This window comes from Phocoena sinus, chromosome 1, assembly GCF_008692025.1.
Source record: "Phocoena sinus isolate mPhoSin1 chromosome 1, mPhoSin1.pri, whole genome shotgun sequence".
Classification (NCBI taxonomy): Eukaryota; Metazoa; Chordata; class Mammalia; order Artiodactyla; family Phocoenidae; genus Phocoena; species Phocoena sinus.
Genome location: NC_045763.1, coordinates 3,099,216 through 3,243,394, shown reverse-complemented (window position 1 = coordinate 3,243,394; position 144,179 = coordinate 3,099,216). Strand labels below are relative to the sequence as shown.

The 144,179-nt window shown below is 49.4% G+C and overlaps 1 protein-coding gene across 1 annotated transcript; it reads right to left on the bottom strand.

Moving 5' to 3' along the window:
* Positions 1-71,799: 71,799 nt before the first annotated feature.
* On the bottom strand, positions 71,800-133,981 carry AJAP1 (adherens junctions associated protein 1). The gene is made up of 5 exons (XM_032604188.1): positions 133,182-133,981; positions 83,316-83,403; positions 80,823-81,065; positions 78,918-79,049; positions 71,800-71,834 (listed from the first exon to the last, which is right to left on the bottom strand). The coding sequence occupies exons 1-4, from the start codon at positions 133,975-133,977 to the stop codon at positions 78,977-78,979; spliced, it is 1,200 nt and encodes a 399-aa protein (XP_032460079.1). The 5' UTR covers positions 133,978-133,981; the 3' UTR covers positions 71,800-71,834; positions 78,918-78,976.
* Positions 133,982-144,179: the final 10,198 nt, after the last annotated feature.

The window sequence follows — 144,179 nt, the reverse complement described above, 5'->3', positions numbered from 1 at the left end:
TTGCACTCTCTGGAAGTTCTTTTCTTTTGTTAGTTTTCTTTTCTTTTTTACTGCCAATAATTAGTTTAATTAATAATTCCAGTTAACCCATTTCAACTTGAATGGTACTTTCCTTTTCATTTTATTTTAGATTACAATATAAGATTGATTGGTAAATTCCATTTGATGCACAAATAGCAAAATATTTATTTAATATAGGAGTGTATATCTTTTTTATTGTCGTTTCTTATAAATTTATTTATTTATTTATATTTAAGTTCACAATAGCCTCCAATGACTTTTTTTTTCTTTTTAAATTTTTATTGGAGTATAGTGGATTTCTGGAAGTACATTTCCATCAGACATCTAGAGGGCAGTCCGGAAACCAGCGTGGACTGGAAGAGCTGCATCCACCAGTGAGATTCTACAGACCCACTTTGGGGTTGACCTTTAGTATACGGGAACACACTCAGCTTCTTTTCTTGAGCACACCTGATGAGCTTTGGAGGCCTCCAGGGCCTGGGCAGGGCACTTCCTGATTTACATAATCAGGCTCCTGCCAAAATTGTAAACCTCTTTCCATCCTGCTAATCTTGAGCAGATTTTCTCATTGAGATCCCAGGCACTCAACTGCCAAATGGCTTTCAGTGGTTCTTGTAGATGGAAAACTCACAGGGCAGGAGAAGCAGAATCGACATTCTGGGGGAGAGCTGTCTTTTTGACAACTGTTGCCATGAAGTGAAGGCAATGGCCCTTGTCTTCTGCTTGGGGGAATAGGAGGGAAACCATAGACTCAAACAATTAACGCAGGCCTGTTTTTCAAACCACAATGCTGAGGCCCAGGAGGAAGGCTGAAATGCCACCGATGATGGATATTGTCCAAGTGACACGAGATGATGGCTCTACAGAGTCGTTTGCCCAGTTGCAGAGATGCTGGAGGGTCCAGGAAAGACAGTCATTCATTTCACCCTCCCTGTGCCATCTGTGGGGAAGAAAAGCTGATGTGCCTTTTACTCTTTTTCTTTTACCGTGTATTTTCTTAGATGCGTGACATTATTCAGATCAAAGAGATTTTATGGCTGCAGAGGACCTTCGAGGGCATTCAGGACAGCATTTCCCAACCATTTTTCTTTGGAAAACAGTGAGGAGATGATCCCATAAAAATAATGTTCTGTAGTCAAATCCACTTGAAAACCCCACATCTCAACCCTCTCCCAGCACTCGTTAGCATATTTAAAGATGAGTACACGCAGTTCAAAGAGTTTTGTATAGTCCAGCATTTGCCAAAAGGATGGGATTCCAGAAACCTGCTTCCCTACAGCAGCCGCCACCCGGCTTGGACACCACAGGTCCTCAGAGCAGCCATGGGAGGTTCTGCAGACCTGTCTTCACTGTTCCACAAGGTCAGAAAGAGGAGGGTTGCTGGGCCACCTGATTTTCCAGGACAGGACCTTGGATCTCTGCTGATAACCTGAAGAGTCTTGGTCCAGGTTCTTTCTAATGGGAATTAACCCCTCCAGACCTCAGTCTCCTGGGCATCACCCTGCAGTACTTGCCTTCCAGGACTCAGGGAGGAGCAAACAGCTAATGCATGTAGCAGAGGTGCACTCAGGGCAAGGGTTTGGCACACAGTAGGTGCTCAAAAATCAGTGGTTACAAAACGAGTCAAAAGCTGCACGGAGCTGATGCCAAGTAACTGCTCTGAAACATAATTATGCAGATTTCTGTCTGACAAAGAGTCTTCCCTGACCAGGTCTTGTCAGGCCCCTCTGCACCCTCCCCCCAAGGAGGCCACGACTTTGGGACTTCCTGTCCTTGCAGGACTCGATCTTAGCAAGAATCTTATCAAGTTGGTTTAGCTAGAGCCCCCACCGTCCACATCTGACCACATTCTTCATCCCCCAGGTAGTAATCTGCTCACCCTGGCCTACCTTCAGTGAGAATCCTGTTAGGTGGGTTCAGTGAAGAATTGCCCTTCCCTCTTAGTAAGTTTCTACCACTGACCCCACCACCCACCACTCCCTGACCCCGCTCCTTTGCTATAGTCCCCATTTCCTCCTTGTATTACAAGGAGAGTTCAATCTCAAGAACCCATACCTAGTTCTCACCAGGCCGGATCTTGGCTCTGTAGGTACATTAACTCACTAACTCCTCACAGCCCCATAAGATGCGGGTTATTATTATATGCACGGTGTAGATGAGATCACAGAGGCACAAAGGAACTAAGAGATATTCTGCAGCTCCCCAGCTGAACAAGGAGTCGATCGTGATGGGAACTTGGGGTTCTTGGGGCATGTGCGGTAAGGTCTGTGCACCACAGCCACCGCCCACCCAGCAGGAAGCTTGGTCCTTCTCCTTGAGAAAAAGTGGCAGCCATGCCAGCTGTAGGAGGGACAGAGCCAACAAAATTATTTAGGAGAATAAATGACCAGTAAGGAGGGAATACGCAACCCTGTAGGGGAGGAAACAAAAATATTTCCTTCTATCCTTTTAGGTTCTCAGCTGTGGTCTGTAACGGAAGGCAGATTAGTGAGAGAAAACTAGACAAATGTACGTAATGTAGGTATTGAGTGACATGACAGACTTCATGAGGAAATGAAGACCTACGTAAGTAGTGATGGCTGAGCATTGAGCACAGGTTTGAGGAAGGAGGAAAAGTCATGAAAATCATGATGGAACGAAGGGCTCTGAGCTCAGGGGAGGGAAGCAACAGGGGGACCTAGAGAATCATGTACCTTCAGATTCATCTCAGTGTCTCTTTGTCTTGGAGATGAGGATGCTCCTGTCCTCTGGGCCTGGGTAGGACACCTCTCACAGGAGGGCCTCCTGACCTGTTTCAGGGGGAGGTCAGAGAATCCTTCCTGCCCCTGCCGTTTCTCAAGTCTCTTCAGTTTAAATGTTCAATATCTCAAGGTGCCATTGTTTAGGGTAACATGTTTTGGGCTCATCAGTCCACATTTTAAATAAGTGAAATTAAAACAACAAGAAAGGCACGGCTAATCCATTCGTCTGTGGAGCAAGCATCTTAGCCTCAAAGCTCCATAAGGCAGAGACCCTGGGCTTGCCCTGTGCCCCCGAATTCCAGGGTCCTGTTTCTGGCTTCTTGCCTAGGCCCCCTTGGCCTGCGATATTAGAAGGGGGGCCTCTCTCTAATCTGCTTTCCTGCCGGATGTCTGGAAACAACCAGCGGAAGATGTCTGCATGGGGGATGCACTGGCTTTTCCACACTCTTCCCCAGGCCTTTGAGTCAAATTAGAAGAAGGTCTCGCTGCCCCACCTCCATCCCCACCCCCATCTCCATGGTACCTCCTTGATGCTCTCATGCTGACCCTGAGGAAGAGTCTCCCCTGACCCTCCCCATGGTCACTCATCTCGCAAACACCCTTTCAGAGAGAGGGCTGACTACATGCTTCTCGGACGGCCTGGGATCAACATAAAGGAACACAGCTCTGGGGAAGAAGGTCAGCCAGTGACCCCACATCTGCACATTGGGAAGCCAGTCTGTGGAGCATCTCGGAACCCCTGGGAGGGATGTGGAAGCAAATCATCCCACCCCCAAAGAAGAGACTGAAATGCCTTCTGTTCCTGGTGAATAAGACAGAACAACACAAACTCATTAGAGTTTCCTGTCCTGCCAGGTACATCTTGGGAGGCCCTTAGGACTGAAGGTTCTGACCTTCGCTTGAAGGCGGGGTCTCAGCGCCAAGCCCCTGCAGCTTAAAAGGAGCAAAAGTAGTAATTAGGGGAGATGCTGCCCTGTTTGCCCGCCCCCTCTAGGTCCTCCGTGGCCTGATCAGATGAGCTACACTTCTAAATAAAAACACCTTTTTGCACCTTCGTTAGCGAGACCTTCAAAGGCATCTTTCCAACTCACGCGTTAAGATCTGGCCCCTGAAACTGTCTCTAAATGAAAAGGGTCAGATGTGGCCTCTTTGGTCTTGGGGTTCTGGGGATGATAATTAAGGTGGAGATGCTCTGTTCTCTGTCACCCCTGAATTTCCACCCTCAATCCTTGGGCAGCGCAATTCCCACTGGGTCGCCACGTGGAATCTCCGCATCCCTGTCTTTTCGTCCTCCGCTGGCTGATGGGAGAGCTGCTGTTGTACCTACAAGTGATGAATCGGGTTTGAACACTGCTCCCTCACCCTTTGTACTCCGGCTTCTGGGACATGTGTGGGTCATCTCCTGGGTGTGGTGCCTTCCACAGTCTTCCCCCTTGCCTTGGGGGTTTGTGTCCATCTAAGCTCCTTGAGGGCCCCTCCTCCCTTTCACCATGCCCAGAAGCACGCCCAGGTCTTCTGTGCAACTCGAAGGACACGAGCTTGCAATTCTGGACTATCTTATTTTTTATTTGTTCATTTTTGGTTTTGGTTTTTGTTTTATTTTATTGGAGTATAGTTGATTTACAATGTTGTGTTAGTTTCAGTTGTACAGCAAAGTGATTCACTTACACATATACACATATTCATTCTTTTTCAGATTCTTTGCTCATATAGGTTATCACAGAATATTGAGTAGAGTTCCCAGTGCTATACAGTAGGTCCTTGTTTGTTATCTATCCTATATATAGTAGTGTGTATATGTTAATCCCAAACTCCTGATTTATTCCTCCCACTGAAGTTTCCTCTTTGGTAACCATAATGAGTTTTCAAAATCTGTAAATCTGTTTCTGTTTTGTAAATAAGTTTATTTGTATCGATTTTTAAAAATTAGATTCCCCACATAAGCAATATCATATGGTATCTGTCTTCTTTGTCTGACTTACTTCACTTAGTATGATAAGCTCTAGGTCTGTCCATGTTGCTGCAAATGACATTATTTCATTCTTTTTTATGGCTGAGTAATATTCCATTGTGTCTATGTACCACATCTTCTTTATTAGTTTAGCATGTGTTTACTAGGAGGAAAGGCCTTGAACATGTTAACACTGTAACAGGCCAGACCCCTGGGCTAAAGAGAAAAAGTCCATCTTCTCACAGACAGGGGCTTCATTCTCTGGTCTGGCCATGATCTGTCATCTTATAGAAGCTCAGAGAACTTGGTCACTTAGGGTTGAAGATTTCTACTGAAAATCCATTGGGATGGAGCCAGACTTAGCCTGGCAAGGGGAGGAAAATTCACAAGGATCACATGGAAGGGCTTCACCTCTGGAGTTTTAGGAATATGGATGAAGCTCTCGATCAATGGGAAGCCAAGTTCCCAGCTCCAAGTTCCTACCTCGCCACTAATTTATTTGCTAAGATGCAAGGTGGAGTTTTGTTTGCCATGAGTGGAAACATGCAGTGGGATTTGCACTGGGCATCCCTCTGCTCCCCACTTTCCAAGGAAGCTTCCAGAGGCTGGAGGAATGACCCAGGCTGGTCCCCTAGAACAAATGCCCCTAGAACTTGAGCCCCCATCCCACTTGCAGAAGGTTTCTCCATTTGTCTGGTTCTATGAAACTCCAGGTGTGTGATCTTGTCTGGTTCATGGTCAAGAACTGTGTGTCCTCTCGCTATACTTGACAAGACCTAAGTGGATTTTCCCCTTTTGGCCTTGGTGAGTGAGCTGACCTTGACCACCGGTAAATCAGCCTTGCCAACACCTAAGAGAAGGTGGGGCACTAATGTCTGTGGCAGGAGAGGGCTGTCGCCTTCTGATCGTTCCCTCCCTTCCTGCAGTTTGTCACCCAGACTCCCGGTTCTTCCCTTCCTCTCTCTCATATCCCTTGGGACTTGTTTAAGATTTCAGCTTCACTTAATAGCAAACTCCTTTCCACTGCTGCCCTGTAAGACTGCAGCCAGCAAAAGTTTGGTGTCTCCCACTGACACCCCAGCAAGGAGAGAACTGCACCACAGACCACCCAGGAAGAGGAGGGCATAGTCTCTAGACCAGTGGCCCCCAGCCTTTCTGGCACCAAGGACCAGTTTCGTGGAAGACAATTTTTCCACAGATGGGGCTGGTGGGGAGGGGTGGTTCAGGTGGTAACGCGAGAGATGGGGAGCGATGGCAGATGAAGCTTCACTCACTCACCACCACTCACCTCCTGCTGTGCCACCCAGTTCCTAACAGGCCCCCAGGGGCTGGGGACCCCCACTCTAGACCACCCCTCAATGCAGATCCCACTGCAGGGCACTGCAGGTCAACTACCTTGGACTCAGGCAACCACAGAATTTGCTGGGAAACAGTCTTCGAGGATCTCCTCCCCAGCCCATCACTTTGGGGGGTGAGTGGGGGCTTGATCTTGGTCTTGCCACGCCCAGCACATCCTGTCATGTTGGCCAGATTTAACAACTTCCCTTTTCTCTTAAAGGAGGTTGGGTTTTCTCCCATCTTCCCAGCCACCACTGCTGAGCTGCCTGCATGGTGGGATGGTGGGAGGTCTGGGGAGGTGGAAGAATCCCAGATCAAGACCCAGCCCTTCTTTTACTCTGTGGTGGGACAACCCTGCACACATTCTAGGGATCCTGATGACAGAGGTTATATCGACCTAGAACTCAGTGACAGTATATTGAATGAATGAGTGAATGAACTAAGCTTTCCATCTCCCCTTGGAGGCTGACTCACTCACCACCCACCAGCCAATGAGCCCAGCCTGGCTGTGCTGGGCTCTGGGGACAGTGAGTTAATTTTAGCTCAGTCCTAATTACTAATCAGTCATGTAAGGAGTGTGGGAACAAAGCCATTAGCTCCAGCATTTATAGACATGTGGACGTGGCCCGGGCCACCTAGGAGCACAGCCGAGACCTTGGGACTGGAACAGACATGCCATGACCAGAACGCTCCGTTTAAAAAGGGAGCATCTCTATGTGATTCTGCCAGCATCTCGGCACCATGAAAGAGTCCAGACTCCATGCAGAGAAAACTCAAGTCTGAGTCCTGCTCTGACATCTCAAGCAAGCCCTGAGCCTTCCCGAGTGTCAGTTCCTCCCCTGGAAACCAGGGATGATGTACTCTTTGGTGTTGTCAGATATGGATGAGTAAGGGGTCTTCTCAGAAGTCTTGGCTCCAAGACCAGCTCCTTTGGCGCTGCTCCCGTCCACTGGCTCAGCAGGTTTTGCATTTGGGGTGGAAGCCCGATGGCTTCAAGCTGGAAGCATGACGGGTGCAGAGTAGATGCCGCGAGATGAAGGCGAGCAGAGCTGCTAGATGTTCAGAGGCAGCTCCAGGTGGTGTGAGATTGCCTCTCGTGGGCCTCTCAGAGGGTTCCCAGGGCTGGGAATGGTGGGTTTGCCGATGTGTCCCGCAGAGGCCTCGGCTGCAGAGATGCTGGCCTGAAGTTGTGAAGGATGCTGCTTCCTCCTGTTTTCGCAGACTCTCAGCAGGTACTTAAGGGTGCACCTTGCAGTGACAGAAGACCTAAACCAAACACATAAAGGAGTTGGTAAATCACCTAACTGGGGGCCTGGTTTGTCCACAGGGCCCGTCTGTGGTCCTCTTTCAAGCCCCACGTGAGAGCCAACCAACCGTCCAGGCCGCTCAGGGATGGCGGTGGCGAGCCCTGCTCCACGCTCAGGCTGGCTCTCACTGGAATCTTAAATCTTCTGCAAAATGGAGTCAGCGAAACCATAACCCAGGGACAATTCCAAGAAATCGTTCTCTAGAATTAGCTGCAATATGGCTCTAATAAAGAGAACAGTCTATAAAACTTTATCAGTTCTAATTGATAATTGGAGTTTTCGTGTTGCTGTAAGTAAGGCTAAATGCTTCAGATATTGTACTTAAATTTCTACTTTAAAAATCCAGGCAAACCCAGACAGACTCTTCCATTAGAGGGACGCAGAGAGAGAGTGAGATTTGCAATAATATATACTGGAGACCAAACTAAGGACCAAGGCTTTAGCAACACAGAGCTGTTAAAAATCATTCTCACTTCGATTTCTCTTCTTAATCACTTCTGTGCCTTCAGTTGACACATGGTTATTACACTGTTGTCTAAATGTGTGACAGGCAGGGTCTAATCTCCCTGGGGTTAGTTCCAGGTGGTGTCCTTGGGTTGAGAAAGGAGAAGGATGCAGGGCGCCATTTTGGAGGAAGCCTGGGTAAGCCTCTGGGCAGGTGGGCACGTGGGGACAGCACTGCTGCTCGGAGGCCTGGCACCTTTGCAGATCCAGTGAGAGGACCTTTTGGAGTAAGAGTACCCATCTCAGAATCCCTGAGCTGGAGGTTCCCTAAGGAATCTCCAGCTGACTCCCTCCTTGGGTGGCTGAGATGCAGGTCTGAGGAGGGGTGAGTGAGCAGGAGGGATAAGGAGAGGCATCGATTTTAAGTCACAAGAGGGGAAGCCAGTGGCTCGGTCAGTGGGTATTACAATGTTGGGAGCTAGACAGGAAGGCATGCAGTCACTAAATCAAACATTGTCATCCAGACTTCCTTGGAAATCTTCTCAAAACTTGGAATTCTCCATTGCAGATTAATTCCTTGGGCTTAGACACTGGCCTCTGCTTCACACTTGTAAACACAGCAGAAGAAATGGCATTGCCAGAGTCCATTGGAGTTGACAAGGCAGGGATATAAAACTTCAGTGACCCCTCCTAAGTACAGGCAAGGGTGTGGGGTGGGACCCAGAAGGGCCCAAAGTCCTGAGCAGGAATCGGTTTACCCATCAGCCATTCTCTGGAAAACTGAAAGAGCAAGTGTGGGGATGAGCTCAGGGACTCAACAAGGCCAATGGTTCAGGGGCCTCCAAGGGGCATTGATTTGACACATATACTGGCTCTGGGACAAGGAGATTCACGACCTTGTATGACCTTGAGTGAGCTTGCACAACCATGGACACGACACTTTGCATCTCAAAAGCACAGATTCCCTTGCCTTCCATGAGAAGGGCTAAACTGAGCTGATGTGACAAAGCCTGGTCATGTGAGGACCACCCAGTAAATGGAGGCGACACCACCACCACTTCTGCATCTCTGTGATTGCACAGGGGTCCTGACCCCGCAGAGCTAAGTGAAGATCGTGGGGAGACAGCACGGAGGAAGGACAGGGTGACAGAAGAAGTGTGTGTGGAGTGCGGATGTGCATGAGTGTGTGTGTGATGGAGCTTGTGTGCATATGAGTGCATGTGTTTCTGTGTGCATGTGTATGAGTGTGCATGGGTGTGTGTGTGCATACATGTGCGAGTGTGTGTGTGTGTGTGTGTGCTGGAGCACAGGGACATACAGGTAACAAATCCTGGGTCTTCGGGGTGGTTGAAGACGGCCCATCTGTGTGTCTGTGGCAGCCACGTTCTTGGGTCTGAGTTTTAAAATCATCTCCCTGACAGTGGAATCATACATCCAGGGCCACACTGGGCCAGCACAGTGCCCTCTGGGACCCCACCCTTCTGTGCAGCCCTTGCACAGCCCCTGCATCCACCATGAACAGGCAAAGCCCCCAACGCCAGCCTCCATTCCAGCAGATTGGTGTGCTCCTTAAATTTGCCAAGTTGCTAGAAATCAGTCTATAATCACTTATGTTTGTGTTTCCAATTATGGAAGAAGTGGATTTCACCTACTAAACAATTCATCATTTGAAATTCCCCTGGAGAAATGTCACTGATTTGAAGGCTCTCACCTTCCAATAGAGACCCAGGGCCAGCGGAGCAGCGGGTGTGATGCACTGGGGATGGCAGTCACATCCCTAGAAGGTGGAATCCCTTCTCTGCTCTGTGGCTGTGGGACTGAGGCCTTCACAGTCTTCATAAGATCACTTGTTCTGTTTTCTTTACCACAGTGTGATGAGAATCAAAGGGAAAGCACTGGGAGAGAGCCTGCAGCCCCAAGGGGATGCATTGCATTCCACGGTCTCCTGTGGAATTCCCGAGGCCTGGAAAGCCACATCCTGGCCTGGCTGCTCACTTCCCCCCTCACCCCAGCCCGTGACCTTATTGCCACTCCTGAGCCCATGGACACTGGGGTGGTGATGCCCAGTGTGGTCCTTCAGCAGCTGTGATCCAACCACCAACACTGAAGGATGAGTCTCAGGGTTTGTTCCGGGTCTAACCTGAATCAGACCCCAGAGCTCCCAACAAGCCCCCAGATGGGCTGCTCAAACTTGTGAAACCTATCCTCTCCCAGCTCCAAGGGCTGGAAGTCTGAGATTCAGGGTGGGTCACCTGAGCCTTTGAGGGGGATCTTCCAGGGCCCGTCGCCCAGCTCCCCAGGTTCTGCCGACGTCTTCGGTGCTTCTTGGCTTGTGGACACATCATCCGGTCTCTGCTTTCACGTTCACGTGGCATCTCCCTGTCTGAGCATCTGTGTCCAAGTCCCCCTTTTATAAGAACACCAGTCACATTGGATTAGGGCCTCTGACTCCAGTATGACCTCATCTTAATTCAACCAATTACACCTGCAACGACCTTATTTCAGAATAAGGTCACATTCTGCAGTCCTTGGGATTAGAACTCCAATATGTGAATTTGGCGGGGGGGGGGGGGGACACAATTCTACCCACAACATAACCCAAGTCTTCCACTTGTATGTTCATCATAGAGGAGCCCAGGCAGGCTTAGGACCCTTGTGGGACAATGACCCTTTGGGGGCCATTATGGCCCTGATCTTGCTAACTGGTTCCCAAAGGGCCACTGCTTCCCTTCCCAGACATTAGCTCCCCCTCACTCTATCCCAGGGGCTTTAAGGGAAGGACTAGAAAGCGTGCCCAGAGTTACTGCTCTGTTTGCTGTGTTCCAGGTCAGGCCCCTGGCACCACCACCACCCCCAGGTCCCTGTGCCATTGACCCCATGTTCCCCTGCACGGGGAGAGGCCTCCACCTTCCCCGCCCACCTGCCTGACTTCTGCTCTGCCTCAGCCTCTGGGTCCCCATGGGCTGTGCCATCACACTGCTCACCCCCACTGGGAAGGACCCAAACCCTAGGGGGTGGGTGTGAGGGGCCTGGTGCATCCCAGTCTGCTTCTGGAAAGTTCCTCACCAGGGCCTGCCCAGGGTCCTGATGACAGAGCCACCTCCATCCAGACAGGTGCTCAGGGCTTCCCCCATTTATGCCGTTCCCTCTGCCTGATTCCCCTGTCCCCTGAAGTTTCAATCCCCGCTTTCACTGGTCTCCTTTAATGTGGTGACAAATTTCGGTGACCTTGCACCAAGAGCTCACTGGGCCCCGGTGCTTCTTCTCTGTCTCCTTGGAAGCCTCGGAGGGCTCAGGACCCAAACTCCATGTCCCGTGTCTCTGAGCTCTGCAGAAGTCTCCTTCCAGAGACTGAACTGGGATCCAGTCCCCGCCAGCCACTGTCGGTGAGCCCCTTAGTGGTCTCGGATGGCAGCCCCCGGGAGAGTTGATCGTGCTAATATGGAAGCTCCTGACATGCTTTTCACTGATTAGAGACGGACAGCCCCGAGGGATTTGCCTGAGCACACGAGGCAGGCCAGGTGGCACTCGAGGTCCTGTTCCTGTCACACTAATGAGGAGGAGAGAGAAGTATTTCAGTGAGGGTTCAACTAATAGGTACCCAGAGCAGCCAGCTCTAAATGAACTGCCTCTCCTTCTCTTATTCTATTTACTGAAAAAAAGACTTCCCTGGAAAAAATTGAGTTGAAGGGAATTTGTCAAAAGGCCATTACCTGCAGACTTGTCTACCAGGTGCCCCTCTGAGTGTTTGTGCATAATTAATTAGCAGGCACGGCTATCACGGTCCCTCTATAAATGTTCAAAACCCATTTTACCGTGCTGCACATTTTCTGCTGAGCATCACTGTCAGGCAGATTTCAAGGGAGGCAGGTATTTCCATGTGATGCCAAGTTGGAGCTTCCATAGTAACAGGCTCCCTCAGAGAACTCCTCAAATGGGCTTCATCCTCACTTTCAGGTTCCACTGAAAACGTTGTGGGTGAGAGATGTACATGAGCAAACCTCTCCTCTTCAACTCTCCATGCCTGTGTGTCTACACAAAAAGATGTGACAGGGTGATCTGCCCACTAAAAAAAAGAAGGGGTGTTTTGGACTAAGCAAGAAGAGAGAAAAAGGAGGCAAGGGAGCAGGGGCAGTAAGAGAAAGCACCTCTTTCTTTTCTAAAGATGACGGCTCCGCTCTTCCCAGGGAAGCAGTCCTGTGGAGGAGGGCAATGTGTGATGCTATCCTGAGCTGTTTTGAAGGGGGAAACCCATCAGGGTTGTGTTCTCCTGGAAGGAACGAAAGATACTGCAGACTGCCATTAGAGAGACAAGGAAATGGCACAAACATTGGACATAGAATGCTCCAAGACCAGGAGAAGGAAACCCAAGGGTGATGGGTTCCCTGAAGCGTGGTGGGGACAGAACCCCATGACAAGTCGTGTGGATGGTCAGGTTCTGAACAAGGGGCCTCTGGGGCCTCTGCAAGATGCAGGTGGCTGAGCTTGGACAGAGAACATTCCTAGGAATGGGGCTGTGAGCCAGGACAAGTTGTAACAGAGGCCATCAGGCTCTGCTTGGGCGTCTCCAGAGCCCCCCATTCTAGGAGAGGGGGAAAGAGGGAACTAGGCAACAGAAAAAAAGTGAATGGTGGAGGACTTCTCTCCAACCTTGGCTGAAAATAAATGCATTTTAGAGATGGCATTTTTTAATCACACTCATGTTCCACGGAACTGTTGTTGCCTGTTTACACAGGGCAGTTCATCAAGCCAAGCTGAACACAGAGGTAGTAGTTAGTAAAATTATTCAGATGAGAATTAAGGAAAAAGAATCCCTCCCATTTTGCACAGTTTACAGAAGCATATCTACACACTCGATACCTCCTAAACCTTCAAGCCATCTAGCAAATAGGGACGGCCTAAAATGGGGACAACACCCCCACTTTCCATATGATGAAACAGGCTTGGAGAGGCAAAATGGTGAGTCAAAACATCACAGGGGGGTCATTGGCAACATCAGTGCTGACTCTCAAGAATAATACAGGATTGTCTCAAAATGCAAAGATCACTGGGAAATCTTGTGAAAGAGGGATTAAAAACTCAGGTGCCAGGGATCCTAGGCTCAAATCCTGTCTCTGTCATGAGTTAAGCATAGGACCCTGGAGACACCACTTCACCTGTGTTTTCGCATCGGGAAAGTGGGGATGAAATGGGGTCTCCCTCCTAGAGTTGTGGATGGTTCAATAAGACAAGCCCACAAGGGTGGAGGACAGAGCTAGTGGGGCATGGGCTGGTGCATGGGTTAGTGTGTGGTGCATGGATATATGGTGTATGGACCAGTGCATGGTGCACAAACTAGTATGTGGTTCATGGGCTAGCACGTGGGCTAGGTGCATGGACCAATGTGTGGTGCATGGAGTAGTGCATGAGTGCACAGGGTAGTGTGTGGATCTGTGAACTAGTGCCTGGTACATGGGTAGTCATGGTTCATGGGCTAGTGCATGGGTGCGTGCTCCTAGATAGCTGGTGTTGATTTAGTGAGACACCCATAACACACTCAATACTCTGTATAGTTGGTGGAAATTCCTCCCCAAATTATTCTATATTTAACTTCCCAACGCACCTACCACCTTCTCCAACAGAATGAGAGATCTTCTATTCATTCCTGTGATGGTCAGTTTGATGGTCAGTTTTTTTTGTTTGTTTGTTTGTTTGTTTTTGCAGTACGCAGGCCTCTCACTGTTGTGGCCTCTCCCGTTGCGGAGCACAGGCTCCAGACGCGCAGGCTCAGCGGCCATGGCTCACGGGCCCAGCCGCTCCGCGGCATGTGGGATCTTCCCGGACCGGGGCACGAACCCGTGTCTCCTGCATCGGCAGGTGGACTCTCAACCACTGTGCCACCAGGGAAGCCCGATGGTTAGTTTTAAGCTGGAGTTCCCAGTGATTCAAGCCAAAACGAATATAGCTGCTGCTGTGAAGGCATTTTGTACATGTGGTTGACATCTACAGTGAGGTGACTTTCGATCAGGGAGATTATCCTCGTAATCTGGGTGGGCCTGGTCCAATCAGTTGAAAGCCTTTGTGAACAGAACTGAGCCTTCCCTGAGGACGAAGCAGCTCTGCCTGTGGACAGCAGTGTCAGCTCCCACCTGAGAGTCCTCACCTGCGAGTCCCCACCTGCCCTTCCTGACGGCCTGCCTATGAATTTCAACTTGCCAGCCCCACCATGGCAGAAGCCAATTCCTTGAAATAAACCTCGTAGTATACATGTATATCCATATATTTCTCTATCTCCATCTAGATCTTTCTCTATCTTTATATCTATTGATAGACATAGATCTCTATATACATATCCATATATATATGGATATAGAGATATACATATATGATGTATGTATATAATAATCAATATAGAAATCATATATAGATAGACAAAGATATAGAGAGAGTAGAGAGATAGATATCTGTATAGATATGGATATAGAGATATGATATATAGATATTAATATGGATATAGGTATAAAAATATGATCTATAGACATGGATAGAGAGATATAATATGTCTAGATCTATATAGATATCTATATCTTATGGTACATATACACAAGATAGATCTTATGATATAGATATATATAGATAGATATTATGATATAGCTATAGAGCTATAATACCTGTTTATCCTCCAGTGTGATGGTATGGGTGGGGATGGGGGGTTGGGGAGGTGATTAGACCATGGAGGTGAAGCCCTCATGAATGATATAAGTGCTGTTATAAAAGGGACCCCAGAGAATGTTCTCCCGTCTTCCACCACATGAGGATGCAGGAATGGACAGTCACCTGCAGCCTGGAAGAGGGCTCTCGCCAGAACCCGACCACATTGGCACCCCAATACTAGACTTCCAGCTGCCAGAGATGTGAGAACTAAATATCTGTTGCATATAAACCACCCAGTCTGTGGTATTTTGTTATATATAGTAGCCTGAACTGACTAACACAGAAACATAAATATCAATCTATCTACATATCTATCAATATATCTTTTTTAGAGATATAAAATATATATCCATGTCCATATCCATACGTTTATACACCTCTGTCTGTATCTAGATAAGGATGTGGATATAGGTATCTGCACAGATGTGGATATAGATGTGTAGATAAGAATCTGGATAGAGACAGAGAGGTGTAGCTACAGATATGGATGGAGATGTAGCTCTACCTCCTACTGGTTTCATTTCTCTGGTCGAACCCCGACGGATACATTTCCTAAATAAGCAAACAGGTTTCAGTGAGCTGCTCCAAGTTCAGCAGTTTAGGAGGACCTTCCTTCAGATCTTTATCACTCTTCAGTATCGGGCCCTTGAGATGGCTTTTTTCATGCTGAGGGTGAAATTGTATCTTGGGTGAAACTCTCAGACATCTCTGAGTCAGCCGGTGACCACGACATGCCCACGCAACACTGAGACTCTAGGTTCATGTTTGCTTCCATCTTCCCTCTCGGATCTGGCGGACCTACAACAGACCCTCCTGAGTCAGAGAAGAGTGGTAAGCCTCTTTCAGATGACTGGCTTTGGTTCCAAAGAGCGAGCCTCCGTGTCAATGTGGTTACGTCAGGACCGAGTCCCTGTTTCCTGCAGGCACCACAGGAGGCAAGCCCTTGGCGTGTTTATAAACATGCATTAATCGAGAGCATAGGGAGTCCTAATTACCATCAATCTGAAACCCCACAATAAGCACGGTTTTCTTCTACGTTATTTTACATCTGAAAAGGCTCGTGTGTTTCTTGGTGGTGCGTGCAGGCAGAAGGGAATAAAAATGCAGGGTCATAACTAGGAATTATAATCTCAGGATGCATTGTGTTGCAAAAGATGTAATAGGGAGCACACAGGTGAGCGTCTCTGGATTCTCTGCGGTGAATGGGATGTCATCAGGGATGATAATGCCCGTCTGATTAACAATTACAGAATTTACTGCAACACAGGGCCGAACCGCAGATCTCAATCAGCACCTTCTGCACTGTGTGCTCTTGGTTTGCGATTCCGCATCTGGCCTGATGTGGGCTGCGTCTTCCTTATTCTTTCACACTGGACTCTTCAGGGAGATGTTTGGTCCACACCGTGTTCTATGTGAATGGTTTAATGAGTTGCGAATTTGTGCCACCATCATATCACCCCCCCACCATGAGTTGGTTCATGAAAGCTATTTCTCTAGGAAACAAATGAGCACACAGCCCTGCTGCGAAGGCACAGCCACGCTGAGCGTATTTTCAACGTGTTGGAGTGAGGTTCCAGGATGGGACCGTGGAAAAATAAAGATTGGAAAATAGCGCATCTATTAGGGAAAGCTAACTTGGGGAAGCGAGATTGCGCCCTCCCCTCTTTCCTCTCTGTTTGATTGCTGCTGGGGAGAGAATCTGTTGTGCTGTGGTTCATTGGTCATCAAACAGTACTTGAATATAATATGAATGCCAGGGATGGAACATCGTGGAACTCTCATTTATAGCAGGTAGCCCCAACCCCCGAGCCGCCCACGGCCTGTTAGGAACAGGGCCGCACAGCAGGAGGTGAGTGGTGGCGAGCGAGCAAAGCTGCATCTGCTGCTCCCCACTGCTCCCCATCACTCGCATTACCGCCTGAACCACCCCTCCCCTCTGTGGGAGCGTCTCTGGATTCTCGGCAGTGAATCACTACATCGTCTTCCATGAAACTAGTCCCTGGTGCCAAAAATGTTGGGGACTGCTGGTTTACAGAGATCTTTCACTTACGTTATCTCATTTACCCTCAAATCCATCCCACAGGCTAAGAAGAGGAGGCAGAGGATGAGGAGGAAGCCTGTGTCACTGCTGGCTCTGCAGACTTGGTGGATTGATGAGATGGTTCCTTTGCTGGTCCCAGTTGCACTAACAGCCCTAAGAGATGACCTTGGCTTCCTCCCTTGCCTGTAGTTGGGGAAACTGAGGCCCAGAGAGTTTAAGCAGCCTGCCCAAGACCCACACTCCCAGATAATTAAGACCAGCCTTACAAGCAACCAAGAAGGACACCCTCCAAATGATCAGAGTGTGGAATTATCCTGCAGAGGGGAGATGGATTCATGGGGCTAAAAGCCACAGGAAGAGCAATGAGCACGTTTATCTAGAAGCCCTGGTGCCCATGACCTGTTTGTTGAGCTGGTGGTTGCTGGGCACACTTGGGACCATGATGTCATAGCAGCATCGGGTGCCCCTGGGGAAGGATTATTTGTATGGCTTCTTCTGTAATCTGGTCTAATTGAGAAGGTTTGGTTAACACTGCTTTCCTCATAGGTAAAGCCCTCTGTGAGGATAGATTTTACAGTTAACTTGAAAATAGAGTTCAGAACAGAGATCCATCCCCTAGCTCACTGTGGTTGGAAGGCTTGAATGGGGGAGATGCATCCTGGGGGCCCCAGTCTTAGGCAGACCCACGCGTGGTACCATTTTTCATAAGTGAACGAATGGACAGGTCAAGATTATTCCTAACGCAGGCTTAGAGATGTGCTACAACCCTACACATTTACACTACCCCAGAGACTGCTGCTCACTAAGCCCAGGTGACACGCCACCTTGTCAGGTTTACAACAACTCAGGGGGTTAAGTGGTATTGTCCCCTTTTACAGATGAGGAAACTGAGGCTCAGGACGTTACATAACTCTCCTCCAGAAGTTTCTAGTTACAAGCATCAGAGCCCGTGTCCCCGCCCACCCCAACCTCACTTCCATCCCCCGATCCTGACTCCTGCCTTGTGAGTCACCTCATGAGCTGACTGTCAGCTTCCTTTGGGTGGAAATTGTTTCACATCCTTAGCTTCATAATTCAGAAGCCCTTATTCTGAATAGTTTCCCCAGGGGTGGAAGCAGTCTCCATGGAAGCCAAGCTCAGGGGATGCTCTTGAGCTTGGAGAGTTTTTAACATTATGCTGTGTTTGTCACTGGTTAACAGGGTGGTGAGTTTGATCTCCCAGCGCCCTCTGGACAGTTCTTACACAGGATGAGTGCTTCTTCCTCCAGGACCACAGGGAGAGAAAGTGACATGCAGTCAGTAGAATTACAGTGAGTTGAGCTGGCACCATTCCAAATCATCCCTGCCCTCATGTCATAATGTTACAACACGGGTATGTCTCCCCCCAGGATAACATAAATTTATTGTGGGGGTCTGCCCATTTTCCTCTCTCCATCTAGGTTGTCTGCAGGGACACAGGACCCCAGCCCAAGCAATCAGTCCAGGTCATTCCTCTCCTTCCCCTCTGACAGATTCAGGGCAGGAATATGACAACAGTAGCTAACATTGGCTGGGCTCTTACTATGTGCATATATCCTGAGCACTCAGTCTGCACAAACCTATCTAAGCCTCACATCTACCCTATATAATTTGTACCATCTCTTTTTATAGATGTATCCCAGAGAGGTTTAGTAACTTGCCCAAAGACACAGAGCAGAGATGTGAACCCAAGAAGTCACTCAGAGCTTGAGTTCTTAACCACCAACATGGACTTAGTGAATGGCCAGGTTCCAGGATCTACCTACAGTAAAGACTCTCATTCTTCTTGTCCATCTCAATGTGAGAGGTTGTGAGGCTGAAGCAGGCTCATCCATCCTGCCACCACAATGGGAGAGCTAGAACTCCTTGGTTGAAGCTGACAGAGGAAAGCAGGGTTAAGAGATGAAAGCTCTGAGAGCTGTGTTTGTGTCTTGGTTATAATTATGCCTTAAGCTGAATACATGCCAAGACTTTCAGTTGCATGAGCCAATAAATTCACATTTTTGCTTAAGACAGTTTCTATCAAGTTTTGTCACTTTCAATAGAAAGAACCTTAACTGATTCAATATTTTCTCATTTTTTACAACTTAAATAGAATGTGAAATATAAAGTTGGCTTTTTTTTATCATGGAGAACGGACTTGAGGATATGGGGAGGGGGAAGGGTGAGCTGTGACAGGGCAAGAGAGAGTCATGGACATGTACACACTCACAAACGTAAGGTAGATAGCTAGTGGGAAGCAGACGCATGGCACAGGGATATCGGCTCGGTGCTTTGTGACTGCCTGGAGGGGTGGGATAGGGAGGGTGGGAGGGAGGGAGACGCAAGAGGGAAGAGATATGGGAACATATGTATATGTATAACTGATTCACTTTGTTATAAAGCAGAAACTAACACACCATTGTAAAGCAATTATACCCCAATAAAGATGTTAAAAAAAAAAAAAGATGGAAGCTGAAAACAAAGAAAAACTGAACAAGATGTTCAGCATCTCGGGACTACCTCTCTAACCACAGTCAGATTATGCTGCCCTGACTGCAACCTTGGACTTGTGCTATGCCTTTGCCTCTGGTGTTAGCTTTGGGCAACCCCAACTCTCAAATACGCAGGAAGTGGGCTGCCACTCCACATGCTATCTCCCCACATTGAAATCAAGTATTTCCATTATCACCACATGATCAGATTTCAGAGAAAATTTTGGGCTCTCCTCTCAGGGTTTCTCAAGGCTGCCATCCAGGTGCCAGCATGGCTGGGTTCCTTTCTGGAGCTCAGGGTCCTCTTCTAAGCTCATGTTCTTCTGACAGAATTCAGTTCCTTGCTGCTGTGGGACTGAGGCTCATAGCCAGGGACCACTCTCAGCTCCTAGAAGCCATCTATGGTTCCTTGCCACGTGGCTCACAACAAGGCAGGGTCCTCTGTTAAGGCCAACAGGAGAGCATCTCTGTGGCTTTGGGTCTCTCTGGCTCCTTTTCTCTCTGATTCCTAGACTTTTCAAAAGGCTCACCTGATTAGGTCAGGCCCACCCACACTCAATCAAAGGGAATTATGAGGGGTATGCAGAGCAGGGACCAGGGATCCTGAAGGCCATCTTCAAATTCTGCCTGCCACAATCTGTCCTGTAAAGTCCCTCTGGCTTAAAAAGTTTCCAGTGTGAACAGAGGCTTAAAATCAACTATTTCTTTTGAAAGGAGCAGCCCTCTGGAAGCCATATTGGTGGGCAGCTGCTTGCCCTTCCATCTTGCTGCTGATTTAAAGCCTATGCTGGGCTGGCTCAGAGAAGCCTCAGCACCCGCGGAACTCTACAAGATCAGGAGATGTCGTTCTGTGGAATCAGCGTCCAGTTCACTGCCAGCCACACAAGGCAGTTGGCTGTTGAGTTTGAAAAGACTAATAAGCCCCACTCAAACCAAACTGGGCCATTTCCCTGTTCCCTTCTCTGCAGCAGCTTGCAAAGAGAGGGCTCCCAATTTGTGGGCGGAGGAGGGAGAGTGGTGGGAGGATTAAAGACATCTTTCTTCTCCCTTCATTAAAAATGACATCTCTCGTTCATTTTGAAGGGAAAGGGAGCTGTCTTGAGGTTCCTATCCTGACACCTTGTGATTTTTCTCTGTTAAGAACTTGAAAAATATGCAAATGCCCTACATAGAACTAGGCACAGCGTTTTTTGTTGGTTTTGTTTTTTAATGGGTTGGTTCTGATGAAGACTGATTTTGCTCAAACATATTTGGTTTTCTTGAGCTCTGGGTCTGTTATCATTCTTCTGCCTTAAATGAGTTTCTGCCATATTTCAAAACTCTGCTGGGGGAGATCGCAGGTGGAAAAGGCTTATTATGACAAATTACCTTGACACCAGCTCTTCTATAACATTAGCTCTTTACTGGGAGCTCAGCTCAGCCCCAGGTGAGAGGCTCTGGATCTGGAGTGGGAGGAAGGTACCTTGTTTCAGATGCTCACAGGAAGTGTCTCTGACTTGACTAATATGCACTCTGTCCCCTGAGCACAAGTGCATTGTCTGCTTTCAAAGTGGGCTCCAAAGGGAGTTGCGTGACTAGTAACATGCACGTGTGTGCATGCAAATAGCAATGCAAACATGCATGCATATGTGGTATGCATGCATGCACTCTTAGTCTAAACCAACAGGATCATAGCTGAAGTTCATGGGCACATCTGGCAGCCAAATGGAAACCCCAGAGTTCAGTTTTTCTAGGAGGGAAATGCATCATCACCCAGCAAATAGGCTACCTCCTTTCTCCCCTCCCTCCTTCCCTTCTTTCTTGCCATTTTACCTGTATCAACTAGGATAGGCTAGGTTATGCTGCTGTAACAAGTAGCCCCCAAATCACAGTAGTGTGACATAACCAAAGATTTTTTCGTGCATTAAAGGCCTGTTGCAGGATGGTAGAGGGCCCGTGATAACTGTCACCCTTCAGAGAGGGAAGCTGGAGAGTCTTCATCCCAGCACAGCTCCCATAATCACGGAAGCAGACAGAGGGAATGTGGTGAGTCACACGTGGGTTTGGGAGCATCTCCCCAGAGTTTATACACACTTCTTAGCCCATGCCCTGGCCAAGCAAGTCCTATGGTCACCCTGAACTTAAAAGGATGAGGGAACAGTGACCCTCCTGTATGCCCAAGAGAAGAACCAGAAATATTTGGCAAACAGCATGAGTAAGTGTCACCCCTCATGTGCTGGTCTGCTAGGACTGCTGTAACAAAGCGCCACAGGATGGGGACCTTAAACAACAAAATCTTTGACTCAGTTCTGGAGGCTGGAAGGCTGAGATCAGGATGCATCACTTTGGTCTCTGTCTTCATCATCACCCGGCCTCTTCCCTCTGTGTGTGTCTCTGTATCCAAATTTCTCCTTTTTATAAGGACACGAGTCATATTGGATTAAGGCCCACCCTAATGACCTCATCTTAACTTGGTCATCTGCAAAGACCCTATTTCTAAATAAGGCCACATTCATAGGCACTGGGGGTTAGGACCTCAGCATCTTTTGGGGGGCACATTTTACCACGTAACACCTCCCAGCTCCATAGACTCTCAGTCCGTATGACCATACCTGGAGCCATATCCCTCTACATCTTGGGAATAGAGAGATTTTTTTAAAAAGTCAGGTTTGTCCCCATAGAACAGAGTCTATGAAAACATGTGCAGACAATGACACGTAATGAGAATGTAACTAAATGTTCATCTGTGGTCTGTGATCTAGTCACAAAATTTGATCTCCAGTCCACTGTGGTGGATGGCAGATTTAGGGCTAAGGGTGTGTCCCTCCAGTCAAAGACATTGTCCATGTCTTAGGCATATGTGGGCCAGAGGCCTGGGTCTTCACAATATTGGGACCAGGGACAGATCATTGGAGTTTCCCTTGTTCTTTAAGATTCCAGGGAAGAAACATACCCAGAAGGCATGCAGTGTGTGTGTGGGTGTCTGTCTCACAGGACATAAGCTCCATCCCTTTAGCTGCAGTTACTCTGGGGCCACGCTCTTCAGGCCGGGATATGGAGCAGGTCTGCTGGAGAACTGAAGACCCCCTTAGCCAGTCCCCAGGCATGGCACAGGGCAGCCCCCTGTCTCTTCCACCTGTTCACCTATTCATTCCATAAATGTTTCCTGAGCACCCGCGAGGCACCGTTCTGTGTGCTGGGGAAATAACAGTGAACACAGAAAACACAACTTCTGTCCCCGGAGCAGAACAATGACATAGGGGTTTGGATTAGTCAGAGTTCTCCAGAGAAAACCAATAGGAGATATATATATACACATACACACATGTATATATTATTTATATATGAAAATATACATTATATGGAGATTTATTGTAGGTGTTGACTCACGTGGTGATGAAGACCATGTACCACAGTCTGCCATCCACAAGCCAGACCCCCAGAAAAACCAGGTGATATAATTCAGTTCAAGTCCAAAGGCCTGAGAACTGCCACTGGTGTAAGTCCCAGAGGTAAGTGTGTGTGCCACACACTCTTCCAACCTTCTAACCTTCCTACTAGAGTGATGCAGGTAGCCACCTCCTTCCATTTGCCAAAACAAAGCCTACTTTTTATCCGAAATCCAAGTGAGTTATTATTATGTAACACAAGGACAGAATTTCTAATACGTCAGGCACAATTCTAAATGTTTTTTTCCTCTTCACTCACGCAATCCTCTCAACATCATCAGGTACAATATTGTCTGTGTCACAAATGGGGCTACTGAGGCCCAGAGAGTTTAAATGACTGGTTCAGTGTCATCCAGCTAGTACAAGGTAAAGATGGGATTTAAACACTGGACCCAGAAACTCTGCATTGAACAGTCAGGGCAGATCTGGGCCTAGAGCAAGGCTGTTTGAGAGGATGCTCTGCCTCCTTCTCCACATTGTCTGGGGCTCCTCACGGAAAGCCGGCAGGTGCTACCAAAGACCCAATTCCAGCCTAACCAGTAGAACATGGACTTTGACATGTGCTTGGGAAATCTCTCAACATATTATGTCCTCTGTCTCCCTTTTCTATAAATGAGGGATTCAAATACCTACTTTGGGGGGCTCTTAAGTCAGTGAAATAAAATAAAACACATAAAGGACCCAGCATGGCCTGTCATGACAGGTGTTCCTTTATCCCTGGAAACAGCTTCATGGGCATGTGATCTGCTCAGAAACACAAGGCCCCACACTTAGAAGGGCCCTGTGTTTGGTTTAATCCCCTGCTACTTTGAAATTTTTAATAATTTATTAAGTACTCCGTATTTTCCTTCTGCCCTGAGCTTTGTAAGTTGTGAAGCCAGCCCTGCTTCTCCTCACTTCTCTACCAGAACACAGGCTTCTCCAGGGCAAGGACTGGCTGCTGCGTTCTTGCTGTTTTCCAAGTTGTGTGTCAGGTGTGTGTCAAAAAGCCCTGGGGATGGAGGAGGTAGGGCCATGCCCATGCACCCGAAGGTGGCCCGTCTGGCCAGAGGTACCTAAGGAGGGATGTGCTGGCCAATGAAGAAATGACTGCTCAGCTCTGTTGTTTAGAGGGCACTGGGCCTTGTTGCCAAAGGGGCTGCTGTTTCCGGGCCAGGCTCAGCTTTGAGAGCTCAGTGTCCAGATCGTGGCTCATCCTCAGGACAGCCCTGCAGGTTGGCGTGATGGTCCCCAACTTATAGATGAAGAAACCAAGACTCAGGACATAATCCCCAGCTCACGGCCAAGCAGTTGTCAGCTGGATCGGAGCACAAGTCCACGGACTGCGACACCCCTGGAGATGCCAACGGTGAGAGACCACAGTGAGCTGGTGAATAAAGGGTCATGTGCAGGAGCCCCATGTTCATCAAAGGCTGAACAAATCTGCTCTCAGATGTCACATAGCAGATTATCTTCAAGAAAATAAAACAATGGAAAAATTAGGAGAGGAAATGGAAGATTCGGGAATCCTGAATAATAATGAGAGACTCAAAGGAGCAAATTACGCCAGACATCACTCGTTTCCTCCCAATGGGATTTCAAAAAAAAGAAAAGATGATTAGGCACAGTTGGTGCTATATATTTAGACTCATAAAATGTTTGATAGCATCTTGTGGAATTTTTACTGACAGAATTATTTAAATTGGCTGCGATCAGAACATTGTCACAAAGATTGAAGGCTGGATCACAGCCTGTGAACAGAGGGCCATAATAAGTGGCAAGGAAAGCATGTTTGAAGACTATCATTTTGGGGTTTGCAGAAGCTCCATGTTACAATTAACTTCTCCAACAATAATTAAAGTAAGTTGGTGTGGCTATCCTGGAAAGGAGGCCGCAGTGAATGCACTTGGAAACAGATACATTCCAGATAGTAACAACTTCCCCCTCGAACCTCACAACAGTGACATCACAACATCCACCACCACCATGACCGCCATCACTGAAACACTACCAAGTACCAACACAACCACAACTGTAACAACAGTCTCCACCAACACCGCCATAACAACTGCAACCACCACCTCCACCACCACCATTGCAGTAACCCAAACAACAGCACCAACCATCAACAGCGCCAATGCTACCACTTACCAACAACAACCACCACCACAATCACCACCAACACCACCATAAGAACAGCTGCAACCATCACCCCCACCTCAGTGACATCACAACCACCACCACTGCAATACTGTAACACAACCAACTACCAACACCACTAATACTGCCACAACATTGTCAACAACAACACAGCCACCACCACTACAACAACCACAACACCATCAACTATCAACACCAACAATACCACTGCGTCACCAACACTTACACAACATCAACAATGATCACCACCACCACCATCAGAACTACAACCATCACTACCATTACAACAATGTAACAATGTCAACTCCCACCACCACCCTAGCAACAGTAACATCAACAACAATAAACACAACCACTGTAAGAACAACCATAACCATCACCATGGCAACAACTAAAACCATCACAACCAGTACCGGGACCATAAGAATATTATGCAACAATAATCACAACAACCACCACCAGCACCACCATAACAACGATTACAATGACCACAAAAAATCAACAGCTGCAAATACCACCACATCAAAGCAACCACCACAAACACCACCACCATGACACCGATCATCATAACAACAAGCACTGTCTTAGGGAAGAACAAATCTGACTCCACAGTGGATCTGTTCCTTTTACTTTAACTTTTGTATTCTGTTGCTTTGTAACAAGTTAAGAATGTTGTCTAGAGTCTGAAATATACAGGACAGCCCCTTCTCAAGGCTCTGACCTTGAAGGACAGAGAATAACATTTGTCTTGTTGGAGGTTTACAGGAACATCGTGACCTGACCTGTGCACAGCTGCAAGAACAAAGGATTCTGGCACCAAGAAGTCTGCAACGACCAACACCCTCTCCCCTTTTAGTATAAAAGAAGCCTAAATTCAAACTCGAGTAAGATGGTTCTTTGGAATACTAATCCAACATCTTCTCAGTCTGCTGGCTTTTTGAATAAAGTCACTATTCCTTGCCCCAACCATGTGTCTCTTGATTTATTGGCCTGTTGTGCGGTGAGCAGTAGGAGCTTGGTTTCGGTAAGAGCACCACCATTACTAACAGCTACAACAACCTCATCAACTACAGCCACCTCCACCATCACCGCACCACCAATAACCACCACCACAACAAGGAGCCTGGCTTGAAGATCAGGATGGATCCGGACCTGCCCAGATCCACCAGTGGTTGTGGTTTGTTCTATCTTTGAATCAGGCTCATGGTAGAATAGACTCCAGTCCATGACTGCCAAGCAGTGAAGAAGGGCTGATCCAGTCTGGTCTCATCTGTCTCCAGGTTTACTTCCATGACTTAAATGAGATCAGGGACTTCATCGGCCTCTTCACCTCTGTAATGCCAGCATCTGGCATGGAGCAGGTCCTCAGACATTTTTTCTGCATTAATGAGCAATGGAAAAATGAAAAGGGATTTTGCAAGTGGAAGCACTCAGACAAGTGCCCTCTTGGGATCGAAGCTGTCCTCCTGGTTGGTGTGCAGTGATGAAACGTGCTCTACAGAGGCTGATTTCCAGCTTTCCCCCAAACTTGAGAGCCTCAGTAATAGCTCAGTTCTCTAGAACACAGCACGGTTTACAAAGCACTTCCTGCTGTGCTCAGGGGTCTGGTCCTCACAACAACTGGAGGAGGTACATGGAGCTGACATTCTTACTGCCTGGTTTTACTCACCAGGAAATGGAAAGGCAGAGAGGGAACCGATTTGCCCAGGTCTCACAGGAAGTTGGGGTCCAGCCTCTATCTCATGATGCAAAATCACATTCTTTCTCCCTCTGCCACATCATCTCTGAAAGCACACCATGAGATCAAGCCCCAAACAATCTCAACGGTTCCTCCAATATTTTCTAACTCTTCACTTTTTGCCTACTTAAATAATTCATGGGTTTCTTGAGGATTGCATTTGTGGTATGTTTTTATACAATTCACAGAAAACATTGCAACTGCAACGGTTAAGCCACTGTTTCTTTCTGTTCCAGCATGCCCCTACCACATCACCTTTCCTGTCTGCGGGCATTGGAGTGGCCTTTGGGCTGTGGCTACAGGGCAGTAGAGTTGGGGGTACAATGGGATTAGTGGGCTGTATTTCTGTTTACAAGGCTCTGCTAGCTGTGTGCGGTAGGAATAGCTTCTAGAAATTCTCCTGCTGCCCAAGTGCCCACTCACCAAGACTCGTGACCTGAACATGCAGGAGCAGGGGTTATATCTTGAAATAAGAATGCCTCTAAAATTACATATTTGGTGGGGGAGAAACATGATTTCGAGAACACACAGCCAAAGCTAGCAGGCAATGGATTCTTCCAAACATGCGGTGTGAAAATATTTCCTTCTCCTCATCCACTTGTGAAAACAGAAGCTCTCAGGAACACACTCAAAAGTGCTGTGTGTACATTTACAAACTCACTGCCTATTGTTTTCTTTCATGGTGGAAATTGCAAAGTAGACATTACTAGAATTGTGTCTATAAAGCACAAAACTCTAGTAGAATGACCAGCAGCCATATTTGTGCAAAACATTGCAGGTATTATGTGTGCCAAGTTCTGGATCCTGTATTGATGTAGCCAAAGTCTCTCATCTCAACCAAGTCTAGAATTTTTAGCTGAAGCAACATGCAATGCCACCAACCCAGTGAAACAGCTGATGAAATAAATGTTTCAATGACAAAACTATACACATTCATTGATGAATGAATTGATGAGTTGATGAGTTGACCTATAGAGTATGGGATAATTTGATTATACAGTGGTGTAGCTCAATACAACATAGCAGCAGTAGTAAAATGCATTGATTTTGGATGGATTTTTAAAATTCTTACAGAATTATGGATCACACCCAAAATTCAAATACAGGGGAAAGAAGGAGATTAATGGAAGCCAAAAATGTAAAGCAGAATAAAATGTACTTTCTTTATCTCTTTTAAGATTTCAAATGTTTTATGATATTTTTCTCATTTTAAAAAACATCCAAGGAGTTCCCTGGTGGCCTAGTGGTTAAGATTCTGGACTTTCACTGCTGTGGCCTGGGTTCAATCCCTGGTTGGGGAACTGAGATCTCACAAGCTGTGCAGCATGGCCAACAGCAGCAACAAAAAAAAGATAAATAAATAAATAATAAGCATCCACTCCAGGATCTAAGTTTGCATATATATTTGCACTTTAAGTACAAGAGGGCCCTAAAATTTATATCTCTTGCCCCCACACAACTTGGCTTTGCCTCTGCTGGTGAGGACTCTGAAGGCTCCCTGTGTATGAAGTGAACTGATACTTGGTCAGACTCAGCTCTGCTCTCTGCGCAGCTCTTCGTCCATCATTCATTCATAGCCCAGCTCTTAACTCTGGGCTTCCCTTGGGCAGTTGAGAGAGGCAGTGTCCACTTAAGGGACAGAATTTTGGGGAGATGACACTTACTTTCAGGTTCAGTCACAGCACTTGCCAGCAAAGGTTGTATTCTGTTTGCCAAACCAGTTCTCCAAGTCCATTTTCTTTAAATTTAATTTTATTTATTTTTTATACAGCAGGTTCTTATTAGTTATCCATTTTATATATATTAGTGTATACATGTCAACCTCAATCTCCCAATTCATCACACCACCACCACCCATGCCACTTTCCCCGCTTGATGTCCATACTTTTGTTCTCTACATCTGTGTCCCAATTTCTGCCCTGCAAACCGGTACACCTGTAACTTTTTTCTAGGTTCCACATATATGCGTTAATATACGATATTTGTTTTTCTCTTTCTGACTTACTTCACTCTGTATGACAGTCTCTAGATCCATCTACATCTCTACAAATGATCCAATTTTGTTCCTTTTTATGGCTGAGTATTATTCCACTGAATATATGTACCACTTCTTCTTTATCCATTCATCTGTTGATGGGCATTTAGGTTGCTTCCGTGACCTGGCTATTGTAAATACTGCTGCAGTGAACATTGGGGTGCATGTGTCTTTTTGAATTATGGTTTTCTCTGTGTATATGCCCAGTAGTGGGATTTCTGGGTCATATGGTAATTCTATTTTCAGTTTTTTAAGGAAACTTCATACTATTCTCCATAGTGGCTGTATCAATTTACATTCTCACCAACAGTGCAAAAGGTTCTCTTTTCTCCACACCCTCTCCAGCATTTGTTGTTTGTAGATTTTCTGATGATGCCCATTCTAACTGGTGTGAGGTGATACCTCACTGTAGTTGTGATTTGCATTTCCCTAATAATTAGTGATGTTAAGCAGATTTTCACATGCTTCTTGGCCATTTGTATATCTTCTTTGGAGAAATGTCTATTTAAGTCTTCTGCTCATTTTGGGATTGGGTTGTTTGTTTTTTAATATTGAGCTGCATGAGCTGTTTATATATTTTGGAGATTAATCCTTTGTCTGTTGGTTTGTTTGCAAATATGTTCTCCCATTCTGAGGGTTGTCTTTTCATTTTCTTTGTAGTTTCCTTTGCTTTGCAAAAGCTTTTAAGTTTCATTAGGTCCCATTTGTTTATTTTTATGTCCATTACTCTAGGAGGTGGATCAAAAAATATCTTGCTGTGATTTATGTCAAAGAGTGTTCTTTCTAGGTTTTCCTCTAAGAGTTTTATAGTGTCCAGACTTACATTTAGGTCTCTAATCCATTTTGAGTTTATTTTTGTGTATGGTGTTAAGTAGTGTTCTAATTTCATTCTTTTACATGTAGCTGTCCAGTTTCCCAGCAGCATTTATTAAAGAGACTGTCTTTTCTCCATTGTATATCCTTGCCTCCTTTGTCATAGATTAGTTGACCATAGGTGCATGGGTTTATCTGTGGGCTTTCTATCCTGTTCCATTGGTCTCTATTTCTGTTTTTGGGCCAGTACCATATTGTCTTGATTACTGTAGCTTTATAGTATAGTCTGAATTCAGGGAGTCTGATTTCTCCAGCCCTGATATTTTCCCTCAAGACTTCTTTGGCTATTCAGGGTCTTTTTGGTCTCCATACAGATTTTAAGATTTTTTGTTCTAGTTCTGTAAAATAATGTCATTGGTAATTTTATAGGGATTGCATTGAATCCGTAGATTGCTTTGGGTAGTATAGCTATTTTCACAATATTGATTCTTCCAATCCAAGAACATGGTATATCACTCCATCTGTTTGTATCATCTTTAATTTCTTTCATCAGTGTCTTATAGTTTTCTACATACAGGTCTTTTGTATCCCAGGTAGGTTTACTCCTAGGTATTTTATTCTTTTCATTGCAATGGTAAGTGGGAGTGTTTCCTTAATTTCTCTTTCAGATTTTTCATCATTAGTGTATAGGAATGCAAGGGATTACTGTGCATTAATTTTGTACCCTGCAACTTCACCAAATTCATTGATTAGCTCTAGTAGTTTTCTGGTGGCATCTTTAGGATTCTCTATGTATAGTATCATGTCAACTGTAAACAGTGACAGTTTTACTTCTTCTTTTCCAATTTGCATTATTTGATTTCTTTTTCTTCCCTGATTGCTGTGGCTAGGACTTCCAAAACTATGTTGAATAATAGTGGTGAGAGTGGACATCCTTGTCTTGTTCCTGATCTTAGAGGAAATGCTTTCAGATTTTCACCATTAAGAATGATGTTTGCTGTGGGTTTGTCGTATATGACCTTTATTATGTTAAGATAGGTTCCCTCTATGCCCACTTTCTGGAGAGTTTTTACCATAAATGGGTGTTGAATTTTCTCAAAAGCTTTTTCTGCATCTATTGAGATGATCATATGGTTTTTATTCTTCAATTTGTTAATATGGTGTATCACATTGATTGCTTTGCATGTATTGAAGAATCCTTGCATCTGCGATAAATTCCACTTGATCATGGTGTATGATCCTTTTAATGTGTTGTTGGATTCAGTTTGCTAGTATATTGTTGAGGATTTTTGCATCTACATCATCAGTGATATTGGTCTGTAATTTTCTTTTTTTGTAGTATCTTTGTCTGGTTTGGGTATCAGGGTGATGGTGGCCTCATAGAATGAGTTTGGGAGTGTTCCTTCCTCTGAAATTTTTTGAAGAGTTTGAGAAGGATGGTGTTAGCTCTTCTCTAAATGTTTGATAGAATTCACCTGTGAAGCCATCTGGTCCTGGACTTTTGTGTGTTGAAAGATTTTTAATCACAGTTTCAATTTCATTACTTGTGATTGGTCTGTTCATATTTTCTATTTCATGGTTCAGTCTTGGAAGGTTATACCTTTCTAAGAATTTGTCCACTTTTTCCAGGTTCTCTTTTTATTGGCATTGAGTTGCTTCTAGTAGTCTCTTAGGGTGCTTTGCAATTCTGTGGTGTCTGTTGTAACTTCTACTTTTTCATTTCTAATTTTATTGATTTGAGTCCTCTCCCTCTTTTTTTTGATGAGTCTGGCTAATGGTTTATCAATTATGTTTATCTTCTCAAAGAACCAGCTTTTAGTTTTGTTGATCTTTGCTATTGTTTTCTTTGTTTCTATTTCATTTATTTCTGCTCTGGTCTTCATGATTTGTTTCCTTCTACTAACTTTGGGTTTTGTTTGTCCTTCTTTCTCTAGTTCCTTTAGGTGTAAGGTTAAATTGTTTATTTGAGATTTTTCTTGTTCCTTGTGGTAGGCTTGTATTGCTATAAACTTCCCTCATAGAACTGCTTTTGCTGCATTCCATAGGTTTTGGATCATCATGTCTTCATTGTCATTTGTCTCTCAGTATTTTTTGATTTCCTTTTTGATTTCTTCATTGATCTCTTGGTTATTTAGTAAAGTATTGTTTAGCTTCCATGTGTTTTTGTTTTTTACATTTTTCCCCCCATAATTGATGTCTAATCATAGAATTGTGGTCAGGAAAGATGCTTGATATGATTTCAATTTTCTTAAATTTACTGAGACTTGATTTGTGACCCAAGATGTGATCTATCCTGGAGAATGTTCCATGTGCACTTGAGAAGATAGTGTAATCTGCTGTCTTTGGATGGAATATCCTATAAATTTCAATTAAATTTATCTGGTCTATTGTGTCATTTAAAGATTGTGTTTCCTTATTAATTTTCTGTTTGGATGATCTTTCCATTGGTGTAAGTGAGGTGTTAAAGTCCCACACGATTTTTGTGTTACTATTGATTTCCTCTTTTACAGCTCTCAGCAATTGCCTTATCTATCGAGGTACTCTTATGTTGGGTGCATATATGTTTATAATTGTTATATCTTCTTCTTGGATTGATCCCTTGATCATTATATGGTGTCCTTCCTTCTCCTTGTAACATTCTTTATTTTAAAGTCTATTTTATCTGATATGAGTATTGCTACTCTAGTTTTCTTTGATTTCCATTCGCATGGGATATACTTTTCCATCCCATCACTTTCAGCCTGTATGTGTCCCTAGGTCTGAAGTGGGTCTCTTGTAGACAGCATATATATGGGTCTTGTTTTTGATTCCACTCAGTGAGCCTGTGTCTTTTGGTTGGAACATTTAATCCATTCACATTTAGGGTAATTATGGATATATATGTTCCTATTACCATTTTCTTAATTGTTATGGGTTTCTTTTGTAGGTCTTTTGCTTCTCTTGTGTTTCCCACTTAGAGAAGTTCCTTTAGCATTTGTTGTAGAGCTGGTTTGGTGGTGCTGAATTCTCTTAGCTTTTGCTTGTCTGTAAAGCTTTTGATTTCTCAATCGAATCTGAATGAGATCCTTGCCAGCTAGAGTAATCTTGGTTGTAGGTCCTTCCCTTTCATCACTTTAAATATATCATGCCACTCTCTTCTGGCTTGTAGAGTTTCTGCTGAGAAATCAGCTGTTAACCTTATGGGAGTTCTCTAGTATGTTATTTGTTGTTTTTCCCTTGTTGCTTTCAATAACTTGTCTTTGATTTTGTCAATGTTTTTTTTTTTTTTTTTTTGCAGTACGCGGGCCTCTCACTGTTGTGGCCTCTCCCGTTGTGGAGCACAGCCTCCGGACACGCAGGCTTAGCTGCCATGGCTCATGGGCCCAGCTGCTCCTTGGCATGTGGGATCTTCCGGGACCGGGGCACGAACCCATGTCCCCTGCATTGGCAGGTGGACTCTCAACCCCTGCGCCACCAGGGAAGCCCAATTTTTGTCAATTTGATTACTATGTGTCTCGGCATGTTTCTCCTTGGGTTCATCCTGCCTGGGACTCTGTGCTTCCTGGCCTTGGGTGGCTATTTCCTTTCTCATGTTAGGGAAGTTTTCGACTATAATCACTTCAAATATTTTCTCGGGTCCTTTCTCTCTCTCGTCTCTTTCTGGGATCCCTATAATGTGAATGTTGTTGCATTTAATGTTGGCCCAGAGGTCTCTTAGGCTGTCTTCATTTCTTTTCATTCTTTTTTCTTTATTCTGCCTGCAGCAGTGAATTCCATCATTCTGTCTTCCATGTCACTTATCCGTTCTTCTGCCTCAGTTATTCTGCTATTGATTCCTTCTAGTGTATTTACATTTCTTGCACTTTCTCGATCTTTGCCTCCATTTTTTTTTTTTTCTGAGGTCCTGGATCATCTTCACTATCATTATTCTGAATTCTTTTTCTGGAAGATTGCCTATCTCTACTCCATAGTTGTTTTTCTAGGGATTTATCTTGTTTCTTCATCTGGTACAAAGTCCTCTGCCTTTTCATTCTGTCTCTCGTTCTGTGAATGAGTTCTCCAAGTCTTACAGGTTTCCAGTCTCTTCCAGGCCTGAGTGATCACAGGCAGAGTCCTCTTTTTGCATGAGGCTGAACCCTGCAGCTCCTCATCCATTTCCAGACCTCTGTGCTCTGATCACCCCTTTCCTTTCTCCTCAGTGATGACTTCTTTGAGGCCATTGGACATGGTAGACTTGGGTAGGGAAGTCCCACCTTCCACCTGTCTGCTGTCAGCTGGAAGGGCTCTACCATCTGGCCAGACAGTAGTAATGGGGAGGGGGGCTCTTGTGAAAGGCAGAGGCCCCACCCTTACATCCAATCATCTGGAGTTCAAAAGCATTTGACTTTCTTAAATCGGCAAGGTCCCGCATTTCTACCCACTTGGTGGCTGGATGCCAGCAGAGGGCCTTCTCTGAGCAGGGCTTCCAGACTTCTCTCCACTACCTGCCTGTAAGAGCAGTTGGTGCTTGTCTGGGCTCTTCTTCTGCTGGACTTTGCTAAAATTAACAAGAGGTTGGCCACAGTCTCCAACATTCTGACTCTTCCCAACCCGTCTTTCTCAAGATGTGGGCCACCCTCACTGGTGTTCCTGGTGTTTTGAAACTTCACAGAAGGATGCACTCAGGGGCCCCAGCTTCTAGCTGGCAAGATCTGAGACCTTACTGAGTCAACCTGCACCTTTTCGGTGTAAGTATGACAATTTCTGTATTAATTCGATAACAGTCTGCACTGCTCTAGCCAGGGGACCAGGTTAACATGGAAGAAACTTTCCCTCTAGTGTTCTAGTTCAGAAGTAAGCTCCATGGCCAGCAAGGCAGCTCTGCATCTTTATCTTGGAGCATCCATCTGTGGGTCACAGAGGCACCAGCTCTTACTGGAAGTGGTGAAGGACCAGGGGAGGGTAGAGCTGATCCATTCTAGTGAAAGAGCTCCTGCAAAGCCACACGGCTGGCTTTTACTTACACCCCTCTGACCTGAACTTATCACAAGATCTTGATATGTGCCAGTACAGGATGCATAGAAAGTGTAGACTATTTACAGGCAGCCATTCTCCAGCTAAAGTCCTTTCTCTGGGAGATGAGATGATCAACAGAAGGTGACGGGCAGCCAGCAGTCATCCACAGGTAACCCTGGCAAGCCCTCTTCCCTGAGTCTCAGGGAGGAGAGATGTAGACCCACCAGTGTCCTTGTGAAGATTAAATGAGATGATGCACAGAAAACACTCGGCAGGCGCCTGCCACATTAAAATAGCTCACACGTCACCATCGTCATCCTCACCATCAACGCTTTCCAGAACCATCTGTTTGGGGCAGACCCTAATGAAGGCTCTTTGCACCTAAAACCAGAACTATGGCAAAGCTGCTGGACTGATGGCCAGAAGTCATCACGGAGGCCCTGGGCACAGTGCAGATGCCCAGTCTGGCTGCGTGCTGTGTAGAGCTTTCTTCTTAGTACCCTGCTGCCCTGGACTTACCTTTCATGGGGTGAGAGGGCTTTGTTTCCTGTGTATCTGAGATTGTGCAAGGCATGTGTATATGTGTGTGTGTGCGTGTTTAAGTGAGACACGTGACTACTTCTCTAGTTGAGAACATGAAAACACCCAAGAAACCCCACTTCTCATTCGTTAAAGTTGCATGTCTGTCTTCTAGCTGGAAGAGCATAAGCGAAGAGCTCATGTCTGAGAAAGGACCTCCTGTGGAAATGTAAAGACCCCTCCACCCCCAAACCTGAATAGAACCAACCTCCCACACATCACAGATGCACACAGACATCCCCCAGGACCACCCCACACGTCCACAGGTCCACACGTCTACTTCCTAGTGACAGACACACTCCCCGTGGCCCCAGACACATGCTCACAGGCATGTCATCACCGGCAGAAGTCGCTGCCACCCTCCCCCCACAAGATTACAGGAACGTGTTCCTACACACCCTCATTCCCATGACACAGGTGACATGGACCCTGCTCCGCGTGTGTGCACACCTCCACCTCACACACACCCCCCAGGCACTCGGCACACCCTCTTAGGCTCACGGCACATGTACCCCTGCAAACCCCCTTTGCCTTCCCTCAGCAATTGTATCCCAAACAACTTTATCATCAAGAAGAACTGGGGACAATCCCAACCCATCAATACGTCGCTGCATTGACCTTTATGCCCAGTAGGTGTCAGACAGATATTATCTGCTCCCAACTGGCAGCAGCCCCTTCCGTGCTTCCCTAAAGGGGAGAGAAAGATGAACTAACACAAGTAGAAGGAGCAGAAAGAGGGCAGAGGCAACAGGGCTCCTGGTTCCAGTGTTGGGGAGGAGCCTGCGTTAGCTGGGCTCTATCAGGCTCTGAATTCATGAGTGAGTGCCTCTGTGGGCAGGCTGCAGGGTGCCGGGTGCTGGAAGGGGTGGGAGATGTTTAACCACAATTGGGGGTACCACTGATCTTTGGTGCCCTCGGCCTGCAGCAGCTTGAAGCAGGATTTCAGTTCCCCGGCCAGAGATTGAAGTCGGGCTGCGGCAGTGAGAGTGCTGAATCCTAGCCACTAGACCACCAAGGACCAGTGGCCAGTGACAAGGCCCCTGGCCTGTCAGCTTTGTAGAAATGAATTTCCACAGAGAGATGGAAAGTAGTGAAACAAGTAAAGTGTTTATTAGGAGGAAAAAAGTACGTGTGAATAGGCACACACGGGCGGGCTCAGAGAGAGAGTCACACCCTCGTGGTAGTTTGAATCACTTATATGAGGCATTTCTTCCAATTTACTCTGGCCAGTCATCTTGCTTTGCTTGGTTCTGAGTCCGTATTTGGTATAACTTAGAGTTCTCCCATGTGTGCGTGCACATCTCTTAGCTAAGATGGATTCTAGCAAAGAGGTCTACGGGAAGGTTGGCATCACCTACTATGGAGTGATGCCCCCTCCCTTTTAGACCTCCAAGGAGCCCTTCTCTGCATGTGTAGTCGGGAAGGTCTCCTTGACCTCAAGAATGAGAAATATGTAGTCTCTTTATGTTTTATCTGGACAGGGCTCAGCTCCTCTCTCTCCCTGCCATTACTGTCATTTTAAAGTGTCCACTGAAGGCAGAATCCAGTTATTGACCCTGTTCCTGTTGTTATTTCTACCTGGAAGTTATTTCTATCCGTAAATGTCTAACCTGGAACCCATCTGTCTCCTGCCTCACTGTCTGTGTACATTACACATGGTGAATGGGCCAGGGGGATGGGGATGTCCTTGTGCACCCTGTTGAGTGTGTCTGTGTGTGCATGAAGACCATAAGTCTAAACCAATAGTGGGATAGTGCAGAATCTTCCCTGGGGTCTCCAAGTGTGGTCCCAGGGGTCAACTTAAGGTGACGGCTAGTCTGCAGGGGGCTGAGGAGGATGGGCTCCTCTCGGCCCCTGGTCCTCCGAGGCATCATTGGGGGGCTCTTAGTTTGGTACCCTGGTCCAGTACTGCAGTTGCCACACAGAAAGGACTTGCAGCTGGCCTCGGGTCTGAATAAAAAGAAGTGGGGGCTGAGAAGCAGGGGTACAAATAGTTTTTTACAAAAGACATTGCTATGTCTTTTTGGGGGGCTGCTACTTGTGGTTTCAGAATCCAGCTTTCCATTTTTCTAAATGATACACCGATTGTGGCTTAAAATACCCCAGATGTTCTTCTTTGCCTTAATTATAATCTTTAGTCTTGAACAGAGGCTAATGATGGGTGGGCTGTGTTGCTGTTTGAGTTTCTTGTTCTTTGCTCAGCTTTTATAATAAGCCAGGGGCCTCTAGTCCACCTGGACCGGAAGTGCTGTGGCCAAGACCCCTTCCTGACCCAAGGACTCAGCATCTCATGTCACTGTCTCTGCTCAGGGGGTCCAAAGATCCTGGATAGCCACAGGCAGCCCTGTAGGTTTCTAATGTGAATCCCTAATTGTAAGAAAGCTGTTTCCTGTGATGTGTCTAGAACAGCACCTGGTTCAGGATAGACACTTGGTAGACGTGGGCTGTTACTTGGTCTTATTATTAATGGAACACGGAAGAGAATTTCTCTGTCACTCTTTCTCTCTGCCTCTGTCTGTCTCTGTCTCTCTCCCCATTCCCTCTCTCTCCCAACGATGGGGGCCTTCTCCCTCCTGCCCACCATCACACAGTCATTAGGACTAAAGCTGGCTTCCCTCACAGAGGTTAGCCTGAGCCTCGGATGGGCTGGTGGGGACAGAGGGTGTCTGCAAACCCCCTCAAAGCATGCACACAATTCTGGGCTAGTGTCACCTTCTCTGGGGAGGGGGCCCAGGGTTCTTCTCAAATTCACAGCAAGTCCAGAACCCTCAGTGGCAAAGTCTTGCTTCACTGGCCTTCCCTGGGCTAGCGTTCCTTCCATTAATATGTTGAATTCCTATTATCATGCAAATATGTTAACAGAATAACATTTCTCCCCACCAGGAATCATACATTAGAATAAGAAATGAGAAGGCCATCAAGCGGAAGAACCTGGCTGGGAGGCTTCCTCTGTAAGTTCTCATGATACTGAGGAGGTCATGTCCCATCTCCGATCTTGGCTTTCTCTATAAAACAGATGGACCCTCACAGACAAGGTGACCTAAGTTCCCTTTTGCGGGAGAGGCTGCAGTTACGTCTTTGTCATCGTTACAGCCCTCTTCACTCTCAGAGCAAATCCTTTGCTTTCTCCCTGGGAGGGGCTTGGGGTTCCGACCACAGACAGCTCTGATTCTAGGTGCTTCTTGGGGTGTCATGCCGAGTCTGGATTCTGGTGGTGAAATGAGGTGGCAGCCTCTGGAGGGCGGTAGGGCCCAGCAAGGGGACCCCTGGGAGGAAGGGTTTCCCAGAGGAGGTGCTCCCTGGGTGTCCTTCTCCCATCTCTGCACTGTGCTGGGTGACCTCCTGCCTTCTAGTCCTTCCTTCCTGGTCTCTCCCCACCTTCTCATGCTTCTCCGTTGACGAGGCTGCCTCTCCAGGCTTCAGACTAGGTGCTCAGTTCTACTCTCTTGACTCCCTTTTGGGGTCATTGGCATCTACATGTGTGGCTCCCTCAGGCGTTGTGGGCAGCTGTGCTCAGTGGCCCCATGTGTCTGAAGCTTTCAATGACTACCCCGTATTCTGCTGACCTTAAAGCAGAATCATAAAGCATGCCTGCTCAGATTAATGGGTAGTTCTAAAGCACATACCCATGTGACTGTCACCTACATCAAGATATAGAATGCTGCCGTTGCCCCAGGAAGATATTAATGTTCCTTCCACAGAGAGGTCCCTAGCTTGACTTTCATGATGACTACTCTTTGCTCTCCGTATTGCTGTTGCTATGGTGATGCCACCCAGTTGTGCATCCCTACGCACCATTATGGTACGTCAGCCTTGCCTGTTGTGGAATGTAACGTACATGGAATCATACTGTGTGTCTAGCTTCTTTCTGCTGACGTTTCGTTTGTGAAATTCATCCACACGTGTCCATGTAGTTCATTCATCTCTTTACTGCTGCTTAGGTATTTCAGTGTAAGTTCATGATTCTAGTCCACTTTTGATGGAAGTCTGGCTTGTTTCCAGTTTGAGACTGTTAATCTCGTGCACATGTCCAGGTGGGCTTCTCACCAGGTATACTCCTGGTAATGAATTCAATAGGTCAGAGGCAACATGTGTGTTTAATTTTGGTAGATAATGTGCAGCCAGGTCACTAAGTGGTTGTAACAACTACTCCATGTTTCTGTTCTGTACACCCTCAACAAACAGTAGATAATGTCAAATTTTGCCAAGCCCACAGGTGCAAAGGGGTATAGTCTAGTGAATTTTTTTTTTTTCATTTCCCTGAGGATTAATGATATTGAGCACTTTTCCTTGTGTTTCTCCGCCATTCATAGGTCCTCCTTTGTGAAGTGTCTGTTCAAGATGTTTGCCCTTTTTTATGGGAATATCTTTTAAAAACATTTTACTTGTAGGCTTTTAAAATTTTATTTATTTATTTTTGGCTGTGTTGGGTCTTCATTGCTGCACACAGGCTTTCTCTAGCTGTGATGAGCAGGGCCTACTCTTTGTTGCAGTGAGCAGGCTTCTCATTGTGGTGGCTTCTCTTGTTATGGAGCACGGGCTCTAGGCACACGTGCTTGAGTAGTTGTGGCATGCAGGCTCAGTAGCTGTGGCTTGTGGGCTCTAGAGTGCAGGCTCAGTAGTTGTGGGGCACGGGCTTAGTTGTTCCGTGGCATGTGGGATCTTCCCGGACCAGGGCTTGAACCCGTGCCCCCTACATTGACAGGCAGATTCTTAACCACTGTGCCACAAGGGAAGTCTCTACTTGACGACTTTTTAGAGCCTTGCCTCTCCTCCCCTCAGCAAATCAGTTTCCAAAGCCTCCTAGTTACACCTTGCAATGATTTTTCCCGGCTGTTCTCACTTTCCATGCTTTTCTACATTTGTAGCTTCAGCCCAAGGTCTCCTGTACGGCCTCTTACAATTCAGTATCCATACGAGTGCCAGATGTGAGCGTGAAAACCAAATCTCCATGTGCTCGTCCCTGATGGAACCCTCATCAGCCCATCTGCACAGGATACATCCTGACTCTTAGCTGGTGGTTTGAGGGCTTTTACATCCTGGCTCACCCACTTCCTCCCCAGCTCCTTCACACTTTTAAAAATCAACTTCAGTTTGCGAGTATTTTATTGAGGATTTTTGCATCTATGTTCATATGCCCCAATGTTCATAGCAGCACTATTCACAATTGCCAAGACATGGAAGCAACCTCAGTGTCCATTGACAGATGAAAGGATAAAGAAGATGTGGTATAAAAATACAATGGACTATTACTCAGCCATAAAAAAGAACAAAATAATGACATTTGCAGCAACATGGATGGTCTTAGAGATGATCATACTAAGTGAAGTAAGGCAGACAGAGAAAGACAAATATCATATATCACTTATATGTTGAATCTAAAACAATGATACAAATGAACTTATTTACAAAACAGAAATTGACTCACAGACATAGGAAAAAAACCTTATGGTTACCAAAGGGGAAAGGGAGGGGAAGGAATTAATTAGGAGCTTAGGATTAAAATATACACACTACTATATATAAAATAGGTAACTAACAAAGACCTACTGTATACCATAGGGAACTATACTCAATATCTTGTAAAAACCTATAATGGAAAAGAATCTAAAAAAGAATATATATATTATGTATATAATGAATCACTTTTCTGTACACCTGAAACTAATACAACATAGTAAATCAACTATATTTCAATAAAAATTAAAAAACACACACACAAAAATAAAAGGCAAAATTAAAGAAAAACCAATACAAAAAATCAACTTCATTGAGGTGTAATTTACAAAAACCAAAAACACCTATTTTAAATGCAGACTTGGATGAGTTTTGACAAATATAAAGACATGTGTTGCCATCCCTGCAAAAACACAGAATACCTCTGTTATGCAAAAATTACCTTAACTTACCTTAAGTCACCTTGCAGTGACCCTCCCCGCCCCTGGCCCCTGGACCCAGGCAAACTCTGGCCTGCTCTGTGCCTATTCTGGAATTTCATCTTCGTGGAACCATATAGCAAGTGCATTTTATCACTTTGCCTCATTTTGTTCATTGACTTTATTGTGTGTCAGTACTTGGCCCCTGTGTGGTGCTGGACATATCCCTTTGTGTGGTTATACCACAGCCTCTATACCCAGTCACCTGCGGATGGACGGCTGGGTCTTCTCCAGGCTGGACTATAATGATTAAAGCTGTTATGAATGTCTGTGACTAAGTCTCTGTGTGGACTCGGTTTCACTTCTATCGGATAGATATCCAGGAGTAAATTGCTTGATTTTATGGGAAGTATATTTTCACTTCCTAAGAAACTGTGCATCAAACTGCTTTCCAAAGTGCTGTGTGCACCCAGCAATGTCTGAGAACTTTTGTTCTTGCCACACTTATATTTTCCCTTTGATTTTAGCCATTCCAAAGCTATTGACAAATTTAAATTCATATTTTCTGATGAGTAAGAATGCTGGGGGGCTTCCCTGGTGGCACAGTGGTTGAGAGTCCGCCTGCCGATGCAGGGGACACGGGTTCGTGCCCCGGTCCGGGAAGATCCCACATGCCGCAGAGCGGCTGGGCCCGTGGGCCATGGCCGCTGAGCCTGCGCGTACGGAGCCTGTGAGGCCCGCGTACCGCAAAAAAAAAATAGAATGCTGGGAGCCTTTTCATTATGCTTGTTGGCCACACCTTTACCTTCTTTTAAAATTTTTTAAAATTTATTTTAATTAAAAAAAAATTTTAGCCTCTACCTTCTTTTGTGAAGTGTCTGTTGAAATATTTTATCCATTTCTTAAACCAATTTGTCTTCTTTTATTGGGTTCTTTACATGTCCGGGATACAAGTTCATTATCAGGAATATGTTTTGTAGATATTTTTTGCCAGTCTGTGACTTAACTTCATTTTCTTAATGGTGGTGTTTTTCTTTTTTCTTTTCTTTGAAAAGCAGAAGTTTTCCATGCTAAATGAAGTCCTATTTATAATCTTTTTTCCTTTTCCTCTCTCAGTCCTATGAAATCTGTGCTTACCTCAAGATCATGAAGATTTCTCCTATATTTTATTTCAAAAGTTGATACTTTTAGCTTTTACCTTTAAGTCTGTGGTACATTTCAAGTTAATTTTTGAGTATGATGTGAAATAAGAATCAATGCTAATTTTTTTTTTTTTTTTTTTTTTGCCTAGCGGTACTCAGCACCATTTTTGAAAAGACTATGATTTCCTTATTAAATTACCTTGTAACTTTTTTTTGCTAGTTATTTGAGCATATAAATATGACCCTATCTCTTGAATCTCTATTAGGTTCCATTGACTTATATGTCTATCTCTATGGCTGTCACACAGTCTCAGTTACGGTGGTTTTATGGTAAGGACTGAAATCAAGATATGGCAAGTCTCCCACTTTGCTGCTGGTTATGGATCCATGTTTGTGTTGACACCAAATTCATATGGAACTCTGACCCCCAGTGCAAGGATGGCATTTGGAGGTGTGGTCTCTGGGAGGTGACTGGGCTGTGAGGGTGTGTCCCCCAGGACAGTCGGGGTTAGAGCCCTTCTCCTGAGAGCTTGCTTTCTCCCTCTCTTTCTCCTCCCCTCTTTCACCACGTGGTCTTGGATCTCCCAGCCCCGGAAACTGTGAAAAGTATATTTCTGTTGTTTAAGCTACCCAGTTTATGGCATTTTTGTTATAGCAGCCCAAAAGGACTAAGTCCCTTCTTTGTTTCAAAATCATTTTGCCTGTTCTAGGTCTTTTTGCATTTCCAGATTAAAGTTTAGAATCAGTTTGTCAAAAAAAACAAAAACTCTGCTTGGATTTTGATTGGAATTATATCAAATCTATGTGTGAATTTGGGAAGAATTAACATCTTAATGTAAAGTTTTTAGTCTTTGAATAAGATGTTCCTCTTTAATTATGTAGCTCTTCAGTCTCTTTCAGCAAAGTTATAGTTTTTCAGTGTACAGTTTTTGTATGTATACACATATATATATATATATATCCCCACATATTTACATATTTTTATATAGTATATAGTTAGACGTATATAACTATATTGACTACACATAGATCCTCAAATATTTCGCTTTTTCGATGCTATTATAAGTGACACTATTTCTAAGTTTCATTTTCCATTTGTTTGCTGCTATTACAGAAATGAAATTGATTTTTGTATATTGACTTTTCAGATAACTTGCTAGATTTAGTTATTTGTTCTGGTAACGTTTTTGGAGATTCCTTAGGATTTTTCTACACACATGATCTTATCATCTGCAAATAAAGACAGTTTTATTGCTTCCTGTCTAATTTGTATGCCTTTTATTTCTTTTCCTTCTGTTGTTTTACTGGCTACGAGCTCCCATAAAACAATGAATAGAAATAGTGAGACTAGACATTCTTGCCACGTTCCTATAAGTGTTCAGGCTTTCACCATTAAGTGTGTTTTTGTTTTGTTTTCTTATATATTGTTTTGTTTTGTTTCATTTTTTTGATGTCTTTTATCATCTGAGGATGTTTCCTTCTATTTCTACCTTGCTAAGAGTTTTTCACATTATGGGCCTTGAAAATTGTCAAATGCTTTTTCATAATCTATTCAAATCACCATATTTTCCCCCTTTTTTCTGTTAATGTAATGGAATAGCTCATTGATTTTTTGAATAGTGAAGTTACTTCATATTCTGGCGATAAGCACTAGTTGGTGTTATCCTTTTATGTATATCTGAATTTGATTTAGTAAAATTGTATTTGGAATTTTTGCATCTAATTTAATAAGGGATATTCATCTGTAGATTTTTGTTGTTGTTCTTTCATTCTCAAATCATAAATGAGCTGGGAAGTATTTATTGTTTTACTCTCTGAAGGAGGTTATGTAGGACTAGTATTTCCTCAGGACTGTGTTATTATTCACCAGTATGAAGCCATATGGGTCAGTTTTCATTGTGGAATGTCTTTAGATGTGAATTCCATTGCTTTAATACATATACAGCTATCCAAACTTTCTTATTCTTGTCTGTTTTAGTAACTTGTATCTTTTAAGGAATGTGTGCATTTTCTCTGAACTGTTGAACTTACTCTCATAAAGTTGTTTCCAATATTTCCCTTTCATTGTCGGGGGGGGATCAATATCACACTTTCATTTTGATATGTTGTCTTATCTGATTTTGATTTGCCTCCTTTTTAGTAGACTAGCTGGTGTTTATGATTTTTATGGCTATTTCAAAGAACCAGATTTTAATTAATTAATTTGTTCTCTTGTTGATGATCATTTATTTCATTGATTTCCACTCTTGCCTTTAGTATTTCCTTAGTTTTACTTACTTTTTTTAAAATTTGCTTTTTTCTTTCTAGATTCTTAAAGTGGGAGAACTAAATCACTGATCTTGATCTTACTTTATTGAACTTTATTCTTTTCTCATATAAGCATTCAACATTATAAATTTCTCTCTAAGCACTATTTTAACTATATCACACAAAGTTTCATTTGTTGTGTTTTCATTATCATTCAGTTCCAAATACGTTCTAATTTCCTTTGCGATTTCTTCCTTGTTTTCATTATACTCAGCTTAAAATACTTTCTGATGTCTCTTGCAACTTTTGTTGTTTTTAAAGAAGAGTGTTTAATTTCTAAAGGTTTGGATATAATCCAGATACCTTTTTGGTTCTTTCATTTCTAATAAAATGTTATTATGATCAGACACATGCTGTATATGACTTTAATATTTTAAATTTATTAAAACTTGTTTTATGGCCCAGCATATGGCTTAAATTAGTGAAGGTTACACATGCACTTGAAAAGAAAATGTATTCTTCTGTTGATTGGAATAACTTTCTATAAATGCCAAGTAGGTCAAAGTGATTGATAGTGTTGTTCAAGTCTTCTGTAGTGCCCTGATTTTCAATCTAGTTTTCCTATCAGTAGCAAAAATGGACTATTGAAACTATAATCATGAATATGTCTGTCTTCTTTCAGTTCTGTAAGTGTTTGCTTAGCATGTTTTGAAGTTATTTGTTTTGTACATAGAATTGTTACGTCTTCTGGATGAATAGAAGAAGTATGAAGTATTCTTTTTGTCCCTGGTAATATTTCTTGTCCTAAATCGACTCTGTCAGAAATTAATGTAGCCATTTGAGCTGTCTTATGATTATTTTTAGCATGGTATATCCCTCCCCCCATTTATTCTTTTACTTTTAACCTATCAGTTACTTGTTTTTATCAGTGTCTTTTTTGTGTGTGTGTGGTATGCGGACCTCTCACTGTTGTGGTCTCTCCCGTTGCGGAGCACAGGCTCCGGACGTGCAGGCTCAGCGGCCATGGCTCACAGGCCCAGCCGCTCTGCGGCATGTGGGATCTTCCCGGACCGGGGCATGAACCCGTGTCCCCTGCATCGGCAGGCGGACTCTCAACCGCTGTGCCACCAGGGGAGCCCTTATCAGCGTCTTTATAGTGTGTTTCTTGTAGACAGTACATACATGGTTTCTTTTGTTTTGTTTTTAATCAGTGATGTGCTGAAGCATGTTCATACTGGCTCATAAGAGCTGACTGGTTGATTGTTAACTTTACAGGAATTTTGCAAGCTGGTGGATGTCATGTTGAAGCTTGAACTTGACCATAGTGGTAGTATTTGCACCACATAAATCAGGAACTGATACAAATTAGGGCTTGTATTCCTTCAGGGAGCTGGTTGTTGAGCATATTTACCAGCAGCCCACTGATTTTGCTTTTTTCCAGTCTGATGTTATCTGCCCTTAGTTTAAATAATTTGACTATTTACATTTATTGTAATTATCAACACGATTATGTCCAAGGCTCTCATCTTTCTATTTATGTCATATTCTCTCTGCTCTCCTTTCCCCTCTTTTCCTGCCTTACTTAGACTATCTTTTAGTATTTCATTGTATCTCCATCCCAGGTTATACTTTTTTTGTTTTAATTTTTTGTGGTTTCTATAGGGATCATCATACACATTTTAACTGATGACCATATAACTTCTTTTTTAAAATGGTTTTAATTGCTTTTTCTTAAAATAAATTTATTTACTTATTTTTATTTTTGGCTGTATTGGGTCTTCATTGTTGCTCATGTACTTTCTCTAGTTGTGGTAAGTGGGGGATACTCCTTGTTGTGGAGCATGGGCTCAAGGCATGCAGGCTTCAGTAGCTGTGGCATGTGGGCTTAGTAGTTGTAGCTCATGGGCTCTAAAGCACAGGCTCAGTAGTTGTGGGGCACAGACTTAGTTGCTCTATGGCATGTGGGATCTTCCCAGACCAGAGCTTGAATCTGTGTCCCCTGCATTGGCAGGCGGATTCTTAACCACTGTGCTACCAGGGAAGTCCCAATGGCTATCTAACTTCAACTTAAGTTTATGCCTTTTCATGTCTACTATAGCCACTTTTCAATAATAAAAAATTATTTCTCCTTCTCACCCGTTGGGTTAATATTGTCAGATATTTTACTTCTTTAAACTCCACAGAACACTATAATTTTTTGCTTTAAACAGTAATTTATCTTTTTAAAAGTCAAGATGAAAAGGGCCTATTTTAAATTAGCCCACATATTTACCATCATTGGTGTTCTTCTTTGCTTTGGGTAGATCTGAGTTTCCTTTGATACCATTTTCTTTCAGTTTGAAAAGCTTGAACATTTCTTAGTACAAGTCTGCTGGCCACAGATTCCTCAGCTTTTGTTGTCTTTAAAAGTCTTTATTTCCCCTTTTAAAGATGTCTTTTCACTGTCTTCTATATTTCATTGTTTTGATGAGACATGTAAGATAAGTCTTATCTTTGTTCTGCTGTATGGAAGGTGTGTTTTCTTATGCTGAATATTCTTAAGATTTTCTCTATCACTAGTTTTCAAGAATTAGGTGATAATGTGGCTTTTTGTTTTTGTTTTTGCTTTTGTTTTGTTTTGTTTTCCTCTTAGAGTCTGTGAGGCTTCTTGGATCTGTGAGCTATAGTTCTATCAAATTGGAGAAATTTCAGCCATTATTACTTCAAATATTTTTTTGACCCCATTTCATCCTCTCCTTCTGGGACTCCAAATATACATATGTTACACTGCTTGATTTTGTCCTTCAGATCACTAAAGCTTTGTTTATTTTTTCAGTCTGTTTTCTTTCTATGTTTCAATTGAATAATTTCTACTTCTATATTTCAATTTCACTGATTCTTTCTTGTTAAGCATTTAGTCTATAGTTAAACTATTCCAGGGAAGTTTTCATTTCAGATAATTTATTTTTCAATTTAAGATGCTTTTTAATATCTTTTTTCTCATTATTTTGATATCTCCCATTGAGCCCTTAAGCATAGTTATGATTACTGTTTTAAGAACTTTGAATGTTAATGCCACCACCTCTGATTTCTGGGTCTGTTTCTATTAAATAAGTTTTCTCCTTGTAATTGGTCACTTAATCTACTTTTTCATGTCTAGTAATTTTTATTTGATGCTAGACATTTTGAATATTACAATATCCAGTGCCTGTGTTCAGTTACCCTTTAGAATACTGTGAATTTTCCAGTTTCAAGGCATGCCAATTTTTCCTCGAGGATCTTTTAAATCCACTCCCTTCTCTCTATTTCTACTGCAACATAACTGGGACAGGTCTTCATCAACTAAATAATACCTTTCTAAATGACGGACTGTGGGAGAAGGCTGAGTGATGGTACATATATCAGAAGAACAAGAATACCTCTCAATGATCAACAGGGCTCTTCAATTACAACCTGTCTACTCCATACCCTGTACCCTGGGCACCTAAAGAGCTTTATTACTCCCCTTCACCATGCTCTCTCTCATCTCTGAATCTTCCCATACACTATTCCCTTTCTTTGGCCCACTCTTCCTTTCCACATCTTACCTCTAACCATACTTTGCCTCCAAATTTCTACTCATCCTTCAGTTCTAAAAAATATTCCTTCTTTCAAAAAAGTTTCCTTCCCTACTTTTCCACAGATGAGCTTTGGTGGCCTGGGTTTCTTTCCCAATAGAGCATCTCTCCTATTACATGGTTTTGTAACTGGCTGTATCCTCCACTAGATTCTAGGATGAGGCTCATGAACCCCATGTATTCATGAGCTGCTATAATCACTATCATCAATGTTTAGCACAGGACCTGGCACTTGTGGGATGCTCAATAAATATTGGTTGCATAAGTGAATGTACAGATGAAGAAATAAGGGTTATGTTTACATTGAATGCTCTTGGCCCCATTAATGGAAATAACAGAATCAGAAACTTATAGGAAGTCAGAGTTAGAAAAATCCTGAAGGAACTTAGTCTAATTTTCCATTTGGTGCAGCCATCCCCTTGCCTCTCCCTAGTAAATGGTCAGCTAGGCTGTGTTGAACCCATTCAATAATGGGAACTTACTCTTTGTCATGGCAGCCTGTTCCATTTCTGAACCATTTTCCTGTTAGAAATCACACAGAATCTTCTGCATAACTTCCATCCATTGGCCTCTCTCTTCCCTCAGAATTTGTGTAGACAAGTGTCCTACATTCTAGTGATAGCTGTTAAGTATCCAAAGGCTTTCTGCAGCTCCCAAGTCTTCTTGATAATGAAAACAATTACTGCTATATCAGCTGATATTTATCAGGTATTTACCTGCTCATTTGAATTTGAAAACAATCCCCAAGATAGTCCATATTATCAGTACCACTTTAGAGATGAGGAAACAGACACTCACAGGGAGATCACACAGAGAGAGATGCAGGAGTCCCAGATGTTTGAATCTCCTCAGCTCAGGATCTAGACTCATGAGCATTGGAGCCTTCAGAGGGTCCCAGCTCCAGCTACCATCTGACTGCAACCAGGTGAGAGACCTGGAGGGAGAACTGCCCAGCTTGAGCCCAGTCCACGCTCAGCAGAGTTAGAGATAAAAAATAGAATGATGACATTTGTTTTTAGCCACTAACTTTGGGTTGGCTTGTTATACAACAATAGACAACCAGACCACTGACCTCCTCTCTTGCTGGCCAGAGTCAGGGAAGACTCTGTATGCTCAGTAGATGTCACCTGTTGCTCTACCATGGCCTCCAGTGCATCTATTAGAGTGATGGGCACTGTACCTCAGACCCAATGTGGTAGGATTACAGGGCAGGGGTGGACAAAACCCAAGTCAGGACAGGTGTTACAAGAGAGGAGTTGGAAATAAGAGTGTTCTGGAGGAGGAGGAATTAGAGTTGAGCTGTGCTTGGGGAGTTTGAATTATTTTTCCTGGGAGAAGAACAATCTAGGCAGAGCAAACAGCTTAACGCATGGATCCCAAAGAATAAGTCATACTAGGGGAAACAATGCTTTGTTCCCTGGGGTTGAAGCATAGGACAAATGGTGAGGGGACCAGAAAGACTGGGAACATGAGGAGGAGCCCATCCAATGTGATGTCTTTTGAGGGACAAAAGCAGCTTCCTATTAGCAGGATATATCCAGGCTTTGGGCACACTTTCATTTCATTCTCCTGTAGTTTATCTCACCCAAGTGTCAGAAACAAGAGGAATGGCCCTACCACCTTTTCTCAAGAATGAACAAGGGCTTTATGAGATGCTAACAGAAGGACTGCAGTAGTAAAGGATAGAGCCGTGTTTTGGCCATTGTCCCATGATATTTCCAGAAGTTGATGTTATAAGGTCTTCCTTGGGCAGACGCTCCTTCCGTGCTCAGCCCAACAACCCAGACTGTAGACGGGGTGCCGTGGGGTGCACGCCTGTGCTTCTGGAACACAGCCAGGAAAGAGTAAAGCAGGGGAAGGCTGTCTCTCCCAGGTGCCCAGCAAAGGCCCCTGAGTGCCCAGCGGTTTGATTTGCATGTTTTCTGTGATGTTTGATCTTCTTAAACCCATCACTGGCCAGAGCCTAGAACTTAATGAAAGGAGAAAAAAGAAATCCCTTTTTGGTGGTGGGTTTCACCTTGGTCAACTCTCAAAAGGGGCACAGATGACAGTCAATACCTGTAAATCACTGGCCTAACCACAAATAAAGTTGGGTCAGAAAACCTGGGTGCATCTGAGAAGTGATAACCCACCATCAAGGGAAGGTAAAACATACCCTTAAGATAATTAGGGGGGCTTCCCTGGTGGCGCAGTGTTTGAGAGTCCACCTGCCGATGCAGGGGACACGGGTTCGTGCCCCGGTCCGGGAAGATCCCACATGCCGCGGTGCGGCTGGGCCCATGAGCCATGGCCGCTGAGCCTGAGTGTCCGGAGCCTGTGCTCCGCAATCGGAGAGGCCACAACAGTGAGAGGCCCGTGTACCGCAAAAAAAAAAAAAAAAAGAGAGAATTAGGCTTTGAATAAAATAAACCTTCCCTTGGGTATCAATTTCTAAAGGTCTCCTTTTTCCTAGGCAAAAAGTGAATTCAAGGGCATCCGTCCCCTGAGTGAGCAGATAAAATGAAACCCCAAGCCTTCCCTAGGACTATCACAAACACAGACAGCAAATGAATTTGGGAGCTCTGTGAAGGCATTTGGGCCAACAGAGATTTTGTACAGAAAATATCTGAGGTCTGATTTGTGATGGGCGGTGAGAAGAGGTGAGAGGGTGGGCAGACCAACAAGAAGGTGATGCAAATGGATGGTTGAAAGGGCAGCAAGGCTTGACCAGAACAACATGGGAAAGATAGCGAGGGGAGGGTCTGATCCATTACTGCGGAAGCAGGAAGAGCTATGGGGAGAACCGGCTTTCCTACTGATGGGGACTTGATTTCTGGGTGGCCCCCTTGCCTTCCTCAGCACTAGGCACCCCCACACTCTGCTCAGGTCCCAGTCCTCCTTTGACCGAACACACCCCAAGTCCTTCTTCACTCATTGACAAGTGCCTTTCCTGCCACCCACCCTCCAGACATCACAGTGGGCAATGGGCTAGATGTGGGGCCATGGGGGAGAGCCTGGGAGAATGGCGTCCTCTGGTCCTGGCTGGCATCCTTGTGTCTGCTTTCTCCCGGACCACAGCATAAACCACTCACCCCCACCCACCCCACCACCTTTGAGACTTGTGCCTGGAGCAGCCTTGTGTGTGGCCATATTCCAGCATGGACATCTGGCTTCCTGGCCCCAGATGGTCATGGAGATGGCTCTGTGCTCTGTCCCTCCCACCTGCAGATCCTCCCCCTGGGCCGTGGGTCAGCCTCGGTGGCCTTGTCCCCTGGCTGATTGCTGTCATGTCTCCTCTCCAACCGCTGGCTCTGGTCCCATTTCCCTCCAACACACTGTCCGTGCCCTTTTATCTCAAACTCTGCTCCATTCACATCAGGCCTCTGCTCAAAAGCTCCAGTGGCTCCTCAACACCTGAGAAAGTGAACCTGCTCCAGTGGGGTACGTCTGCTTCACCTGGGACACTTTCAAAACCAGACCCATTTAGTCTGATTGTGAGTCTCTTGTCCAGCACTGAGATGGTCTGCGTGGGATGTGTCCAGCACTGAGATGGTCTAGAGTGGGACCAGACTGGGAAGGATGCAGTCTGGCTTGGGCTGGTCTCTCTCATATTTCCCAGGCTGTATACACCACCACACTGACCTTGGGAGACAAGTCCTATTGCCTGTTGATGTTCAGAGGAAAAGTTCCAGGTGTGACACTTCTTGCCCCACCAAAACCCATGGGTGTCTCTGCTCTACACACCCTGCAGCCTGCCTTGAACTGGCTGTTAGTTGGGCAGAACTCCATATTGCCTCCTGCCCTATCTCCCAGGCCACCTCCTTCCAAGCCTGTTTCCTGTGTCATTGATTCCAGAATGAGATGTTCATTTGCTCTTTGAAAATAGCATTCAGAACGATTTGAACAAACCCCTTTGGCTCAGATGAACCACAGGAGACAGAATGCGAGCTCAGAGCTGTATTTCATTTACAGGAGCCCCACTTTCCCAGAAAGCACCCAGGGCTTCCCAACTGAAATACAGTTTCCTCCCTAATTTCTTTCCACAAGCCCCCTGCCCACTGCCAGCTTGATTTAAGCGTTAATTCAGTCCCAAAGTGAGCAGCATCTGTCAATCGTTCTCATTATTTTTCTGCATAATGTTATCATATATAAAGATTTGGCTGAGGAATGCTCACAGACCAACAACTACACACCACAGCACAAGGTCTAAAAGCCCAGCCAGAGTATGTGCTACAGAGTCAGGTGTCTGGTACATTCTTGGAGTGATTGTGGTGTGATTTCTTCTCTCCCAGGGAGAACAAAACTCAACCAGATGCCCATGATAATGCTTCATTATTATTATATTTTCTCCACGGCCCAAAACAATCTAGTATAATGGAGGGGGGTCCCTTGCTGTTGTGGGGAGGATGTGAAGTAACTCAGTTCACAGACTGAGCAATATCAATGCACGACTTCAACAGCATAAAGGTGAAGTGTTCTCAAAACGCTTGGGTACTTTCCTGACTCAGCTGCTTTCAGTGATGACAGCCCCAGGAAGCCTGCTGGTATTAATAAGATGCACTGGAGGTGATTTGAGGTCCTAGGAAGGTCTAGCCTATGTCTATAGCTCAGTTAGTGTCATTATCCAAAAAGAAAAAGTGCAATATCTTGTAGTTTTCCAGTTCTAGTTTGTGTAGAATGTTCTCAGCCACCGCACTCTGGGTGATTATCTCTAAAACTACCAGCAGTATGTCTACACACTGCTTCTTCTCAAGATGTGTTATCAAGACAAACAGAACAAGTGAACTGACCCAGCATCTTAAGCACCAAGGAGATCTCCGGGGACCTTCTGGGCCGGGGTTTGAGTGGAGCGTCAAGCACCAGCCTAGGACCACTGCAGACCTGCCCTGCACCTCAGCATCTCCTGAACCTTCTCACCTCTGCTTCCTGCTTTGCCATCTTTGACCGCAAGCCTGGAAAATCACAGCCTCGAAGGCAAGAGATTTTGCTGCCTCATTTCTGCCAAGTTCAAAGCTGAATATTTAGGAAATGCAGAGAGAGCTGTGGAGAAGAGAGAACATAAAGTGCTGGGTGCAGACAGATCAGAGGGGAGAGGGGTCCTTTCCAATTCAGGTACTCACATGCCAAAGGTGAGTTCAGGGAGAGATGAAAGGAAGAGCTCACTGGATCACGAGGCAAAGTCGCCCAAAGCTTCTCTTGCCAGGAACAGTGGCTCCCTTCCCCTTACCAATGCAGCAGACATTTACGGGGACACTACAGATGCTGTAGGATGAACTCTCCATCAGGAGGTGTGGGGCTTCCGGGAAGACGTGAACCAGAAATAAGGAATCACAGATGCAAAAGAAGGAAAAAAGAGGCAACTCTCTGCCTTTGCAACTGCCCTCTGTGCAGGGGGTTATATATTTAGAATTCCCCTTTTTTCTATGTTTTATTACCACATGTAATCCTGCCAGCTGCTTCACCTTTATCTGGCAACCCGAAACCAAAGCAAAACACTATTCTGGGGACAGTCACTTTAAAACGAAGTCACTTCTTTCAAAGTCCAGCTGGGCTTCCAGATAGAAAACCAGCTGCCTCAGAATTAAAAGGTGATGCCCCCACCAGACTTCTGTCACCAAACCCCCCAGATTATATGGGGGGAGGGGAAACCTGAAACTTCCTTCTGGATTTACCCCTCCCAGCTTCCAGCTCCTCACTTTTTTTAGGGGCAGATACAGGACAGGGAAAAATGGGGCTGGATTCAATCCTAGTGACCACACCTCACTCTGGTCTCCCAGTGCTCTGGGCTGAATTCTGTCTCCCAAGTTCACACACGATGAAGTCCTAACTAACCTCCAGGATGCCAGGATGATACCTTATTTAGAAATAGGATCACCTAAGCTATGATAAGTTAAAATGAGGTCATCCTGGAGCAGGGTGAGGCCCTAATCCAATAGGACTGGTACCTTATAAAATGGGGAAATTTGGACACAAAATCACACACAAGGAGATGACGTGTGAGGACTGAAGTGATGTTTCCACAAGCCAAGGAACAACCAGAAGCCAGGACAGAGGCCTGGGATGTCCTTCTCCAGAGCTTTCTGAGGGAGCATGGCCCTGACAACCCCTTGATTTTAGACTTTCAGCCTCCAGAATGCTGAGACAATAAATTTCTTTTGATCCAGGCCACTCAGTTTGTGTTACTTTGTTCCAGCAGGCAATAACCCAGGTTAAAAAGTAAAAGCCAAGAGAGATTGGTTCAAGATGTCAGAGTAAAAGGACGTGCTCCCACTCCCTCCTGCAAGAGCACCAGAATCACAATTAACTGCTGAACAATCATCAAAAGGAAGACACTGGAACTCACCAAAGAAGATACCCCACATCCAAAGACAAAGGAGAAGCCACAATGAGATGGTAGGAGGGGTGCAATCACAATAAAATCAAATCCCATAATGGCTGGGTGGGTGACTCACAAACCGGAGAACACTTATACCACAGAAGTCCACCCACTGGAGTGAAGGGTCTGAGTCCCACATCAGGCTTCCCAACCTGGGGGTCTGGCAATGGGAGGAGGAATTCCTAGAGAATCAGACTTTGAAGGCTAGAGGGATTTGATTGTAGGAATTTGACAGGACTAGGGGAAACAGACTCTCCAATTTTGGAGGGCACACATGAAGTAGCATGCACATCGATACCCAAGGGAAGGAGAAGTGACCACATAGGAGACTGAACCAGACCTACCTGCTAGTGCTGGAAGGTCTCCTGCAGAGGCGGGGGTGGCTGTGTCTCACCATGAGGACAAGGACACTGGCAGCAGAAGTTCTAGGAAGTACTCCTTGGTGTGAGCCCTCCCAGAGTCCACCACTAACCCCAATAAAGAGACCAGATAGGTTCCAGTATTGGGTCGCCTCAGGCCAAACAGCCAACAGGGAGGGAACACAGCCCCACCCATCAGCACACAAGGAGATTAAAGTTTTACTGAGCTCTGCCCACCAAAACAACAGTCAACTCTACCCACCACCAGTCCCTCCCATCAGGAAACTTGCACAAGCCTCTTAGATAGGCTCACTCATCCACCAGAGGGCAGACAGCAGAAGCAAGAAGAACTACAATCCTGCAGCCTGTGGAACAAAAACCACTTTCAAGACAAGATGAAAGGCAGAGAGCTATGTACCAGATGAAGGAACAAGATAAAAACCCAGAAAAAACACTAAATGAAATAGAGGTAGGCAAACTTCTAGAAAAAGAATTCAGAATAATGATAGTGAAGATGATCCAGGACCTCGGAAAAAGAATACAGGCAAAAATTGAGAAGATGCAAGAAATGTTTAACAAAGATTTAGAAGAATTAAAGAACAAGCAAACAGAGATGAACAATACAATAACTGAAATGAAAAATACACTGGAAGGAATCAATAGCAGAATAACTGAGGCAGAAGAATAGATAAGTGACCTGGAAGACAGCATGGTGGAATTCACTACCACAGAACAGAATAAAGAAACAAGAATGAAAAGAAATGGAAACAGCCTGAGAGACAACTGGGCCAACATTAAATGCAACAACATTCGCATTATAGGGGTCTCAGAAGGAGAAGAGAGAGAGAAAGGACCCGAGAAAATATTTGAAGAGATTATAGTCAAAAACTTCCCTAACATGGGAAAGAAAATAGCCACCCAAGTCCAGGAAGCGCAGAGAGTTTCACACAGGATAAACCCAAGGGGAAACAAGCCAAGACACATAGTAATCAAATAAACAAAAATTAAAGAGAAAGAAAACTTATTGAAAGCAACAAGGAAAAAATGACAAATAAAATACAAGGGAACTCCCATAAGGTTAACAGCTGATTTCTCAGCAGAAACTCTACAAGCCAGAAGAGAGTAGCATATATTTAAAGTGATGAAAGGGAAGAAACTACAACCAAGGTTACTCTACCTGGCAAGGATCTCCTTCAGATTCAATTGAGAAATCAAAAGCTTTACGGACAAATAAAAGCTAAGAGAATTCAGTACCACCAAACCAGCTTTAAAACAAATGCTAAAGGAACTTCTCTAAGTGAAAAACACAAGAGAAGAAAAAGACCTACAAAAACAAACCCAAAACAATGAAGAAAATGGTAATAGGAGCATACATATCGATAATTACCTTAAATGTGAATGGATTAAATGCTCCAAACAAAAGACACAGGCTCACTGAATGGATACAAAAGCAAGACCTATATATATGCTGTCTACAAGAGACCCACTTCAGACCTAGGGACACATACAGACTGAGAGGGGATGAAAAAATATATCCCATGCAAATGGAAATCAAAGAAAGCTGGAGTAGCAATACTCATATCAGATAAAATAGACTTTAAAATAAAGAATGTTACAAGAGACAAGGAATGATACTACATAATGGTCAAGGGATCAATCCAAGAAGAAGATATAACAATTATAAATAAATATGCACCCAACATAGGAGGACCTCAATACATAAGGCAACTGCTAACAGCTATAAAAAAAGGAAATTGACAGTAACACAATAACAATGGGGGACTTTAACGCCTCACTTACACCAATGGACAGATCATCCAAACAGAAAATTAATAAGGAAACACAAGCTTTAAATAACACAATAGACCAGATAGATTTAATTTTTATTTATATTATAGTCAATCCCAAAACAGCAGATTAGACTTTCTTCCCAAGTGCACACAGAACGTTCTCCAGGATAGATCAAATCTTGGGTCACAAATCAAGTCTCAGTAAATTTAAGAAGATTGAAATCATAGCAAGCAATTTTTCTGACAATAATGCTATGAGATTAGAAATCAATTACAGGGAAAAAAATAAAAAACACAAACACATGGAGGCTAAACAATACGTTACTAAATAACCAAGAGATCACTGAAGAAATAAAAGAGGAAATCAAAAAATACTGAGAGACAAATGACAATGAAAACACGACCATTCAAAACCTATGGGATGCAGCAAAAGCAGTTCTAAGAGGGAAGTTTATAGCAATACAAGCCTACCTCAAGAAATAAGAAAAATCTCAAATAAACAATCTAAGGTTACACCTAAAGGAACTAGAGAAAGAACAAACAAAACCCAAAGTTAGCAGAAAGAAGGAAATCATAAAGATCAGAGTAGAAATAAATGAAATAGAAACGAGGAAAACAACAGCAGAGATCAATAAAACTAAAAGCTGGTTCTTTGAGAAGATAAACATAATTGATAAACCATTAACCAGACTCATCAAGAAAAAGAGGGAGAGGACTCAAATCAATAAAATTAGAAATGAAAAAGTAGAAGTTACAACAGACACCTAAGAGACTACTATAGGCAACTCTATGCCAATAAAATGGACAACCTGGAAGAAATGAACAAATTCTTAGAAAGGTATAACCTTCCAAGACTGAACCATGAAATAGAAAATATGAACAGACCAGTCACAAGTAATGAAATTGAAACTGTGATTAAAAATCTTCCAACACACAAAAGTCCACGACCAGATGGCTTCACAGGTGAATTCTTTCAAACATTTAGAGAAGAGCTAACACCATCCTTCTCAAACTCTTCCAAAAAGTTTCAGAGGAAGGAACACTCCCAAACTCATTCTGTGAGGTCACCATCACCCTGATACCCAAACCAGACAAAGATAGATACTACAAAAAAAGAAAATTACAGACCAATATCACTGATGATGTAGATGCAGAAATCCTCAACAAAATACTAGCAAACAGAATCCAACAACACATTAAAAGGATCATACACCATGATCAAGTGGGATTTACCCCAGGGATGCAAGGATTCCTCAATATATGCAAATCAATCAATGTGATACACCACATTAACAAATTGAAGAATAAAAACCATATGATCATCTCAATAGATGCAGCAAAAGCTTTTGACAAAATTCAACACCCATTTATGATAAAAACTTTCCAGAAAGTGGGGGCAGAGGGAACTTACCTCAACATAATAAGGGCCATATATGACAACCCCACAGCAAACATCATTCTCAATGGTGAAAAACTGAAAGCATTTCCTCTAAGATCAGGAACAAGACAAGGATGTCCAATCCCACCACTGTTATTCAACATAGTTTTGGAAGGCCTAGCCATGGCAATAAGAGAAGAAAAAGAAATAAAAGTAATACAAATTGGAAAAGAAGAAGTAAAACTCACACTGTTCGCAGATTACATGGTATTATAACTAGAGAATCCTAAAGATGCTACCAGAAAAATACTAGTGCTAATCGGTGAATTTGGTAAAGTAGCAGGATACAAAATTAATGCACAGAAATCTCTTTCATTCCTATACAATAATGATGAAAAATCTGAAAGAGAAATTAAGGAAACACCCCCATTTACAATTGCAACAAAAAGAATAAAGTACCTAGGAATAAACCTACCTAGGGAGACAAAAGACCAGTATGCAGAAAACTGTAAGACACTGATGAAAGAAATTAAAGACGATACAAGCAGATGGAGAGATATACCATGTTCTTGGATTGGAAGAATCAATATTGTGAAAATAACTATACTACCAAAGCAACCTACAGATTCAATGCAATCCCTATAAAATTATCAATGGCATTTTTTACAGAACTAGAACAAAAAATCTTAAAATTTGTATGGAGACACAAAAGACTCTGAATAGTTAAAGTAGACTTGAGGGAAAAAATCGGAGCTGGAGGAATCATATGCCCTGAATTCAGACTATACTACAAAGCTACAGTAATCAAGACAATATGGTATTGGCACAAAAACAGAAATAGAGATCAATTGAACAGGATAGAAAGCCCATAGAGAAACCCATACACCTATGGTCAACTAATCTATGACAGAGGAGGCAAGGATATACAGTGGAGAAAAGACAGTCTATTCAATAAGTGGTGCTGGGAAAACTGGACAACTACATGTAAAAGAATGAAATTAGAACACTACCTAACACCATACACAAAAATAAACTCAAAATGGATTAGAGACCTAAATGTAAGACTGGACACTATAAAACTCTTAGAGGAAAACCTAGGAAGAACACTCTTTGACATAAATCACAGCAAGATATCTTTTGATCCACCTGCTAGAGTAAAGGAAATAAAAACAAAAATAAAGAAATGGGACCTGATGAATCTTAAAAGCTTTTGCAAAGCAAAGGAAACTACAAAGTAGATGAAAAGATAACCCTCAAAATGGGAGAAAATATTTGCAAACGAATCAATGGAGAAAGGATTAATCTCCAAAATATATAAACAGCTCATTCAGCTGAATATTAAAAAAAAAAAAAAAAACCCAGTACAAAATTGGGCAGAAGACCTAAATAGACATTTCTCCAAAGAAGACATACAGATGGCCAAGAAGCACATGAAAAGCTGCTTAACATCACTAATTATTAGAGAAATGCAAATCAAAACAACAATGAGGTATCACCTCACACCAGTTAGAATGGGCATCATCAGAAAATCTACAAACAACAAATGCTGGAGAGGGTGTGGAGAAAAGGGAACCCTCTTGCACTGTTGGTGGGAATGTAAATTGATACAGCCACTATGGAGAACAGTATTGAGGTTCCTTAGAAAACTAAAAATAGAATTGCCATATGACCCAGCAATCCCACTACTGGGCATATATCCAGAGAAAACCATAATTCAAAAAGACACATGCACCCTAATGTTCATTGCAGCACTATTTACAATAGCCAGGTCATGGAAGCAACCTAAATGCCCATTGACAGAGGAATAGATAAAGAAGATGTGGTACATATATACAATGGAATATTACTCAGCCATAAAAAGGAACGAAATTGGGTCATTTGTAGAGACGTGGATGAATCTAGAGACTGTCATACAGAGTGAAGTATGTCAGAAAGAGAAAAACAAATATCATATATTAACACATATATGTGGAATGTAGAAAAATGGTATGGATGAGCCGGTTTGCAGGGCATAAGTTGAGACACAGATGTACAGAACAAATGTATGGACACCAAGGGGGGAAAGCGGCAGGGGGGTGGTGGTGGTGTCATGGATTGGGAAATTGGGATTGACATATATACACTAATATGTATAAAATGGATAAATAATAAGAACCTGTTGTATAAAAAAATAAAATAAATAAAATTTAAAATTTTTTTTAAAAAAAAGAAAGAAAGAAAGCAAATTCTGAAAAAGAAAAAACAAAAACAGAGAAAGGGGAGCCTGTACTTTGCTGCCTGGGATGCCGCCGGTGATGCAATCATTGTCTCCTGACAGAGTTGGTGTTTTAAGGAAGACTGTACGGTCAGTCATGGAAGCCAACCAGTGGCAGACCAGATGTGTTGGAGAAGCAACACCCAGTCTATTAAAAGTTACCCTCTGCAGAAAGAAGGTCAACTTTAACTCCCCTAAAGCAGGGTTTCTCCATGTCGGCATTGTTAACATTTGGGTTGGATCATTCTTTGCCATCCTGTACCTGACAAAGGTGTGGCAGCATCTCTGGCCTCCACATGCCAGATGCCAGTAGCACCTCTTCCCTAATTGTGACAATGAACAATGTCTCCAGGCAGCGTCCCCGTAGACCAGGAGACTTGTAGGATCTAGAATCCTGTGGTCTTTTTCAGCCTGGGTGGTTCGTTGAGTTGCTTTTGTGGTGGACAAGTGTTCATCTTTGCTGAATTGACTTCCTCTTGAGGGAAGTGATGTGGGCCCTTAGTTCCCCGTAAACATCTTTCCTTGCCCTCCCTACAGTTAGTGGTGACGGTTGCTGAAGAAACCTTGTGTCACAGGCCATGTCCCTCCAATGCTCCAAGAGGGGGAAACGTCTCCAGCCTCCCTCCAGCAGCAAAAGGTTTCTGCTGGGCTTACACATTTGGACACCCATCATGGTCAGCTCTGCCAAATGTATTCAGCTATACTGAGACCCCATATTTATGTCCTTGGCTTCAGTTCAAAGGCAAGGGCTATACACACTAGCAAATGGACTCTAAAATCCCAATTTCCCTCTCTCACTGGTGAGAAATTTGAATTTATTTTGATGGCATCCAGGCTGTTGATTTGTTTATATCAGTTAAATGACCAAAGTGGTATTGTTTTTTCTGCTTGTTAAAGACAGTTATGTATCCCATTCATCAATGTGTCTCAGGGCATTAAGCCCCTCACAGACTGAGGAGAGGTTCTCCCTGGGGAGTCCTTGGTCACCACAGCCATCTGCAGGCTCACAGCCTCAGAAGCCAACAGAGGCTCCCAGGGTGAGAGAGGAGCAAAGGCAAAGGCACCGCTCCGAAAGGAGACGGAATGGAAGCGCATCTGTCCCCGCTGTGCTGGATGAGGCAACACGTAAATCACCTGTGGGTCCCGCAGTGGGCACAGGGTGTGGGTGGGGGAGGGGTGCTACCTACACTCCGGAGCTAATTAGGGGGGAAGGATGCTCATTCGAATTTGAAAGGAATCCTCTACCCCCTGCTTCCAATCGTTGGCACATCTGCATCCTTGAATGTGTTTTCCTTCTCAGAAAAGATGGCTGAGACCTCATTTCGCCAACTCTGCAGACCTTCAGCTGGGGTCCTGAGGTGCAGGTCAGCTCTTTTGTGTTGCCTAATCCCTGGGACCCCAGCTCCCTGCCCCCTTCTCTCCTATCTTCCTGAGGCTGGATGTTGGCCTTGGCAATGGATGTACCTAAAGAGGGGCCAGGAAACTTAGCAGCTGGTGAACTGTGCTGCAGAGATGTTTCTGGAGGTCTGTGAGGCCATGGCTGGAGGTGGGCAGATGGGGTGAGGTACTGGGTTCAGCTCGGCCCCACCCCCTGGGCTAGGGGTCCTGCACAAGCCAGGCGAGCTCCTGGTATCTTGGGACAGCTGATGGTGTATAGGACTTTGGCAGTGTGTTCAAGGGATCCCCAACACTGAGACCACAGCAGGTGTGTGGACAGGGGCTGTCCGAAGAGGAACGCTCTGGGCTGATAGTGTGATTTCCTGAAAAAAGAAGACGGCCTTAATTAAGGTCCCTGCTTTCTCAGACTCAACCAGAGAGCCTGCAGCCCTGGGAGCAGGGAAACCTCTGCCGCTGAGGCAAGGGCATCCTCTTTTAATCCACATCAGTGGAGCAAGACCCATGCCCACCACCAGAGCAGAATTCAGCCTGCATCCCCTGAAGGTGAGGACAGGCTTTACAACCTGGGCGCTGTGGACATCTGGGTCTGACCGTTGCTTTGGGGACCATCCAGTGTGTTGTAAGATGCTTGGCAACATCCTAGATTCTACCCACCAGAGTCCAGGAGCAACCCCTCTGCAGCGTGACACCAAAAATGTCTCCAGACATGGCCAGATGTTCCCTGGCGGGGGGGGGGCGGGTAAGACTGCCCCTGATGAAGAACCACAGGGTTGGTGGCAGGGTCCGTACTCACACATCATTAGCCTGATCTGAGCCCGTCTTCTGTCTCTGTAAACTACGCGTGCTCTGTGTGTCCCCTGGCTCAAGGATGGGGGCCCTTCCTTGGCACAGATAGGCACAAATATAAGCTTTGTGCCTCTTTTCCTCTCGGGGGCACTTTCCTCTGCAGGAAATCTCTGCAGGTGTGAGCTGGACTCAGACCGTCCACAAAAGCACAATGGGGAAGCCCCAGCCTGATTTTGGGGGCAATTGTGGTCTCGGGTACAGTGTTGTGGGACTGTCCCCATTGGCACAGACTCGGCTACAAGCAGCCCGGGACCCACACCCGGAGACCCGGAAATGTTTTCTTTGTGGTTGAACTGGGAAAGAATTGGTTTGGAAATAATATACAGGGAGGGAATCTTAGAATATGTGAACCATGACATAGACATGAATACCCATATTCTTAGAGTAAGTTTCATATAATACTGTTAAAAAATAAATAAACAAATAGCATTTAGAAAAAGTCATTTTGAGGTCACGGCCTGAACTAATGGTGATTCTTTTGTCTCTTTTTTTTCATATTATGTTTTTTTTTTAATAGCAACATCAGAGTACTAAATATACAAAGCAAAGTTGATATAGGTGCTGCATTGACAATATTTTCCAAATTACATAGTTTTGAAATACAGAAACAACTTAAAAAAATCTGGAATAAAAGTTCACCTGTATGGAAATCACACCCAGCCCCCCAACCCCCACCCAAATATATCATGTAATTTCTGTTTATTAACATAATTATGAGATGCATTTAAAGAAAAACACAACAATAAACTACAATAACTTGTTTCAGGAAGATGATATATAAATATGTCTATAAGGACAGCTGAGGCATAGATATATATGTATAACACTTAGAGAGAGAGGCTTCTGTTTTTCTGTGGAAAAATAACAAGTGATCCATGTAAAAGTATAAATAAACAGTAAACAGTTTATTGTATCAGAAAATAATTTAGGAAAATCAAAATAAACCCAGTGTTTCTATACATGAGTGGGAGGAGGGGAGAAAAATAAAGTTCTAAAACATTCAACTTAACAGCTGTGAAAATGAGCCAGGGTGGCCATCACCATTGACCTTCTTGTCCTGTGGTTCAAGTTCATGGTTTGTGAGTTTCCTAGTTCCACGGGTGAGCTGGGGAAGAAGAGGGAGAAATGGGTCCACGTTTAAATGTATGTACTTAGACCTGGTGAATTCAAGTGTGGTTCAATTACACGAGGGGTATCGCAAAGAACATGAAGCCTTCTGGTTCTCAGGTCTTTGACCCTCAGATAGATGCCCCATGTGAAGAACCCAGCCAAGAGTTTGGATGTTTCTCTGAGTATTCTGTGTATACCCCCCCAAACACCCAGATGTGCCCAGGGATCCATGCTTGATGATGGATGTGAAAACAAAACATCCAAATGGTTGACTGCATTTTCCACTTAGTCATAGAGGCACGTGATCAGCAAAGACTTGAGTCCATGACAAGTTAAACCGGCAAAGATGTGCTCAAATGCGAATGGGACTAACTTTTTCAAAAACGTACATTGGAGCCAGCTAGGCCAACCGTGCTTACCATGGACAGATCTCTGTGACTTGCTGTCTCTCGCTCAGCCCTTCATGAACAGGTTCCACTGAATTAGACAGTAACTGAAGGGCTTCCGGTGTTTCCCTTCTGTTTGGTTATTGATATTTTCTAAATGTTTTCAGTAAACATTTATTCCTTTTGAAAAAAATATAAAAGACTTTGGAAAGATAATCAATGTGTAGTCTCACATTTCCTCCAATGTCCAGTTTAATGCGTTCTGGGTCTAAGTCATGTTCAAGGGTTTAACTCATGTTCAACAGTGCATGTATAGAGAGACAGAACATCAGTTAATCTCTTGTCGATCCATGTATCAATCACGAGTTAAGTAAACTTAACAAAGTCATTCAAGGTCAGGTGAGGCTTGGCTGTTGTTCTGCTTTTCCTTTAAATAATTTTAGCTAAAGGTTAAGTGTGTTCTGGGCTCCATCGCCCACCATCTTTTTTCTCCAAGGGAGGCAAGAGGAAGAAAGGATTACAAAGGGTTTGCCCAAAAACAGCAGGAAAAAAAAAAAAAAAAAAAACCCCACAACACTCTCTAGTTTTTAAGAAACCAATTATCCAGAACCCAAAACTGATTACAATATTTTCCCGAAATCTCAACGTTTCATTCCCAAACTTTGCAAGTTCCCACATCTCCTCTCCCCGCTACTGGAGAACATCTCAGGGAGCAGCAAATGCCATGGACAGTGCTCATCTTCCCACCAAGCAGAACACGTATGCATCTCTGAAACCTTTGCTGAACCCCAAGCCATTCCATGTCATCTTGTGCTGGGAATTCATCAAAGGATCAAATTTATGGTCTGTCGACTGAGAACCGATTTCGTTCAAGTCCTTTCACCCTTCTGGCTTCAGAGGAAGCAACCCAAATGCACATGAAAAGCAAAAGAACAAAAGTAATGAAACAAAACGTGTTTTCTGTAGGTCATGACAGTTCAACTCAAGGCGTATGTGGCCACAGGTGGGCTCTGTAAAGCCTGCAGACTTTTCAAAACCAGCCACCCATCCCTGTCTTTAAGGCCCTTGACTGGCAGTTGTGCTTGTATGTGGAAATGGCACAATACTTAACAGTGCCTTAGAAATCTCTCCTTTCCAGAACTTTCATGTCAGTTCATGTCTACTTGCTGTAAGTTCATCATGAAAAAAATACTCACGTTGCCTTGTAGACCTTAAGTTGTAGGCAGTCACAACAACACTTGATGTTAGAAATCCATAAGCCTAAGGGAGAGATAATACAGAGTGGAGTCCAGCCTAAAATAGCCTTTGGAGGCAGAGGGAGAGAGTTATTTCTGGTGGTAGCCGCTGCCACACGAAACCTTGTCAAGAACAATGCTATTGGTTCACTGCTCTACTGCTATGTGGATTCCAGCAACCTAAAACTTCAGAAAAACCCCTCTCTCCTACTCCAATTAATCCCCCAAAGGCTGGAAATTGGGTTTGGGGTGTCACAATGGCTTTGAAAGTGTCCCTTTTGGCTTGGGACAATGGTGGTTGTTCTTGTAGTTTCCTGCGTGGTGACTTGAAACAATTGTATCGGGGGAGAGTGTTCCCCATCCCAGACTTTTAGTGGCAACAAGTCTTCATGGTACATGATGATGCCCAAAACTAGAACTTAAGATTCATTTCTCCCATGAAAAATGCTCTCCCCACTTCTCTGGAAGCAATAACTTGCCACAGTCAGTAAGACTGGCGTGAACTGCCAGTTCACCAATTCCAAAGCTACAAACATCAACACTGAAGAATCTACTGCAGAATTTCAAAAGTCCGACAGAACCCCACCAGTGTGGACAGTCCACGTACGAATGAAGCTTCTGGGGAGTTATTTGGTGTTGCAAATATTTGGGTGTTGATAAGAATCCAGGTCTCCAGGGGATTTTATTTTTAAGACAGAGACCACCTAGGAAAGAATAATTAACTTTATGAAGAAGGGTTTCCTACAATCTGACCTTCTCTGCGTCCATTCCATGACTCAGCAGATATTTTACTTTGAGATTCAAGATAGGAGCAAGAGTTAATTCAGCCCCAGGGGATGTCTTAGCAACCCTCTCGGCTTATTCTTTTAACCCATTCAATTTATGTGCTCCATGGTACATGTGTGTTCTGATTCCTACCTACATGGAAGAGATAACAGGGCCATTTACAGGTTCACTGACCCTTCCCCCACTACTCACTAGCTATTTACACTCCCCCCACCCTAAGTGCTTATAAAGCTTTGTGTCCCTGATGGCAGGGCTGGCCCAGTTTATACCCGCCTCTTAAGCTGAGGCTGTTCCATATAAGACTTAGATTTATGGATTCATTCAAAATTACTCTCTTGATTCTACACCCAGTAAGTCTTGGAGCATTTAACAGGGAAACCATCAAGTGGGAAATGCAGTGGGGCTCCTGGAAGGATTGATGTTAGCATTCCAGCTCCAACACAGACATATATTATAACCCAGATGACCATTCTCTTCAGTTGCCTTTACAGTTGGGTGTGGGCCATGCGTTTACAAGTGTGAAGTGTGCTCCTGTCGCTGTCGTGGTGTCTGGGAATGCATGGAGAGAAGGCCCTCACCCCCGACCCCGCTCTGTCCATGTACTACTGCCTTCAAGAGCCCACACAAGCATCTCACCTGCCTTCTCCTTGCCCTTTTATATTCTTGGCCCAGTTGTGTGCACAGCTTTCTCATCGGTGCAGACTAGATGTTGAACCTACTCAACTACAGTGAAGCAGAGTGGAAGGGGGTACGTGTGAGCCCACCCCCTACCCTGGGAGGCTGGCTGCTCTGGCGGGGCCTGACAAAGTGCAAATGTTACAGCTGCCCCTTTGGCATAAAGAGAGACTGGCCCATAGTTAAATTTCTTACTTGCATGCTCACGTGATGACCGATTTGAACTCTGGAGTTTAGCTATAGTAGGCTTGCTGGCTGGTATCTTTCTAGAATCATTTGTGGTCCAAAGAAGCTCAATCTTTCTGTTTGTTTAGTGGGTGGGGTGATCTAAAAATATTGCTTCTCTCTCTACACCTCTGTTTAGCCCACTCTTTACATTCAAATGCAAACTCGAAACCCAGAAATGCAAAACTGCCCAACCATGCCTTACAGTTTTTGGAATGAAGGGCTGGAAGCATATTTCAAAATGGCAATCAATCATTTAAGACCTGGAAGGAAGCCCCAGTAATAACGCTGAGTGTAACTAACACAGAGATCTTGGCTCAGAGTAGGCGAAAAAGCACAAGTTGGGAAGAATAATCAAAGATTCTCAGATGGTGAGAGTTTGGCTCATTTATGTAGGCTGTGCTATTTACATCGGAAAACAAACAAACTATCAAAAAACAGTACGGCATAGGAAATTGACAAACTGCACCGAAGTAACCACTCCAAAATTACATGAATCATAGCGTGTTTTGGAATAAAAGCAGATGTTGTTTAGAAGTATGTTACTGAATACGTTCTGTATTGAGGTTGAACTTTGGAAAAGGCAGCTGCCTTCTCTAATGAGGAGGGGTGGCTCTCCCTGGGGCCCCTGGTGTCCAGTGCACCTCCTCTTTGTCCTTGAATTCCTTTGTCCTCCTTGAGACCTGGTTGACCTAATGGTGACTTGACAACCTAGGGATGGGGAGGGGACCTGGGAGAGAGGGGGACAGCCATCCAGGAAGAGACCAAGTTCATCACCTGGGCGACATACCTCATCCTGGTCCCATCTCTCTGTTTCCCCTGCCGTGTCACTCCTTGCTAGAATGACTGAGGGGTGGAAGAGCTTGTCATGACTAGGACACCTTATTCCTCGGCACTGCAGTTTTATCCAGGAAATAAGAGTAAGGCGTTCTTGCTCCCTCAATCTCAGACCGACCTTCAGGAAGCAAGTGATGATTTCCCAGTTGGAAATGATGGCCAGATGAAGAAACCCAGACAACTCCCATTTCTCTTTCTTTCTTTCCTGTCATTCTGCTCTGTTGCCTTCCTATCACTCATCGTTCTATCGAAATTATTGTTTGCTCTGTGTCAATTGTCTTCCTCTATCTGCACAGAAAGTAAAACCCACAGGGGCAGGACCATGTCCATCTTGCTCCTCACTGATCACCAACATGGCAGAAGATCAACAAGTCTTTGTTGAATAAGCAGATGGATGGATTTTCAGCTAATTGCAGGAGCCACAAAGAGATGTTTCTCTCCTAAGTGCATATATGAGTAGTGCCTTCTTAAAGAACCCCCATGCTGCAGCAAGAATGACAGCTGAATCTCAACAGAACTCAGTATCTTTTCCCATCCTAACTTGTGCAATAGATCCTTGGAAGAGCCAGGGAAAGAGAGCCCAGTGGAATGTCGAGACTCACTTAGGCTGAGATCTCCCTGATGAAAGAGTGTCAAAATGTAGACAAAGAAAAAGTGTGTACGCGTGCCATTTTGAAATGAAAGGTATGAGAAGATCCAGCCTGACCATAAAAGAGCTGCTGGTCCCAGCCCTGAACCTCAGCCCTGGTTCCTCTTATTATCTTCCAAGATAAGCATCTTGAGCTACTGATCATGCTGAACCATCTGGGAGAAGAAGCGAAAGCGATGGAATATCTCTATGGGCAATAGAGTCAAATGGAGACCACACGGGGCAAAAGGGTCTATTTTCTATTGTGTCCATTTCATGAGCTAACACATGGGAGTGGACATCCACACACAGAATTCCTGAAGGCCAAAACCTGTAAGGAAAGTTCTGATTGATGTTGAAACGTGGCCGAGAAAGAGTAACAAACTTGTCCGAAGTACGAATGTTTGAAGAGGGCAAGGTCCCTGCAGTAATTACTGAATTCCTGGTGGTCAAATTCAGAGAGGTGGCGGGATCTGCTGAGGACTGTAGGCTTCTAAGTTTAAAATGTCCCGTGGAGGACTGAGATCAATGTCTGGGAGTTGAAGGCAACCCGAGAAGTCCACCCGCACTCAGGACTGGGAAGGACTGGAAACACTTCGGAGAAAACACGGCTTCCTAAGTGGCCTCTCCTTGGACACTGCTGGACTCTGAGTCCGGTAGGAAAAGGTCAGGAGGCTTTCCTGATCTTGCCTGGAGCATCTTCCCCATGGCACTCAGAACTTGTAAATGAAAGGAATTACACTCGTTATTTCAACCAGATAAAAATGGCGTCAAGTACACACAGAAGTGATTAAGCCTAGAAATAGACTTGACCACACAGCAGAGAGTTCCTGAAAGCCAAGCCCTGTTGTTTTAAAAGTTTTAAGAGTCGATAGGTAGGCAAGGGACAGAGGTGATGTGCTGCCCAGGGGCTGATGATTGTGGGGTTTCAGACTCCCTGAGGGGATAAGATGGAGGTGGACACGTCTTTGGGGACCTCACCAAACAATATGGTGAGTACCTCCCTTTGAATACCTTTCTTGAAGAAGAAGAAAAAAAAAAGCTAAAGCAAATGTAAGAACTGGGGCCCTGGGGCCTAAGAAGTTACAGCTCTGAGGTTGATCACAGAGGGATCGCTGATGGACTCTGAAATCCAAGGAGCCTAGAAGAGGGAACACTGACTGACCCAGGACATCACCCCAGGGCTGAGGAAGGGTGGCCGGGTCAAACTCATCAGACACAGATACATGCAATGCTTGGACACGTGTACACGGGGCCTGATTCAGGAAAAATACCACATTGTATTGTTTCATAGACTTGACTGTGGGTGGAGCTGAGTTTTGTAAGCCCGCTCACTTTCATTTGTTATCTCTTTGTATAGAGATCATGTTTCCAGGTAACCATTAAAAAAATAAAATAAAACATCTCTACACACACTTCCTCAATCATCATGAAATGGTAGCTTTCCCCAAAGTGGATTTGTCTTGACAGATGTTAGACTTCCCGGTGGGGAACTGCAAGTGTGGCTTGTCTGGTGGCTGTATGTGTGTCCCCCAGCCCTGCCCTGGGCGCGAGCCAAGGGGCGTGTGTGTGTGTGTGTGCGTGTGTTGGGGGCGGGAGGGGTCGTTATTCTCAGGTTCCTTGCAAAGCTCGGTACCACCTGGTGCTCAGGCATCCCGAGGGCAGCCTGAGGTCCGGGGAAAGGGCCGAGCTGCAGTCAGAGGCGACGCAGTAGTCGCTGAGCTGCATCCCTGCAGGAATCCCAGGCTCTGCTGTCAGTGGTAGAACAGGCCCCTCAGCCACCACCTTCGTCTCAGAGCATCTGACACAGAGCGGCAGGTCCCTCGGCCCTGAAGGATGCTGACAGCCCTCAGCTGGCGCTCACACCAGGCTGTGCTCGCCTGAGTCAGGAAGGCCCCAGAGCCGCCCTCCGGTGGGAGAGTGACCCGAGGATAATGAGATGTGTGAGCTGGATGCCGGGTAGAGAGTGGAGCGCAGGCCGTGCTGTGAGTCTAGAGCCTGGAGGCGATGGATGTCAGGGGTGGATGTTTGCTGCGTCCTGTTCAGGCTTTGCGGGGACATGGGAAGTGACAAAACGAAAACCAAAAATCCTACTTTGGGAGCAGCTATCACCAATACCGATCTTAGTGGGTGTGACAAAAATGAGGTTTTCCCTCCACTGGCATCATTTTACTGTCCCATATTTCAAAAGGTACCAAAGCCAACTTTTCAAGGTGTTGCAGAGGGAGCCTGGTGGAAGAATCAGGTCACCGGCCTGACCAATAAGTGGGAGGGCGGTGGGGGAAGTTAGTTCCCTGCCTGCCAACCTGGTCTGTGGCATTGCAAGCCCTACTGGTGAAATGACTCATACGAGACAGGCCATGTGTCCCGAATCTGGGGTCCCCAGAAGGAGGACACGCCCTCTGCCTAACTGGGAAGCACGAAGCCCAGATAGACACCCCCATCCCTTACAGTGCCCCCCACTAACCACACGATGGGGCATCGGGGTGCCTTTGTAAGGTGAGGGCTGGCAGGGAGTATTTTCAGCGAAGTGTGTGGCTGGGATCCTCTGTAAGGAGACTCCTGTCTGGGCCCCTGTTTCCACTGGGAGGCTCCACAGTAGAACCCTTGATGGCAGAGCACACAGGTTGACCAAGGGAGCCGACAAGAGACAGCATCTTTGCCACCATCTGCACCAAAATTTAAAGTCACTCGTGGGCTCAGGAAAGAGCGGGCAACCTCTGAGTGCCAGCATGTGGGAAAGAAATGCAGAGCACACCGACCCGGGGCTCCAGCGCTCCTTGCCAAACGAACGGGGAGCTCACATATTTCTGAGTCCTGCTCTGACATATGCACACACATTACAAGGATGTATTCCTTTAATTTTTGCAACTGGAAAATTTCTTTAATTCGGTCTATGCCTGTATAACACAAAGATGGCCAAGGATCCACCAGCCCCCACCAATCTGATCCTCAGGCCCATCTGTAGGCGGCTGGCCACACACGTGTGCACATGGCTATTAGGTAGCTTCTTCAAACAATTCAATGAAAAAAGATCGTATTTATGTGTCTATAGATTACGTATATGCATGGATGTATATAAAACCACGGCATTCTTCACTCTGGCCCAAGATAATAAATCACACATCGCGCCACTCACCAAACGCCTAGCAAACGCAGGACATGCCATTCAAGGGCCAGTTGGCGTGCATCAAGGCCACCTGGCATGGATGGCAGTGGGACACCAGGTCACCAGGAAGAAGACGCTCGCTCGCGGAGCTGTATTTCCGATATATGCATATATATGTGCGTACGTGTGTGTGTATGCACATGTATGCCTGTGTGTGTTTGCAAAGTAGAAAACACCAGTTCATTCTGTTCATACTAAGCATGTTAAAGAAATCGGATTTTGTAACCGAGAACACATTTTTTCTTTAAAAAGGAACATTGAAGGTCTTCAAAAATTGCTACAGTACAAAAAAGGGGTGTGTGTGTATGTGTTTGTGTGTGTGTGTGTGTGTGTGTGTCTTTATATATTTATATATGTACATTAACCAGAAATAGCAACTCTATCGGCAGAGATGCCCACTCCTGTTTTCTGTAAGATTTCTCCTCGTGGTTTGCTTGGCTTCGGCTTTGTCACCAAGTCTCTCGGGTCAGTACATGGCACATAATGGTATTATTGGCACAGGTTCAAAATCGCAGTACAAATCCCAGCTTCCGGTGTGTCCTCCTGCCCTTTCTCTGTCTCCAGCTCTTTCTCTTGGACCATCTTCTTTCTGTTCCCCAAAGAATCTCTCGGAGAAGGCAGTTCCCCATAGGCGTCGGCATTTTTATAAAAATATATTTGGCCTATAGCGTCCTGCTCTGTGAGTTCCCCACCGGCAAACAGAAGTGGTAGGTGTGGGGACACTCCCCTTAGATAGTTTAGTTTTAGGTTTTGTGTTTTTTTGTAATTTGTAATTTTTTTTTTTTTTTACAGGTTCACCAACGGAATCCTGCATGGAAAGAAAACAAGGAGAGATTAAATGGCAGCGAGCTGAGGGCAGGAGGTGTCTACGCAACTCCTCTGAGCCTCCGTCACCGAGACCCAGGTGCACAGCTCCCTGGCTAATGACACCCAAGTGTCCTGGGGATGCCAAGGCTGTCTCACTGGACCTGGTCACCAGGGGCTGGTACACATGCTAGGAATCCCGGGGGGGGGAACCTCGTGTTAACTACGGTAACTGATGGAGTGGTCCTCCTGCCTGCGTGGGAGGGGGGTCTGGGCTTCACAAGAGGGTGCTGGGCCCACCCCCAGCATTAACTTACAAGGGGTGTGGCACCCCAGGCCTGCAGGTGACTGAATGCATCCAGCATCCTGCTTGCTCCCTTTCAGCTCCCACCACCACAGGCAGAGGGACCGCCAGCTCTACAGAGGGGCTATGGGAAGCAATGGAGTCCATTTCAATCCACTGCTCAGCTGGACGCTCGCTGAGGCTGGGACTCAGGAGAGGCTAACGGATTGCGTCAGAAAAACCACCTCCCGGATCTCCCCAAGAGGTGATCTTGCTGGAGACAGAAAGAACGTGAACCACCATGCTTGCAGGCCAGGTCAGAGGGCTGCAAAGAAGCCGGTGGCTCTTGCCCAGCCTGGGGTGCCACCTCGGAAAGTGGGGACGCCAGAGTCATCCTACCTCAGTGACAGACCCCGAAGTCAGCATCCCCCAGGGACTCAGAGAACTACAGCCATCCCAGGCACGGCCAGGTGAGTCGGGACGCCCCACGGCTCAGGCCGGAGGGGCTTTGGCTCAAAGCTGCAGCTCCATTATGAGGATGGGGCCATGCCTCTCTCTGCTGTCACTCAGAGCCCTAACCTGCACCCACACTGCAGGAAATGTGGACCCTCAAATGGTATAAAGAAGAAGGTCATGGCACCCTTCTTTGAAAGAGAGTAGGGGGTAGGGTTCTTTCTCCTGAATCAAATAAGCCCGCTGGATGATCCTCGACAGGACAGAGGGCTGAAGGGCATCCAGGTGGGGGGACACACCTGCAGCCCGCAGGAGAGCATCTGGTCAGCACTGACTCCGTCATCTTCTCCAAGGGCATTGGCATGCCAAAGTCTATTCCACGTGGGGAGGGGGTGGCGGTGCCTATTCCCTCTTCAGGACCCCTCCCAGTCTGGACGAGGAAGGCAGGGCCCCTGCTCATCACCTTGCCTTGCCTTTTACCTCTAAATGACTCCTGTTTGGGCAACTCCAGGAGGCCAACATGGGGCATCTACTCATCTCCTGTGGGATGGCCTGCCCTGCTGTGAGCAGGGGTGTCATCGCGTGTGATGAAACGGACATCCCGTCAGATGTGTGCTGGACCACTCTCGGCAGCATTATTCCAGCTGTGCCCTGGCCCCTCCCGCCTCCTCCGCTTTCTAGGATTTGGGGGTGGGAGGTGGTTAAAACAGAGAGGAATGTCCCTCTTGTATGTCTATCTGTTTTCTAATCTTTTTTTTTTGCGGTACGCGGGCCTTCCACTGCTGTGGCCTCTGCCATTGCGGAGCACAGGCTCTGGATGAGCAGGCCCAGCGGCCATGGCTCACTGGCCCAGCTGCTCCGCGGCATGTGGGATCTTCCCAGACCGGGGCATGAACCCGTGTCCCCTGCATCAGCAGACGGACTCTCAACCACTGCGCCACCAGGGAAGCCCCTTTCTAATCTTTTGAAAGTTAAAAAAATGTGGAGACAAATCCTATGTGATCCCCCCTTATATGTGGTCCCTAGAGTCGTCATGGAGATGAAGAGTGGAATGCTGGGTGTTAGGGGCTGGAGGAGTTAGTGTTTAAGGGAGACAGAAAATCAGTTTGGGAAAATGAAGAGTTCTGGAGATGGATGGTGGTGATGGCTGCGCAAAGCAATTGTGAATGTACTTAATGCCAGAGAACTGTCCTGTTAAAAGCAGTTAAAATGATCAATTTTATGTTCTGTATATTTTACTACAATTTTAAAATTTTTAAAAATACATTGAAAAAATATGGGGACACTAAAAGCTGGGCCTAGTGACCATTTGCCCAGTGCTGGGACAGTCTCCGGCTTGAGCTGCTGCCCGCTGTCCCAGCAGCAGGATGACCACCGCCCCCTCTCCACCCTCAGGCGGGTCCAGGGTGGGGCTGTGAGCCACAGGGCCTCCTCCCCTAAGAAGGAAGGTTTCCTTGAGAACTGTAGCCTGGGGCTGCTCTCCTGTCCTTTCTTGTGACCTTAACCAGACAGATCAAGGGAGGTGCCGCTTCTGCTCCTTCCCTGGGGCTAGTGTCTCCTAGGGGTTTTTCCAAACAGATATTATCTGACACTTAAAAGTCTTCAGTGCTTCTACAGTGTCTCCTCAGATTCTTCAGGACGAGGTCCCGCCCCCTCTTCCCCCATCCCTCCCTCTCCCTCTCCTTCTCCCCCTTCCAGGTGGCACCCTGGCCTCAAATCGCAAATCTCCCCCCAAGTTTCTGCTGACGGTCACCTCCCTGGGGAGGCCTTTGTGGATACCCTCTCCTTTCCTAAACATGTTCTCTGTTTCATTTCTGTTAGAGCATCGGTTCTATGGCTCCTCAGGCACAGGACGACCTGCACTGGTTTGTATCTGAGCATATATATGTCACATATCACCCAAGTGTCACAGGGTGCCTGCCAGGTCCACCTAGGTTTGCCCAGGTGCCAGCTTGGAGCCTGGCCTGGGGAGAAAAATCAACACCGGATGAAACTCAGAGAAGAGGCATCTCTGTGAAAGCAGCTTTGTCCTCATCCCCTTATCTGCCTGGAATGACCTTCACATGTTGCCTGTCTGGGAGGATGGATGGAGGGGCTCCTGGGCCACATGGGGGCCAAGCCTCTTCCAAACCTTCCAGCATCTGCTTCTATCTGGCATCTCAGGATGAAAAAAAGGAGAGAGAGAGAGAGAGAGAGAGGGAGCGATGGCTCCAACTCTGCGCCTTGAGTTGCCATTGGAACAGCAGTGCTGGCTTCCTGCAGAGGTGACTGTCCCCTGCAAGAAGAAGGAGGGGTCTGAGGCTACCTGGCCATCTTCCAGGCCTGCCCTACATTCCAGCTGAAACCCTGCTGCTTACACTCAGCTCGTGGGGGAGGGCTCGGGTTTTTCTGCTCCAAAGGCTCAGAGCAAGAGCCTCTCAGCCTGGCAATAACCCTGGGAGGGGCGGGAGGGGGAGGTGCGTCCTGCTTGGAGAAGGGCACCGGCGAGGTTGTGTACCCGGCGAGGGTGTGCATGCAAGACTCTGGGCCAGAAAGCAAAGCTGTGGCTGCTGAGAGATCTGAGTGATCGGATCCGGGATGAATTCTGACTTGGGAGAAACCAGTGCCCTCTGCTGCTCAGAAGGGGATGCTCGGCTCCTGGGCACCCCGGGCTGCGAACCACACAGGGGGTCCTGGGCTTAAAGATCAGCATCTGCTTTTGCAGAACAAAGAGAACAGGCAGAAGGCAGCAAGGCCTCCTGGAGCGTGGAGCCTCTAGTCAGTTTCTCCACTTCCCGAAAAAAGCTCCTTCCCCACCGGTTTCCTTGGTGCTGGTTCTCAGCTTGGGGAGAGAATGGTTTCCAGGAGGGTCCGGATGTTGCTTTGAAGAAAACGTTCCTTTGATTTACAGAAGCTGGATATTCCGTTAATGTATTTTTTAGAACAAAGTGGGAAGGCTCAGGTGCGTTTCTTGTTTTTTTTTGTTTTATTAGTTATATCTTTGGCGTGTTTTTGAAAATAATAATAACAGGATTTATTTCTCACTTGCTTCAGATGCAAGAGCTTTTATGACTTGTCAGGCTGGGTTCGGAATGAAGTGGCCTTGGCAGACAGAAAGATCTGAACACTGATGAGGTTCTCTGAAGTTTACTCGCTACGTGAAAAATGACAGGAAATTAGCCCAAGAGCCAATGAAAGGTGTGTGTCCAAGGTCCCTTTCCTCGGAGCAGGAAAGGCCACCTCATTTTGTCTCGTCCAGAGCATTCAATCAGGCTCCACCACGGAGGGGGTTTGAGGCAAGGGTTTGCCGGAATCTCTCGTAGAGGTTGAATCTAGGCAAACAGGCTTAACTTCTGCCCAGGCTGGGTCACCTGTGTGCACAAACCCCAGCACTGGGCGGGGCTCAGGTCCCAGCTGTACGTGTGGGTTAGCGTGTGCGTGCAAGACGCGGCGGTAACAAACTGCTGTAGCATCATTAAAAATGCATTTGGAGAGGCTTAACAGTTATGCAAGAGATAAATATCTCCGCTGGCTCTTAAACCTTAATTGAATGCTTTCGTATTAATTGCTATTTATTTAAGGGACAATAAGAACCCCAGTAAATCTGAACCGTCTTCCTGGCTCTTCACCACTCCATCTTCATGTCCACGCACTAATTGTAAGCATCAGGGATACTTTGAATCCAAATGCTTTCCTCCCAGTGTGTGATAAACCATCCGTTCGAGACACAGCGAAGGGATGTGGAAGCATTTATCAAGGACTAACAAGGCTGCTCGCGGGGTCTTCCTGGTCCGTGTCTGCGGGAGGAGATGGCTGGAGGAAGCTGTTGCCCCGAGTCTGCAGGCACGGTGTCTGAGCGTGGCCAAACTCCCAGTAAGTCCCGTCGCCTCTTCTCACCTCCCCAAACTGCCCACCTGAGATCCACGTGAGTGGGTTGAACTCTTCCGACACAGAGGTGCCCCCTCCTGTAGATGGGGGTGGTCCTGAAATAGCTCCTCGGGCGGAGCTGGGAAGTGGGGTCCAGACACTTTCCTGAGAACATGGTCCCCGGGGCCATCTAGGGTGGCACGTGGGGAGAGCCTATCCCACTCCTTCTGTGCCCCATGCTGCTGGAGAGAGAAACAGGCTAATGGGACAGGAAGGTCTTCTGGAGCAAAGACGTGAATAAAAGCACCTTTTCCCCCCCAGTTTGATTTTCTTTTAAAGCCAGGGAGGTGGCTCCATATTCCGATGTGAATGAGGAGGTCCTCGGCCCAGGCTTTTGGAGGCTCGGGGGCTGGCCTCCCACCTGCAATGTCCCTGCCCTGCAGAGTCAGGCTGAGTGTCCCCAGCAGGGATGCCAAGGCAGCTGGAAAGCCCACCCTCATCTCCCACAACCCAAGCCTCTTCCCACTTGGACCCAAGCCTCTTCCCACTTGGGGTCGGGCCGGGGACACAATGGGGCAGAGGCATCCACGGGGGATGGCAGTCAAGGCTCTCTGACCGGTGGTCAGAGCATGGCCCTGGAGCCAGGTGACCTGGGGTCACGTGGCCCTACCACTTACAACCTGACTGCCCTCACGCAAGTCACCTCCCCTCGCCGGGCCTCAGTTTCCTCTGTAAGATGCACTGCTGAGAAGACCGAATGAGTCTCTAGACATCAAGAGTGCTCCAGTGAGCTGCCATGTGAATGTCCCATTAGGGAACTGTCCCCACCCCGCCCCAGGTTGGTGCTACCTGGAGTGGAAGGCATGTCCACCTCCAGGGCCGCAGGCCTGCAGCTCTTGGAGGAAGAAAGCAGAGGTCTTTGATGCGCACAGCTGGCATCTCCCAGGTCAATGCCTTATGCGTTTATGCATTTTTGAAATCCCTACAGAGATGCTGGTGCCCACCTGGCCGCCCTGCAGAGGCGTCATCAGGCAGGCAGGAACTCCGCAGCTAACGGGCAGGCTCCCCATCGCTGGCCTAGTCAGAACTCCAAAGGGAGCTCACCCGTGGCCTTAATGAGGAATCATATCCAGGCAAAGTCACAAATTTCTGGTGGATGAGCCATGCCCAGGGCATCTGGCCCTTGAATGCTGGGAACAGACCTCCTCTTACCTGCCTCACCTGCACATCTCAGCAAAGGCCTTTGGGTGGGGAGGGTCACTTTCCCTTTTAATCTCATCATATTCCTTCATCCATCAGCTGAACATAGAGCTAAGTGGATCATTTTGGCTTTGGGACAGGAAGTGAGGGCTGGAGATTTGATTTGGAGCAAAGATGCAATTCACTAGGGCTGGGATTAGGAACTGATTGATTCACACCTGCTTCTCAAAGCAGCTGGGCCCCCGGACCCCAGCTAAGTGTTGCAAGCAGAGGCCTCTGAGGGTCCCATGTGCACCCCAAGAAGACACCACCCTTGCCCCAGGCCCTCCCCTGACTCTGACAATGGCATTTTCCGCTCAGTCCCCGTATCAGAAGATGAGCAAAAGTAAGGGAAAAAAAATTTTTAAATATCAATAAGCCTAGAAATTGGGTTCCCTGCTCCTGGCAGGAATCTGACGTCACACTTAGAAGGAATATCTGGGGGGAAAAAGATGCTCTGTGTGGATGAGCAGATGTCATCCTTTGAAAAACCTATAACATCAGAAGAGAAAACGATAAAAAACCAAAAACCCTGGTCGCCTCTATTGACTGTGCATCCAGAATGTGCAGTCACGGGGTGAGATGCTCTTCCCCCCAGCAGCTCGCGTGTTTGGGAGGTTCGGCACAGAAGAAAGCAATTTAACCTGAGCATCAAAGTCAATATCACTGAAAGCAAACCAAATGTTCCTATCCAGCAGAGCGTGGAAAACTCATCCTGTTTTGGTACCGGTCCCTGGCTTCAAATTAGTAGATGTCTCAACTCTTCACTTTCTTTCTTTACCATTGTCTTTCTTATCTCTTATACTTATATTTCAAAATTGTATTTTAATTTCACTCTGTGTTCTCCCACCTCTCCCCGCCATGTAAAGATGTGATGGAGGCATGACGTCTGCCCACTTGGCTGGGGCCCTGATCTCTTCTCATTGCGGGAAATGAGAGGTGTACTTGTAGCTTGTTTCCAGAACTGGTGTTCCCTGCCCTACAGGCCATCCTAGGGGATGGAACGGCACTGACGGAAATGGCCAGGGTGCCAAGCAGGGGGTTCCTGAGTCTGTTACTCCCTTCCTCCAGGACATGGGGCATTTCTAACAAGTGCAGCAGAGAGACCACAATCCCAACCCTCTGGTTTGCATCCAGAACGGTGATGCCCTTGGAATTTCGCCTGTCATGTCCAGAAGGGCTCCCAGTTATCCCAGAGGCGAGATGGGGGTGGGAAAGGGGAGGCCAAGGGAAAACCAATCAAGGTCCAATAAAAGAGGTACGTACCATAAAACAGACACATGGCGTCTGCCCTGCCCCCAGGAGGTAAAAAAGCCTTCGGCCAGTCAGCAGGAGATTTCAAACCATTTCTCAGACACAAAGGCCACAGGAATAAGATGCCGATCAGAAGAAGAGGGTCTGCAGTAAGCAGAAAAACGGGCTCACCAGGGCTGGTACATAACACCTGACAACCAGGCCGGCTCAGACCTGTGGCAGAAAACTGGCTTCTCGAGTCGAAAAGAATCCCAGGAAGGTGATGCTCGGCCTGGACCCACTGGCCTCCCCTCCCCATGCTGCCCAGGGCTCCCTTCTACCCTGGAAGGCCTCGGAGGACATGCAGCCTGAGGGATCCACACATGGGAGGAATCTGGTGCTGAGACCCACGGTGGTACCATCTCCAGATTTCAGTTTTTGATTTCCAGGACAAGGCAAAGCTCAGGGTCTCTGCCTCTGAGGGCAGAGATTCTACCCACTTTACTGCACATTCTAGAGAGGGCAGGGCCTGATGCCTAAAACGCGCATGCCCCCTGCCACCAGGTGTTTCATCCCCTTTGAGACCGAGCTACCATTTCCCAAGGCCAGTGAGAACCAACAGAGCTTCACCTTCAGCCCCAGGGCAAGAACCTGTTCCCTCCAGCGCTTCCACACCAGCCAGCTATGCCCACCCTGCACGTGGACAGGGCTCTCCTATGACGTAGGGGCAGCGAGAGACACAGCGAAACACCAAGACCCATCCACTCCCTTCCCCCTCTTCCCCCAAAGCCTGAAGCACTGGTTGGCCGGGATTTACATCCAGACAGGCACACACGCATTCAGTGAAATGCTTTGAAAATCCTTTTGCCAATTCTTTGTGAACTCGTCCTTCTGGAAGGCTGGAGTGCAACCCACGAGCTCCCCAAATGCTGTCGAGTAAAAGCAAAGTCATTTAGAAGGATGGTCCTGAGGTTTCTGCTCTCTGAGGTTTCTCCACCCTCCTCCTCTGGGGAGGGAGCATCTCAGATAGACAATACGGCAGAGTCTGGTGTGGAGACAAAAGGAGAGGAGAAGCAGAGGGTGTTTAAGGAACACCCACTCGCTCTCCAGGACAGGACAAAGTGACATTAACTACGGGCACAACAGCTGAAGGTCCCCCCGAGTCTCCTCGACCTGGGTTCTGGGAGAAGCCCCGTAGGGCACCTTGGGCAGTGTCCCCAGCCGCCACTCCTGCCACTGACTGTGGGCCCCTCAAGCCAGCCTGGTGTCCTGCTCATTTCTTCCTAAGATCTCTAAGTTATTGGAGAATTCTTTTTTCTTTTAATTTACAAAATGATGCATGAGTGTGTGCTCCCTTTAAAAAAAAAATAGCTATTGATGTTTTAATCTAATTCTGGATAAACCTTCAGAAGCTGACTCAAGGGTTTCTTAAATATTCCCAGGGATGGTTTTAGAGGCATGTCTTCTTTGAGGCATTACATATGATTCATAAAAAGGAGTGTTTAATAACCGGGAGTCTGGTTGGTATTTGATATCTTTGCGAGATTTGCTGCTGACATTTTAGTGATGGGGGTTCAGAGATATTGACCGGGGAGGGGACCAATCGTGATTTGTTGACATTTGGGAGGCTTGAGACTGTGAGGCTGGCTTTTGGATTCTGCACCATAATGCCCGCTCAGCCTCCGCCATGCGGGATCCAGGGCCGGGTAAGACAAGTCCGTCCACCAAGCGCAGGGGTCTGGAAGTGAACACTGGCTGCTGGATGTCTTAGCACCATTTTACGTCTACTGTGCCCCTCTGGTCTCTTCTCAGCAAACTTAGCTGCCTGTGTTTGCCTGGACCATCACAAAGAGATGGGAAGGCCGCCTGACACAGATAAACAGCCCCTGCATCCCCAGGAGGGGACAGCGGCCGGGTCTGGCCCAAGCCTGTGCTTACCGGTTCCCGTTAAACGTGGATTTGTACTCCCCGGCTGGGTGCAGCGTCTCGTCGGTGTACACGGGCACAGACGCCCGGACACACTCGTGTGAACACTGGAGGGTTTCGTTATAGGCCGTGAAGATGTCCAGGCTGCTGGGCACCCGGGCGGTCGTGAAGTCCGTCAGGTTCTGGCAGCTCTCCTCCTGATGGTTTGCCTTCCGCTGGTGGCTGTTCCTACGAGGGTTCCCGCTCTGGGCGCAGCTGGAGGAGAGAGGAGTCAGGGTGGGGGTGGGGGGATGGGCAGACGCCGAGACCCTCAAACACCTCCAGTGCTTACACTGTGGAACCTTTATCTCCAGGCATGAATTATACACCATTTAATATTAAATGGTAATTCCTAGCCTCTTCAGAAAGATCAACCACAATCAAGCAATCAGCTCTTTTTTCAAAAAAAAAATAAAATAAAATTTGAGTTTTAAATGCGGCCATTATTGCTGGGAGGATTAGAAGGTAAGGGGTTGACCTGTGTTATCGGAGAGTGGAGGCCTGGTTTGGCCAAAGAATGTCAGCTTGGGCAGAGGCGCTGACTCAGTTTCCCCAGGAACACCTGGATGGGATGGAAACTGTGATGGGTGCCCATGGGGAAAGCCATGTGCACAGGTCGGGGTGGCCATCGTTCATTTGGAATGGACCATGCAATTATCTTTGGGGAGAGTTAAAACTGGGGAACCCTTATCCTCAGCCCCTCCTCTGCCCAGGCTCACAAGTCGGAAATGAAACTGGACCATCGGGACCTATGGAGAGAACTGTGCTTTGTGCCCCGGGAAGTACCCACCTTAATTCCCTGTTCTTCTGGACCACAGAGGCTTCCAGACGCTGTGTAGACCAGACACGGGGGTCCCACCCTTGTTGGCCAAGGGATTTGATGGAGAAGGTACGCAGGGAACCCTCCCAACCCCCGGAGGGGCAAGTTCACAAGGATGGAAGGAAGCGCTATCCCCACAGAGGAGGGAAGAGAGGAGGAGACGGGGGGCACCTCATCAGGACACCGGTTCTCCTCCTTTCCCCCCCATTCATGCTCAGAGCCTTTGCGAAGCGAGGGGGCTCTGCAAGGGGCGGGAATGTGAGCCCGTCTCCCCATAAATTGTGTTAACTTCCCGCCTCGTCTTCCCAATGAGAGAAATCCTGATTGCTGGTGGGGAAGATCCACCCATAAACGGAGGTAAGAAGATGGATGTGAAAGCCAGGGGACACCCCCAAGGTCATGGAACCACTCATCCACTGCCCTGAGTCGTCCTTCCCAAAGGACTCTTTGAGGGTTTGCTGTAAACCCAAAAGTGTGGGCAAACCAAGAGGAAGCTTGCCTGCCTATTTCAAAGTCACAAAGTCCGAGGACTCCTCTGGGGGAGGGGCTTTCCCTCACCAAGATGGCCAGCGGGACTGGACCCGCTAAACATCCCTGTGGTCCAGGGCTCCAGAGCCCCTTCTCTGGACAGCCAGCCTTGCCCAAGATGCCCTGTTGGGAGCTCACAGTTATCCTTGTCATCTGCCCCAGAAAATGCCCCGGGTCCTGGGACTGCCGGCCATCAGGAGTGTCAAGGCCTTGCTGGTCTCTTCTGGGTGATGCCACTCCCCTCCCCACCCTCTCTAATCCTGGAGACTGGCTTTCTCTTGCATTTCCATGCATTTCTGTTACCTGGAGGCTCCAGGTAACAGAAGGATGGGAGGGCAGCTCCCTCCCATCAGCCTGTCTGACTTCCTACCACTGGTCAGCAGGGGGATGATTTGGGCGTATGACTCCACAAGGGCCGTTCAGCTTTGATGTTAACAGGAGCCTCGTTTGCTGGAGGAGTGACTGCAGGCAGACAGGGGCCTGGGAGGCATGCGAGCAGCAGGGTTAGCCAGAAGCTCCCTGATTTTCCCAGGGGTGTAGCAGGTGTGTACACCCAGCCAAGGCCAACCTCAAAGTAGGCCAATTTCCAGGAGGAAGTAGGCAAAGACAGGCCGCCTGGAGCAAAGCAGTAACCTAGTTCAGCAGACACAGAACGGCTGTGAGAAGAAGGCAGGAGAAAGAGACCAGGACAGCCCAGGACAAGGAGGGGCAGGCAGGGACCCCACCCAGGCTGCCGGTGGGAAATAAGGATAAACTGCACTGGGAGGGTGACATTCAAAGGGGCACTGGGATCCAAGGGATGGGCTTTGGGAACAGGACACGTGCTGCCTGAGGAACTAAGTCAAGGAGGCCGGGGCTCGTGTCCTGCTGCAGAGAAAGCCACCAGAAGGGCAGTGTCAGGGAGCGACACCCTCACCAGCCAGCCAAGCTGCCCGGGGCAAAGGTGAGAGGGTTTAGCAGATCAGGAGCTGCGTGCTGTTCTCCATCCCAAACAGAGAAACAATTCCCTGGGCTGTGAGCCAAGATCGCGTTTGAAAAGTAAGGACTTTTCTGTGCGTGCTTCCCCGGGGACCCCTACTGATCCCCGTTTCCAGGCCAGAAGGGCCGAGGATCCTTACCAGTTTTTTAAGACAAGAGTTGTAATCAGAGCAGCTATGACCATGATGAGGGAGACGGTGATGGTGATGATCTGATGGACCGCCAAACCTGGAAACAGAGAAAGGGGGAGGGGGGCAATGAAACCAGGGGCATGAGATGAAGGGGCCCAGGAATGGGGGTGTGGCGACCTGTCCCATCAACCCGGCTCTGAATCCCGGGTCCCATCATGTGCACACACCCTGGCAGGGGGCCCACGTTGACAGGGCCTGCCACACGCTGTGGGTACTGGGGCTGCTCTCACCTGGAGCCCAGGAAGGGAAGCCCCAGCCTGGCCTCTCTCAGTCCCTGAGCTATGACCCGGCCCCTGGGCAGCCGTGTCCTTTCTTGCACCTGCCGAGCCCTTCACCTGGCACAGGTAAGCACTGTCACCCCTCCTTTCTCTCCTCCCAACCTGGGTAAGTTCTGCTCCTCCAGTCTGGGCACCAGGGCAGCTGGCCTGCAAGTGGGAGCAGGGTTTGGCCAGACCCAGGAGGAGCCAGGATGGCCCAGGATTTACTGGGAAGGTGGGGAAGAGAGACATGTATGTTGACACCCTTATAGACTCAGGCACTTGGATCACTGGGGAGCATCTTCCCCTTTCCAGAATACTTTCCAAGAAGTTCACTGCCAGATGAGCTTCCAGGGAATAAAAGATCCAGGCCCAGCCTCAGATGCTTCCTGAAGTCCCAGAAGAGGATCTGCAGTCTGGCCTCACGGCTCTGTCTCCACTTGTGTGTGTATATACGTGGCTGGGGGAGGGGACAGGGGAAATGGCAGGACAGGGACAGCAGGACTGGCCACTCCAGAAGCAGCCAGAGCCCTGACCGAGAGCTGTCTGCAAACCCCACGTGAGGACCAGGATGGCAGAGGACAGGAACTCTCTCCTCTGCCCGCCTCCTCCTGTATCATCTTTCATCAACCAGAGATGCAGAGGGAGAGAGAAAAGACAGGCCGGTAACACCTCTTGTCCCCTCCCTGGCTAGGTTCCAGACAATTCATCTGTTACATCCTTTCTGGGATGTGGACACTAGGGCTGAATCTGCTGGTCAGTGAGGGACACTTGAAAGGTCCAGGGCTCTGGCCCCACCCTCCTCCCGTCAGCAAGAACCACACCTGAGGAGCTGGGGGCCAAAGGCTGTGAGGGGCTCTGCAGAGACCCCTGCAAGTGGCAGCACCCTGCCCCCTGGGAGTGCTGACTCCCCATGTTCTTTCACCTCCGCCATTCATTTGAGCGTCTGTCTCTCTCCACTCCAGACATCCATGTGCAGAGGCCTACCCATCACACTTGAGAACCTGGCATGTCCTGGGGTGAGAACACTGCGTGTGCATGGTCCAGTGTGGAGGGTTTCAGAGTGTAAGATTTTTCTGGCGGCCTCTCAAGGACACAGTCTCACAAACAGGTGTTACCTCTCTACCGAATATGATCCTCATGGGGGGAGTTGTTAATAAATGATTCAAAGTCGGCATGACCAGAAAACAAGCTTTCTCTTCTGGGCGGCCTCTCTTCCAGGCTATTTCTGTTTGTCCCAAGGAATTCCCTTCCTGAGTCCGCAGGGTAGGCACCACTTGGAAAACGAGAAAAATCCATGAATGCCATGGGCCTCCCTTCATTCATTCTTTTACCCATTGATTCAAGAATAATTTACTAAGCACCTATTGCAAACCAGTCAGTGACAGTTTTGACTAACTCAGCCATGGTGTCCAGCCTCAGGAACAGATTCTCTGGTGCACATTTTTTTAAGTGGCAGTGTTCACTGTTGGTTCTGGCCAATGGCTTCCCATGTACCTGTGCCCAATATGTGGCATGTACTACAAATTTCTGAGCCGGCTTGCCTTCCCTCTAAGACTGCCAAATCAGCTTGCCAGTGGGGCTGAAATCTAGTTATGCCAATAGGGACCACCCTCAATCTCACCATGCAGTGCCCAGCTGCCTCAGTAATCTCTATGTATTCACCAGCTTCCCTGAGACCCAACTCAGACTTCGTTGGCAGAGGGAGGTGGAAATGGATGTCCAGTTTAACGGACAACCAGGAAAGATGCCTGCTCAGTCTTCCCTCACCCTCCATCTACACAATCCTTCTGGTCCAGTCAAGAGATGGCCATGCTGTCATGAAGAGGATGTGCTCCTCCTGTGTCTGTGCTCCCTGTGATGGGGAGGAGGCTGATGATGGTGATGGTGATGGTGATGATGATGGTGGTAGTGATGATGATGATGGTGATATGATGGTGATGGTGATATTGATGATGGAGTTGGTGATGGTGGTGATGTTGAGAAAGTGATGATGGTGATGGCGATGACGGTGATGATGGTGGTGGTGATGATGATGGTGATGATGGTTGGTGGTGACGATGGTGATGATGATGATGGTGAATGGTGGTGATGATGGTGATGGTGATATTGATGATGGAGTTGGTGATGGTGGTGATGTTGAGAAAGTGGTGATGATGGTGATGGCGATGATGGTGATGGTGGTGGTGATGATGATGGTGATGATGGTTGATGGTGGTGACGATGGTGATGATGATGGTGAATGGTGGTGATGATGGTGGTGAGCTGATGGTGATAGTGATGATGGAAATGGTGATGGTGATGATGGTGGTGGTGATGATGATGGTGATGATGGTTGATGGTGGTGACGATGGTGATGATGATGATGGTGAATGGTGGTAATGATGGTGATGGTGATATTGATGATGGAGTTGGTGATGGTGGTGATGTTGAGAAAGTGGTGATGATGGTGGTGGCAATGATGGTGATGATGGTGGTGGTGATGATGATGGTGATGATGGTTGATGGTGGTGACGATGGTGATGATGATGATGGTGAATGGTGGTGATGATGGTGGTGGTGATGATGGTGGTGATGATGGTGATGGTGGTGATGATGGTGGTGGTGATGATGGTGGTGATGGTGGTGGTGATGATGATGGTGGTGGTGATGATGGTGGTGATGGTGGTGGTGATGATGATGGTGATGATGGTGAATGGTGGTGATGATGGTGGTGGTGATGATGGTGGTGAGCTGATGGTGATAGTGATGATGGAAATGATGGTGGTGATGTTGAGAAAGTGGTGATGACGGTGATGGCGATGATGATGATGGTGATGGTGATGATGATGGTGGTAGTGATGATGATGATGGTGATGGTGATGGTGATGATGATGGTGATGGTGATATTGATGATGGAGTTGGTGATGGTGGTGATGTTGGGAAAGTGGTGATGATGGTGATGGCGATGATGGTGATGGTGGTGGTGATGATGGTTGATGGTGGTGACGATGGTGATGATGATGATGGTGATGGTGATGGTGATGGTGGTAGTGATGATGATGATGGAGATGTGATGGTGATGATGATGGTGATGGTGATATTGATGATGGAGTTGGTGATGATGGTGATGTTGAGAAAGTGGTGATGATGGTGATGGCGATGATGGTGATGATGGTGGTGATGACGATGATGGTGATGATGGTTGATGGTGGTGACGATGGTGATGATGATGATGGTGAATGGTGGTGATGATGGTGGTGAGCTGATGGTGATAGTGATGATGGAAATGGTGATGGTGATGATGGTGGTGGTGATGATGGTGATCACAAGTACGCTCAACAAGTATTAGCAATTGTCAGGTGTGTATTATCCCATTTATTCCTGGCAACAACCCTCAGAGGCAGATACAATCATCATAAATTATGGAAGTGAAAATCATCTGGGCAAGTTTGTGTAAATTCCTTGGGGCATATAGAATGTGCTGGTCCCAAAGCCCATACTAAGAGCAGTAGTATTGTATGATTTTGAGCTCAGACTTTGTTCATCTCAGTTTTGGCTTTGATCTGGGGTCCTTGCATCTTCCAAGAGAGAGGCTGGCACCTCTACCCTCTATATTCTTGGGGAGAATAATCTTCTAAATTATGGAGGCTGGTGCTTGAGCCTAACCACCCCTTCCATGGATAGATCTCTTAAGGAGTGCTCCAGGCTCATTCCAAAAGCCTCCCAGCCATCTTGGCAGGTCACATCCCCAAACTCCATGGCAAGAACTAAACCATTGTTTCTTGGGCTAAACATGCCATCTTCTAGGTCAGGACAATTCAACATCTATGGAGTGTAAACGAGCACACTGAATGGGAATGAGCTGACAGGAATAGGAGGGATTTGTCCAAATTCAGGCCAAGCCCAGCTAGAGGCACTGAGAGTTCCCTTGGAAGAGCAGGGCACTCTGTGGTCCATGCTCTAATGTCTGCAGGGCCAGAGAAGGCCCAGGCCATCACCGGATTTTTGACCTCACATCTTGTTACCCAGGGAATTCTGTTGAGTTGAGTATTTGCAGTGACCAAAGTCCTTGGAAGGGAAGTGTTCCATGAACAGCTGTATCTTAGATGTTTAATTCTCTCCCAATCCCTCTGTGGGTGAGGATGGGAAAGCATTGATTCTCTCCTTCTGGTGGATGAAAGAAACTGAGGCCCAGAGGGGAAGACAGTTGGCTCAAGGGACCCCCTCACTGACGACTGCAAGAATAGAAGACCAGCCCTTTGCCTGAGGTTCTCATGAATCTTTGAGGCCCTTAAGAAAGAGCCAAATCTTCACCATCTTTATATCCACCCCTACACGCCCACCCCACCACACACATAATGCCTGACACAGTACCTTACAAGAGCAGCTGTGTGGCATATTCTTAAATTGATATCTGAAAAGTAGAGAATAAAAAACTAGGGGAGCAGGTAGAAAGGTAATGACATAATTCCAATATCTGCCTTGTTCTGGAGGTCCTTCTCCTGCCTTCTGTGTGAAATTTCTCCATAGGACTTGCCAAGTTAAAATTTGGAAAAAAATGATATGTAGGTTAATAAGCACTAGGATCATCTGGGCAGAAATACAAGAATAATATAACAGCTATGCTATCTAGAAAGACTTCTCTACACCTGTCTTCACACCCATGATCCATTTAATCCACTGCCTATCCTGCAGAGCCAGGACACAAGGCAATTCTCTACACTGGAGTTCCAGGGAAAAATCAAACATCGAACTTCAGACGAACAAATCTGTAACCACATTCTTGGTAACAAAACTGGTTAGAGGCAAACTCCTTACTGCTCCTCACGTACTTTCCTTGCAAAGCAAACAAACAGCCTTTTGCTTCCACGTCTGGCCCATACATTTTGATGGGTCATTGGGCCCCAGACATAAGGAATCGATGGCTACAAGAAGACCTCACAGACCCCACAGTCATGATGGTTGAACAAGGACCGGGTCTTCACGTGGTAAGAATGATATTTGTAGGAAGCAGATTGGAAGATGGAAACCCCGTAAGGATGCCTCATCCTTTTCTTCTCTTTGGGAGGTCACTCCTAAGAAGATAATAGAACCACTCAAGAAAGTTGGGTAGTGTTTCAAGCATCTGTCCTATCCTTCAGGCCTCCCCAAATGCCAGGAGTTGTTTCCCCATCTTTGTAAGTCCCTTAAGTTTGTGTGGATCCTGGGTAGGCAAACCTTGACATGAAGAGCCAGATAGTAAATATTTTAGGCTTTGCGGGTAGTATGGTTTCTGTTGCAACTTCTCAACCCTGCATAAGAGAAGCCGTGGGTCAATGGCACACCAATAAGCATAGCTGTGTGCCAATAACACTTTATTCACAAAAACATACAATGGCCAGATTCGGCTCATGGGCTATAGTCTGCAGAACCTGATTTAGGTGAATAGCTGAAGGTGGTGTGGCTAATCAACTATACAGAAGTATAGAATCTCTTTTGAATGGTTGGTTAAAGTCGGGACTCAAACTCCCAACTTTTGGTTCTGTAGAACCTTCCTGCTCTACAATCAAAGGTCTACAGTCTTCTGAGACCTTCACTGGCCACTGTCAAGGTAATTTCAAATACAGTCAAGCCTCTGTCTTATCAAGTGGGTCCATAACAACCAGCAGTGGGCAGTTTCGCCCTACTGGGTATGTCCATGTGAAGCCAGCTTGAGAATAGATCACTCTGTGATACTCAATAACAGGATCCTTGATTTTCTGGAGAGTGAAGATCAGTGAGAATCTTACCAATTGAGCCCCTCCTATGGCCCTCAGAAATAATTCAGTTACGTGTCTATCTCAATTTTTCCATTAGGTTGAAAAGGAACCTCATTGTGTAAAAGACAGTAAGGACCTACTGTATAGCACAGGGAACTACTCTGTACTCTGTAATGACCTATATGGGAAAAGAATCTAAAAAAGAGTGGATATATATATATATATGTATAACTGATTCACTTTGCTGTACAGCTGAAACTAACACAACATTGTAAATTAACTATGCTCCAATAAAAATTAATTTAAAAAAATGTTCAGATCATAGAATCCTTGTGTTGAGAGAGACCTTACTCCACTGGTCTACGGACAGGGCTTTCTCTGCCACAAATGGGACTGTTCTTAAGAGGGCATCCTCCAAACTTCTCTTCTTCTTGAATAATTTCTCTCAACACTCACACCTTCAACACTCACACCAGTTGTTCCCTCTGGTCAGGTCTTTGGTGCTCATTAAATAACACAGACAGGAACATCTGTGCCATAAACTTTACTGATCCCGGGCAAGGCCATCCTCAAATAGGCTTTGTGCCAGCTGTTGGGTGGGCTGTGACTGGGTTGACAAGGTGGTTACTTTAAGGGAACATGCACTCTAGATCCCTAAGAAAGGGGAAAAAACAACCCACTTTCTCCTCTCCACCTTCCAAGGTCAATATTGAATTAATCTTCAAACTCTTTGCCATTCAGACATGGTTCCAGAGCACAGAGCAAGCTGTGTGGGGAGTCTTGCTTCCCTTTCCTGACAGGTGTGATTGTTCCTGCTAATTTAGGGGTTCTTTCTGCTCCTGGTAATTGCCACTGTATACTAATGTGCTAGGAATCAGCTGCCATGCAGATAATGAAAAATTATACCCAGAATAATGGATGATGACAGATGGATTACCAAGCGCTGCATCAATCAATAGGGCTTTTATGGTTATATTTGTGGTGGTTTGTAATAAGATCAGACCCTGAAGATTGATGGGGAAATTGGTAATCCATCTCTGGTCTGGATGAATTTCTTACTAAATGGAGCCGAATTAACTGTCCATGTGAGGAACCAACCACTGCAGGACCACTGCAGGACCTTCCCTCTAGTCCTGGAGGGGTGGCGTGATAGGTACCCTTGGATGGAGGGAGGAACAAGGGCCTGGAATTGAGGCAAAGAGATGGCATTTCTGGGTTTATAGTGGCTCATTTACAAAGCAGGGCTCTCGTGTGCCTGCGTTACGGAAACAAAGACCCATTGACAAATGCATCCAAGAATGTCTGTCTCTAGGTGTTGGACAGGTGACAGTGAGTGCCCACAATGCCAATTCCACCGCAAAGAGACCATTCCTTTTCCACAAACACTGCAAAATGTTGACTGCACGGGACGTCTTTGACAAATGGTCTCTGGGAACATGGTGAAGCTCTCAGCAGCCATGGCGGGACAGGCGAGAGGCCGGCCCCATTTTCTTGAGGAAGAGACACCCCAAGGATGAGGGGCTCTTTCTGAGGCAGTCGGCCACCTGGGGGGTGGGGGGCAGGCTGTTGAGGGAAAATGTACCTTCTAAAACTGGGGCGTTCACAGAAAAACAAGGGCACCTGCTTGGTGGCGGGGTCACGAAGACACCATTTTCTGAGTGACCCTGAAGAGCCTTCCACGGGGTGAGTGATGGACATGCTTGAAGCCAAGACTCTGTTGAGATGATGTGTCGACCCACTGGAAGTCCCTCCAGCCCAGGGCAGGACGTCAGTGGAGAGAACACAGGCTCACCCAGGAAACAGCTGTGCTGACACCTCAAGGAATCATCCCATAAGGACCTCAGAGCCAGGCTGCCACCATGGTCCTCAGCCAGAGATGTCTGAACATGTCAGAAGGCACAGGGGATGGGGGTGGTCCCACTGGCATCTAGTGGGTAGAGATCAAAGATGCCAGCACACATCCTACAATGCACAGGATGGCCCCATAAGAAAGAAAGATCTGGACCCAAACATCAAAGGTGCTAAGGCTGTCTGCTAACAGGAGAAATGCGTGAACGACAAGAAACGGGTGTCCACTCCTCAAACCCACGTCGCACCATCTGAACTGACTTCCCCGGACACCATCATTGAGGTAGCATGAGGTTGGTGGGTCAGACACATCCGGAGATGACACCCTCTGTGGCTGCAACGTGAGAAATATGGTCCTTTCCCTGTTATGACCCCTCTTCTGCCTCCAGCCCCATCCTCACTAATAGCAGAGACGGGGCTAAGGGCAGGGGTGCAGGACTGACTCATGGGCCGCCGAGCCAATCCATGCAGTGAAGTGACTCTTGTTGGCAGTGATGCCACCCGTGATTCTCAGTGAATTAGTTCACATGTAGCTCAGCACCACCGCATGAAGTGGGCACAAAAATGCTCCCCGTTTCCACAGGGAGGTTGCACAGTGCAGCCTGGGAGGTCTCCAAGGCCACTCTCAGGTTCAATAATTCCCTAGAAGGACCCACAGCACTGAACAAAGCTGTTATACTCCAGGTACGGTTTATTACAGTTAAAGGCTACAGATTAAAGTCAGCAACGGGAAGAGTCCAGGAGAGACCAGGAGCTTCCAGTCATCCTGCCAGTGGAGGCATGGACAGCACTGATTCCTCCCAGTGACCATGGTGACAACATGCATGGGGTATGGCTGGCCAGTGAAGATCCCCTGAGCCTGGCTGTCCAGATTCCTGGTTGGTGCTTGGTAACGTCCACATGGCTGACTTCCCACATGTGGCTGGCCTTGGTTTCCAGCCCGTCCAGAGGTCAGCCGACACAGTAGCCCAAGGCCCCCACCGTAAATCCCCTTATTAGCATAGACTGTGTGCCCTGTCCAAGGTCCCAGGTAAACAAAGACCCTCTTATCAGGCAGGACATTCCAAGGGTTGAGAGGTGACCTCCCAGGAGGTGGGGTCAAGAAATTTCCTTTGAGGGCTTCCCTAGTGGCACTGGTTAAGAATCTGCCTGCTAATGCAGGGGACGTGGGTTCGAGCCCTGCTCTGGGAAGATCCCACATACCGTGGAGCAACTAAGCCCATGCGCCACAACTACTGAGCCTGCCGCTCTAGAGCCCACAAGCCGCAAATACTGAGCCCACGTGCTGCATCTACTGAAGCCTATGTGCTCTAGAGCCTGTGCTTGGCAACAAGAGAAGCCACCCCAAGGAGAAGCCCGTGCACCGCAACTAAGAGCAGCCTCCCCCCACTGCCGCAAATAGAGAAACCCTGCGTGCAGCAATGAAGACCCAACACAACCAAAAATAATAAATTAAAATAAATAAATTAAAAAAAAAAGAAATTTCCTTTGAGCAAGCTTAACCCTTTATGCACACACAGCTGAGACTCAGCAAACACGGGACTCGAACCCAAGCAGGCTTTCTTCGGACCTGTGCTTTAGCTGCTCCCCTGAATAGCCCACTGGAGTACCACTGTCCTTTCTCTGCATGCATTGGCCAGTGGCCGTGGAACCATGGTCCTGGGATGATGACATGCACTCTGCTGTCTGCAGCCTCCAAAAGGGACTTGACGTTGGATAACGTCTCCTGACATTAGCCTCAACTAACGCTGTCCCATTCCTGGGTTGGCCACATCTGGGGGCAAGTTCCTCAGTTGAGAACTTCCTTTGCTTTTGGAGACTTGAACTTGAGAACCCAGTGCTGCAGATGAGGAGACGGAGGGAGACTGAGGCCTAACACGGTCACACGGCAGCCAGATCTAGACCCCAGCGGATGCATCCAGCTACCTTCACTCTTCTCAGCACCGTCTTCTCAGCCAAATCTCAGCTCTGTCCCTCCTCAACCCGAAGGGCAAGCTCTGCCCATTCAGACCTGGGATCTTAGGGAGGGTGGGGTGCGGGGCACAGAGAGCTTGGGAGACCCCACTCACAGGCAGCAGGGTTTGCTCCACATTATGGGGCTGAACTGTGTCCCCGCACTCCAAATGCAGATGTTGAAGCCCTGATCCTCACTGCCCTAGAACGTGACCTTGTTTGGAAATAGGGTCGTTGCAGCTGTAATTCGTTAAGATGCGGTCATGCTGGAGGAGGGTGGCCCCTAATCCAGTATGGCTGGAGTCCTTGTCAACAGGGGAAATTTGGACACAGACACACACAGGGAGAAGACCGGAGTGATGCTGCCACAAGCCAAGGATCTACTGGAAGCCAGGAGAGAGCCCAGGACAGATGCTTCCCCAGCTCCTTCAGAGGGAGCACGGCCCTGCCAACACTGGCCTCAACTTCTGGCCTCCAGAACAGTGAGAGGATAAACTGTTGTTTAAACACCCCCAGTCTGTGAGACAGTATCATGGGGGCCCCAGGAAGCTACTACACCTTCTGAGCTTTGTGACACTCAGGCACGCCAGGGGGTCACTTAGGGTCGGGAGGCCCAGAGCCTCCCCTACATTTGTAAAATCACGATCCACCTCACAGCTGACTCCAGAGCCACAGTCTCTTTTCCTTTTTTTGCCTCCCTCACCCTACACCCTTCAGCCAGTCCCCCGACTGGGCCATCACACAGGGAGGTGGCCGTGCACTCAGAGGCACAGTCTTAACCGCACACTTCACCAGTCTCAAGACAGCTGACACTGGGACACGTGATTTGGTCTTTCTGTAGTGGATTGAACAGTGTCCCCCCAGAATCCACATCCGCCCAGAACCTCAGAATAAAACCTTATTTGGAAATCGGGTCTTTACAGATTTAATGAATTACTTAAGGATCTGGAGATGATGTTATCCTAGATCCAGGGCGGGCCCTCAAAGCAATGCCTGGTTATCCCTTATAAGGCATACAGGAGAAGGGGACACAGAGAGAACAGGGAAGAAATCCACGTGAAGATGGGAGCAGAGGCCAGAGGGATGCGGCCATAAGCCGAGGGACTGCAGGCACCAAGAGCTGGAGCAGACAAGGAGGTATCGTCCCTGGATCCTCTGGAGGGAGCGCAGCCCTGAAGACACCTTGCCATTGGCTCCTGGGCTCCAGACCTTTGAGAACACATTTGTATAACTTTATACCCCCAGCCTGTGCCCCAGGACACGGACACACTCGCTTTGCCTCAGTTTCCTCATCTGCAAAAAGATCCCAGGGAAGGTTTATTCAGGGAATACAGGCAGTCATTAACTGCTCTCTCCTTAAGGGCAGGCATCCTCCTTGTGCAACTGTGAGGCTGGTCCTGGACAGCCCTGCTTCTTCTCTCCCCCATGGCAACAAATTCCCTCTGGAGATGGTGTTAAATGCAGAGCCTGACTCAGCCGGCCTCCCACCCAAGGGGCTGAGATCCTGCATCTCACCTGCTCCTGGGGCCGCTGATGCCACATTCAGCGTAGCAAGGCCTTGGAGCACAGGTCAGAAAACTGGGCCACGTCCCGCCCACTGACTGACATTGTAAATAAAGTTTTATTGGCACAAGGCCACGTCCATTCATTTACATGTTGTCTAAGGCTGCCTTTGTGCTACAAAGGCAGAGTTGAGTGGTGTGGCCCAAAAGCCTAAAATATTTTCTGTGTAGCCCTTTATGGGAAAGTTTGGGACCCCTGCCCTAGGGGACAGCACCAGAGTGCATGTGGCATGACTGGAGGGGTGGGTGGGCAGCTAGAGAGAGTGAGGGGTGACCTCTGTTACCTGCCAACCCTTTTCCCATGTGCCTCTCCTACTGCAAGACCACATGGGTCAGAGGGTAGAGCCATAGGGTCGCACCTTTCAGCAAGTGGCAAAGGCTCGGGAGGGTTTCTGAACTGGATTTAATGGCTATGCACGTGGGTCACCCATGGAAGCCAGGCCCCATCCATCTGGCTGCTCGGTTGGTCTCCGATTCAGTGGGCAGCAGCAACCAGGATGCTGAAGGGGGCCCAAGAAATGGCCGCCCCGGACATGGGGGTCAGATCTGCTCATTAACGGCAGCATTGTTTCCGGCAAAAAAGCCAGTCCCCCAGGGAAATGCAAACCACGCAGAGGGGATGGAGTCCTGAACTTCCAGGCAGTGTGTCACCGTCCCCACCTCTCCCGTGTTGTTTGCTGATCCCCCCCCAGAACGTGGAGGCTCATATAGGTACACACGTGCACACGCACACAGGGCCTGCACACTCACATGTGTGCGCACACACACACACAAACACACACGCTGAATTCATGGCTCATCCCATTGAAGAACAGAAGCAGCTGATACTCAGCTTTGAGCTCAGTAGCCAATATGGAAATGACCCATTTCCTTCGCAGAACTCCCAACAGCATTTGAATATTTCAACAAAGGATGGCAGGCTGGGGAGGGGCGTCTTGCGGGGGGCAGCCAGTGGTATTGCCTGATGCTACGGAGAGGTGGCGCGGTGCCCCCCCGGGCAGGGGGCAGTGGAGGGACACACACGGTGCCCCACCAGCCAGCGCTTCCGAGAGCACAGGACCTTCTGCTGTCAGAGCGGCATGGTCCTGGGCCCCCGGCAGCTGGAGCTCTGGGTCCCACGTGTCAGCTGCAAAGTCTGTGACTAGATTACTCGCCATCAGAACCAGCACCCACCATCGGGACGGAGTCTATATTTAGCCCATAGAACGGTGAATGGCTCAAACCTCTAGGCAAAGAGTGAGGCCTGCCCACCTACCCCCCAGAGCCACCCTCACGATGCCACCTGCACGTCCGCATTTTGCAGGCCTGCGCTGCCAGGGCTCCGGACCAGGAGGTGGCGCACAGAAGGTGTGTGGGGGATAGTGGCACACATCCTGGTGATCGCGACCTCGGAGTCTGGGCAGAGGCTCAGGCTGCCTTCCTGGTACAGGAGAGGGCTGGGCATGCCGGCTCAGAGTGTGGCCCAGAACAGACTCCCTATAAACGTGCCCCAAATAAACAGGAGGACCAGTGCTGCATCCGTACCAGAAAGCCCCAGGGCGCCGGGAAAGGTGGGAGGGATAAATTAGGAGTTTGGGATTAACATACACACACTACTATACATAAGAGATAACCAACGAGGACCTACTGTATAGCACAGGGAACTCTACTCAATATTTTGTAATAACCTATAAGGGAAAAGAATCTGAAAAAGATTTTATATATATATATATATATATATATATATATATATATATACACTTTGCTGTACACCTGAAACTAACACAACATTGTAAATCAACTATACTTCAATAAATAAATAAATAAAAGAAAGCCCCAGGATGTTCAGAAATAGCACAGCCTGGTTCCCACTCACCGTCCAGTCCCAGAGGCTTTAGTTCCACTAATCTTTTTTTTTTTTTTTTTTTTTTTTTGGTACGCTGGCCTCTCACTGTTGTGGCCTCTCCCGTTGCGGAGCACAGGCTCCGGACGCGCAGGCTCAGCGGCCATGGCTCACGGGCACAGCCGCTCCGCGGCATGTGGGATCTTCCCGGACCGGGGCACGAACCCGTGTCCCCTGCATCGGCAGGCGGACTCTCAACCACTGCGCCACCAGGGAAGCCCTCCACTAATCTTTTTATTTAAGGCTCTCTTTTAGAATACATTCCCTGTGCCCCAGACACCTCTCCAAATCAGACAGATGGGGGCCCAGACTGTGGGGTATTTACCTCCCTGTGGTGTGTGACCTTGTCCCCTCTCTATTTTCAGTGATGTTTCAGCATGTTGACCGTGGCCCAGGACAGACATGGCTGTCTGGTGGCTCCATCCGAGAGGAGCAGACCTAAGCGTGGCTCCGCAGTCAACAGGCAGATACCAGGCGAGGGACAGAGTGAGTGATTCTCGGATGCCGGCTGAGTACTGGAGGGGGATTCAGCGATCTCAGACAGAAGACCCCTCGGAGGTCGGTGTGTCACAGGTAAAGACAATCATGGGACAGCGACAGGTGTAATAATGAACTCTGCCACATTTGGACCTGGCTGGACTTGCATTCCGACCTCAGCTCTGGGGCTTCGAGCTTCCTACCTTTGGAATTGCTCTGAAGGTTGCAGATGACCCACTAGCCTGGTGCCCCCTGCAGTGCGAGTGCCGCCGCTGCTCCTGGCCCAGGGTCTTGGGTACAGGAAAGAGCGTGTCTGGGGCTTGGCTCTGAGAACATGATTTCAGATGGAAGCTGCCTGTTGATTCCTGCATCCTCCAGGGTCACTCATGAGAACGCCTTCTGCGCTCAGGCCGTCGGGGGCTGGGGGAACGCTGTCATCAAGCAGTGGCACGTGATGTGCCCTTTGATGAGTGAGGCGGGATTGGGCCACGACTCTGTGCTTTGCCTGCAGGACCTCAGGCGGCCACCCATCATTTCCCTGGTCCCACGCAGGCCCTGACCATCCCCCAATGAGACAGGACTGAAGGGTGACACCTCATCTGCAGATGGTCCCTGCTAGATAGGGAAGTGCCACATGTACATTCAGGGGCTCTTTATTGAGGACCTACTATGTGCAGACACTGGGCTAGACACTAAGCTGCAGCTGGGGACAAAAGCAGGTGTGCCCCCACCCTGTGCACACTGCAGTCAGAGACTGAGGGGGCAGGTGCCACCCAACACACTCAGAAATAACTGTGCATTGCTCTGTGACAAAGGCTCCAATGACAAGAGGTACCGTGAGGGCCTATCATGAGCCAATCCAGGAAGGCACAGAAAGGGTCCCCGAGAGACTGAGACCCTCAGACTAGTCCCCCGGCTGTGATGTCACCATGCCGGCCCCGTGTTCCTCCCTCCCTTCATCTTTGTCACCTGGAGTGCTCCTGTCACCCTCAGCCCCTGATATGGTGACCTGCTCCAGCTCTCACCTCTGGGCTGGGCCAGTGATGCAGCAGAGGCTGGACATGGGCTTATGTGCAAGGCTGGACATGGGTTTATTTATTTTATTTATTTTTTTTGCGGTACGCGGGCCTCTCACTGTTGCGGCCTCTCCCGTCGTGGAGCACAGGCTCCGGACGCGCAGGCTCAGCGGCCATGGCTCACGGGCCCAGCCGCTCCGCGGCATGTGGGATCCTCCCGGAGCGGGGCACGAACCCGCGTCCCCTGCATCGGCAGGCGGACTCTCAACCACTGCGCCACCAGGGAAGCCCTGGACATGGGTTTATGTGCGAGGCTGGCTCCTTTGCATGTTGTTGTTGCCATGGGAATATGCCCAGGACACCGCTGGGGGATGGGACACAGGTGGAGCAGGGCTGACAGCCTCAGTCCTGGGATGGAAGCCAGCCCAGATCAACAGACAGAGCAATCCCAGCCATGTGCACGAACCCCAGGAATTTCCTGGTATGGTTGCATTCCCTGAGGTTTGGTGCTGTTTGTTATGTGGCATCTCTCGAGCCATGGCTAACTGATACACTAGGTGAAGAGGGAAGGGGATGGTTCTTCCTGGGAAAGAGGAGGAACTGCATGGGTGAAGGTCAGAGTGGGACTTCCTGGGAGGCCTTGTGGCAGGAGTGATGCGGGGGATTACAGCTCCCTGAGGGGTGTGGTTGTTTCCAGTCCAGACCTCAGAGAACCAGTTATCTGAGATGCGGCATCTAATGCTCGCAGACTTGTTCACTGTGGTCACGTCCCCAACAACTACTTATACGTGAGCCTCAGGCTCTCCCTTCATGAACGCCAGGCTCTGACACACAGAATGAAGGGTGAGGACATGGGAGGATGGGTTTGATTGGCTTGGTAGAGAGAAGGGTGAAGGAGGGGGCCGTGGGCCTCCTTAAGGCAGCCCACCTGAAGGGACCACCTGCCTCCCCAAAGGCTCTTCTCCGTGTTCAAAATAACAAGAGTTCTGTGCGTGCAGCTTAGGCCCCTCCTAGAGACTTGTGATGCACAGGTTCGAGCATCCTCCAGAAAAGAAGCCAATTTCAGAAAGCTGGTTTAACCCAGCCTTCCCCAGATGCTGAGGAAACTAAGTATCCACGGAGCTCCACAGAACGTGGGCTCAGGAGCGGAGCACGCACCCCGTCTTGTGGTTCTGCTGCTTCTCCAAATCCCGCTCACTTGCTCCTGCACCCTCGGCTTCAACAAACGCTTGTGGATGGAGACAAGGAACTCAACGTGGGAATCGCTGATCCAGGGGGGACGACCTTTGTTGCCGAATCTTGGCTGGGACAAGCTTCTGCTTTGGAGATTAAAAAGCCAGAGAAGAGCTGTCCGGGATTCCTGTCCACGACAAACCCGCCCAGAGCATCTGGAGCACAGGGTCCCAGGCTCTGAGCCAGGCAGCCGTACATTCAGCCCTGGCTGAGCTGCTTTCTGCTTGTTTCTCCTGGTTTGGGGCCCTGCCTTGGCCACTGCTCTATTTCTACACTGAGAGTCATCCCATTGATGTAGGGAACAAAACCCCATCTGTGACAGCCTTGCTGCGAGTTCTAAGCCAAACTTTCAGGGTTAGACTGAGCCTGAGGGGCAGGGTGGGAAGGTCTGGCCCAGTCTCCATGGAGCACTGTGCTAAGTTTGCAAACAGAGCCCAGCCCGGAGGCCCAGTTGGCTGTCAGGTCTGCCTTCAAAATCCACTGACGGTGTCATCGGAGCCAGCAGGAGAGAGATGGTTATCCCCAGGTTCCATGAAAACCTCTTTGTAGCCAGAAAGTTTGGGGAAATTCCAATGCAATTTTGGTGGGGGCGGTGGGGGGTATTGGAGAACAGGGGAAAGGCATGCACTGCCAGCACCAGCTGCCCACTTTTGAAAGGCTTCTCAGGGAATATCCTTAAATCCAAATAGCTGCTGCTGCAGTCTTTATGCTGCTAACTGCCATTCTGTTAAAACAATAAACAAAGAGCCACATTTAAAGGCCCCCATACCACCATCTCCACCCAACAGCCCTGCCTGGCCCTCCCGCTGACCTCAGGCGGTGGTCTGATGCCCCTCGTCCCACCAGGATGGGAGCAGACCATGCCTGTAGTATACTGCAGGGAGGGGCACTAGGAGAGAACCACACCCACCCAAGGCAGGGCCACCTGCCAGTCCTGCTGGGAAGCACCTGGCCCAGGTCAGGCTAGGCCTCCCTCTGCATCTTGCCTCTCTGAGGTTACTGCAAGGTCAGGACATAAAAGGCCCAGGCAGTGATGGCTTTGGGACCAGTCCCCGTGATGCCAGGGGAGCAGGGAGGAAGGCCTGATGGTGGGAGGCCCAGGAGAGGGGAGGAAGAAGGAAACCGATGGGAAAACAGCGGTTCTTTGCTTTGCTCTGGGGTCGCTGCAACATTCCAACCCATGTTCTCAAGACAGGCTTTCAAAGCACAAGCCTGAGACCCCATCAGAGAGAACAAGCAGAAACAGAAAAATGTTCACGTTCAGTCTGTGAAGTCAGAAGCCAAGAATTTCCTGAGAGTTCAGAGAACAGAAAAGGCATTATCCTCCCACCCCCCCCCAGATGACAGCTGTTTGGAGTCAAGGAGGCATCTGTGGGCTACAGACATAACAGAGGCTGAAACCTTCCAAGGAGGATGGCCTTCCAGAAAGATGGTAACCTGGCTTCCAGTCTCATAATTGCAACCTTGCTGCCTGAGGAACAGCCTCTAAGCAGGGGTCTGCAGACTCTTCCTGCAAAGGGCCAGACGTTAAAGTTTAGGCTTCGTGGCCCATATAGTCTGCACTGCAACCATTCACCTCTGCCACTGTAGCTCAGAAGCTGCCACAGACCAACGCAAGCAAACAGGTGGGGCTGTGTCCAAAGAAAAAGTGGACACTGACATTCACATTTCAGATAATATCCACATATTATGAAATAATATCTTTTTGATTTTTTCCCAACCATTCAAATGTGTTTTAAAAAAACATTCTTAGCTCCTGTAACGTACAAAAGCAGAAAACAGGTAGGGTTTGGTCCACAGGCTGTAGTTTGGCAACCTCTAGTCTAAAGCTTCAAATGATCTCTATAGCTTTTCGGATACAATGTCCAGCATCTAACACAAGATTACCAGACACAGTAGGGGATAGGACCCAATGCACAAAAATCAAGAGAGAAAAACAAAATAACAGACAGAAAAAGTAGTCTCCTAGAATATCCAGGTTTTGTAGTTATTAGACACCACATTTCAAATAACAGTGACTAATCTCTTATTAAAGAAAACAGATTACAAGATGGAGCATTTCAAGAGAGAACTGGGTAAATACTAATATCTTATATATAAAGAATGCATATGAATAATTTATATATTTATGTACAAATAATACATATGAATTTTTGGGAAGAAAACAGAATATACTCCTGCTAATTCCTATGTGATTGACCTTGGGCAGTTCTTGCTTCCTTTTGGGGTCCTAGTTTCCCCATCTGTGTAGCGGGGAACTAGGCCTACATTGTGGTCCCTATCCAAATGTTCTTCTGAGCCTTGACATTGTACCTTCTAGGGGGTCGAGAAGGACGAATAAGGAGGCTTTGGGGTCCCCACTTCTGTTCACACTGTACTGCTCCCTTTCAACCTGTTCTCCATACTGGAGATAGTAGATTTCACTGAAAAGCACTTTGAAAATTTTGGGTTGATTAGGGCACAAGGGCCTTTGCAGAAGCAAAGAAGTAAGATTCTGTGAAAGGAGGAAATGCATGATCTTCAGAGGCAGGGACGGGATGATCAGAAAAGGCCACAGAAGAGGACCTGTTGGGTGGTCAGAACGAAGGCCATGTGGCTAAGGAGCCCCCAGGTCATTGTTGGCAGGAAGTCTCTGCAAAGGGCATGAGGAGCCCTGGGCAGAACAGAACCCACTGGCACCCTTGCATCAGGATGTGTCATCCCCAGCTTTGCAAGGTCTCCCTCTACCCTGAGGACCTAGCCTTTGTCTCATGCCTTGAATTCCACCCTTTGGCTCCTGGTATTTGACAGACAAACCCTCCTTGGAAGACTGAACCATTCAGGTGACTGTGATTGGGTGGGGCATGGGGAGTGTGGGAGGTCAAGGTCTTTTCTTAGCGACACAAGGGATTCAGAGAAGCAAGAAAGTCCCAGGTCTTGATGAACCTGGTGATGTCAAGAAGCTGAGGAAGGATGGGGGCCGACCCTCATGGAGAGCTCCATGCCAGGAATTGCACCAGGCTCCTTCCTACTTAGCCAGTGTAGACTCTACCACATGACAGTCAGTCCTCCTTGTTTAGCACCTGCTATGTGCCAGGTGGACCACTTAGTCTTCCCTGCTCTGCAGGATGGCGAATACAGGGCACACAGAGATTGCATGGGAGCCCTCCCTGGCCAACCCTGGCAGGTCTCAGCACTCTGATTGCCGTCTCTACACTGACCGTGCTGTGGCATCCTCTCTTACCAAGACCCCTCACCTTCTACATGCTTGCCTCTGCTGGGATCTCCCTGGGGAAGTTCTGAGCCCCTCATGCACAAACCAAACCTGTCCCTTCCTTGCCCATCCATCTCGGTGGATGATCTCAGTGTCTTCTGTCCTCTCCCTCCTGCCTGCCCCTCCTTTGGTCACTGACACACTGTGGCTTTACCTCTCGTGTATCTGATGGTCTCCTCTGCCCACTGAGCCCTGCACTTTGCCTGGTGGCTTCCCTGGCTAACTCGCCCTTTCTCCCTGCTGGCACTGATCACCACCCAGCAGGACAGCAGCAAGTGGGGCGGGAGTAGGTCTGTTCGCATTAGGGGCCAGCGGGCGGCCGAGTCCAGAAACTAGGGCCCCCGTCCAGCCCCACAGCCACTGTGTCCAGAGTCACCCATGCACTCAGCTTCTGCCCAGGCCAGGCTGGCGTGTCAGGGCCCAGGGACCGGCCTTTATCACACAGGAAGTGGGAACACATTTTTTAGAGAGCAGGGATGCTTTTCCTTGGGTTTTGTTTCAACTGCCTTCCATCCTCCTGGGTGAAATACCGTCCTCTGGGCTGCCCACGAGCCTGCTCTGTTCTTCAGAGGAAAAGGCCAAGTCCAGTATAAAGCTGGGGTACAGACACCCCAGACAGACGGGCACAGCTGTGAGTGTGAGCCGTGTCCAGACTGGCACACCCTGGCGGTGGGCTGGTCCCCGCCCCCCTGGCTCCTGCCCACACCCCCTGGAGAGAGTGCTGCATCCCAGGCTCGTCACGTGACCTGATTTCTGGAACTGAATGGAATCAGAACACTCGTTCACGGCTGCCCCACGTACTGCGCTGGACAAAGCTGGCAAAGTCCTTCTCTCTCTCTCTATCTCTGTGTCTCTCAGAAGGTCAGACCCCTCCCTCACTTCCTTTTGGTCCAATCAGACTTGACAGCAGGGGTCCTCTCACAGTGACGGAGGACGAGGCTTTTCACAGGAGGTTTGAGGCTCCCTGCGTCCCCTCACCCTTCACCATGGCACGTGCCCCACTTCAGCCACCCTCAGGGACCCGCTACAAAGGATGGGGCAGATGCCTCCGCCCATCAACACGACAGCTGCCACGTACGCCGTCCACTCCAGGTTTACTGGAAAACCACTTTAGAAGTTACAAGATGATGAGGTCAGCTGTCGGGTCCCTTTGGTCACCTCCCGTCTCCATCTTTAGCACAAAAGCCTGGAGGGTAGTGAGGCCACGGGGCAGCCCTGCCCTGATGGCTTGACGTGCATCCATGCCTCCAGTGTGTCCCCCTGGTGCACGCGGGTACACACATGGGCAGACAGGTACACACACACACAACACGCATGAATCAAAGTTAACAGGATTGAAACAACAGAGCCCTTCGGGCTGCACTGTGTGTGGTGGTGGGTGCCTGGAATGTGACACAGGTTGAGAAACGGTGCTACAGGCTGAATGGTGCCCCCCTTAAAAGATAGGGTGAGGTCTGAGCTCCCAGTGCCTTGGAATGAGACCTTATTCGGAAACAGAGTCATGACAGATGTAATCAGCTACGAGGACACACTGGAGCAGAGTGGCCTCTGATCCAATGTGACTGGTGCCCTTACGAGAACAGGCGAGGCTGCACAAAGACACACGGAGAGAAAACGGCCACGTGACCACAGAGGCAGCGATCAGAGCGTTTCGGCTCTGAGCCGAGAGTCACCTGGGAGTGGAAGAGGCAGGATCCTCCCTTAGGGCGCTCGTAGAGAGCACGGCCCTCGATCTTGATCTCGGCCTCGGGGCTCTGAGAGTCCATCTCTGTTGTTTGAAGCCTCCCTCGCCCCAGCCCGGTCTGTGGTGCTTTGTCACGGCAGTCACAAGAAACTAACACAGTGAAGGCTGGATTCTGGGCTCAGGCAGCCACGTGTCCACGGAAGGGGCTTCTGGAAAGAGGCCCGGGGTGGACCTGATACAGACATGCTCGTCTGCTGGCAGCACGGAGCAAGCCCCTGCTACCCTTGGCCTCATATGCAGACCCTCCGTCCCAGCAGCACAGTGACCACAGGGACACAGCCCCTCCCGACATGGCATGGGGTGACCCAAGGCCACCAGCTGTCTCATCAACCAGACTCCCAATGTGGGGAGGCAATTTCTCGAGCTGGGGAGCACTTCCGGAAGCCAAGCTGTGACCAACCAAATGAACAGGCGAAGCAAATTCTGGGGTTCATTCCGTTCAACCACTACCACCCAAGCCGGGTGCCCTCTGAGCTGCAAAAGAAGGGAATTCAGTGGAAATAGTTAATACCGAATGTGCTGATTTCCATCTGAAGCCATAAAGCCTATTTTCAGTCACGGTGTGAAATCAGCTTGCTGGCAGACTTGGAGGGGTCAGTGTAGGACAGTTTGGGTCCTTCCGCAGGGGACGGTGATGAGCTACCATTTGTGGGGTCATGGCTGCATGCCAGGAGCTGGGAGGCCATAACACATAGTAGTGCTTCTTACAACAAAGTACTTTTACAGAGCAGGTGTAGTGGGTTGAACAGTGCCACCCAAAGGTGTATCTAATTCCTAAATACCTCTGAATGTGACCTTATTTGGAAACAGTCTTTGCGGTTGTAATTAGTTAAGGATCTCTATCATCCCGGACTTAGGGTGGGCCCTAATCCAATGACAGGCATCCTTAGAAAAGAAAGGAGAGGGAGACTTGGGACAACAGAGGCACAAAGAAGAAGCCATGTGAAGACAGACGCAGAGATTGGAAAGATGCAGCCACAAGCCAAGGACCGCCTGGAACCCCCAGCAACTGGAAGAGGCGGAAGGACCCTCCTCGGGAGCCTCCGGAGGGAGCCCAGCCCTGCCCACATCTTGATTTAGGACTTCTGGCCTCCACAGCCGTGGAATGGCACTTTTCTGTTTATTTTAAGGCCCCGGTTTGTGGTGACTTGTCGCAGCAGACTTTGCTGCCCTCGCTCTGTGAGGAGGGAAGGTGGCTGGTCCCAGGTGCCAGATGCCTGGTACACGAGAGAGCCCGTGTTCAGACTCAGCTCAGAGTGATCTCAAAATCCATACTCCCTCCACAGGTCTTCAAGTCCCAGCCGAACACTGAGCAGGCCACTCGCCCAGCAGCAGAGGGGCGTGGGGCAAGGACTTTATCTAAGAGAATGAAGTTCCCAGGACCTGGAGGCCTCTGCTGCCGGACTCCCCCTAAGATGCACGAATGACCCGCCTACTCTGGGCTCGGAACCAAAAGTAAAAGGGAGGGATGCTCACACTTTTCAGAGGCAGCGTTTCATCCCCCATCCTCTGCGCTCCACCCGGGCGCTCTGGGAGCTCCAAGACATGCATAATTCATTCCTGGGCGTAAATCAATCGCGAGACACACAGCTCACTGGCAGCAGGAGGGTCCCGGCAGAAGGAGGAGGGGCCCCCAGAGGGGAGCCCCCTCACACCCCTTTCTCAGGGTTGCACTTTATTATTTCCTAATCAAAACACCCAGACCTGTACCTGATGTCAAAGATGCAAGGCAGGGGCTGCAATGCCACAAAAGGCGTGGAGAGAAGCCTAAGTTTCAAAATAGGAGAGAAAACAAAGAAGCCAGAACACCTGCTCCCAGCTCGGAAGGAGGCCGAATCGTCCCTGAGCTGTTTCTGTACACGTGAGCTAAGCGGAGGCCCCGGAACAATTAATTTAGGAAATTGTCATCCTAAACTCCAACCAACTCCAGACCTTGAAGCGTCTCTGACGACCGTTTGTTATCATTACACATTGTTATTTAGCCGGATTGCCTGTGATTATTCTGATTATTTCAATTCCAGCAGCAGAGGGGAAAGGCAGCTGCAGGTTCCACTGGGATTGCCTCCTTTTTTCCTTCCAAGGAGACTGAAGTGTTCTTTCCCTGGTGTGGTGGCACCAGCTCAAGGTGGGGAGAGGGGGTCCGGATCCCCAGGCTCCAACCAGGTCCACCTCCCCTGAAGTCCCCGTGACCCACGTGTTCTCTTTGCTTTCCCACCACGCCATGGTGGCACCTCCACCCTCGGGCAAACCACTGTGCTTGGCCCGAGGCTGCAATCTGTCTTTGTGTGGGCACAGTGTGTGTGCACGCATGTGTGTGCCGGTGCACGCGTGCCTGTATTTGCATTCAGATCCGCACTCCCCTCTCCTCCGCGCAGCTGGGGCAGGCCTGCGTCCGTCACCAAGGGCCCTCAGCACCACGCTCTCTGATAGAGTTCAATAATTGCTCTGCTGATTGATTCATTGACCTTGGACAAACCACTTAAATTCTCAGCCTACTCATCTGCCAGAGGAGAAAATGTGTGAGAGTCCTTTAAAAAAGCATTATATAGATATAAGGATTATATTGGGGGCTGGGAATGGGAAGAATGGCTACTGCCAGCCATTGGGAGCCAAGGCTCCTTCTGGGTCTAAACCCACATGCATGTGACTGCCCTGGACAAAGTGACCGAGGTCCTCAAAGGGCCCATTTGGTCCACACACTCTGCTGTTCCTCGGGGACACAGTGGCGTTGACTGGAAGCCGTGTGTCTCTGCACTGTCCTCTCCCCCACTCTCCTCAGCCTGTCCAGACAGATCCCGAATAAGACAGCCGATCGCTTCACCTCCCATCCCGAGCCGCAATCCAGCCTCCAGAGCGCTCGGGGGACTGTCCAGCACGCTGCAGCCCCGCCTTCTCCCGTAATTACACCATCAAGACTGAATCAGCACACGGGCATTATTGAAATCAGGAGGCCAATTATTCCCAAATCAATTTTGAGTAGGTAAGTCAGGAATTATTCTTGGCGAGACCTTCTATAGACGGGGTTGAGCCAACCTGACCTTCCCTATGCAAATCTGCCCCAGCTGCCCAGAGCACTTAAAGGTTCAGGTCAACACCTAAAAGACAAACTCACTGGGGAGGAGTGGGTGGAGGAAGAGTTAGAGGGAACCATTCGGGCCCACCTATGCCGAGCTCCCTTCAAGGCCTCAGCATGTGCCCGATGGCCTGCTGCCAATGAATGAATGAGTGAATACACAGACGCATGGGAGGGTGGGTACGTGGGGAGAGCAGGCACAGATACCTGCGGTTTCCATAACGCTTGTTTTCCCTGTTTTTCCGCCCTTGCTGAGCCCTCTTCCCCTTATTCCCTACAACCTCAGACACCATCTCACGGCCCCATCACGGTCCTCCTCCCCCAGCCCTGCCTCTGCCCCACCACACACAAGTTCCTGGCGAAGCAGTGCTGGGTTTCCGACCTTTGCTTGCACCACCTCTGTTCTATGCCCTGTTGCCCCAGGGACTCTGATGACGTTCTGATAACCCAATAATAAGAAGCCCAAATGACCCCATGGGTCCCGCAGCAGAGAACACATTTCTTCTTTAACAAGAGCCTCTCATACCTGGCCTGGGGCAGATGTCACTGGGGACGGGGACCACACTGCAACCGCCGTGGAGCCACATTTCAGGACCCCCGAGTCACATTCTGGAGGCAACTATGGAACTAGTATGGGGTCTCCGGGCACACGGGACTGAGCGGCATCTCCCAGAACAGGCCAGCACACCGATCTACCCTTTCAGGTAACTGGAAACTAGAATACGGTCTAGAGGGACAGTCGTCTTCCCCATCATTGCCTCCCCTTTTGTTTGTTTTTTCCTACAAGGATGCAGTTACCAAAGGAAACAACTCATGTGGGAATGGCCTCTGAAGTCCAGGGCTTTTAGAAAACAGTAAAAGTATTGTCCCTGGCTGTGCTTTAACTGGCGATGGGTCACAGTGTTCCCCTTTATGCCTTATGTTGATTCCAATGGCAGGAACTCTTTTTCTTGTCTGCTTCTGTGTGAACATATGCAGGGAGAGGCTTGGGGAGGAACTGCAAAAGGTGATAGGCTTTTAGACTGAGTTATTTATTTTAATTTGCATTTTGAAACTTAGAGGAAAGGCTGCGAGGACAGGACAGATACCTATGTGCCTTGTGCCCAGAGGACCCCGCCAGCTTTGCCGATGGTCCCGGCACAATCCGATCCTGGACCACACACCCCATTTGGTTGGGTTTGCGTCTAGTCTCCTTCAATTGGGAACAATTTCCCAGTCTTTCCTAGACTTTCGCGACCTTGGCATTTTGGAAGCTAACAGAAAGATCGGGCATTTTGTAGCATGTGATTTTGATCTGCCCGACGTCTCCTCCTGAGTGGCAGATCTGGCGGGGGGGGGGGTGGGTCAGGGGGAATCACAAAGTGAGGCTGTGTGCTCCGTGACCCCTATCTGCCAGAGCAGAAGTTCCACATGTCCCCTCCCTGGTGGGGCAGCTAGGACCACTGGGCCCAGATGGTGTCCACCAAGCATCTTCATTTCAAAGTTACCTCTCCCCCTTTGTGAAAATAAGCATTTTCTGGGAGACAATTTGAGATGGAAAGTCCCATTGTTCTCCCAACTTTTACCCACTCTTTTTATGGTCTGTCGATGTTTCTTGCCTGTATTAATTATTACTGTGAAGGTGACAATTCTGTCATTCTTTCTGCCTTTATTAGGTGGCATCCTACTGTCAAGAAGAGGGGTCTCCTCTCTTAATTTCTTTATCCACTCAGTCACCCCTACTTTATTCAACTGGCTATGCCATCATTTCTTATTTTGTACCCAACATTGTTGCAGATTCGGTCAGTGGAAGCCCCTTCTAGCTGGCTTCTCCATCTTTCAGACACATCCCTGTAGCTCTCTGAGTACATCCTTACTCTCTGGCATAAGGTGTTCCAGGCCTGACTTGTCCCTTCCCTGCCCCAGCCCTGGAATCAGCCATCTCTTCCAGGAGCCCTTGCCCTTCAATGGAGAATTCAGGCCAGGGTCTTGCTGCTCCTGGAGCCCCTTAGCTGGGGAGTCAAGAAACGTCTTCATGATCACCGGGGAAACCATGAGTTTGCACCAACCCCTTCACAGTGGGTTGAATAGCACCCCCCATCCCTATCTACCCAGAACCTCAGAATGCGACCTTATTTGGAATAGTGTCTTTGAAGATGTTATTAAGTTAAGATGAGGTCATACTGGGAAGGGGTGGGGGCCCTACATTCAGTGACTGGTGTCCTTATAAGAAGGGGACATACAGACACACATGAGGAGATAACGCCAAGGGAAGACAGGGGCAGAGATTGGAGGGATGTGGCCACAAGCCAAGGAACAGCGAGAGCCCCCAGAGCCTGGACAAAGCCAAGAAAGATCATCCCCCAGAACCTCTGGGGGGAGCTCAGCCCTGCTGACACCTTGATTGCAGACTTCTGGCCTCCAGAACTGGGAGAGAATGAACGTCCACTGTTTTAAGCCCCTGTCCCAGTTTGTGGCACTTTGTTGCAGAATCCCCAGAAAACCAACATACCCTCCAAATGCAACCCACACCTTCAGATCATCCTCACTTTCCCGCTTTCCTTATCTGTGCCTCCTCTTCCCCAGGAGAAACTGGGCTCCCAGTACATGCTTGCCTGCCTACTTAGCCCCATCCCGTGCAGGAGGCCATCTCTCAACCCCGCCAGTCACTGCCCTGCTCTGACGTCCCCTTGAATGGCCTCAGCCACGTGCATTGGCAGAAGGACTTCCCTTTATTTGTGGTTGTAGAGTCTGACAGCAACTCTGCGGTTAGAACCTCCAGAAAGCCTTTCTGTTTCCCATGCTTCCGACGAAGGTCGGGGCCAGAAGCAGGACACCCTTGTCCTCACCCTGTATGAAGCCATCAGGTTTTTTTTTTTTTTTTAATTTTTAAAAAGTTGTGATAAAAATACACATAACATAAAGTTTATCTTCACCATCTTTAAGCGCACAGCTCAGTGGCATTAAGCACATCCATGCTGTTGTGCAACCATCCGCACCATCCATCACCGGAATTTTCTTATCTTCTCAAACTAAAACTCTGTCGCCATTTAACACTGACTCCCCATCTCTCTCCCCCAGCCCCTGGCCCCCACCCTTCTATTCTCTGTCTCTATGAGTTTAATGACTCTAGAGAAGCCACGTAAGTGGAATCGTACACGATTCGTCTTCTTGGGACTGGCTTATTTCACTGAGCGTAGTGTCCGCAGGGTTCATCCATATTGTAGCAGGCGTCCTTCTTTTTATAAGGCTGAGTAATATTCCTCTGCACAGAGGGACCAGTTTGTTTATCTGGTCATCCATCCACGGCCACTTGAGTTGCTTTTACTTTTCAACTGCTGTGAACATGGGTGGACAAATACGTCTTTGAGTCCCTCCTTTCAATTCTTTGGGGTTTCTGCCCCATCAGATCCTGTTCACCTTCCAAGTTGAAGGGATCTGTGCTCTGCATGGGGATGCCCACGCTGGCGGAGGGTCGGCATTAGGGGATCCCTACACCCCAGTAGATATCCAGGTGCCAAGGACGCAGGAAGAGATGCTGGACTCTGGTGGCGAGGCAGAAGGAAATGTGCCTTTGACCAAATACACAACTCAAAGTCAGAGATGAGCGCCGCCGTGAGTCTCCGTGCCATCCAAATACACAACTCAAAGTCAGAGATGAGCGCCGCCGTGAGTCTTCGTGCTGTGAGGAACAGAAGTCACGTGTACAGAAGAGGCTGCTGCCTCCCTCCCCATCCTTAGATGGCTTTCTTCTTTTAAAAATATGCTCTGAGGGTCATTTCTGTGCAGTGAGAGAACACGGAAAATACCAACAACTCGTGTGAAATACCAGCCAAGATGACTCAGTAAGAAAAAATAAAATGCAAATTGATCTCTGCCTCTTGGGAACTGATTTAAGAATCTGCTCAAAATCAAATTAACTTTTTGACTTATTTCCCCAGAAAGCTCAGGAGGCAGCAATGAGGCCTCAGGTGAACACTCACCCGGGAAACACAGGGGTGTCGGGTGATGGAGTCACCTGCTTTCCAGGGCCTGTCACCTGGCTGTCATGTGTACGGAGGGGAGAGGCTGTGCCGGGATGGACCGGTTCCCCAAATCTGGCAGGACCCAAGCCCGTGGCCAAGCAAGATCCATTTGCTTGACGGGCACCTCGGCTGGTCCCCTGTGTCATTCAGCTCCCGGTGTGTACCAGCAGTCTCAGCCTGGTGATGATGGAGAATCTGTCCAGCCACAGGGTTTTTGTGCAGGTCCTGCCCATCTTCGCTTCCCCTGCATCCCTGCACCGGCACCCCGACCTGGCCTCCTGATCCGGCGTCTCTCCTGAACACAGCAGCCAGAGTAAACCATGAGAACAGAGGTTGGATCTCATCGCTCTAACCCTCCAGGGCTCCTCCTGGTCTCCGGATCCCGGGGAAGTGCTGCCCATGCTCTGAAAGCCCTGTTCTTCCCCTCCGTCCTGCACACTCTGACTCCCTCCCCACACACTGGCTCTTCCACCTCCTCCGAGGACCCTGTGCTGGTCCCATGCAGCCCCCAGGGCTCGCCCCTTCTACTGCTGCCTGGTGACCCCTAACCACTGCACCCCTCCCCAGCCACACTGACCCCCCATCAGAAGGACATTCTTCTTCTGTAAACCTAGCCTCGGTGTCCGGTGTCCTGCATGCTCACCGTGGTTTGCAATCATGCATTTGGGTGAATTCTTGTATAATCCCCCTTCCCGCCTAAGGAGAGTAGGGCCCCACCTCTCCAGGGCCCGCCACCAGGCTTGTGCATAGTAGGTCCACAAGATCTGATTCTTGGGAAATAAAGTCTGTGCTCCCTGTTGGCTTTGACCTTCTTCTACTCCGGGGCAGATGTCCTGGCTCCAGGCCATCCTAAGTATGTTGCTGCAGTGATTCTAGGACCCTGGTGTTGGGTCTAACTGCACCTCTGATAGATGACAAGGAGAGAAACACCACTTTTAGGGGGAAGGAGTAAAATCTGTCCTCAGTACTGGGTGAAACCAGGGCTAGGAGCTCTTGTGTCCTCAGGCGGGCTCCCTGCACAGAGCAGGGGTCTAACCAGCTCTTGGGACGCGGGTTCTGGGTTACCCCCAAACACACACGGCACCCCCGACATCGAGTTCACGGCTTCCTCTTTTGGCCTCTGGCAAGAATTATATTGAGGTGGCTGGCATTTCTTTCCTTCTCCCCAAGCCCAGGAAAATGGGCTTCGGGGGGCCGGGACCCAGCAGCCTGGACCTGACTCCATGCGACGAGCTGACAGCCGCGTTGGCAACAATGTAAAGAGAGAACAAAGCGCCCGCCCCTGCCAGGTCCAGGTCATCATCAATACTTGCAATTTATGGGCTTGGCCAGGGCGCTGGGCAGAGGCCAGGAGCAGGCAGGCCTCCCCACTTACCCCAACCTGTGGCTCTGCCTTCTAGCCCCTCTCTGCCGGTGCCTGGGCTCCGACCAGAGACCCGGGGGCCCACGTGCTCCATCCACTTCCCGACGGTAACTACAGGCTGCTAAGGGACAGGCGCCTCTCAAGAAGCAGCTCAGACCATCCCCACTTTGCAACGATGCAAAAACGGGTAATAACCCCATTTTCCCAACACCTGCACCGCTTGGGTCTACCTGGCCTATCCCTTCCCAGGATGCTGGATCAAGCGAGGCTCCTGCCCGACTAGGGTCTGCAAACGAGCCCTCACAGGACAAACCACCCAGGCCTTGTTCCACACCCAGGACCTCTGGGACACCTGTGTCCCCGCAGAGACCTAGGCGGATCCCACCTGAGCTCTGCACCCCAAATTCAGAGGGGCTCCCCCACCTGCACCCCCAGTGCACACGGCTGGGGGGCAGGGGGCTGAGCAACAGGGGAGTGCTCTTCATTAAAAAAATCCTCTGGGAGATCGATTTTTAAAAAATTGACTGGAGCAGGGAGGAATAAATTAGGAGTTTGGGATTGACATGTACACACTACTATATATATAATAGATAACCAATGAGGACCTACTATATAGCACAGGGACGTCTACTCGATATTTTGTAATAACCCATAAGGAAAAAGAATACATATATATGTATTTGCTATACACTTGAAACTAACACAATATTGTAAATCAACTATTCTTCAATAAAAAATATTTTAAAACAGGGCAAAAAAATCCTGTTCGTTTACTTATTTGATAGATACTATGGAGCACGGTGGGTGCAATTACTCTCGATATGTTATATAGGGTGAAAAAAGAAAGCGCTTATCAGGGTTCTGCTTGGAAGGGGCTGGGGGCTAGCTGGGGAGGGAGGGCCTCGTTCCAGTCTTCTTCTGCTGTAATTTCTGTAGCACAACAGGGAAGGCGACCTGAGCACAGAGGGAAGGAAGAGACTACTTCTGGCCACACGGGATTAGAGAGAGATTTGTGGGAGGGGAATGTTTGGGGCCAGTGGCGCTGGAACAGGGCAAGTACCGGAAGCAGAGGTAAGGCCCTGGGAAGGAGAAGGGTCCCTGGAGGCCATGTGCGGAGGTGACCACAGCCTTGAACCCGGTTAGGGAGCACGGGCTTTTCTCGTATACAGTGAGGAGCCATTGATGATTCCTGAGCCGGGGAGCGGCCGCTGCGTGCAGACTATGAAATGTATGGAATAAACCCCCTTATAGTTCCTCCTGTGTGCCAGTTCTGAGCACTTCCCAAGTATTGACTCCTGTCGTCCTCACAGCACTATGAAGCAGGCATGTTTTGTATCCCCGTTTCACAGGTGAGAAAGGTGAGGCACAGAACAGTCAGGCATTAGAACAAGGATGCAGCGGAGCTGGTTTTCAGACTTGAGGAGCCTTGGCCCTCTTCTCCTAAGCTCTGGTTCCCTAGATTGGCTGGGGGTGGCCAGGGCAGAAGACAGAGAATCAGGGCCTTTAGGAAACACATCAGGCAGAGCCAGCCACTGACCCAGAGGCACTGGGCGGCCGGCGCCCTAGCACAACACGCCTGCCTTGGAGCACCTCCCGGGCCGTCTGTGGGCAGGGTGTGTGGCAGGCGACAGACTCCTCTAAGGCAGAGCCCCAACCCTGGGTCCCCAGCCGCGACCCTGCGTGCCTTACCCCATCCCTTCTGGGAATCACCCATCCCCCTCTCCCAGAAGTGACAGTCAGGACGGGAGACAGGCTGTTGTCTAGTCTGAAGTGATTTGAGCCCAGACTGCTCCTCTTGGCTTCTCCATCTAGCAGTAAGGACCCCTGGGTCCCGCCGGAGGCCTGGGGGGAGCCCGACATCCACTGACCAGCTGAGCTCCCTCCACCCGCCCAGTGAAGACGCGCGGCAGCTCAGACAGCACACGTGGACAAGCCGACTTGTGACGGGGACACGGAGGGAGGGGGGGAGGTGCGCTTGAGGGCCCTGGGGACAGAGGATGCCCCTGGACCTTGCAACCTGCTGAGAAGGAGGTAAGAAATTTGGCCCCTTCCCCAACCCCCCCCAACCTCTGGCTCCTCAGGGCTGCTTCTTTCCTTCCTTCCGAGAACGCCCACTGAGAGCTCATGCACTGTACAGGGTGTCACCCCTGTGGGTCCCTCTGTCCAGTGGGACGTGAACTGAGATCACGTGACAGCAGGGCTGTCATTCGTTCATTGCCTGAGGACGTCAGGCTGGGTCCCCAGGCAGCTGGGGAAAGGGATGGCGTTTCCCAAAGCTGATGCAGGAGTGTTGCTATGTCGGGGCGCGGGGGCTTTCCTGCCCCTCTCATGCGCCTTTAGCCCCCTCCCTCCCTTTCCTCAAATGCTCTAACTGCCTTTGCTGGGACCTCCCAGGGCCTGCACCTCCTGGGGAAGCAGCAGAAGCTGCATTTGGGCTGCAGAGTGGGCAGCTGAGAAGGGGCTTCCCAAGAACGTCGGAATAGGTCAGGAGGAGGGGAAAGGCCAGGGCCCCACGAGGCGGGGTGGCGGGGAGGAAGGCTTAGCCAGGCTTGGCCAAGGGATGGCTGACTCCATACGTGTGCGTGCTCAAAGGTCCAGCGTGCTGGGAACAGCAGGCCTTTGGGGCCAAGCAGTCTGCGACTGTCACAGACTCCTTGATCTCTTTTAGTCTCTACTTCCTAATCTGTGCGATAGACTCCAAAGAGTTGTTGAGAAGATTGAAGGAGATAAAGCCCGGGGTAGTGCAGTGCATTACAATAACATCCCTAAAGCCTGGAATCCTGACTCCATCCCTTATAGGCTGTGTGACCTTGGGCAAGTCACTTAACCTCTCTGTGCTTCTGTTTTGCCACTGCCGAATAAGGAGCAGAGGAGTGTCTGTCTCCCAGAACTGCTGTGCCTCTTACAAGATTGAATTCAAGCCAAGCACTTAGAACCTGGCTCTTGGTGGGTACGAGATACATCTAATTATTAAGAGTGAAGGCAGGAGTTGCAAATTGACTCCCTTCCTTCATTTTCTGGGTCTCAACTCATGTGTTGCTTTCTTCTAAGAAGGTGCAGCATCCCAGCTGGCACCTTTCTTCCTCCCCCCCCCAGAACAACTGCCTGGGGTTCCGGAGGTTTGCGGGTCTGTACATGGATTTTCATGGTCATGGTTGAAAGGGCCTTTTGCAAATTGCTCCCGTTTTTCCCTGGGCTGAGCCCAGTCGACACTTGGACCTGATGGGTTATAAATGCAGCTAATTGGAGCACTGGCAAGGCCCGGCTCGTGCGGCCCAGCCCTCGCGTGAGCTGCTCCGTTCGGCTCTCCCCCCGTCTCCTTTGATCCACACTTTGTAAGGGCATCTTGCCCTAGAATTATGAGCACAGAAATCAGAGCAAGAATCTTCCGCCTTCTATTTCTGGCTCTGACACAGACGATGGCGTGTGGGCAGATCACAACACCAGAATCTTCTCTGGCATCTGGGAAATAGCACAAGTCACAGTGGCCTTGTCCGGCCCTTGCCCTGCCACCAATGGGGGCTGGGGGAGGCTCATCCCGGACCACTCTGGGGCAGCTAAGGACACCCTGGAACTTCCCCACAGGTCATGCCCAGTGGATTTCCTGTGCTTGGGAACAGGATTAGCTCTCCTTGCTCCGTTCTTCCGGAACAATGCGAACAGGCTTCTCGGAACAGGGAAGGCAGCTGCTCAGTTGTACTTGGTTCCCACTGGACTAGTCACGTGCTTCGTGAGGGCGGGGGCAGAGACTATTCCGACGACTATAAAGGCCCCATAGCACAGAGCCAGGCGCTCGATATATTCTGGTTGGTTGAATGAATGATTTATTGAATGAAAGAACGAGCAAATGGGATTCGCCTGGGCATTTTCTCCCTACTGGATGACCTGCTTCTACACCCAAGATCTGGAGACGGTGGTTCTCAGGGCAGCTGGGACCTTGGGCAAGTGCAGACCCACATCTCCCCAGTGGAGGCAGTCCGAAGGGCGCATTTCATGTCCGTAAAAAAATAAATCAAGTGAAAACCCTGGGCCAAGCCCCATGGGGCCCTGCTGCCTCCCAAGGGCCTCCTGAGAATGCAGGGGAGATGATGACGGCACACTGCAGCTCACCCAGAGTTCCAGCACCCGTTACCCACGTGCCGAGGGAGGCCTGGCACAGAGGTCATCCCATTTTACAGATGTGCACACAGAGGCCCAGGGCCCCAGGCCCACCCCAGGTCCTGCAGGGGGCCAGTGAGCTATCTCAGTCCTGTACTGCTTCTACGAAGCTGCTCTATACCTGCTGGCATCGGGCACCGTGGGGCACCCGGGGTGGGGGTGACGCTCTTGTTTATAGAAAGGTCTAGCATCGATGAGGCTGTCTGTGGGCAGAGCGTAATTCGGAGGGGACTCCTTGAGGACCTCCAGCCATGCATGGCACAATGTCCTGGGCTCCAGGACTCAGGTGAAAGCCGGTGGACCAGAGCACCGGCGGAAGCAGAACTGCCAGGCAGGGAAGCTTCCCTCCAGCATCTGTGTGCTACTCCTCCACCCCACCTCCTCCTGGGAGGCTGGGCCTTGCCCAGATCGGCCACGTGACACCCTAGCAGGGTCCTAAGATGAGATGGCATAGGGTCCCCTGGACCTGCACAGCCTCTTCAGTACACTCTGACCTCAAGGGTCCTACATCACCATGCAGCCCCCTTCCTCAGCCTCTCTGGGGAAGAGGGGGACACAGCTGTCCCCAAACCTGTGTGTTAAGGGCCCTCTGAGCAGAGGTTCTGGCTGAAGGGCTTGTCCTTGTACCCTGGGAGGCTGTGGAAATGCACCTCATTGGCCCCGAGAGGGAAGGCAAGCTCACATCGCCCCCTCCCAGTGGGGCCTTTCTCCCTAGAGGGCACGTCCCACGGCCATCCCAAGGCTCTGGGGGCTCCCTCTCTGTTACTTTCACAGCTGAGATTAGGAGGGGATGCCTTCGCCTCCAGGGAGGGGTCTTGGAGGATGGGCAGCGTGGAGGGGATGCTGCTGGCGATGGACATCCCAGACCCCTTCATGGTGAATGCAGAGAACCCTGGCCCCCTAGGATGGATCGGACCCGAGAAAAAGTGGGGAGCAGGGCACCATCCCAGAGCCTGGCTTCGGCTTTTCTCTAGAAGCTGCCAGCCTAAGATGCTACTGTGTGAGCACCTCTGCCTTTGTCCCAGGGCGGCCAGGAGCCTGTAGAAGCTGGTCCTTCCGGAAATCCATGCAAACAGCACCCCGTGTCAGAGTGAGCTTGCCCCGTGGGCCTCCATATGCCACCAGCCAAGCTTTGGGGTCACAGTCCCTTAAACCACCTGCTTCTTCCTCCTTCTCAAGCTGACCTGACAAGATGACTGGCTGACCAGGCCCACGGCCCCTCGGTCTGCCTGCCCTGCCCTGTACTTTTCTTTTCCTTTCCTTCAGCTTTATTGAGGCATCATTGACAAATTTAAATATATTTAAAGTGTACAACAAGATGCTTCGATATCCTGTACTTTTCTTAGCTCTCGGAGGGCACTTAAAATGCCAAGATGAGGCTGCAGCTCTTCCCTGGAGATGACATCTTGAAAGACTCTGAGCAAATGTCAGCTCTTCCAGTTACTTCAAAAAACAACAATAAAATGTTCTCATGGTAAAAGCATCTGCAGTCTCCTTTAAATTTCGGAAGCTGAATCTATGAGTGAGACTAAGAAGAGATACCCAAGGGAGAAGGACATACTTTCTCCTTGGAGGAAAAGGAGGGGTGCAGGCAAAGTTTGATCCAGCCAGGGAGGGGATGAGACCTGCTCAAGGACCAAGCGTCAGAGGGGGGCTGGAGTGTCTGTTCTTCTCTGTGCAGCTTTGGATGCCCAGCTCCACCCTGCCCCTGACAGGTGCTCCAGAAATCCTTGTTGCTTCGGGAGGATGGGGCTGCCTCCATCTGGCAGGTGTGGGCTCAGCACCGCAGGACAGAAAGGGCTGGTGTTTTCCTCCTACGGAGATGCGTCCTCCCCTCTGGCTCTGGCCTGAAAGGCGGGCCTCAGGTTCTGTGGTGCCATCTCCAGCTGCAGAATGGGGAGGCCCCGCAACATTTCTGCTGTCTGGACCAGCGGGAAACACGCACACCTTCCAGGAATTGACATATCCAGCAGGGGAAACAGCGGCTGGTGTTTTTGCTTGTCTTTAAAATTTGTAAGAATGAGACGAGATCAAGAGGAAGTTAAGCGTTTTGCCATCATCCTGCTTCTTCTCTAGGTGAGCTGCAGATTCATCCCAGCTTCTGGAACAGCTGTGCCAAGCTCACTGCCTAGAATTCTCTTTGTCTTCTAGGGTTGTTTTTCCCCCAAAGCCAAAGTCAACAACAAAAGCAACCTCTACAAGAACCTCTGCCCTAAACACGCTGCAGACATGTCTCTCTTCCTCCCCGTTCCTCCTCTGATAGGACGCTAAATAATCCACGTGTGGTCGAGGAAAACTTCCAGAAACTTCTGTTCTCAGGGATGAAGAGCCCCTTCCCTCCGCAGCCATCTTACCAAACACTCCCTCCTCAAGGATTTGCTCTCATAGGGCTACACAGACAGGAGAGAGGAGCTGTATTTGGTTGACAATGGGGGGCAGAAAGAAGGGGGTACTTTTATGGGTTGAACTTTGTGCCCCCACAAAAGATGCTGAAGTTCTAACCCTGAGTACCTGGGAATGTGACCTTATTTGGAAAGGGTCTTTGCAGATGTAATCAAATTAAAGATCTCAAGATGAGATCATCCTGGATTATCTGGGTGGGCCCTAAACCCAATGACAAGCATTTTGAGTGGACTTGTGTCCCTCACAAAAGCTATGTTGCAGTCCTAACCCGCAGGACCTCAGAATGTTCCCTTATTTGGAAACAGGACTTTTCAGGGGTGATCAAGTTAAGTAATGCCCAGCCCTCATGCTCCAGCTGGACCACCCAAGTGCCCCGGTGAGTGTAGTGACACCCATGGGGACACAGACCCTGTCGAGGGTTCCTCCCACTCTGACTGGCTCCCCTGACATAAGAAAATGGAGATCTTGTCAGTGTTGAGGTCAGGAGCCAGGCCATTTATTCATTAACTGGAGGTGCTGTTTACAAGTGGGAAGCCGAGATGGCTGAGTGTATTAATTAAGGATCCATCTCTAGGTGTTGATGCATAATTTATTTCAATGATTTTCTTCCCCAGGACACAAAAGAACAATGGGCTCCATGCTGGCCAGGTCAAGAGGGGCAGGAGACTGGGGGCAGCACCCTTGGGTTCCGCAGGCCCCATGACCATCAGGGGCTGATGGGGAGATTGACGGGGGTCCTCAGGACAGAGGCGACAGGCCCAGCGAGGCTGGTTCTGATGACAGAGAGACCACAGGACAGTGGGCTGGGGGAGGAGAGGGTCCCGGGCCCAAGGTGGAGAGGAAAACTCCATGAGGAGATATGGCCCAAGATGGACGTTTCCAGGAAAGTTGCTTCTGTAGCAGAGCTGGTGCTAAAATCCGTGTTTCAGGGGAGCTGAGTGAGTTCACTGGGATGTGGGACTCAGTCTCACGGCCATGAGGAAGTGACGCCTGGAATGAGCTGCATGTGGGCCCTCCCCTAGTCGGGCCTCCAGATGAGCACCTGGCCCAGGTGTAGGAGGTAACCAGGAGCCTCAGAGCAGTTAGACCTCTGCTCCCAGCTTGACACCTCTGGAGCCCAGAGCCCATGAGACCCCAAGCAGAGGACCCAGTGAAGGACCCACAGAAACTGACAAGTAGGTGGTGTTAAGCCCCTGAACTTGCAGACTTTGTTACACGGCACAGGTGACTATTACAGCCTGGAAACTGGGATGCCTGTAAGTGGGTTTGTACGAGTGAGCGCATAAACAAATGACCATCAGGGTGATGGGTCCAGGTGGGCCGTCAGACACGAGGCCCATCCTTCCATGGCCAGTGGTGCCCTTGCCTTAGCCCATTCAGGGAGAAACATCAAGCCCCTGGAAACTTCCATCTTGGGCCACATCTCCTCATGGAGATTTCCTCTCCACCTTGTGCCCCGGACCCACTCCTCCCCCAGGAAACTCCTGAGGGACCAGACCCCAGGAGGCCTCCTCTCTCCCCACCACCCTCCCAGCTGCCAGGTTCTTAACTCAGGAGCAGAGAGGTGCCTGTCCACCTTGGGGGGATGGACAGGGATTTTAAGTGTCTCGATGGTGATCAAGATTCCAAGGATAAACTGCAGATGGGAAGAACTGATATCTGGGGATCTGGCCAGAAGGACGGTGGGCACGAGACTTCAGGATATCCCAGGAATGTAAAGCCTCCCTGCCCGCCTCCACCTGCTCCAGGTGGGGCTCTGCCTTGCATGGCGCCCACCCCATGGAAGCTCATGGCAGTGGCAGGGTAGATCAGAGTGTGTTCATTGCCTGGATGCTTCAGTTTTCCTAATAATGGACTGGAGGCACCAGCCCGTCCTCAGCTGCTTGCCGAGAAACCAGAGGAGCCGAGATGCTGCTGGCCTTGCATCTTGCCGCCCTCGATGGCTCACTGTCTCCTGAGCCTCTGGAAACAGTGCCCAGTCTGATATCCATGGATGTGTCAGCCGTCCACTGGCCAGAAGTGCACCCCAGTCTTGCCAAGCAGGCAGCTGACCACTGACCACTGTTTTGAATGCAGCACCAGTCCTGGGCCTGGGGTCCACACACCCTGAATGTCCACCCAAGTACGGGGACAGAATGTGATTTCCAATAAAGCCTGGGCCTCAGAGGGAAGAGTGAGGGACTCGTTTCTGAGTCTGGGTCTGAGTCTCAGCCAGGAGCAGGGCCAGTCCTGGTGTGGATTAGAGAAGACTGCTAAAAGGTGCACTCCAGATGGCCATTCTGTGGCTGGCAGGGCCTCCAGCTTCGGGCAAGACTCTCATGGCGGAGAAACTGACCCTTACGCCTGGAAGGGGCTGACGTTTTCATGGGCTTCGAGGTGGAAGGCAGCAGAAAGAGCCCGGGATGTTCTGTGAACTTGGTGATGTTTTCCCAAGAACCGGTTTGACTGGGCAGGTGGAGGCTGCAAGGCCCTGGTAGAGGGGATGCAGGAGTTGGTACAGGGTGGCAGCTGGGATGTACTCTTCCACGTCTGCTGACCCACAACCTAACCAGGTGAGGACACCGAGGTTACCTCACCAGGTGAGGGGCCACAGGTGGGGTCCGGGTCATTGCCAATGTCAGTGTGGACAGAAGCTGGCTTGCACATGTGGGGGTAGTTTGCACATGTGGGGGTAGTTCTCCCGTGGCTGCTGTTGGAACTTAGAAAAACCTGCTCCAAACCTGCTCTTGACCAGGACTTCCACATCCTCCCCACCTCCCTGCACGGGCTCCAGCCCTCTGCCCCGCTTCTTCTCTTCCCACACTCAGCCTCACTCCTGCCACGCGGCCTCCGCACTTGCCCCTGGAAGGCTCGGGCCCACATCTCCCAGCCCCCAGACACCTCCTTCCCACCAGCTCACATGCCCCACCTCCATCCGGGCTGATCTCCGTGTGCACCTGCCCACCGTCTGTCCACGCCTGAGGGGGCAGAGCCTCCTCTTCACGCCCCTCAGGGCCACTTCCCACTCGCGTTGGCGCAGGTTCTCAAGTTAAAAGGGGGGGTGTCCATCATTGGGAAAAGCAGGGCTTCCCAGACCTGCCTTCCCCTCATCACCTCCGGTCTCTCTACCGAAGTCCAACTCATCCGCCCTCTCCACTGAGCACAGATGTTGGCCTCCAGCCACCAAGGCCAGCCCCTCGTCCTTTAAGGACTTTGCCTCCACAGTATCTCTGTTCTCTCCCCACCGTGAGTTTTCATTCTCTGCCGGACCATTCGCGTGGGCAGGCAGTGTGCCTGAACGCTCCCTCATCACAAACAGCAAAACAAGACAGCAAAGTCCTGTGTCACCTCTGTGGTCCTCTCCCCTCCGCTTTCCCCCTTCCCTCGCAGCCCGGACTGCGCAAAATCTCCAGCTCCACCCTCCGCCTCTGCTTGTTCACCGCCCGCCCCCATCCGCTCCACCGGGGCATCTTCTCACCAAGCCTCCAGTAGTCCACCCCGACACAGGACAAGGGTGACGCTCCCTTGGTTCTCACTTCCCTGGCCTCCCAGGAGCTCTGACACTGGACCACATTCTCCTCCCCCTCTCTCTCCTTCTCTCCCTCCTCCTTCCCCCCTCTCCCTCCCCCTTCCTCCTCCCTCCCCCTCCCCCTTCCTCCTCCCTCTCCCCCCTCCCCCTTCCTCCTCCCTCTCCCCCCTCCCCCTTCCTCCTCCCTTCCCCTCCCCCTTCCTCCTTCCTCTCCCCGCCTCCAGGCTTCCACTTACCACCCTCCTGCCCCCTCCCCCCCACCTCCTCCTCTTCCTCACACTTCCCGGACTCCCCAGGGCCCTGTGTCCATCCCCGTCTCATGCGATCCACACTCCCTCCAGGTGATCTCAACCCTCCACACCCAGACATCGGAGGGCTTTGAGTCTCCACCCCAGGCCAGACCTTCCCCAGCTGCAAACTCACAAGTCCAGAAATCCGCAGACGTCCCCACCTGGACAGCGCACACGGCAGCTTGGCCTCGACATGGCTAAAGCGGCTGACGTCCTTTTCCAATCTGTGCCCGCCCACGCTGCCCCGTCTCAGGGCACCACTGTCAGTTGAAGACACGAGTTACTCAGACCCAACACTTGGAGGCCTTCCAGGTTGTTCTCTCTCACCACTGCCCCGTCCGATTCTTCAGTAAGTCCGCCCACCGCCAGCCTCCCCTCTCTACTGGGCTGCCTCCATCACCCGCACTCCTGTCCTTCCCCTACGGTTGCCCTCCAGGAGCTTCTGCGGGACTACGGCACTCTGTTCACCCCATACACTCAGGATAAAACCCAGAGCCCTTACGGTCGCCCCCAAGCACCTCGCAACCTCGCCCCAGCCACCACTCTGACCTCCCCGACTCCAATTCGTATGACCCGCCCCTCAGAGCCCTTCTGTCACTCATCACATCACACGGTTTCCTTTGCCTACACCTTCCATTTCCCTGCCATTCCCTCCTTCTCATCATTCGGGTCCTTGGGTGGGGAGGCCTGCCTCCCCGGCCACACTCACCCACCCACCTCGTGTGCACCCTCCTCGCACACGTTCGTACATGGGGTTTCCTTATTTGTGTTTTTACATGTGTCTGTCTGTCTGCTGACCCTGGAGGGGACAAAGACCGTGTGTGTGTTGTCTTCTGATGTCACTGCAGAGCCTGGAACATAGTAGGTGCTCAGTAAACACTTGAACTGAAAGAACAAGTGAGTGAATGATGATCTACAGGGATGAGGCCACTGGGAGCTCAAGAATTTTGATCTCTGACTTGTCTGTGAAGCTCAGTTTATACAAAAGGAAACTTGCTCCAAGCCCCAGTGGCTCCCAGGGCCTCTGGGCAGCTCTGGCCTCGTGGGGGAGGGTCAGTGAGGGTTGGGCTAATGCTCTCCCCCCGCAGGTCTGCCTACCTCTCCAGCAATGCCAGGACTAGGGGCAGATGAAAAAATCTGCAATTTTCCCTGCCTCTCCAGGAGAAAATTCCCAGGCACTGCCAACTCCAGCCAGAGCTAATGAAAGCTCCTCCCATTGTAGTGGGTTCAATAGCAGCCCTCCCCCGCAAAGATAGCCATGTCCTAATCCCTGGAACCTGTCAATATGACCTTATTTAGAAAAAGGACCTTTGCAGATGTAATTACATTAAGGGTCTCAATATGAGACTATCCTGGATTATCAGGGTGGACCCTAAATACAATGACGGGTGTCCTTATAAGGAGAGACACAGACACAGAAAGAATAAGCCATCTGAGGACAAGGTCGAGATTAGAGGGATGTGGCAACAAGCCAAGGACACCAGAGTGCCCAGCAGCTGGAAGAGGCAGGAAGGATGCTCTCCTAGAGCCTGTGGAGGGAGCCCAGCCCTGCCCACACCTTCATTTTGGTCCTCTGGCCTCTGGAACTGGGAGAGAATGAACTTCTGTGGTTTTAAGCCCCCCAGTTTGGGGTGACTTGTTGCTGCAGCCCCAGGACACTCACACACAGAAGAAAGCTTCTGTGTGCGGCACGCAGGTGAGGGCGAGGCCCAGGGATGCCCAGAACTGCAGCCGGGATTCTCAGGGGGCAGGGGCATCTTGGAATGTGGGGACACATTTGGTTGTCACGATGACTGGCATCAGCTGAGTAAGGCTGCGATGTCACCCGCCCTGCAGTGCGGGGGACAGACGTGCTCCCCCAGAGACGGCCCTCTGTCCTGTGTGACTGCGAACATCCTGCCACACATTCAGGCACATTCTGAATGCTCTGAGCCCGGAGACCCTCCTTTGCCTCCACGTACAGACCCAGAGTATTCTTTACATGATTTTAAGGAGCACCGAAGTTTCCCAGAATGCAACCACCACACACATCAAAAGGAAGCTGTATTATTTTTGTCCCCAAGGTTGCAGAGAGCTGCTCACCATTTCAGAAAGTCACGTGCCCTCAAGGCCCAGAAGACACCTGTCTCAGCTCGCGTTGGCATCATGTTCCTGGTGATGCCCCAGGGCCAGGGAGGAGGGTGCCTTTGACCACCTCCTTACGTTTCCCAGTGAAGATGTACACAGACCAGCCTTTATCATAAGTAACCTTCCTCTGTGTTGCCTCTAAATCACACTCAGGGCACCACTCAAGTGTTTAGAACCATTGCTTTCGGCAGGCTATATTTTCTATGAAAATGTAGGTGCGTTGGAAGTGAGTTAAGGGAGCATTTGCAAATGTGTATTCGGAACTCGGGCTGTGCGTCTGGATGGTCAGGGGGCCTGCCCTAGAGCCCCGGCACTTCCTTCTCCTGCTCTCTGGCACCCTCCTCCCAGCCCAGCTTTCTCCAGCTGCCTCTGTCCTCCGGGGTGACCCCTCCTGCCCCGTCCCCACAGAGGATGCCGGTGCCCTCCTTCATGCTGATGGGGGATAGAGAAGAGGACCCAGGTGTGCGTCTCTCAGGGGCTCTGCCCTCGGCCCAAGGACACACCCATGGAGTCCTGGCCAGGGCCCTAGCTGCTGGCCTTTCTGGGCAACGTGTGAAAGCACACCGTGTTTTCACATCTGACCCTTCCACGCCCCTGGCCTAGACTTTGCTGGTGGAGACCCCCTGCTCCGGGAGCTTCTTGAAGGCCCAAGAGGACAGGGAAGGTTCTTTCATCACTGGACCTCACACATGGCCCAGAAAGTGCAAGCAAATAAGACAATCGTCTTCCTCTCGGACTTAGGACCCCTGTCCCCACCTCACTCAGGATGTCCTGAAGCTTCAGGCAACAGGGGTGTGTGGTGGGGAGGGTCCCCCCAGAGTCATGGAAAGGGCCCTGGCCTGGGGGTGAGGAGAGCTGGGTGGGGATCCACCTGCCCCCCGACTCTCGATGGCTGAGCCTCCCTCAGCATCAGCACCACCCCCTGCCCCCCAGGCCAGTTTTGAGAACGTGGAGAGTGAAGCATGGCAAGTCCTTCCTGGGCTACTTATTGGGGGAGGGTTGTGTTCCAGGGGGGCCTGGAGAGAAGCAGGCTGTCCTCGTGCAAAGGATGCTCCAGCTCATGACCTCCCCTTGGTGTGACTGCCCCCGAACACACACGGGGCCGCCGATGTGGCTCGTTAGGGGGTCTGGGTTTCCGGGGTAGGTCTGATTGCTGAAAGCCTTCCAGGGCAGAGAAAGGTCACAGAAGAGCGAGACAATTCAGGCTGGGTACCTGCACATCCTCATCCTAATACCTTCGGGGAGCATTCGAAGGACACAAAATAAGTAGCACGTTCCCAGCGCTGGCGCCATTCCGACCCCCAAGGTAGCCACAAGAGGAGGTGGACTCCATCATCAGCTCTGCCCTGGCATGCCGCAAGCTCCACCGGGGTCAACACGGTCAAGTCTCAGGACGGCCTCGCGAGGTGGAAAGCACTTCCCAGTTCTGCAGGCAGGGAAGCCGGGACTCCCCGAGGTCACGTGCACAGTCGAAGACATGCCACTGGCCCGCAGGCGGGCCTCCAGGGCCTGCGGCAGGTCCCGTCAAGGCAGGGGCTCTCCCCACCAGCCCCAGCTTTGTCTCCCACACAGCTCCCCAGACAGACTCGGCATCCCTGCTGCCAAAGGAAACTTCTGGAAAGGGAAGCCGCATCCTCTGTTATCACTGATCCTCACCTCCCAGCCACAGACTTCAGGGCAGAGAGTCGCTGAGCCACATCGAAAGCAAAGACCGGAGGTCTGGTCTTTCTTCCTGTCTGACCATGTGGCACGTCCATCACCCGGCAGTCGGGGCTGAGTCTCCGGAACTGGGCAGGGAGCTCTGGGGAGCCCTGACCTTCACTGGGAACCTACCTGCTGCAGAGGTGACGGCACTGTTTCTTCCTCAGGTGTAATCACTTGGGCCCTTTCACATTAGTCACTGTAACCCAGGACCACTCCTGGGCAGGGGCGGGGGACAGAACGGGTAACGTCTCACCCCAAACAGAGGCTCTGAAACCCCGTTGCCAGCAACCACCCTGATGACCCCAGAGCCTGCCTGCGCCCGGGAACTGCTGGGCCCACTGCCTGGCCCCCCGGCTGGCAGGCAGGCTGTTGACGCTGTAAGCGGGGAATGCCAAAGCTCTCCAGGGCTCTCCTTTCACTGATGACAAAACAGGAGGGAAACGGCACCAAGGCCGCCCTTCTGGTGCTCGGCAGAAGGACACATGCCTCTCACGTTGCTGTATCAGTTCAGAGCTGGACCAGGGACCCCAAGGGTTTTCTCTTCCAGATCCTGTTCTAGACGTGAGAACACAGTCCCGGGGTCACCTCCCCGGGCTCCCTCTACCAGGCAGGCCTCTGGGCTTCCAGCAGCGCTGGCCTCCCTGGCCTCTGCCCCTGTTCACCCTCCCCATCCATCAGGACTCTCCTCATTTGCCCCTCCTCCTCCATCTGTGTTTCCAGAATAACACCTGAGCTATTATTGCCTACGTGGTGTTTGTGACATTTCCTCTCGCACCCTTCCCTGTCTGGCTTTCCCAAAGAAGATTTTTAAGCTCCTTGTAAAGAGGGCACAGGGATGGGTTTTCCAGCCCCTGGCCCCTCCCCGCCCCAAGGTGCAGCATTTAACGTCAACTAAGGAGTGGATCGTTCGCTGTGCCATTGATCAGAAGCCAGAAACTCTGAGACCAGTTCTCTTAACATAGTCAAATAAAAATTCTAAAAATGATGTTCTGTCTCATATTTAATTTCAACACTTAAAATCATTCCCTGTGAGTGGATGAAACCATATACCACCGTATATCAAAAGCATCTGTGAATGCGGTTCCCGTGGAGGGGAGATGCATCCTGCAGGGGTGTGTCTCCTGCAGCCCCCCAGGCCCCGGATCACTGGCAGCCCCACCGGCACCCTTAGAGGACACTGGTTTCCAGATCGAGGAGGCATCAATTCAGGTCTCTTCCTGTATCTTCTGAGGGCCTGGGGAGGACAACAGCCCAGGGTGGGTGGAGGGCCACCGCTCACAGGTAGAAAGCACAGGAGGACGGCCACCATGGTTTGGGATAAGAATTAAAGAAACTTCCTGATCCCGAAGGGCTCTTAGAAGAGGAATGAGGCCCTGAGGGAAACAAAGAGCTTAAGAAGCACTAAATGCAGTAAGTTGGAGCAGGAAGCATGTGAAGGGAATAAAAGGAAGCCGGTGATGGAGTCATCTCCAGGTGAATCCAAGTCCGGCTTTAATGAGTCAGCCCATTTATCCACTTGGTGTGAACACAGCTTTGCTCAGCAAAGGCAGGGGAGCGCTCAGGGAGGCTGGACAGGTCCCAGCACCATCAGCAGACACACACAATCCCGCCTGTGGCCAGGACAGGTGACCCTCCGGAACCAGAGCTGGCAGGACAAGCCACACCGCATCCATACGGGAAGTCCCAGTGAAGACCCCGAAGACCAGCCTCGCTGTCTGCAGAGTTTAGGATGTTGAGGAAAAGCTCCACAAGCTCACTTGTTCGTTGATGCTCTTATCCCAATTAAGCCACTCAAAAATTTGAAGTTCGTGAGTCATTTGCTTCAAATATCTTTAAATTAAGGACGGATTCATTTCCCTGGCAGCAAACACCCAGCAAGTTAATTAAAAGGGGCTCAGCATTTAAACCGCCATCGCAGCTTTAAACAGAAGGGGAGGAACGTGTCTCTCTCCGTTACGTCTGCTTCTCTCTCCCTTCCCCTCCGATCCTGGCATTTAGAAACTACTCCATCACCGTGGGACTTGATCCCAAGGTCTCCCCGCTTCCAGTTCAGGTCATCTGACCAGCAGGGTGAGAGAAGACGACACCAGCCCGTCCCACCAAGAGGACACTGAAGGCCCCCTGGTGACAAGGACAAAGGAACCTGGAAATCATCCTTGGAAACGCGTGAGTGGATTCCAGTGTAAAAATTACCAGACAGAACTGGGAGAACATCTGAGCCATCGCATCCTTGAGCTGCTGGTTGTCACAGATCTGTGACTGATCCAGATGGGGACACATCTAGAATGACAATGGGGACCTGGGCCCTCCTGGGCAGTGCACCTTCCCGGAGTTGTGAACACAGGCAGGTGGGGAAAGTGTCAGATGTGTCTGTGCAGGCAGGAGCCGGGGGCCAGCAGGCAGGGTCGAGGAACGTCAGGTCTGGGAAATCTTTACTGAGCGCTAACTGCAGGCCAAATGCCCAGGAGATCCTGCAGTGGGCAAACGCGGGGACTGAAACCAGCTGGCTTAAAGTGCCCACAGCTCCCTTTACGAGGTTTAAGATTAAAGCCCAGGAAATGACTTTCCATTTTTCCGTTTTTCTCCTGGGAGACACTGTAATTCCAGACTCAGAATACAACCAGCAAGAGAGCTGTCACCGGAGAACAGCGCTTCACTGTGGTGAGCCCTCTTTTCCGGAACTCAGGTGAAGTGCTGACCGTCTGACGCTCAGTCTCTGCCAGCACCGTGTGAGGCTGCAGCTCAATGCCTTGGTGAACCCGAGCCAGGCGGTTTTCCACCCCAAGCAGCTCCTGGCTAAGCATCATCTACACCTCTGCTCGGAGCACCAAGGTCAGGGATGAGAGTGTGGGACCTCATCAAATGATGTCACCATGGAGCAGTAAGCCGGTGACAGCAAATCATCACAAGGACAATCACCAACATTGTCATCACCATCACCACCATCACCAGTACCACCAGCACCGTCATCTCCACCATCATAATTACCACCGTCTACACCATCTCCATCAAGACCATCACCAGCACCATCATCTCCAACATCACCACCACCATCATCGTTATTGTATTAACAGCAGCAAACATGTCCTGAGGAACTTTCATGTGCCAGGCACTGAGCACCTGGTATGTACTATCTCACTGAATCTTTACAACATTATGAGATTTTTAATTCTGTAATTCCCACTGAGGCACAGAGATAAGAAGGAAGCTGCCCAAGTTCACGCAGCTAATACAGATGAAGCCAAGAATTGGCAGGCAGGCTGCAGCACGCTCAACTACCACACTAAAACTAGAGAGATTTCCCAACCGCTCTATGTGGAGCGTGACTCCTGCTCCACGTCAAGTGGGCCCTTAGACAATTCCAGCAGCTTTTCCATTTAATGTTAGCTCCTGACAGATTTCAGAGTGCCCCAGATCACCAGCCACCTGCCCTTTCTACACCCACCAATGCCTGTGCTATGGACAGACAGGAATGTTTAGACATTCCCCTTCTAAACGTTTCTCTACAGAAGCAAAAATAAAACAACTTCCCAAATCTGATTCCGAAGACACTTCTTTTGACCACAGAATTGACTTATCAAATTCTTCATATCACTTCCTAAAGCCTTCATTCCAGACTTTGGGGCACCCCCCAGCTGTGAGTGGGCAAATCTGGGCCTGTTTGTCCTTGATGCCTGTAACCCTCTCCTCAGAGTCACTCTTGCTGGGTATAAAAACATCTGGCACGGATAGAGGATTCTTAGTTGCCAGGCACCGTGTTTTGTACTTGGGGTTGATTTACTGAGACTTCACAGCAACCATTTAGGAGAGATATTTCTAAACTTTCATAAATGAAGAAAATGTAGCCAACAGAGAAGAGAACTTTCCCAGGGTCAGCCAGCTACGTGCAGCAGAGCCCAGATTCACACGCAGATCTGCAGCCTGGAAGCACGTACCGCTCACCGTGGTGCGCAAGGCCCCCCAGACCACAGCTCTGGGATCCCCAAGACCGCCCTTGCTACCTTAAATCCTGTCGGAGAAGGGTGAGTAGTAGTCATACTCCAATGAGTTGGGGGCCTAGGTCTACATCTGCTGACTAGGGGGGGATCAGCAGGACCCCTGCCTGGGCTCTCAGTGCCCTGGGGCTTGGATCACTTATGTAGGACCAGCTGAGCTTTGATGACCCCGGTTAGGGGAATCAGCATTTCCTCTCTTTCCTTGCCTTGAACTCGAAGCTGAGGACCACTGGCTGCCCCTACTCAGCATCCAGCATCACTTCCCAGAATGAACATTTCTCTGCGTTAGAAACAAACACACATACTTACCCCCTTTTAAATCTGTTGTGCTAAACAAATTAATCTAGCAGCAGATTATATTATGAAGAACCATAAATCTTTTCCAAGATAAGCATCTGTCAGGCTGGATTAGCAATATCCAGTGTACTATGAATTAATTTGCTAAGCCTTATAATGCTGTCCCGGGCATTTAACTTTAGTAATAACAAATGTAATTTGGAAGAAATGGGAACTCGTTTTCTCATCCATGTCTATATAGTAAGTGACGTAGGCAGAGGAGATGACAATAAATGAACGCACCACTAAATTCTATTATGATGATGGCTTGCGAGTTTATTGAGGTAAAAACGAATGCTTTGTAAACTGCTCTTGGGCGCCTGGTACAGAGAAGATGAATGGCAGGGTCTGTGTGTCTCTAGACCCCAGAAGGGGGCTATGTGGAAGACAGCTGAGGCACAGACCTGCAGACCCTCTCCCGTGACACCCCCAAGCTCACAGCCTCCGTCCCTCCATCCCGGCCCCCGGCCCCTGGCGTTGAGGTGGAGCTTGGCTTTGCTTCCACAGATATGTTGCTCTCAAGGGAAGAACCACGCAGAATAAAAACCGCAGTTCTCTTATCCAGGTGAAGGAAGGAAGTAGGTCATGGAACAAGGGCCACCCACTCCCTGGAAACCTGTCCAACTACTGATCATACCCTGCCTGTTGGCCGGGATACAGAACGTGGTGCACACACGGAGTGCAAGGGACAGCATGGCAACCTGGCTGCGGAGGGACCCTGACGAGCAGTTCTCTCTGTCCTCCGGGTTCTGTAGAGGATCCGTGTCAGGTCCAAACCCTGAGGAAGTGGAGAAGCAAGCCGGGGGTGGAGGAGGCTGCATGGTGCCCCCACCCCTTTGGGCTCATGCCCTGGAACTTGCATCCTGTTTTGCAAGTCAGCAAATACCGCTGCCAGTTTAGGATGTGCAGGCACGGACACAATCTGTAAACCTGGGAGTCATGGTGGGGCATGGGGCCATGGCTTGTTCACAGAAGCCAAGGATGCTGGCAGTGGGTGGGAACACAGGGGTCCAGGATTCTGGCTGTCCCCTGGCCGGCCTGAAGCTGGGTACGTGCAGGGGGCCTACCAGCGAAGGGACAAGCTTTGGCCTGGGAGATTTTCAAGGGCTACTCCTTTCGAAGCAATTGGAGGAGTTACAGGAGGAGAAGGAACAACAAGACGACGTTGCAGCAAGATATTCCAAAGCCAAGAAATGCTAGTTGTCTACACACACCTAGAATAACACGGGCAGGAGAACCGAAGCCATCTGTCAGATCTCCATCCTCCAAACACCTCCTAACCCATCTTCAGGGACAAGACACCCCTCACCTGAGTCAGTGTGCAAAGCCCCAGCTAACACCACAGGAAACTCCTCCTGATACACGGCCTCCGGCTCTCCTGCTGTTTGAGGTAATTGCTAATTCTAGGCCAGTCTGACAGTTGCCCCTCCTTAGGGCCATACCCTTGAGGGTTTTTGAAGACACCACATACCCTGTCTCTATCAGCAGATGTGCCCACATCTAACTCCCAGGCTGGCCCAGGAGCTGAAGTTCTGCCATTCAGGAAGATGTTTCCCTGTGTCTGGTGGGGCTCAGACACCCCTACACAGGCAGGGTGGGTACAGTGCCCACTTCAGGGCCACCTCTAGGGAGAGACCCTCTCCCTGCTCCCTTCCAGCAGCTAGAAGAGCCTGGCCCTTCCTTGCAGAGCACAACCCAGATTTGTCAGGACATATACACGTGCAAGTTCACAGACACACAGCGCCCCATCTTCCCGTGAGGGGCTGTGGCTTTAGGTTCCCTGATGGGAAATGAAGAGTCTCACGAAACGGCATCACCCAGGCACAGCTCAGCATCCCTCCTAAGCCACACACCCCCCCCAAAAAATATCCCCCCAACCCAGCACCAACCAGAAAAGAGGTGGGCGTACCTGAGGTCTCCCCCAGAACCCGCGGGGGCTTGCTGACTTTGCCACTGTCTCTGCTGGGGCTGGTGGAAGGCTCCGTTGTGCTTACCCCAACCGGTTTCCCACTCCTGGGGTCCAGGGGCTCGGTGAGCCCCTGAGTCTGCAGTGTCACGGAGGTGGCCGTGGTGGCGGTGGCGGTGGCAGTGGCCACAGCTGTCTTCCGTGTTTGGAAGATGGAGACCGTGGTGGGGCCATAAACGCCTGGAAATGTATTGGATTCCGGGGCCTCCTCCTCCCCCGTGGGCCCCCAGGCAATGAACTCCGTCTCCGTGGTGGGCCTGCTGCCTTGGAAGTCAAAGCTGTTGAAGGCGGGCCCCTGCAGGTGCCTCTTCCCCCTCCGCAGGAGGGCCTGCTGGTCCGTGGGAGCTCCACTGCCCCCCGCAGAGGATGAGGGGCCCAGGGAAGGGCTGGATTTGGCAGCAGCTGGGGGCTTGGCCAGCCCCCCTTTGGGCCCCAGAGCGGCCACCTGGTCCCTGGGTCTGTGCGCCCGTCGGGCCCGGGGACTCAGCATCTGCCCGTGACTGTGACCACGCTCCAAGCGGGGCGGCCGGGGGCTCCACACGGGCGCTGGGACCCGGGCGGGCTGTCCGCTCTTAAAACTCCACAAGCGGGGTGGCCGGTGGGGCAGCCGGGGCAGCAGCCGGAACTCGGGGCCCGGGCCCAGGGACTCACACGCGGGCAGATCCAGGGCGAGCTGAAACATGGCTATAAGGATCCAAGCATGGCTTCCTAGAGAGCAGCCGGGCCAGCGGATGAACATGGAACTGCGTGGGAGAGAGAGAAAAGCATCAGTGGGGGGACCTCTGCCTGGGGGGCGCTCTCCACCCCCAACCAGGACGAGGAAATGCTCTTCTTGTAATGAACGCTAATCCTAGCTTCCAAAGGGGAATGAAACCCTTCGTTAGTTCACTTCAAAGGCCGACTCGAGCGCGGTCTGTTAGCATCTTAGAAACACAGGCCGAACCACACGCGCTCAGGACCCGGCTTCACCTCCAAGGAGCTTGCCTGCACATGGCCGGCTGAGGACAAAGCGTCCGCTTACAGGAGGGAAACCGAGTCTCCAAAGCCCACATCTGTCAGCTGAAGAGATGACCTCACGGGCCTTCCATCCCCGCTTTGCTCTGACCCTTAATAAAACGGAGGCACCAAGAGGGGAGGGAACGGCAGGGCTGGAACGTGGTCCACACCCTGGGTCCAAGGCCCGGGCACTTCCCTCTAGGTCACAGACGTTCGCGGTCTGAGGTGGGTGATGCTAAGCCTGCAGCCTGCAGTCCTGAGGTTTGGAGGGACAGGGGTTTCAGCCTGTGGGGCTTCACGTGGAGCAGAGTCCCAGCATCTACTGCTCCGGGCCGGGTCCCGCGCTCTGCCAACCCCACCCTCTGCCGCCTCGTATCTCAGTTGAATGTGCCGATTTGAAAGCAGGCTCATGGCCTCAGATGCCGTTACACATACACGGGGAAAGCTGCTGGTCTGTGGCCTCCTCTGGATCTCGCTCAGGAAAAGACACGCTGCGGGGAAGCTGAAAGTCAATCAAGGCGCTCACTCTGCCCAAGTGCTTGTTCTGCCGATACTTTTCTCCCGTGCAGGTGCTGGGGAGGCTGGGGAGGGCACACCCGCACGGCCTGGCGAGGGCAGCGAGGCTGAGCGTGCCCTGGGCCTGGCAAGGATAGAGCCAGGGGAGGATGCAGTGCACATGGAGGGTGGGGGGACCCGGGCCCCGCGCCCTGCCACCGGCTTAGGTAACTGAGGACCTGGGACAGGCGCCCTTCAAAGCCAGAGCTCCTCAGCAAGGCCATGTCTAGAAATTGACACGAAGCCAGAGCTTAGGGATGGTCGCAGGTGGGGGGTGGGAGAGCATGTGTGTTGCACTGAGTCGTCAGCCCAGAAACACTGTAGAACCAGGCCTGGGGAAGCGGAGTTTGGCAGGTTTTCCTCCAAGGGTGTCACGTGACTTTAAAAGGGACTGAATCAGTCCGTGTCTGTGTGAGTGTGTCCACGTGCCTGGGGCTGACTTTTCCCTCACTGACACTTAGGAACGTGCTGTCCCCCCAGCATGTTGAAAGGAAGAAACTTGTATTAATGAGCGCTAATTGCCGAAAAGGACAAATCCTCAAATAATAAGGCCCCAGTTTTTCAATCAGAACGCAAGTGCTTGGCTGCAGAAATTAGGAACCGCTCATTATGCTAATGCCTCCGCACCAAGAGGCTGCCGGTGCGCGATTTCTCTGCACGGCCAGCCCTGCGTGCTGCAGGGTCCAGGCCAGCCTCGCTGCACACAGAGATTTAGGTCAGCGCGAGGTGCCCCCAGGAGCACACCAAGGGCGGCTCCTCTGTGGCCACAGGTGGCCCAGGGAGGGGGATGCTTTAGAAGCTCAAGTTCTCCCACCTCTCTATGCATTTGGACGCGAGTCCAGCCCTCAGGGAAATGAGATGCTGCTTCCAACAGGTGTGGTGCCTCGGCCTGGAGGGCACCACTGGTCACCATCAGGTACCACAAGGCACTGCTGAGCACCCCCATGCCTCACCAGGTTTCACCATGCCCCACTAGGCACCCCCATGCCTCACCGTGTCCTCCCAGGCTTCACCAGGTCCCACCACCTCACCAGGCCTAATCAGATCCCACCAGACCCCACGAGTTACTACCAGGAACCCCCAGACCTCACCAGGTATTATCAGGTTTCACCAGGTAAGAACAGGTCCCACTAGGCACCACCAGGCCTCACCAGGCCCCCGCCCCCCGGTACCACTAGGCCTCAACAGGCACCCCCAGGCCTCACCATGTACCCCCAGGCTTCACAGGGCACCACAGGTCTCCCTATACCCCACCACCTCACCAGGTCCCACCATACCCCACCAGCCACCACTAGGCTCCACCAGCTACTACCAGGAACCCTCAGGCCTCCCCAGGTACCTGCAGACTTCACCAGGCCTCACCAGGCACTCCCAGGCACCACAAGCACATCAGGCCTCACCAGGCCCCGCCAGGCATCACTAGACTCCACCAGGTAGTACGAGGCTCTGCCAGGCAGGCTGAGCGAACGGTAGTCACACACACACCTGCCTGCCACCACCACCTGGAGCGGCATCGCCCCAGGAAATTACAACAGGGCCTGTGCCTGCCCGCCCCGCACTTCACATGCAGGGTATTTCTGCCATTTTCCACCAATCGTGAGCTGTAATTGGTTACCATGGAAACCCTTCTCTTTCCACGCCACCCAGCTGTTATGCAGAGAAGCCAACCCGTCGCAACAGCGGGGAGAGCTAGATTTGTTTTTCCTCTTCAAGTCCATTTTCTTTCTTTTTGAACGGGTAGATTTGTTCACAGAGGGAAAATACAGAGGCAGGTGAACAGGTCAGGACAGAGGCTCCACCCACACCCAGGAGCCGGGAAATGCGGGGCCTGGGCGGGGGAGCAGAGAGAGGCCCTCCCATAGGGAGGTCAGGGACCGATTCCGTGGCCTGCAGGGGACCCATCATTGGTCTCTCTACAGGGGCCAAAGGCCCCAAACCCTCTGCTCTGCCACCAGGCCTGCTGCCTCTGTGTGCAACCTGGACCTTCCTGGACTCCTGTGTGGGATCCCCCGGGGTGAAGACGCATCTTGGTGTGAGAGGATTCAGCCACATCTGCGAGGACCGTGTGAGGGGCAGCCAGTGACCTCTGTCCTCATCCCTCCAGCTAGTCCTGAAACCAGGCAGGACCCCAGGAACACTCTGCAGTGTCCCTCTGACACTGCTAAGCACAGGGCTGGGAAGCCCCCAACTCCACACTCATTTCACGGTTAAGAGGTTCTCGGAGGACCACTCACAGATCCTCTCACCCAGGAAGGCATCCACGGTGCCATCAGCCATTTTTCAAGATGGCAGAGGACCCCACACATCTGCAGGGGAGGCCCTCAGAGCCACTAACCATCAGAGCCAGCGGGTAACACGCCAAGGAGGCCAGGCCATGGCGCAGGCCGAGTGTGGCCGGCTTCCCCAAAACTCTGGGGCATCCGCAGACGCCTTACGAAAGTGCCGCCGCTTCAGCCCCACGAGGATGGCTACAAGCAAACAGAGGGACAATTCCGAGTGCTGGCGAGGATGTGGGAAGACTGCAAGTCTCGGGCATCGTTGGTGGGAATGTGAAACAGTGCAGCCATCAAACAGTTTGGAAGTTCCTCAAAGTGGACCCAGAAATTCCACTCTTGGGTGCAGAAATGCGTACACGAATGTTCACAGCAGGATTATTCCTAACAGAGGAAACTGGAAACAATCTCCGTGTCCATCAGCTGATGAGTGGGTAAAGAAGGGTGGTCCAGCCCTACAGTGGAACGTTATTTGGAAAGAAGTGCTGATGTACATTACCACGTGGATGGACCCTGAAAACGTCACGGAGAAGCCAGTCACAAAAGGCTACAGGCTGTACGATTCCGTTTACAAAACATGCCCAGAAGCAGTCGATCCACAGGGATAGAAAGTAGATTGGTGGCTGCCGGGGGCTGGGGGCAGGGGGCTAGGGAGTGACTGCTAATGGTCACAGGGTTTCCTTTAGGGGTGATGAGTGTTCCGGAATTAATGGTGGGGACAGTTACACAACCCTGTGAATACATTAAAAACACTGACCTCTACACTTCAAAGGCGTGGATTTTAGGGTATGCAGTTTAGATCTGAAGAGGTGGATGTGTGCCGGGGTAGTGGGTAGACAGACTTGGGGCACACTGCATCGCGTCCTAATTCTGTTCCCTGTCCCTGTCAGGTGGGAGGAAAGAAAGGATGCTGGGGCCACAGCCGGCCTTGGCAATGGACGTGCAGTGGAGACTTTAGATTGGTCCACACGATCCTTGCCTGAGTGCCCGGCTGCCGCGTCTACACCCTGTGACAGACGGGCCCCGGATGGCTCCCCCTCAGCAGCATCCCAGCCTAGACTTTCAAATGAAGAACAAAAGCTCCCAGCCACCCCCCACCCCACCTGATTGCTCCCAAATTGGGAACTACTGTTCCATCCCACTTTATTTTCTAGTTGGCAGGCTTTTTGCTTCTCTCCCTTTTAAACTTTTATTGAAATCCTTTTTCCCCAAGAACAGCTTAATAAGATTCAGCAAATTGAGATTCAATTTGATACCTTCTGTATATTTTCTTCACTGAAGAAAATCACTGTCAATTAAGGGAGACAAAGACATCCCTTCCACTTAAGGGTGCGCTTTTCTCCGAGCAAGGAGTTTGCAGGGCTGCCTTCTGCAAGCAGCTGGCATCCACTTGCCAGAGCACTGGGGCTGGGCCAGAAGTTTATGCGGGAGTCTGCACGGCCCAGAGGCCATCCCCGAATCTCCAGGACGGGGCAGAACCTGAGCGGTATCCAACAGGTGGCCAGCCTGTCCCAGCCCTGCCACTAGCAGTGACAAGCACCCCATGTACAACCCCAGCACTGGATGACAGAGGAAGACCCTCACCCGTGATGTCTCTCTTGGGCTTGCCATCAGCTTGTTCGGGGGACAAGCCACAGTGGGAACAATTCTGTTTGACGTTGGCCTGAGCGTGGGCTTGTTGCTTCCTCTCCGCAAGCCCCAGGTTCCCAGCCTTGTACGAGGTGGTTGGAGCAGGTGGCACTGAGGTCTCCTCATCTTCTAAGAAGAACCGTGCATCTGTGACCAATAATGGATAGGGTACAGCCTGAAATGACTCCGAGGACGCAGGTGGGACAGACACAGATGTGCTTCCTCCAGCACAGAGCTGGCTCTGGGGGAGTCCGTGTTCCTGTGTGGACATCATCAACCCCTACAGACATGGGCATCTCTTCACCTGGGGCCCCTGCTGAGTCCACCTGCCCTCCTCAGCATGATCCGGTGTCCAGAAGCCCCTTGATTCCACCCCACTTCTGTTGGTTTGTTTGTTTAAATAAGCTTTTCTTTTTAGAGCAGTTTTAGATTCATAGAAAAACTGCATAAGGGCACCGAGAGGTCCTGTGTACTCTTCTCCCAGATGCCTCGATGTGAACATCCCACATCACCATGGTGAGCTTGTCAAAACTTAGGGAAAGCACGGGTCCATGACCATGAACCAGATTCCATACTGTATTAGGGTTTCACCAGTTTCCTCTCCCAGCATCCCACATAACATTAGTCATCACGTCTCCTCGGGACCCTCTGGGCTGTGATGGATGCTCGGACTTGCCTTCTTTCGATGACCTTGTCAGTTTTCAGGAGGACAGATCAGGTAGTTTGTAGGCTGTCTCTCTACTGGGATTTGTCTGGTGTTTTTCTCATGGTTAGACTGGGGTGATGGGTTCTTGGGAGGAACTTCAGAGGTGCAGCCCTCCTGTCACATGGTATCGGGGTGCCTGATGTCAACACGACCCACCTCTGCCGATGACCTCAGCCACCTGTGGGGTCCTGTCTGCCAGCCGTCTCGACTGAAAAGTGATGCCCCTCCCCTTCCTGCACTCTCGTCTTAGGAAGCAGGACCCCAAGCACAGCACACACTCTGGGGGGAAAACCCACTTTGCTTTTAACTCCTCAAACCTCACCAGTTTTGCAGTCAAGCCATGGAATGGGACAAATCTAAGGAAGCCACTGTCCCAGGCGAAGAGGATGGTGGGTGACAGGCAGGACTTCCCCTTCCTTTCAGACCTATGTTCCAAGTGCGCTCGGGGTGTGGGCTGGCAGCGAGAAGCTGGGGTGCTCCAGCCGCGGGATCTGCACTCAGCGAGCTGGAGGGAAGAAGTCATGAGATTTGCTCTCAGGATGTTCAGAGGTGCCCCGTCTCCTAGAGCCTGACAGGGTGACGCTGCTCTTCATGAAGCCCAGAGACCAAGGGGCGGCAGGCTTGGGGTCCAGGATGGATGGAGGAGGCAGCAAGCCTTCTGAGGACAAATCCTGGACCCCAAAGCTGCGACTAAGGGGAGACGGCGGCCACACTCAACTCTGACCTTTGGGCAAAGTGAAACTCCCAGTAGGTGAGCCTTTGTTTCACCACCACGTCTTCTCCTGACAGAAGACACATCCCACCAGGAAGAGACATTCGGTTCTAGGTGAGAAGGGAGAGCTCGGTGCCCGGTGGGGGAAAGGTCCTGGTATCCCTGATTCCGTGTTGCCCCAAGGTCTCTGCCCTGGAGAGAGCGAGACGCGGCCTTCCAACACCATGAGATATCCATCTCCCCCCACCCTCCGTACAGGACCCTCTGGGGCCCAGGAGCACTTGGGGGTGCCCCCAGCCCCCCATCACCAACAGGACAGTGCAGCAGGGGCAGAGACCCGCCCTCCCCTCTCACGGACACGGGTGGCTCAGCCTCTATCCCCCAGCACCAGCTCAGGAAGGGAGCAGAGCACGCGCTCTCTTCTGGAAAGCAGTAACTGGTTCAATTTTCCTAGTGAAACAAACGCAGCTGTGAGTCACTCGAACGGTGCTCCCAGACCGATGTCACCGTGATGTCCTGTAGAAGCAGCTCCACACTTGGCCCCAGGACTCGCGGGGATGAAAGCATCCCTCCCTTTCAGGAGAGGCGCTCTGGGTGCCTAGGTTTTGGTCACCTACGGCCCCAGTGGATGTCGGGCGCACACGTGGTTTCTGACACAGAGAAGGAGCGGTTCAGGAAAGAAACCTCCAACGTGACCAGATGTCTCTGGCTACCCTCCTTCCCGGAACGTGGGGTCAGCCCCGGGGGCGGGGGTCCTATTGACACCCTCCTACTCCTGGGTGCAGTAGGTGAAGCACAGGCAAACCGGTCTCCTGACAGACCCCTTTGTCCTGGAGCATCTGTGGGTGGGTGTCTTCATCCCAAACCCTCATTGCCCAGGCGTGGACAACAAGAGACCCACAAAGGAAGGGGCCTGGCTGGGGTCACCACGAGTCCAGTACTCAGGGACTTAAGATCTCTGTGCTCAGAAACTAGGTCCCAACGCCCCTAGACCTGTGGGGACAGGGACACGCTAGAAAAAGCAGAGCAAGGACAAACCCTCTATAACCTGTAACCACGGTGACTCCACTCCCTGGACAGTCTGAACAGAGGCTCCGCCTACGGGGAGGCGGCTGGGTGGGCACTGGACCTGAGCAGGTGTGATCCACGCCCCTCCCGACCTCATCCAGCCGCCAGGGCCCTGCAGGTCCCGGGGAATTACTTCATAAGCTCTTGCAGAAGACAATAAGCCCTGGCATGTCAGTGAGGCTGTACAGTCCACACAGTGCATTCACACCATCGATGCTCGCACAGGGGGAATCATGCCCCCACGGGACGTTCGGCAAGGTCGGGAGACATTCCTGGTTGTCAGCAGCTGGGGATGGAGGCACTGCTGCTGGCATCTAGTGGGCAGAGCCAGGGAGGCTGCAAAACATCCATGTGCACAGGACAGGCCTCCACAGACTTATCCTGCCCCAAAGGTCCACAGGGCTGAAGCCAAGAAACACTCTTGCACACGGAGGGTCTGCTCCTCCTGGGGCCTGGTGAGGTGGGAATGACCATCTTTATCCCCAGGAGGAGAGAGACTTGGAGATGACTAATCCACACAGGCTCCAGAAGCGGCCTTGTGTGGTGGTGACCTCAGGGGCTCAGGGCTGGCTAATTGACTTCCAACCTGCTAGCCGCGTGAGCTTGGGCAATCAGTGGAACCTATCTGAGCCTCAGTTTCCCCACCTGTAAAATGGGCTGAACATGGGTACCCACACCACAGTGTGTCACGGGGACTCCATGGTGAGTGCTTTAGGCTCGGCTCCCAGCCGTGGTCCCTCCACTCCCACCGTGGCTGTGGATGGCACCCAGGGGCCCATCTTCCTTCCCCAGGAGCTCCAGAGTGGAGCGTCTGCAGAACTCGGAGCACGGGGGCTGGTGCTCACAGGCTTCACAGGTGCTTGGAGGAGACTGAAGGATAGCAACGTGCTGGCATTCTGGTTGCCTGGGCAACGCGCCCGCAAGCATTCCGGAGGAGTGAAGTGGTGACAAGCGGTGGGTGGGTAGCCTTGTGGGTGGGAACGCTCTCTCCCCTGGAGTGGGGAGCAGGGCTTCTGCGTGTCTGATGCTACAGCCCCTGCCGACGTGGCCAGGTCCCCACTGCCCTCTTGCAGCCCTGCTGCTGCGGGACAGCAGACAGGCCATCCAGAACGGCAGCCCCCAGCCACCAAAGTGCCCCCAGCCCAGCTGGTCCTCTGAGAGGCTCAGCTACTGACCCCCCAACGTGGTGTCTGTTCCCTCTCTGGGCAGCACCCAGGATGTGACCAGCAGCTGCCCCAGCGGCTGAGCAGCCTCCTTGGGTCTGCCAGCCCACCTTGCCAGGTACCCTGGGCCATCCTTCCCATGCTTCCATGGGCAAAGTCAATTCTGCAAATTCCAGCCAGTGGTTCTCAGCCCAGGCCTCCCATGAGAACCACCTGGTTGGGGGAAAGGATGGTTACAAAACTCTGAGCCTCAGCTCCACCGCAGCAGGCCCACTCATCAGCATCTTTAGGGAGGAGGCCCAGCATCAGTAACGTTTCAGGAAGCTCCCCAGAGGCATCCAGGGTTGAGAGCTGAGGAACGTCTCCTGTCCCTCACGGGGACCCAGTTTAATCCTATTTTATGTCCATTTTTAACAAGAGATATAGGATGGGTTCGGTGGGGCAGAAGGGATGTTGTAGACCAGTGACCCTTCAGCACACAGGTCCCGGGTACCATGTGCCAGGGCTGTCAGGCCGGGAAGATGCTCACGGAAAAGTTCTTACACAATCACGTGAAGAGATAAGGGCTACGGCACAAGTGCATATTTATGGAAACAGAGCTGATCATGGACAGAAAGGGCTGAACAGAGCTGATCATGGACAGAAAGGGCTGAACAGAGCTGACCATGGACAGAAAGGGCTGAACAGAGCTGATCATGGACAGAAAGGGCTGAACAGAGCTGACCATGGACAGAAAGGGCTGAACAGAGCTGACCATGGACAGAAAGGGCTGAACAGAGCTGATCATGGACAGAAAGGGCAGAGCGGGTGCCAGAACCATCACCCACATGGACTAAACACCAGCTCTGCGTGGGGCTCTGGGCTTAGCGCTCGACACGAATTGTCCCATGCTGCTCGCACGGTAACCCTCTGAGAAGAACGGCTGTTACTCTCATCTTGCAGAAGAAAAAAAAGAACAAAAATAGTCGCTGTGTTTTTCTCTGGAAAGAAGTCTCTTAAAAATACAACTGAAAGCAGCTGATGCTGAAGGAGATAAATATTCAGCCCCGGAGGGAAGCTGGTTCTGGGAAGGATGTGTTCCTCCAAGGTTTCGGGTTTTGAGAACTGTCCCATTGCCTCTCTGGCACTGGGAAACATGCATTCCCCGTAGAGAACATTCCGTGTAATCTCAGACACCGCTCCTGGTGACAGACGGCTCGCTACTGATAGCCTTGTCCCTAAAAAGTGGACTCGAGAATAAATGATGGCAGCTTCCAAAGCACCCAATGAAGTTCCTCTTTCTCACGGGAAATATCTATTTCAGTTTGTGTTGCTATTGTTACGTCGTATTTACGAAGCTCGTTACATGTGCCCGGCACTTTGTAAGCCAACCAAGAAGGGTGGAGAACAGTGGAGGCATCGCTGCTTCTCAGCGTCTCAGAAGCGGGGCTGTCGTGGGATCTGCAGGGATAACGAAAGGATGCCCTGATGGAGGTGGGGAGGGTCGGGGGGAATGACACTGACAAGATGTGCAAGCGGGAGGGGCGGGGTCGGGGGGAATGACACTGACAAGATGCTGGCAGAGCTCTCGGCAAAGCGCCCAGCTACGTGGCTTAGGAGTCAAGAGGAGGCTGGACTCAGGCCACAGGAGGCAAAGGCAGAGGAGCTGTGTGTCCAGGGAGAAAGAGTGATGGACCTCCAGAGGAGCCCCAGGGACCAGCTCAGGCTGTGAACCCCTAGTTCTCTCCAGTGGTCTCCAGGCCAACCCTGCCCATCTCTGACCTCCAGAACCCCCGGGACCGTCCCTTAGGGAAAGCTGGGACCACTGCTCAGAAGGGCTCAGTGTGGCTGAAGCATGGT

Coding starts and splice junctions, on each gene's coding strand:
- AJAP1 (XM_032604188.1), bottom strand. CDS start 133,977: ATGTTCATCCGCTGGCCCGGCTGCTCTCTAGGAAGCCATGCTTGGATC. Junction 81,066..83,315: donor ACTCTTGTCTTAAAAAACTG/GTAAGGATCCTC, acceptor TCTCTCCTCCAG/CTGCGCCCAGAGCGGGAACC. Junction 79,050..80,822: donor TCCACGTTTAACGGGAACCG/GTAAGCACAGGC, acceptor TGCTTACTGCAG/ACCCTCTTCTTCTGATCGGC.